Source organism: Perna viridis, chromosome 8 (assembly GCF_037379345.1).
Source record: "Perna viridis isolate PV_CMFRI_1.1 ecotype Kerala chromosome 8, ASM3737934v1, whole genome shotgun sequence".
NCBI classification, from domain to species: Eukaryota; Metazoa; Mollusca; class Bivalvia; order Mytilida; family Mytilidae; genus Perna; species Perna viridis.
In genome coordinates, this window is record NC_142452.1 from 43361844 (window position 1) to 43506022 (window position 144179).

Genomic DNA, 144179 nt, shown 5'->3' on the forward strand with positions numbered 1-144179 from the left:
CAATAACTGTAAAATTAATGCGCTATAAAATGGTTTTTCACTGCCTGCATGCACAAGGATCCAATGCCAATACCAGTATTTAAGCTACACAACATTGCAGGCAAAAGAAATGATCACAGTAGTTCGTGATAATAAAGAAATCACGCGTTTCATTTAAGGAGGTAGACCTAGGATAAGGGATATAACTCATGAAATCAGTGATATGTTTGTAACATATTCAATTTCACCAAAACATTTCAAACTTTCATTTGAAGCAGAATAGAATGAATCCAAGTTAATTAGATGCTTACATAAGATTGATGTAAAATGATGAATACAAACGTTCCAATGATTTTAAGAGTTGTGTCTCTTACCCTAGGTCTACCTCCTTAAGTGCACTAATCATATCTAAAAATGAGTTTGAACTTTGTACATGTACAAGTACACACGTATTGAAGGACTCTTAAATAAATCTTAGAGAACTGATTATGTACGTTCATGTAATAACCGTAATTTGTTTTTCTCTGTTCTATGAAATTTGGTTTGTAAATATTTGATGATGTATAAAATAATCTTCAGTGCGGAATGAAATGCCAGGTCGAAAGCTACATTTTTTTAATTCCTTTTTACATTTTAAACGTGGCTATTATTCACTAATTCATTATTCTTTTTTATGTTTAATTTGAGCCACTTGACAATACCGTCTGCCTCAGAATAATGCAAATCAACGGAATGCAAAACGCCGGTTTATGATATTCATGTGGTTAATTAAGGGTCTGATTAGTTAGGTTTTCGATTAACGTATTTATTACAAGTGCTACTTTTGCTAGGTGGGTTAAACACTGTGTTGATAATTTTCCGAAGATTTTGTTCTCATACCAGGCAGGTGTTTTTCGGCGTTCTCTTACGATTTGTATGATATCTAACTTGGGCAGGATTATATACGGTTGCCCTTTTCACAAAAAAATCGCAAGTGTAAAATTAGCCGAAGTTATGACGTCACAATACTTTTATTTACTATGACGTCATAACTTACAACTAATTTTACACTTAAGATTTTTGGTGAAAAGGACTGCAGATTTATAAAACTACTATCTTTAAAATTAAACATTAAAATTTCTCTGGTCGCAAAGGATATATAATAATTACGTTTTTGATTTTCCTGTATTATACAATCAGTGTAAACTAACTAGCAACGTAAGGAACCGAAAAAACGGGGTAAAATATTAATATATCCCTTCTGGGAGAATTTCGAATTTCTAAAAAAGGGAACAGATCTGATGAAACACAACAAATGAACCGTCGTATAATCCTTATAAAGATAGTAAATACTTTCTGAGGTCATCAAAAAGTTCCGTTCGTGCGAGACCCGAAAGGGTAGTCAAGGACGCTAAAACCCCCTTAGCAGAAGCAGAGTTCAGCAAAAGGTCTTCAATATGTGTAAACACGCCTTCAAGTAAGCTTTGAAAGACCCCGACAAAATCAAGATCGCTTACAAAATCCCTCATCATCATCATCATCATCATCATCATCATCATCATCATCATCTAAATAAGAGAAACGTTTCACTGAAATTTATGTTGTTTTATTACTAAAAAAACGTATGTAAGCAAATACGAAAATATCAAACGAAAAATGTGCCAGTTTTCAAATAATATCGTAAAAACAATGTGAACTATACAAAACAAATTATGTTTAACAAATTCCTGAGGTTTGTTGGTGATCACAGAATGAAAACAATGGTGAATCTGTCATGCAACCCAGTGGCCGTGTAAAGTATTCTTCGTTTTCTTCTCGGTAACCAAATTCAATGTTGAAATTGCACATTTCTGAACGAAGCCTTGGGAAGAAAGGAAAGCAAACAGAGTTATAAAAATATACCAAATGATGAGAGAGGGACTGTAGAAGACGGTTCAAGAGAAGTTTGTAAAGGATTTTTTCGCAGTGCATTTATTTTTAGGTATTTCTAGTATTTCTAATAATAGACTATTTTCAGTCATTTACATAGACAACACAGTTCTAAATTGCTGTAAATAGGGGACGTGTGTTTTTGAGTTAAAACGACAGTATTTTAAATCTTACCCGAAGTCAATCTTTTTATCAGTAGGATTGAGATAAAGGCATCTCGCCGTCTGTAAAAAAAGTAGTGAAAACGATTTCCAGAGTAAGCTAGCGAAAACGTTAACATATGGATAGCAACTCTCACAAACTTAAGCATACATTTTGCTCAGTCATAATGTGAAAGTGCATGTGCACTTATTAAGATTTTTTTCATTCAGATATGTCAAAGTACTGAAGAGTTAGGTTTGTCTTTTTCATATCTTGTTGACACAATTACCAAAGTTTTACATATGTATTTATCTTTTTTAGTAAGTTCAGAATCTACATTCAGTATTTTACTATATTATAATACTTTACAGTTCACATTGGCAAAACAACTTCTAAAGACTTTGATGTGTAGTTATATGCCTTAATCAGCTCGAGAAAGCATAATTAATTGACCCCGAACTTACCAGAATATCACCCGTCTTTATTTCTATCGGGCCACCAGGTATACTGTAGGTTTCCTGAAAGGTAAAATGCAAATAGATTGACAAATTGCAGCCTAACTAAGTCCCAAAATGAGCTGTGCATGGTTTTTACTTGGTTTCGTTGATAGTTTCCATTTTGATGTCTTCATCTTGATGTGACTAGGCCTACATGTAATCTCGACTCCATTAAGCTTAAATATTATGCATTTTTTGTTGATTCCTACCGTTTGAATTAAAAAAAAAATTCTTAGAAAATCCCTAATCTCGCAGCAATTATTTTCGCTCACTCTTTTCAGATCGTGAGTTGTACATTAATTATTGCATATTGATTATAGACAACCCGTAAATGACACAAATGGTGATATTACGTTCTCATTACTAAAAACATATCATAATGATTCCAAAGAGCAGTCCGAAATTGATCGAAACAAATTTAGGAAAGAGCATTGGACTTTTGCCATATAACTCAACAAACTTGACTCGATGGTAATTTTTGGTTTGCCTGTAAAATTGCAATGTACCGGATACTATAAACCAATAGATGTAACGCGCTATAAAACCTAGTTTAGTTTATCGACCACTTTCCAGTACCAATTCAGGACCTTTGCAGTTGATTCCAACTTTACGGTAATTTGTCGTGATGTTGACATTATAAACTGTATATTGCCCATAGTTTATCAGTTCGGTAATTTTTGTTATTACCCTCGGTTGATCTTTAGATAACTGGCTCCCTATTAGCATCCAAGTCCCGTTTCGCACTATATATCCCTCAACCAATAGGCCTTCAAAGAGAAATGTTAAAAGGAAATAAAAAAAAAACATTTGGTATTTAAAATATATCTTGAAATTTGAAATGAGTTGAATAGGTGCGAAAGAGATACAATGACATATTTGAAATAGTCGGTATGAATTGATAGGAATCGCTACGAAGACTCTAAACTTTCCACAATGAAAAGCGAGTCTTAATTTAAAGAGGGGATGAAACATACCTAAATAATTGCTTCCTACATAGTAAGGAACGATTGTACTATGTAGCATGCTAATCGACATCATGTTTTTTTTTATTGTTATCAGTTAGGGCATGTCAAATTAAAGACAGTACAAAAATGTAGGTTTCTCACCATTATGATGAGTATGTAAATAATATCTGTGTGCCATAACAGATGGTTTGTTCCATGGACAAGCTATGTCGGTGAAGAAACTTGTTCGAGAATAAAAGGCAAAAAAAAAAAAAAAAAAATGAATTAGAACGAATAGCGTGTTAGTCATGATCCAACAACATGATCCATGATAACGACAAATATAAGGAAATTAAATAAATAAAAGAAAAGAAACCAAAAAAAAAAAAAATAAATAAAAATAAAATAAATTAAAAAAAATTAAAAAAAATAAAAATAAAAATAAAAATAAAAATAAAAATAAAAATAAAAAAACAAACAAACAAAAAACAAAACAAAACAAAATACCCTACCCCTCTTCCAAAAAAAAAACCAACAAAAACAACAACACAAACAAAAACAAAACTACAAAACAAAAGAAAATAGATAAGCAGATAAAATATGATGAATAATCCAACTTTCTAAAATTATACATACAGAAACTAACTTATAAATGGACAACCGAGACACCACTAAAAACTGGGAGTATGGAGCTGTACGGTAGAGTAAGCTTCCTTCCTTTTCCTAGTTGCTCATAAGATGTTCTGTCAAGTCTTGGTTAAAACGAAGAGGAACTATCCAACCTTTTTTAAAACAAGAACCTGATAAATAAAGGGTTCTACGTTTAAAGGCCGACAATCCCAAGTGTAACAGAGTCTGTTTTCTGCACAGAGGTCAAATCAAAAGACATGAGAAAGTGCATACAAACCCTGAGGATGATTTCCAGGTATGAAGCCCGAGTTCAGCAGAAGATATGACTGGTATTGGAGTTTCCCTCTGTAAAAAAATCAATATTAATATCTACAATACTTAAGGAGTTGAATGTACACGTATCACAGTAAAGATACACGTACACAAACAAAAACAAATATGAAAGACAACAAAAAACTTATCCCACATCCCTGGTGAAAAAAAATGCACCTCGGTATAAGCTAAATACAAAATAATGAAAACTTTCAGAGACCACCAGAAGGTTTTCAGAAGAAATTAAGTGTCGTGGCTTACGATCAAGCAGTCTGCTGATGTGAAATGTATCAATATCTTTGAATCTTAATACCTGTATTTTTTGTATGTAAGTTAATTGCCCAAATCGTAAGCGTTTTTAAAGTCAGTCTGTAACTTCCGCGTTTAAAATGATATTGCAAAATTTTGTTAATCAAATGCTTTAAATCAAAATATAATAAACAAAATAATAACAAAAAAAAAAAGCTCAGTATGCATTATACTTTTGGCAAACTTTACATGTAATACAACAGATTGATTAAGGTTTAACGTCCTTAAGCAGATATTTCATGCATTTTCAGGACGAAAACTACTGACCAATCGAAGGGACCCTGCCCGACACGCTGAGCCAGGTTTTTATTATATCTCACAAAAGCAACAACCCGCAGGTTGCCACACTCAGACACATTATTCTGACTTGAAACCATCAGTCGTTGCTCTGCTCATTTAAATACCCATGCTTGGAGGAGAAGCAGTGACTTTCAATTTCAACAACTTTCATGTGAATCGGTCAGTACAGATGCATGTATATATACTTACAAAGATGTAGTGAATTTCAAAGCAACATTAGCAGCATCAACTGTTGGATCTGCAAAAGTATGGTCACATTGTAAACCATAGAATAAAATAAAGTAAAAAAAAAAAACAAAAAAAAAAAAAACCAAAAAAAACAAAAAAAACTAACAACTCAGAAAAAATCAAGAATAAACTGAAGGAAAATCGGTTTCTCCCTTGAAATCTGTAGAAAGGTAAAGAAAGGATACTTGTAATCAGACTCGGTAAGAATCAGGCAGTGGGATATATTAAAGTTTGATATAACCCACCATTTTCAGAGTGTTATTTGACTGTTTGTACCATCAGAATCTAGGAATAAAGACAAGACTTTCCATATTCCACAATGTTTTCAATCGGTAAAATGAGTTATCATAATTGCAAGAGAATGCACTGAAAATAACCATTTCAGGGAAGATAATAAGGTTGATAACTCCATTTTTCTAACATTCTAATGAACAATTGTCAAAATTTTTTTTTTGATAGCTTTTTTTCATTTCAAATAGTGGGACCTTCTGTCAGGTCATTTGGTATTGCCATTACTGTTTCAGAGTTTCTCCATTTTACATGATTCTTACAACGACTTGTACTGATGGAATACTTAAGGAGGTAGACCTAGGGTAAGGGACATAACTAAAGAAATCAGTGATATGTTTGCATCATACACAACTTCACCTAAGCCTCTCAAGCTTTCATTTGAAGCAGAATAAAATGAATCCAAGTTAATTAGATGCTTACATAAAATTGATGTAAAATGCATATAATACAAACGTTCCAATGATTTTTAAGAGTTGTTTCCCTTACCCTAGGTCTACTTCCTTAAGTAGAGTGTACGTGCACGCTTACTCATTCGGTACCTTCAAACGAAAACGAAATATATGTCAATTGACATTCTCAAAATAGATTGACTGGTTGGTTGGTTGATTTATAAATCCTCAAAATAGAAAGAATGTTGTTAACGGTACATTCAATACACTGTTCATATTACGTGTATTGACAGAACTTTACTGTGATGAAGATTACATTGTGAGCTCTGAATAATTTTGAATGAATCCAAGGACACTTTAAAAGAATATAAAATTATTACCTTCAACTTTCTCTCTGAAATGGACCTCTATAAGGAGATATTTATACGGCGTTTTTCTTCCAACTTTTATGTTCAGACCTTTAAGAATTGTAAAAAGGAAGTTAAAGAATCTGATATCATTTGTATAGATTAATTTTGAGGTCTTTATTCATGTTAAGCATAGTCAGCTTATAATTTTTACCTATGTAGATCAACTGTGGGATACTCAATAGGCATGCGTGAAAACATACACTTCTGCGATGAAAATTGTTTTGTACATCGCGGAAGTGTATATTGAGCATACTCATTAACTTAACACGAAAGGATCTATTCTGAAAATTTTATCATTTATATCTAATTACGGGTATAAAAACATCAACTCTTTTGTAACATTTTGTTAAAAAAAAAACATATCTTATTATACGGCGTTACCTTTTGGAGGAACGAACTTATCATGTGTTCCGATCAAGTCATCCCAACCAACGAAATTGATAGCTGCACCTTCACAGTTTTTACCCTTAAGATGGGTTTTACTACACTGCCTGTAATAAAACACAGAACAATCTGGAAGATTAAAAATACCCTAATTTAGTCACAATATTCACTGCGGGAAAGTCGATGAGTATAAGCATGAATTATATTTCTGCGAGCTAAGGTTTCGGGTAGAGCAAAAGAATTTTACTCTCGTAAGAGTATATTGAGCATGTTCAATGACTTCCCGTCTGAACGAGTGCATTGTCCTCGTTACCCAGTCTCCCCCGTAGGCCTTATTTACTGCTGCCTTTTTTACTTGTATCTATCAAGAATAGAACATTATCGCAAAACATCATCGGTTATATACTAATTTAGGATCGGCAAAGGTATTTACACATTATGCTGTTTATAAATTTCAAGAGGCGCACGAGGTTCAGTGATGAGTTTGACATACAAGTAAAATAGCGTATAAACATCTGAACAAGAGATTCATATTATAGTGAAGATTTGTTTGTTTAATTTCAATATGTTTACAGCTATTTTTAGGTTGTATAATTTCCGAAATATTTACTGATTAAATAATTTCTTGATGCGATTCTGTTATATAGTATTTTATATGTAATAAGAATGTTTACCATAGATTAACATCAGAAGCTGGTTGCCCGCAGACCCCTATAGATACATGGTGTACTAGTTTTGAGTTTGTATTTACATCTATCATAGAACTTTCTGGAACGATAGCATATTCATATTAGTGCAAACAGACACTCCTTATGTCAGACAATGCATAGCATATGGGTTGTAATTTAAAAGACGGTAAAATCTATTCAATTGAATTTTATAATGGATGTTAATGATGAATAGACACAATCATGCATGTTTTTGTTTGAAATATTTCCTACTTGCGGAGCTCGGGATGCAGCCATATTTTATCCTGTTTCTTCAGAGTTACCTCCCGTAAGAGCAGGTGTAATTTTGAAGTCTCTTTAATCGATGATCGGATTCGGGTGCAGAAAAAAGAGGTAACTCGAATGAAAATGGAATCTCCAGCAGACAAACACAACGGTGTTTCTAAAATTTACAGGGTGTTTCATTTTGTTGGTAGGCTACATAAGGATGATTTTCATTTGCCATTGATGGCAGGGTCAGTAGAACGAGAAATTCCCTTTTGACTTTCGAGATTTTCTAAAGTATCGTCGATATCGGATGGAAAACCTTACGTGTTCCGAATAGACACCTGCTCCAAAGGGAGATAAATATTGACAAAATAATGGTCCGCAAGTCGGGAATTATGATGTTTTATTTTAATGACAGAGCGTTTAATAGACGTAACAACAAATGAATAAAAAGTTTGCATTGACTGGTTGATAACAAAGATAACAAATTGGAGGATGTCCCAAAACTTTATATCGAGATCAATGTAGAGGGAATAGAAAATAGTTCCTATAGTCTTTGTAGCTATAACGGACCCTATGTCACTACCTCAACATTCGCTCCCAGTTTTTATTGGAGTCTGAGTTGCTCATTTGCTTTTGTTACTTTGTATGTATGATTTTAATTACTTTATGTTCTTTGTTGCGTATGTCATTATTCCATGTCTGGTCTTTGTCCCTGGATTACATTCTTTTGATTACCGCGCGCTATAACCTTCAGTTCATCAAAAGCTCAAAGACACAAATACCGTTCAAACATTTTTTGTTCAAGTTATTTTTGTCTTCTGGTTGTGCAAGTATTTCTACTGATGATATTAGGTGTGAACAAATCAACGTGAGTTTTCATTTACATTTCATTTAAAACGCACATACCTATGTATTTTTCATCGAAGTCATCTAGTGGATGAGCATAGCACATATACTCTCCTTTCTGAAAAAGTGAGTAACTTTTCAAATATGCATATTGTTACATGTATATCAATTAAAATTTAAATTTGAAAGCAAAAATCAATATTACTAGTTTTGGAAATAACTCATTCAAAAAGATTGTTTTGTTTGTTTGTTGGGGTTTAACGTCCGAGCAGCAATATTTCAGGTATATTCAGACGATGAACATGAAATGGATGATAAAATGAACATGAAATGAAGAAAAAAAAAAAGGATGGGTCACAAGGATAATAGGGTCGACAAATTTTGATTGCCACTAGAACAAGGGGGATGGGTAAGGTAGGGCAATTTAGCCTCCTGTGGCGGAGCGCAAAGGTTCCTACTCCTATCGAATACCACAGCAGGGTTCTTTAACGTGCGAGGAACGTGGCATCTTTCCCAACACGGTGCACCACTATGGTTTGTGGTCAGGTTTTCCGTATTATAGCCTGACAACCCCAGCATGTAACATGCAAGGGGTACCCCATTCCACCACCTGGGGCACACATCCCAGTTGCTCTGTGGGCAGAGCGCCTAGCCCCCGGCTAGGTTTCTGAGCACTATTTAGTCGCCTTTTACGACAAGCTTAGCGCTGCTGCAGGCCTATTCTTTTAACACCCGGACCTGCACGGGGCCATTCAAAAAGAGGTAATCATTTGTCTGATAAGGTCACTCAGACAAGGGCTATGAAAATGCAGATATAATGTTATACTTCTTTTTTTTTTTAAATTATTTTGTTTTTTTTTTTTACGTATTGTTTGTTTGTTTTTTTTATCATTTAACTGGGTACATAGCGCAGCTTACTTGTTCAGTCTTTACTAATGGCATCTGAATATTCATTGAATTTTCCGATGACCCTAGAAAAAAAATTAATTTTTTTTTTTTAAGAATTCATCCTTTTTTTCGCAATAATTGACTTGATTAGGTGTGGCATCCACTTGTCAGTTGGTGTACCTCTTAGACGGTTAGAGTGGCAGGGAAACATTCCCTGACCCACTTTGGTCTGGGAGTAGGCCAGAAAGTTAATGCAGTAGCCCAGTTGTTTGTTGGTCAGGCATCCTGAAGGCTGAGCTTCGCCACAAGGAACCGTCAGTCATCCACTAACAAGTGAAGATTCTTAAGGACGGTCTAGCGAGACGCGTGACATTAAAGGGTAGTTAAGACCGTAAAAACCCTAATCATCAGTATCAGATTATAAGCTATAAAGAGCTCCCTCAAAGGGGTTTGAATTACATGCATGTTGTTCATAATGATTTTATTACTAAAAATCGATACTGATTGTATAGATAAACAGCGCAACGAAGATGAGTCCTGAATTACACTGATTTCAATAGACCTAATAAGTAAGACTCCCCAGTCTTCCTGAATGATTGTAGTACTACATGAAAGCATAGATGTAAACTGAAGTCGGAAACAAAACTTTATTATCTATTTTCTTCGCGATGAAAGAGTAGGTGTCGCAGAGAGAGCAAAACTTGTAAAATTAAACGTATGTATTTTTGCAACTGCTAATTGTTGCAGAACATGCTAAAGAAACATATTCAAGGGTAATGATGTTTCATTTTTTTTTAAAAGAAGTGTTATACGAAAAAACTTTCTCTGAAAGAAAAAGAAAAACACAGAGAAAATTACTGCGCTTACATTATTGTTAAATAGATCTTTATGACAAAACGAAACCTTCTGAAATCTGATGTTTTTCATTTGTACACGAAATCAAGCGAAATAAACATCACGTTGAAATCATATTACATTAAAATAAATCAATTACAACAACCATCTAAAGAAAACAAAATATCATAATATATATAGATAATAAAAGTCAAAATTTTGTCTTAACCTTCAGAGGTAATGATTTCAATTTAAAAAAAACACGATTAATCGAAGAAAATATCAAACGAGAATCATATTGCATAAAAAAACGAATTAAAATCATCTTAATTAAAAATATAAAAGTGTGTTAAATAAGTACCTTTGGAGACTGTAGATATTACCATTAGAGTTAGTAGAATAAACATGGCCATGATCTCAGAAATTGTTTACAATAAAACAAACTGTAGTACACTTCTATATATACTTCCATCATGTTTACAAAATTGCAGAAAAAATAAGAACGGATCTAATGTTTACAGTTAAGGTCATTCTCTAGTTCAAATGATGTCATAAAATAGCGAAAACCAAAAGTCAGATAACGGAGCCGCTTATCAAGGAAATACGTGTAAAATAGTCAACAATAACAATACGTGATAGGCATGACAAGTTGAAAACGATAAAAATTCAACAAAATTATGAAAAAAAGCTACGAATAAATGTATGAAACAATTGTTGTTAAGTTTGTTTTGCTTTATTTCTTTCTTTGAACGGTTTATGTTGGTAATGGATATGGCAAAAAAAATATTAGAGAAAAAGAATACAATTCAACAACAACAACAACAACAAAAAAAAAAAAAAATAAAAATAAAACAAACAATATATATATATATATATATATATATATTTCATTTTTATATAGATGTCACAGCGGTACGAGTTCGAGTCCCGCGGAGGGATCGACCAAAATTTTGCATCGCACATTTGACAGTTCTAACATCGTTGGGAATTTATATAATGGGCAAAATTTTCAGTCAACAACTGACCTTCTTCAGTGCCTTAAATAAACTGAGTGTGTATGAAAGTAAATGGTCTGTGAACACAACTCACTACCTAATCAGGTGAATACCTGTGACGCATAAAATTTTACCGACAGTAACAAAGATCTTGAACATTGTGCTATAGACACACGTTGTGTGTTGATCTTGAATACTGAACTATAAAAATAAAAATATTTACAAACACTGTTATAAGAAACTATACAAAATAGGAAGAACTTAACGTTTTTTGTTAATTCCGTGTGGGTGTAAAACACGGAGTTCTTTTATCCAAAATCTCTCCCGCTTCACTCTCTGTAGATCGCTCCAGATCGTGTTCCACGATGAAGATTTTCATTTTGTTGAAATCATCGAGGCAGTGGTTAGGTAATCTGAAGTGTTGACTCACTGGGAGTAAAGGCTTTTTTGTTAGGTCGTTCCTATATAAAAGTAAAAAGATAAAAGGACTTGAAAACAGGAAATAGAGACGATCTACATATTATATGGCTAACAGAGTAAAATACAATCTGAACTGAAGATAAGTTTAACATGGCGGCACATAGAAAAAAAACCCACCGCAGTGAACTCAGGTGCTCAGGAAAGGTTAGCACTTCAAAACCATCACGTTTGTCTTTAAGTTTCAGATTCAATATACAGATTAAAGCCTTGATATGAGAGAGAAGAAGCGTTCTCTTTTATTTAAAGTTCATTTGGGTACTCCCATGGGGCTTACTGAGTCGTAGAGAGATAAGAACATATCAAATATATACAATAATGGGAATTTCATGGGTCAAATGATGTCATGAAATAGTGACAACAAACAGACAGATAACGATTCAAACTAACAAGGAAAGTAAATAGAAAAAGTCCACAAAAGCTGATCAAGAGAAGTGGACAAAACTAATTACGGAAAAAGCATGAAAAAGCAACAATACGAAACGGTCATATGAAAAATGCAACATGTCCGAAGGAAACGGGCTACCCCCCCTCCAATAAAAAAAAAATGATTTGATATAGGTCACAATATTTCTACCGAGAAGTCATGTAAGTGCAAATGCAAATATATATATATTATACGAAAGGTTTAAGCCATTCATGACTTATTGCTGCATATGTAAGGAGAATTTATGACAGTAAAATTAAAGTCGTCACTTTTATCATAAATCTTAGTGCAAATAGACCATAGGGTTAAAATAATAGTTTTTTTTTTGCATATAACTCAAAAATTTCTGACAATGCAAAAGTACAATCAGTAGTCAAATTTCCATATAAATCTGTTACAACCATGTCGGTGCTACAGCCATGTCGCAGTTATAACCATGTCGGAGTTACAGTCATGTCGGACCTATAGCCATGTCGGAGTTACAGTCATGTCGGAGTTATAGCCATCGTTGTTTTTTTTGCTATTTTTGATGTTATTTCTTTATTGATTTGATTGTTCCTTGGATATAAGTGGTTTTATATCTTTTGATTACAACTTTGGTAGGAAGAATTAATTCATAATTAATATAATAATAATATGAAACTTGAAGGGAGTGCTCAAATTTATTGCAGATTATTTCCCAATCACCGTTTTAACTAAATAATGTTTGAAGTTGTACATTTGTTGCATTTCACCATATACAAGAAATGTGCAATGTGCAATGTGAGCTTCCTACTTGTAATGAAATTTACGCATTTATTTTATGCTTCTGAATACATGGTCATATTCCACATCACCAGCGCATTACTGTATATTGGTATAGTTCTATAGACAATAAATTGTGAATTATCACTTTGAAAGTCCAAAATTCAAACGTGTTTTCTTATCTCTACATGTGCAGACTTTAAAAATAAATAATATGATTTGAAATCATTATTTAATATTATAATTGCTGACGGTTAATAATAATTGAAAAAAAAAATTGCATATGTATTTAAATGAATATGCAATCTGAAAATGAAGATATTTTCAAAACTATACTCATTCACATAACAGCATATGTCACCCCTTAAACTAAGCCAAAATTAGGAAATATTCGAAACAAAGAACTAAAAAAAGTATTTTTAAAGGGCCATGGGAGACATACATGTCATCACTTGGCATTCGTCCTCACTCGTTATCAAACGTCTTCTCCTCTAAGGCATGAATGTTTCTAAGGGTATCTTGGGGATTTTTGATTCGCTAGAAAACAGGAACACCATAACTAAATGAGGGTAACAACAAATTTACCGAACACTAATCTGATCCATAATCAAGTCAAGTCCGAAATAAATCTGGAAAAATAGATATTACCCCACCGGAGAAGCTGGTACCGCAATGGCCCTGACTTGGAACGGGCACTCCAAATGAAATGATTGGGTTAAATCTAGGTTTTACAGTGCGTTAAACTTTCCTCTTTCATTTCTCATTGTTTTAGATGGAACTGAGTATTTTTCAACCAACGTCTGATATCTAAAAACAAATTTGGTAAGAGACCTTTTAAATTCTGATTCAGGAGTCTGTTACGCAGATATTTATGACGTTCAAAGGAAATCAGAGTAGTTAGTACTTACTATGGCGTAGGGAATCAATTATGAAATATAAACACCATAGGCAGGAGATGAAAGGATATTGCTGCATGTGAGAAGAATGTATGACAGTAAAATTAAAGTCGCCTGTTTTATCATAAATCTTAGTGCAAACATACTATAGAGGTAAAATAGTAGGTGTTTTGCAAATAACACAAAAATTTCAGACAAGGCAAATGAACTATCAGTAGTCAAATATCCTTGTTTTTTTTGCTATTTTGGTGTTATTTCTTTACAACTCTTTTCCCCTGACACTACTTGACAAATTACAACCAAACTTAGTATGAATGTTCCTTAGGATGTTTTGCCTAGAACTAATGTGAGGATTTAATTTTGATTGTCGGAAAACATGGCTGCCGTTACCAAGAATAGTAAATACAGGTTATACTGAAGTTTTTCGCATATATCTCCAAAACCGTTAGTGTTAGACAACTTCTGACACGAGGTAAACATTTTCAACATAATGAGATTTCTTTTTGTTAATCTTTTAAGCAATGTTAGAGTTATAACCCTTTTTTGATATTGTTTTAGCCAATTTTAATGTTATTACTTTGAATATTTTCTCCACAGAAACTACTGGACAAAATTTAATGAAATTGATTGGATTGTTTCTTAGTGGAAAATTGAAGTAATGTGGTTGCACGTGTGAACTGTGAAAATATCGTTTATTCTTGGAAACAAATTTTCCTGTTCTTTCAAAACTGCATTTGTATGTGGTTCTGTAAATTCTAGATTTATAAATGGGTTACAAAGTTTCATAAGAATATTTTACAGTTTGTTGGTTGTTATAATTTATTACAAACAAGTACAATCATTAACAAAAGATAGCCGAAGCAGTAAAATTTGTTCTTTTTACTTATGTTTGTTTTACATTTCCGATACAGTGTTTTCGAACGCCACTAAGCATTTGGCCAATCATGTGATTACAATCAGGTGAATTACGTTTTGTAAATGTTATGGTGTATCCATCTGCACCATGAAAACTGATTTATTCAACGGGTCATAGTTTTCCTTTCCTCGTTTGTCTACCCCGGACTTGACTTTTTATGAGCAACTCGGCGGATGTTTCTAGAAAAGCAGAGAACGCTTACCCTACCGGTGCACCTGGTCCATGCTCCCAGTTTTTAGTGGAGTCCGAGTTGCTCATTTGCTTTTGTTACTTTGTATGTATGATTTTAGTTACTGTATGTTCTTAGTTGTGTATGTCTGTTTTCCATGTCGGGTCTTTGTCCCTGGATTACATTCTTTTGATTACCGCTATAACCTTGGTTCCCTTGATTACTCTTCCATGGAAGAGCGTCTTTCAGGTCAAAAGGTAAAAGCGAAACTATAACGACTGTCGGAAAAATACTGAAAACAGATAACCAATCCAACAATTGTTTTCCCACTGTTTAATATGTTAAGAGGGGGATATATAGCACCGTCTTCTAAATTTTTAAATCGATATGGTTGCCTATTGAATCGTGTATATCTATAGTCACAAGCAGAACAACAACAACAACAAAAAAAAAGAAAAAAAAAAAAATGTTCATGTATTGATTTATTATAAACATATATATATATGTAAAAAATCTTCTTTTGTTAACTCCATTTAGGTCTGAAAAAGATAAATGTTTAATTTTTAGTACGCACAAAAAACTTCTAAGTAGATAAAAGATAACAGAAAGGTTTGAAAATATGCTTCATGGAACAGATTTTAAATACCTAAGAAAAACACATTATTTTGAATCATTATCTTTGGTACGTCTATTTCTTTTCAGAGTAATTACTATGAATTGCATTTTAATCAAATATAGCTGAAAAAATTGCTGCACGGGCGTTAAACTCCAACAACCAATCAATTAATCGTACACAAAACCTTACCGATCTCTCAGGACATAAATACGTTCATCATTTAGTAATACCCTCCTCTAGCTTCACATTTATTTGTTTGATACCAGCCAATACTCTGTCAGTCGCCCTTTTATTCAATCCGTCTTCCAACTGAACGTTAATGTTCTTGATTCCAGCCAATACCTTGTCATTCGCGCTTTTACCCAATCCGTCTTCCAACTGAACGTTAATGTTCTTGATTCCAGCCAATATTTTGTCAGTCGTCCTTTTATTCAACCCGTCTTCCAACTGAACGTTAATGTTCTTGATTCCGGCCAATACTTTGTCTGTCGCCCTTTCATTCAATCCGTCTTCCAACTGAACGTTAATGTTCTTGATTCCGGCCAATACTTTGTCAGTTGCCCTTTCATTCAATCCGTCTTCCAACTGAACGTTAATGTTCTTGATTCCAGCCAATACATTGTCATTCGCGCTTTTACCCAATCCGTCTTCCAACTGAACGTTAATTTTCTTGATTCCAGCCAATATTTTGTCAGTCGTCCTTTTATTCAACCCGTCTTCCAACTGAACGTTAATGTTCTTGATTCCGGTCAATACTTTGTCTGTCGCCCTTTCATTCAATCCGTCTTCCAACTGAACGTTAATGTTCTTGATTCCGGCCAATACTTTGTCAGTTGCCCTTTCATTCAAATCGTCTTCCAACTGAACGTTAATGTTCTTGATTCCAGCCAATACTTTGTCAGTCGTCCTTTTATTCAATCCGTCTTCCAACTGAACGTTAATGTTCTTGATTCCAGCCAAAACTTTATCAGGCGTCCTTTTATTCAACCCGTCTTCCAACTGAACGTTTATGTTCTTGATTCCGGCCAATACTTTGTCTGTCAACCTTTTATTCAATCCATCTTCCAATTGAACGTTAATGTTCTTGATTCCAGCCAATATTTTGTCAGTCGTCCTTTTATTCAATCCGTCTTCCAACTGAATGTTAATGTTCTTGATTCCGGCCAATACTTTGTCTGTCAAACTTTTATTCAATCCATCTTCCAACCGAACGTTAATGTTCTTGATTCCAGCCAATATGTTGTCAGTCGTCCTTTTACCCAATCCGTCTTCCAACTGAACGTTAATATTCTTGATTCCAGCCAATATATTGTCAGTCGTCCTTTTACCCAATCCGTCTTCCAACTGAACGTTAATGTTCTTGATTCCGGCCAATACTTTGTCTGTCGCCCTTTCATTTAATCCGTCTTCTAATTGAACGTTGATCTGTTTGATTCCGGCAAGTGTCTTTTCATTAGTTTGTCTAATTGAAGCGCAATGAATACAGCTTACTGTCATAAAGAAATAAAATAAATTAGATTTTGAGCCCGGGTGCATTTTGAATGTAAACAATGTCTAAAATTTACAAGATCAATTTTTCTGATTTAATAAAATTCATGGAATATTTTTAAAATCACACGTTGGTACAAATTCGTTTGGAAAAATGTTCTCCACATGATGATAACCAATACCAAAAGCATTCTTAAAAAAATATGTTCAAATTCATTTCAGGTGCAGAATTAGCATTTTGTATATCACAGACAATACTACAAATTATCATGTAATTTAAAAGTAATTTATTTGTTAAATTTGTAAAATAAACGAATAAAAAATTGTAAATAATGTCCTTAGAAGTTTTAGATCAACAATTTTCTACTTAAAAGGATAAGAACCTGAAAAAAGTCTTACATGTGTAAACAATACAGATGACAAAAGTTGGTTTCATCTTCATTACCATGTTAAGCAAATGATGTTAAATGTTGTAGAGTTATCTTCTTTGACCTAATGGGTCATAGGTACACCCTTTTTATACCAACGTTTTAGCGTTTAATAATGTAAACATGATAAGAGATTCATGATGTTTTTCATGGATTTGGAAATGTAACGACGTAATACGTCCTTTAATACTTCCTAGTACAAAACCGGTGGTTATTTACTAAGAAAATTCCAGTGCTTATCTTTAATGACACGTTTATATTGCAAAGTAGGGCTTGACCTTTTGTCTCTGAGCACTCTCTATGAAATCAGAACATTTGGAGCATTGTAATTTTGAACTGTGTTGGCGATATAGTCTTACCCCGCCACATACTTTATGTGCCTGTCCCACGCCAGGAAATTGTAGTCCAGAGATTGTCGTTTTTATTTACTGTAATTCGTTTTACGTTTTTTTTTCTAGAAGTTAGTTCGATTTTGCTTTTTTTAAATGGTGTCACTTCATTCATATTGGGACACTTTGCAGCTTGTTTTATAGTATTGGTTTGGCCAACTGGAGACCATGTGGTGGCCTGTATAATTTTATTGTATATTGCTTGGCTTTTGGTGAATGACTCATACCACATCATCTATTTTTATAATTATTCTATCTCACTGTTACTACTCTGATCTTAAAACACACAACAATACAAGCAATTTTGAGTTCACACACAGATGAAGTCCACTACCCAGATTATCAACTACAAATCATTCTTTATTCACTGATATTAAAGTTGCATATATTTGATATGTAGCTTAACATCGGGGTTATATCTATATACAATAATACAATACATACCATCTTTATTTTTCATGGCATCCACGATAAACACATATTACACATTATTTAATACAAAATTTCTTTTAATGAAATTGTATAACAAGATATCATTTAAAAGATTTAGTAAGAATTGGCCAACCAGGGTTTCTATAGTTCTGGGGTTGTTACAATATTTCTGATCTAAAAAGAGTAAAATCTTTAAATCTTCAAAAGCGTTGATCTGTTGTATATTGAAGGGACATTAAAGTAAGTTTTACATATTGTACTCGCAATGTTTATAAAAATTGTGTTCTTACATCATTTGTACTACAAAGAAAATACAATTGCATTAAACAAATTATAATATTCACTTTACTATGGAATACTTGGAAATGTGGTCTAGTCAATAAGTCAAATTCATTTAAAGTACAAACGATCCCAGTTCGTCGTTCAAAACCATGGACAGATTCGTCAATATACGTTCATTAATTGCGCTTTGTATTTACGATATGAAAATGCGCATATCGAAACTTGACCTTTGGGTTAACACTGACGACACAAGATAGGGACCTAAATAACCAGATCACAAGGTCATATTTGTTTATAAATACTGTTTGAAATGTAAAAGGCTCTAAAGATTAGAAATATTACTAATATGATTGAAATACAAACAGCTATCTTGTGTTTAGGATTCCTGTGTTTTATTAGAGGGGCAGCTGTGAAAAATGATGAACTTAGAACAATGAAAATCTCTATGCCATTAGTTGAAACGAGTTATGTAAGTACATGCACATTTATGTTTCTATTAAGGAACTTTATGCAATATCTGGTGATATTTTGTAGTAACATTTCTTGATTTATGAGCAACCCACAATTTAAATGTGTATGACAAAAAGGAGCTCAGAAAATAAAACTACTGAAGAAATTGAGATAACGATGATGATAATTTAATGATATTTTATCCTAAATTCCTTTTTTGTAAATTAATATAAATAAATGAATTTCAATCATGTAAAATCTTTCAAATGCGTTCTCTAGTTGGGAAACAGAAAATGAAGGACGGAATGCAAGGAATGACGGGTAAAAATGAGAGCTTTTAGAAAAGCTCATATCAGAGATCAGGTGAATTTAAAGTGGTATTTAGATTATTAGTGTTATAAAGAAAACCGTTTGCGAAAGCATTTTCTTTTCGTCAAAGTATTTTGATCATACTTTTTTTTATGTAGCAGACCTTTTAAACGTATCAGACCAACCAACTTTACATTTATTTCTTGTTCAGAGACACATATTGACTACATAGTCTTAGTTTTTTCATTCTGGTATCGCAAATTTGAGATAAAATGTATATAGATTGTACATGAAGTTATCGTTCTTGATTTGGTTTGTTTTGGTTGATTTAGTAGAACCTTTAAGTATAATTTTCTCAAAAGTACATATGTAAAAAAAGAAAAGACCATTGTCACATAAAGACATAGCATTTGAAGACCAAAAAAGCATAGCTTGTTCCGTGGGTTTTTCAATACCCTGAATCACCTTACCATATACAGTGTCTGAATTTTATATGGACTGGTACTTAAGTATTTACATTGTTATTTTTCAGTCCGACCAATACATTTGTTATGCACATCCATTAGAAATCGAAGAGGATTATGTTCGTACGTAGCAATATCATATTTGTTTTTTTTGTGAATTTTTGGGCAATATCAAATAAAGGACAAATTATAGTACAATATTTTGTGTCCGGTGTTTTATTTTGCATGCATAACAGGAAGCATGCTTGGACCACTCTTGTAAATCGTTCCGAATTTAAATACTACTAAATTCAGATGATAACTTAAAGTTATCTGTTTGACCGAACAAAACCCAAAACAAACAAATTTTATATTATTTTTCCAGTTAGTTCAATGACAGTAGCCGATAGATCGGTAGTTCATCATGTTGCAACTGGAGTTTGTAATGCACCAGCATCAACAGAAACGACTTGGTAAATGTTTTCGTAAATATTATAATAACAATTCAGTAAACGCAGTCTCCTCCGCAAACCAAATAACCGCTTCCAGATTTACTACGTATATCCTGTTTACAAGGCATTGGATATGAAGTTTGTTAATTGTAGTCATTAATAGAATTCCTCTCGTAGTGTGAATATTTTAGATCCTCACGATAAGTGTCATTATTAGCTATCAAATTATAACTGTAAGTTCAAGGACAAAATGTGGAATAACATTTATCAAAGACATAATATTGAATTCAATTTAAAAAGCAATGTATCTTTTTGTGTGCAAATACTGATAAAAATGATAAATATCTAGTTCTACAGGATAAAAAGTTAAGAGAAGCATCAAAAAACAAGATTTTGCATTATGATACAGCATTTCGATTTCCCGGGTGTATACACTAAAATGCTGACCAGTCTTCAAATTTCAGTACGTTCTACATCGGATATTCCGGAAGGGAAACTGTAACTAAAACGAAACTTACAAACCCGAATGAAAATTTATAGGAGTGATCCAAACCTCTTAGAATAGATATATGCTAAAACTTAAGGGGTAAACATTATATATATATTGTTCTGTGATGTAATTTTAGGGACTGCACAAAAACCCAAGGTCAAATATGTAATGGTGATGCTGTCAATTTTGGAGGTTGGGATGAATTTTCCAAAAAGAATGGTATATTTGAGTTTCCAAAAGGTAAAAAAAACATACATATTATTTGAATAAAAAGGACATGGATAATTTTACCAAATTAATGAATATAATGCAATATATATGTAACACATTTTGTTGAACTAGCTAGCATACAAATAATAAGTGATACGGATGTTGAAGGTATCATATCTTTTATTTATAAGAAAAATGATGTCTTTTAAATGAACCTTTTCATCTAATTTACTGAAAGAACTTTTCTTTTGTGTAGACGTGTCTTTGAGAGTCGGACAGAAAACAAATCTAAGATACTTTATGATAGAAATTCACTACATGGACCCTGTCAAAAGTAAGTTTAAGAAGACATACACTTACTCCAATCTTACTAAAAATCAAATGATTGGATGAATCAAAAGGCCCTGACAGTATAAACAGTTACAGTTGCTTGCTTTCAGCAAGAAACTCCATCTTTCAAAATTTATTTTCGTTCATCTTTCTAAATTTTTTTTTATCGCATTAAGTAAATGCAATTCATACCATATTGAAAGTTAACTTGAAGCTCAGTTTGTGACATATAATGTTCTTAATTTATTTCAACAATGATGATACAGTTCCTACTGTACATCAGCTCGACTTGTCTTACGAAGATATAAAAAGTAAACAGAAGTAATAACTGATTTTGTTTTGTTCGTGTTTTTAGATCCCAATGTTACGGCTACAGAGATAACTCTTAAATTTGCAAAATCAAGGTAAGTCCGAACTATTTTTTTCTCATGACCGATTGATATTGCGTAACGTCGACTATTTAGATATATCGATGCGCGAGGAAGGTCTGATTGATTTAAATACGTAGTACGAGATTTTAAACCCTCCTGTTATAAGAAACCCGAAACAACCGAACAAAAAATATTTATGAATTAAGCTAACTATTAAAGATTCTTAGCCTATTGCAAAGAGTTTTACTCAATAATATTCCTGGAAAGTTTGTAAATGAAATCAATATAGTAACTAAGTTGAGCGCTGTGTTTGTAATAATGCAATCTACTTCTCACATTACAGAACAAAATATAACTACCAAACATACTCGCTTTTGAGCAATGGGTTCATCCCTGCCAACACTGAAAAAGGTCAGTAAAATATTTGGTTACATAGCCATCTAGCAGCATTTTGATATCTGTACGACGGTTATCTGGTTTACGCGTCGTCGTATTTCATCGACGTCCTTGTGTCCATACGCCATACAATAATTCATAAACATTTTAAAAAGTGGACAATTTGTTTTTAATGTGAACATATCATCGGGAAATGAAACTCACTTAAGTTTACCCGTAGTTGTCCGATTCTCAAATCTGAGGTATGATACTATAAAAGCTAAACAAAGTGATCAGTGATCTCAATTGACTTGTGGACAACCAGACCATTTTTGAACTACAAAAAAAAAAGGATAAAAGCCACCAACTTAGCAATATTTGTTTTAATACTTAAAATGCTGCAAATCATCTTTTAGGATATTTCTCCGACATTGCATGTAAATGGACCAGACCTACAGCATATGCCTTCAGATATTTTCTTCATACACATCACTATGGTATGCTTTCTATAACATGTTTTAAACACACGATTGAAAAATTATTGGATAAAGCAAAGAAATAAAAAAAAATTAATATTTCTGAAAAGGGGGGGGGGGCAAAACATTCAGTTTTCGTTGCAAAGTCTAATCCCGAATTAGATTTCAAGGATATGAAAGTTTCTATTCAAATCCAAGTACACGTATCGCATATGTTGTCTTCTTATGTTACATTTACAATTAAGTAGCTGTCTTTGTTAGAATCATGTAAGATCTAAAAAATGTGTTACACCCCTTGAAGGCTATTTTTATAATTAAGTTGTTTTATGGGTCTATATTATAAAATATGTAATTACTCATTCCTATCTTCCTACTGTTAGGGGATAATCAGCATTGAAAATCCTATAGATTCTATTGTATTTGAGTGTCATTTACAGATTTTTCTCCCTTATTTTGAAGTCTACAGTGCATTCTGTATAATTTTTATCTCCTAAGAACATGGGTTATATGAAAAACTGAATGTTAATTTCTTAGAATATTATTGAATATGTAGATAATATATTTCAGTGTGATATCTTAATCAAAATCATTAAGTAGCACTCATGCTAAGAATCATGCAAACAAAATATCAGAAATAAAGATATGTAGGTTTTTCAGTCATAAATAACAATTTACATGGTTCTTAGCTGGAGTGCTATTTAAATACATTTTTGTTTCCACTCTGATATACCTTGTATATGACAGCTGCTGCTATAAGATATAAATTACACCGTGAAGACGTTGGTTAATTCATTCCAATCATAGTTGCCCACTGACCTCTCAGCAATATTTGCATTAAATAAACTTGCCATCATATGCAAACTGGTTTAATATTAATAATCGTTTGTACCAGGAACTTAACACATTTATTTGTTTATTTTTTCATATATTTTAGGAGTATTGGCAGAGGGTTTTTTGATAAGAAACAATAGTTGGAGATTAATTGGAAGCCAATTGTCACTATCTAAAACCAAGGTAACATAATTATTTATCATAAAAATAACCCTTAAAATCGGTGTGTTCTCTGAGCTTAATCCTTGACGGCAATATGTCGAAATAAAAATTCTATATATTTAATCTATTTGTTTTACATGTATATTTCATTCAGTTAGGTGATGGGGGTTGAACAATGGTATTTATTTCGCACCTAACGCTACATTTATTCACAGTTTCGTCTACCTGAATCACCCAATTATGGTTTCTTCTGATTAAATTCAGTATATTAACTTATGTAATAATTGAAATTACATAAGTTGCATTTTTAATACTTGTGTACGTATTTTTGTCGCATTATCGCTTCAATCCTGCTTTTCTCTCTTACCAATCCCCATTCAACTAAATATATCGTTTTAGGACCTTTACGACGTAGCCGGTGGTCCACTGGAAATAAGGCAAGGCGACATCATTGTATGTATTACATGTACTGTCTTGAACTGAGATTGGCCGGTTGAGCTTATTGACTTCAAAATCAATCTTTAGATGAAATAATATGTACAGATTATACATAGATCTTCTTTGATGAATCACGTTGTGTATACGTAATCAAATTCTAAATTTTATGTCTATCGTCGTGAATTCGTGGAACATATGAAGTTATTACATCTGGACTATGAAAATCAATTTGCTCACCGTGTCACAGTTATTCTCTACATTTCGGCTACCCGGATGTGACGTTTGATGAGCAACTTGACGAGTGTTTCTATGTTCTTTGTTGTATGTGTCTATATTCTGTTGGTAGTCGTTGGACCGAAATTATGTTCTTTGTTGTATATGTCAATATTCTGTTACTAGTCGTTGTACCTGAATTATGTTCGTTGTTGTATATGTCAATATTCTGTTGGTAGTCGTTGTATCTGAATTATGTTCTTTGTTGTATATGTCAATATTCTGTTGGTAGTCGCTGTACCTGAATTATGTTCTTTGTTGTATATGTCTATATTCTGTTGGTAGTCGTTGTACCTGAATTATGTTATTTGTTGTATATGTCTATATTCTGTTAGTAGTCGTTGTACCTGAACTATGTTCTTTGTTGTATATGTCTATGTTCTGTTGGTGGTCGTTGTTCCTGAATTATGTTCGTTGTTGTATATGTCAATATTCTGTGGATAGTCATGATCTCGGGATTACCTTCTTCGTTGAATGTGTCTTTTTTAGTCATTATCCCTGAATTAGGTTCCTTGTTTTTTTTTTTCTCATTAGATATAATTTACATTACATTGGATCAAAAAATTTAGTCGGATAAAATATACACTGTGCCATCTATATCGTAGGACCTGCCTGCTCTGACATGGACAGTATCTTGAATCTATATTTTTAGCCTTTAGCTTTTAATATCAGGAAAATAAATACGATGATCGTAAGGAAGATTTTCAAAAATGAATTTACAGAAACATTTATCGTGTTGAACATTTTATATGTATCAGTAGGCAAAGAAATCAAGGGAACCAAGATTGTAGTGGAAATCAAAATAATGTAATGCAGGGACAATGACCAGACATGGAAAACACACACAGCAAGGAAAATAAAATAAACAAAATAATTCATATAAAGTAACAAAAGTAAAAATGTGCAACTCGGACTCCACTAAAAGGTGGGAGCATGGACCAGGTGCAACGGTAGGGGAAAGCGTCTTCTATTTTTCTAGTAACACCCGCCGAGTTGCTAATAAAAAAGTCAAGTCCTGGGTAGGCGAAAGAGGAAAGGAAAACTGAGACTTCTGTAGTGATGACTTTAACCTTGCAGCAACATAACTTCGTTCCACAAGCCTAAATGTAAATAGACTTGCAAGATATAATAATAAAAGTCTGCGTTGTAACTGCAAGTTCTGACATAACGTATGAGTTGTGATATGAAAATTCCATAAGCAGGTGCTGAAGGGATGTTGCCACAGATGAAAGGAAAGTTGACAATACAGAATTAAAAGTCATCGCGTTTTTCGTCTAGTTTGGTCATTAGTGATCCTCTACCATCGATCTCAGAGTGTATAATATGAGGGTGGTTCAGTATTTTATCATTTGTTTTCAATTTTTAATTTTAGATAAGAGATGTGTTGAGAGTTTTATTATCATTTCAAACAATATTTTTAGGCTGCAAGATGTTTATACATAAACAAAGGAAGCAATCCAGTGAACTTTGGAATGAGCGAAGGCGAGGAGATGTGTAATTTTCAGATGGATATTGGATATGATCCGGAGCACGAAGAGTATTATAAACGTCCACCAGCTTGCCAAACCGAATCACCAACTTTTAATTTCTGTGAGCACATAGAAACATCCGGACTTTGTTCAAAATAATGTCTTTTTTCGTTAAGTTTTTTAGGTATATGTTCTTTATTTTTGTAATAAAGTTTATTATATTTTTTTTTAGATATTTCATTTGTTATTTGGCTTCTATCTTACGGCTCTTGAATGGTTTTATAAAATGAACATTTAACAAAAGTTAATTAAATATTCCCAATTTAAAACTTCATTCTGAATTAAAACAAAAAAATCCATTTCATTTGTCATTATGCATGATAAGAATTTTGACAAAAACATTTAAAGCCTACCTCTTTAAAAATTCTAAATTTCTCGTAAAATTTTACCTCCTTTTTCGTGGGGAGTTGTAGTATGACATTATAAAGAACAGTTCCGTCATAACACACTAGTCACACCAGTAATCAGACCAGACGCAACAAAACACGAACAATAATAAATAATAATATTAATAAAAATTAACAATGATAAAATCAAAGCAGTACAATATAGGTCTCCAACAATACGTCACCCACCCTTCGAAACAAAAAAGCACATAGGACAGCATGCATCGAAAACAAACCAAATAAAACTCAGACCTTTATACAAAGAAGCACATAATTTTGTTTTTCATGGAGATCATACAAAATAAAATTGCTCATGTTCATTGTCAGTTCTCCTATGTTGGAAGGTCTTCTTAATTAAATTGTTGATTAACGATTCCAAACGCAACACTAAAATCGACAAACATGAATGGAGAAAAAGAGTAGCAGCATGCATTCGATTATATTAATCAAGAGTAAATTTGTTTGATCTATCAAAAACATTCATAAGTTTCAGGCTTTGTAAGAATCAGGCAGTACGTGAAATACGGTATAACAAAACATGCTATATTGGATGTTTCATTTTGACTCTATTCACCATCAGAATCAAGGAAAAGAAAAAAATTCCATATCACTTTCGTAATTTAAATTATAACTTCACTGAAGTGCACCGAAAATGAACATTTCAAGGGTAGATAATTTTGTCAAAAACCTCATTATTCTAATATTCCCATGCACAATTCTGTGCAAATCCAATGATGCAGGGTTCAAATAATGTTTTTTTCAAATAAGAACGGAAGCACCCTTGTTTGAAATTATATTGTCAGATCGATGAGTTTTTGACATGTATATTTCTAACTTTCCCAATTTTGCCTGAATCTTACAAAAACTTACACTTAATTTTTTTTAGAGTAAATAAATTAGAGACAACAGTAATTCAGAGTCACTGTCAGGGGACTCCACGTTTGTTTACTTTTTATCAAACGTTAATTCATAGTGGTTGGAATCAGCATCAATATTTTAATTAAACTCAATTAAGTTGTCAAGTGTAATTTTTCTGAAGCATTTTACGATCAATAAATTGCTCTTTAAAAAGCTATTAAAACACGTTCCGATTAAGCACAATGGTCAAATGGAAATATAATTATGTTTTTCATGTGCAACGAAATGAAATGTTATATATTTTGCGCTTTATTAGTAAATTTAATGGTATATGCCGGATCGACAACGAATGGTAAGACACTTACATTCTTTGTATACTTATTTGCATCGATACATTCTATACTTTATACAGATATCCTGGTTATGAAAAACAAAGGTGCATAATAAGATGGTTATTTCTAGAGAATATCTATATTACTTGATGACATTTGTGTTTATCAGTTTATTAAAAGTAAGATTAATAAAAATTATTAGAGGTAAAACTAATACAAAAACAAAGCTGTAAAGGGAAACAAAAAACAAGTGTATAGAATATTTTTCATTAAAAAGTATGGAAGTTTATGACTTTATGAGAATCTTTTGCCAGTTCGAGGATTGGCTTTGAATATAGTGAAATGAAGTATCATTTATTTGATAGGTGGCCAAATCTGTGTCTGCTATATTAAATTGTTTATGTATCAGACAGGAGGTGATTCATGGATGTCAAAATGCCAACAAATTCTCTTTTATTTCTTGTTCAGAAACCGTTATAGATCACATAACCAGTCTTTGTTTTTCATTTGGGTGTTGCACTTTTGAGATAAAATGTATATAGATTGTACATGAAATGAACACTTTGCAAGAGTTATCGTTCTTGATTTTGTTCGATTTGGTTGATTTTAGTGAGAGATAAGTATATGATTTTCTTAAAAGTGCAGATATGAATATGGAAAGTACAACTGTTTCATAAAAATATAGCATATGTGGATTGAAAGAGCATTGTTAGATTGGTGGGTTTTTCTTCATCATGAATCACTTTAACAGGGACAGTGTCTGAATTTTATATGGACTGGTACTTCATAAAACACAACATTAAGGTGCCTTGTATTAAACTCTAACGGAAGTTGTGTATAAACATTATAATAATTGACAATAATATCACATATAACGTATGTTTCCAAACCCTGGAACGTGTGCGGAAAATTCGTCCTTTTGGCAAAACATGTGATAACTATGATAAAATAAAAACCCCTCGTCAGTCGAACCATCAAAACCCTCGATCAAGCCTTGTAATTATATGAATATGTCGAAGTTGTTATGACATTGGATTTGAGAAAACAACAATGATATTCGTTTTGTAGCTCATGCCACTTTATATATTAACTGAAACATATGGAAACCATATTCCAACCCAATTGATGTGTTAATCATATGTGGTATTACATTTGATTCTAATATGCAGAACCAATGGCTGTCTAACATGTTAACTTTTTTGAATATTGAAACAGATTCTACTGTAAATAATGACACAGCTAACACAACACAGCCAAACAATTGTGGACACACAATGGATGATACATTTCCCGTACAGAACAGGAGCCTTTATGATGTTGTTACAAAATGTAAGTTGTGTGAGACAGGTTTAATGCAGCAGGTGTTCTACTGGCAAAAGACAGTGTTTTTAAGAGATAGTGGTACCTTGATTGATAACTTACTCAATAATAAAGATTGTGTATTAGTGGCTTATAGATCGTTTTTATGTGTCAAGGAGCGCATCAAGGGAAGAGAAGTGTGTATGTGTGTGTGTGTTGGGGGGGAGGGGTTTAAATGGTCGTAACTCCCTTTTCTAGGACATATTTCTTTTACAGTTCATGTAAGCGGGAAAGTATATTGGTTTACTTTAATTCATATCATATATCGATTAAAAGGTCGAATTGCATTACACGATTAATATACAGATTTTTTTCTTGACTGTAAGTATCAGAATAAATCAAAATGTAAGCTTTTAATAAAGTTGCAAACAATAGAATAAATATCATCAACTTAAATTATAGCAAAAAAAGTTATCTCTAAATTTATCTTTATTTCGATAGAGCGAGGTCGTTAATTAAAGTGAGTGTTTGTCTCAATCAGGTGTACATACATATTTGTTTCATTTCTTTATAGTATGTTCTTCATAGTATGGTGTATCCAACTGCACCATGAAAACTGATTTATTCAACGGGTCATAGTTTTCCTTTCCTCGTTTGTCTACCCCGGACTTGACTTTTTATGAGCAACTCGGCGGATGTTTCTAGAAAAGCAGAGGACGCTTACCCTCATTTGCGTTTGTTACTTTGTATGTGTGATTTTAGTTACTTTATGTTCTTTGTTGTGTATGTCTGTTTTCCTTGTCTGGTGTTTGTCCCTGGATTACATTCTTTTGATTACCGCAATAACCTTGGTTCCCTTGATTACTCTTTTGAACATCATCAATTTGTGATATGTGACACGAGTTATAAGTGGACAGATTAACGTGTCTAGAAAAGCATGCGACTTGTTTCACATTTTATGTAAAATATAGTTCAAGTTGGTATATATAAAATTGTTATCGGTATAACTATGATATTTTCAATTATTTTTATGAACATTTAATTTTGCAAATTGAAAAATATATATATACTTGTGCTCCTATACACCGTTAGTGCGTAACGTCATTTTCATTAAAAAATTCTGAAGATTCACTTTGGCATGCATAAGTTCAATATTTTCCAATTGTTGAATCTCCGTATACAGACATTGATTGACAATTAGTTGTAGTCAAGAAGAATATTTTGAAGACTACAAAACAAACATGAGAAAAGAGCGATTGATTGCATCTCTTATAACAGATTACTGTGTAAATAAAGGCAATGAATTATGAATGAATTATTATATAACTTAATCAATTAATCATGTTTTTTTAGTATCTATCAATACAATGCAAGTGATAAAATAATAGGAAAATATAGGTGCAGTCGTGTTTCTAAAAACCATTATTTTAATTAATGTTGCAATGTCAATACTTATCATACTATTTTAATTGCAGAACCGAATCAATATTTTAAGTAGTAGTCTTTGTTAGAATCATGCAAATTTTGTAAAATGTGATAAACTTGAAAAATGGCTACATATTTTCATTTAATCATAGGTCAATATGATGAAATGTATAATTATTCATCCCAACCTGACTGCTGTAAGGAGATAATCCAAATTGAAAATCCAATAGTTTCTATCTATTGTATTTTAGTGTCATTTATAGAGTTATCTCTCTAAATTTTGACTTTTACAGTACATTTCATATAATTTTTATTATCCAAGAGCACAGGTTATATAAATAAATCACATGTTCATTTCTGTTTACTATAATATTTTAAACAAAATATCAAAAATAAAAATATGTAGGCTTTCCAACCATGAATCACATTTTGCATGAGTCTTAGCAGGAGTGCTACGTAATTGGTTGTTCGGCAACATAAACAGTCCAAGAAGACAGTTGTTGTGTAAACGATGTCTTGTCAATATCTATAAATATATAAAATAGATCCATATTTTGTTACATGTTGGGAACGTCACATATAAAAATACTTACTCACAATAGCGTCTTTCGAATAAACAAAAATTTGTTTTTTGGATTAATAAAGGTTCATAATGGTATTTCTACATATTCGAACCCCAATACATGTTTTCATAGATGCTGTAAAATGTTACAATTAGATCCTTTGAAGTAAGATTAAAAACACATAAATGTAAAAATTAGGCAAAATGGGAAAATTCAGAAATTTGTATGTCAGAAACCCACCAATCTGACAATATAATTTCACTTAAAGATGCCTTCTCTTTTTAAAAGACCACTATTTGTTCTCTACCTCACTGGATTTGCTCAGATATTTTTCAAAAAATGAGTTTTTCACAGTCATCTGCCCTTGAAATATTCAATTTAGAGCATTGCGATGAAATTATTATTTAAGTTTATAATGATATGGACAATCTTGTTTTTTTTCTGGATTTAGATGGTGCAAAAAGTCAAATTAAACTTTCAAAATAGTATGTTTTTCAATCAACAATTGAAGATGTTTTCATTGCTTTAAGGCTAAAAACCACCAATTCCACTTTCCATAGGCTTCTATGCTAATTTCACAATATTCAATGGCTTCTCTGGACTTTACCTTAACTTTAACCTGCAGAGGACTATATATCAGCATGATTCTACATATGTCAGCTCACAATCCTCAGAATGGCATGTGGGGTTAGCAGACTTGCAGTGCAGTACTGGTCACCAGAAGTGAAGGGTCTATAAATAGCATGGGAAATCCCAGTGTTTTCACAAGATAGGGGTATATTTAAAAATCATTATGGAGATTAGGCCTCACATCACAAGAAGCAAAATGCACCTATAAAATGTACAGAAATGTTTTTCCTTTCAGAAACTGTTTAATTTTTTTAAATAAGATGAGAACTTTTTTCACAGCACTATGAGGAGCAGGGGTAATTTCTGCGTAGGACTATTTTTGCGTACGTTCCAAATGCTCATTGGTTGAATTGGTGGTCTGTAACCTAAATACATCCAACCCAAATAGAAAACATTCCAGGCACCAACATAATGGTTAAGATAAGGTGACGAAGACAGATTTGAAAATTTGCAAATAATCACCATTCTTCATCTGCATTAGGATTATACTAAATATGTATATTTTATATATGTTGGAAAATCATATGATTTTTCTCTAAAAATTTAACAAAACCTAGTTAGATTCAATAAAAGTATTCCTAAAAAGAAAACGAAAAATCCATGTTTAAGTAGACTTCCGTTGAAATAAAAACATATCATACTGAATTATTTCCCACTTCTACTTAATAGTGAGGAATTAGAAACATGGGTGTTATGCTTTAAGGACTTAGCGAGAAAGGAAATGGTGAATATGTCAAAGAGACAACAACCCCACCGGGATGAAAAATTTAAGGAGTATTTTAGAATATTTTAATGTTACATAATTTCTATAGGACCGGCATTATACCAGCACAGATTAATGTTCAAGATTATTGAACTAAAGTGAGACCAATTTCATCTTTAGTTATCATATTAGTAACACCAAAGTCAACGATAAGATCTTTTTGGAAATTCGATATTCATGTTAATTGCTTGAATTCAAATGTATCGTTAATATTGAACATAAGGCTTGATATAATCTTCAAAACTGAAAGCTGGACAAAAATGAGTTTTGTTTTAAAATTATATACATGATTAAATTTCAATAATAATAGCTTAAACATATCGGAGTCAGTTACATATGTAATAGATTGGTCATCCATATTGCGACCGAATTGACAAATTTTCCATTTGTTTGTTAATCAGAAAACAGCTTCAAGCACTAGTGGTTTTGTCCTTGAACAATAAAAACACACAGTGTAAACGAGAGGTCATGATCAGGCTTGCTAGCCAAGGGAAAAATAAAATAAAGATAACTATTCTTTTTCCCTAATACTTTGATTGGTAACCTAACATTGCTTCTTTTATACAACATAAATTATGTATGACAACGTTTTAAAATTAGGCATGTGTTTCGTGTTCCATCCTTTTTGAAGATATGTTACAAACACATACATCCTTTAAACAATTCCTTTTGTGTTTTTGTTAAATGAGACAATTTCCGACTTGACATAGAGTGAAAACAACCCAAATTCCGCCATTGTAATATTACATTTACGTCATCTTCAGTAAAAATAAGGTTACTATAATTGCGAACTATTCGCACCATCGTCATAAACGATACTTATTCTTTTAAAATGTAATTTGAAAATATTGTACCACCGTTTAAAAATGTCTTTTATCTTAGTGATTTTGAATATGTAGTAATGATTGAGGTGATTAGCGCTGCAAAAATACAAAATAAAGAACAGACAATACTGTTGGAAATTAGCAGGTAAAAGACTGGTGTTTTGTGTTTAACAAAACATTAAAAACTCGTTAACTGAACATTGGTAAGATGATCCAATTTTGTCACTTAAAGTCCGTATAACAAATGGCAGTATCAGGGTAAAAACCAGTAAGTTGGCAACCACTGCAATGATCCAGACTTGTTGCAGTCTGTCAAAATGAAAGTTGGGTTAAACCTGGTTTTGCCCCTGCTCATTTTCGGTTCATTATTTCCGGTATATTTCAACACAAATGGGCAGCTTAAAATTTCGACATCAGACAAAATCAATGTAAATCAGTAGCCAAAACAGTACATAAGATATGAACAATAAAGAAGACTGTCATTGGCAGGCAGCTTTTGTTTCTCTACTCATTTTATATTTTTTTGCACATGTGTGTATTAATTTGTTTTTATTCAATTATTTTATTTAAATTTTATTTAATTCTTGAATATATTTGACTAAGAGTGATCAAAGAGACCAAAATTCGAGTAGAAATCAAAAGAACATAATCAAAGGATCAATACAACACAGGGAATACTGACACACAAATCAAAGGATCAATACAACACAGGGAAAACTGACACACACACATCAAAGGATCAATACAACACAGGGAAAACTGACACACACAACAAAGGATCAATACAACACAGGGAAAACTGACACACACATCAAAGGATCAATACAACACGGGGAAAACTGACACACACATCAAAGGATCAATACAACACAGGGAAAACTGACACACACACATCAAATGACATGAAATAGCCACAGTTACACAAAGAAACAACAGACAATGAGGACTCAACTAAATACTGGGAGCATTGGACTTGTTTTACCGGTCGGGTAAGCGTTCTCTGCTTTTCTAGGGAGAGTAACAAGCATGTGAACTGTTTATGAAATACATGTTCACTAAACTATCTTTTCTTCTTTTTAGTGGAGTGTATTCTTCAATCATACTGCAAGACACACATCATCAATATTGTCATAAATTATCATCATCATCATAAGGTCAAGATTATAGAAGTAAAACGAGAGGTCAATTCCATGATGATAACCTTTACAGATGCGTTATATCCGGTAGCAATACCACTTTATTTTATGAACTGTACAGAATACTACTCCTCGTATCAAATACGTGCTATAAACCAAGATATTGTGAACGAGAGCATGATTTTCTCTTTGTTGGAATACTCAAAGTGGAACGAAATCGCTGTACTTCACGATATGGAGTCTGGTGAGTAGGAAGATTAAAATATTAAAACATTGATTAGAAAAAATCAGCTTGTAGACAACATAGCCCAAAATATGAACATGATTTATATATTTCTATGTCTTCGTCTTTTTGCTGTCAATTTTAAAAGCAATGTATTCTTTATTTACACAAATCAGCAAAACTATTTCAAGGACAACTGTCAACATTTAAAAAAAAATGCATTCTTTTATCATTACAGTATCCATAGTGACAGAAGTTGCAGCAAAACTAGCCAAACAAGATGTATATACTACGCTTTATAACATCGATATGTACAACAAGGAAGAACTTAAATCAGTATTGACAAATTTGAATACCGATCTAGTGGGCGGAGCACTTAATATTTCCCTCATATGTGACAACGATTCAATACTTACCATTCTAAAAATGGTAAGTAAAAAGGTTTTGAATATGAAAGAGAAATCGGTATGAATTAAATATATATGCTGTAAAAGTATGAAAGATGTCTCAAGTTTTGATGCGTGTTGCATTTATAGGCGTCGTCGTCGTGTTCACGTGTATGTTATTTAGGATAATAAGGTGACTTGTTGAAGTCGAAGTATTCCTTTAGAATTAGTTAGAAAATAGGTCAATCTGTGACAGAGGTAGGACATTATATCTCAAAGCAAAATATTGAATTAAACATTTAGCAACCCATGGCATTCAATGGTAAATGATTGGATATATAATCAATGAATAAAATCATAATGTTGTCTTGGCGCCACAAACAGTTGTTTTATCTGTATAATGTAACACAATAACACACACATTGTTTTGAGATTATAAGAACAATCATTCTTGATTTAGTTATTTTCGAGGTAGATGAATGTATTATTAACTGAATACAGTACAGACTACAGTTACGTACAAATATGTCTAACATCGAATGTCCGATTTGTTGTACTACATCTTGAATTACCACTTATATTGGCAGTGACTAAATTGTGTATGGAACGGTACTCAAAACATCTTAGACTTTTTTACTTTTTACACATATTTCATGTCAATATGGGATAAAAAAACCCGACTGATTATCGGAAGAGAAATTTCCTTTATGTGGGATTTAACTCAAATAATTATTCTTTATCTTAAAAACCCAATTGTTTGATCCATGCTCATTTGTACTATTACTGCACTATATATATAAACGTCTCAGAATGTGACGACACTGTTCGCTACACTGCTCCATCGGATCAAATTAATACAAGGGAAGATAAAGTAAACGCATAGAAATGTCTGAAAAATTCTAAACGATGTTAGAGCTGTTCAATTTGCGTTGCAAATGTTTGGTCGTTCCCTCCGCGGGACTCGAACTCGTACCGCTGTGACATCTATGGCAACACCGCCTGCAAAACTTCCAGCGCCCTAGACCACTCGGCCAGCTAGGCTATATAGAGCAAATTTGACAGTTCTAACATCGTTGGGAATATTTTTATTGTAAAAAAGTATTTTTATACTTATAAGATGACCTCTTTCATAATGATATTGATTTTTTAAAAGGCACACGATTTTCATAACAAGTATGTTCATGGACAGATGAGAATTCAACATATTTCTAAATGGATCATATTCAGCTACTCTGATTTTGAACCTAAAGAATTGAACTTGATTAATCTGGACAACATTGTGTTCGTCAATTTGAAAGCAGGTTCTATAAATACAGTTGATGTAAGTTTGTTGTAAGAGCAAAGGGTAATGTAGGTATTTGATAAAGCATTATGCATTTTAATTAAGGTTTTAGAGGAATTATTGTAATTGCACCATTGCAAAAACAGAATGCTGAGGTAATAAACACTTAAATTACATCTAACTAATTGTATTTCACTGTATTGTTACGAACAACGACAGTTATTAGGCAGTCGCATTATTGATACTGTAAGTGATTGCAACCAGTTATTTTGGTTTTTAATTTGACCTCAAAATGAGTAAAGCTTTACTTCGGCTAGACTTTACCAATTCTACCTATAATTCTTAAATAATACAATTGAAAAAAAAAACCATATTAATTGATAGCTTGTAAACAACACATAAAAGTATACCTGGTAGAATACAGAAATGGTTGTAGATTTTAATTGAATATGTCGAGAAAGTAAGGTTCAAATATTTGTCTTTGATTGCATTTCAGGTTAAACCTTGTAATAAAAATAAAACAAAGTGGTTTTCTGTGAGCACATTAATGTGGAGACCAGGAGCTACAAGAGAGTTCTCTAAAATTGGAAATGTTTCTATGTATGGTGATATATCTATTACAAGCAAGATGTACCCAAACGCTGACTACGGTTTTAATAGTAGAATGCTTAAAGTGACAACGATAGAGGTAATATGTAAGCTCTAGACAAAACAGTTGGAAAAAAAAAGAAAACACGTTTACAAAATATAAAACGAACATTCACACACACAGCAAATTAAGAATATATGGCCGACCTAGGCTGCACGAAAAAGCGGATTCAAATGTGGTAAAGCAGCTGACAGACATGAGCGCCTGTTTGACGCATATCAGGCGAATTAAAAAAACGAAAACTTCCACAATCTTCCAAATGCTTTACATCAGTATTTGAACATTAAGTTAAAACTGACTTCAGAAACCAAAAAATAACATGCAAATAGTATGAGTGTCTGTCCAAAAACTGCATTAGAAATGTTTTTTTCAGTGGGGTGGTATGACAATCATTAAGGACGAAGGAAATTTTACTGGATTGTGTTTCGATGTATTAAACGAAATAGCAAGAAGACTTAATTTTACGTATGTATTGACACCGGAAGTAAGGAAGTTTGATTTTGCTGATTCAATTCTGGAAGATAAGATCCGGGAAATCCGCCGAAAATGTTCTGACTTGTGGGTATCAATTGTCAGGGACTGCCGATATTATGTTCGTTTCTGTTTTCAATTATAAACATTTGATCGGAAATTGTAAGTGTAAAGGTCTGTAAGAATCAGGCAAAGTGAGAAAATTCAGAAAAATGCAAGTAGAAACCCACCTATCTGACGATAAAATATCACTCAAGGATGCTTTTACTATTTGAAAAGACCATTATTTGGTCTCTGCATCATTGGATTTGCTCAGAAATGTTTCAATAGAATCTTACAAGAAATGAGGTTTTTGACAGTATTTTCTGCCCTTGAAATGTTCATTTTCAATGCATTTCAATGAAATTTCAATGGTCCAACATAATATGGAAATCTTTGTTTGTTTCCATTGATTCTGACAGTGCAAATAGTCAAGTTACGCTAACATAATGGTGTTTTTATACAATGTTTCATCTAATGCCTGATTCTTACAGGGTTACAAGTTTTGATTTGACGGAACCATAAAACCACTGAAATTTGTGATTTTAACAAACTTATTTATCAAAAGCCTTTCTTTGGGGCTTGTTCCTTAAATTTAACATATTGATATATGAATGATAGACGCATTAGATTTGAAAATAATAAATTTCACATTCTTGAGCAGCTTCTCCTGCATATGGAGTTCACATTTAACCATTTAAGTTATGTCAATGTTAGTATCTGTTTACTTTAGAGACTGACTCATAATAATAATAATAATAATAATAATAATAATAATAATAATGATAAAATAAAATAAAATAAAATAAAATAAAATAAAATAAAATAAAATAAAAAAAAAAAAAAACCAATATATAGTTGGGGGATTTCCATAATGTCTACGAATTGATGTTCTGTAGTTGTATGTTTTTGCTTCATCTTGAACTTGAAGCATCTTCCCTAAAAGTTTGTGTTATATACCGGTAAAAATAGACCGTAATATAAGCGGAAAGTTTACCGCGCTACAATACCTAGTTTAGCCCACTTTTCATTGTGAAATCTTGTACCAAGTCAGGACCATTGCGGTGAATTTAAGCGTTCCGATTTTAACCCTTATATTGACAAGGGACTTTCCTTTTGACTATTTCCTAGATTTTATCAGTTTGGTAAATTTGTTATTATCTTTCAATGACTTTTAACAAAAGATGAATATGACAATGATAAAAAGAAGACTAGTGTATTTCCTGAAGTGAGAAACTCACCATTATAACCATTTTTTACCTAATTATAAGATTTTATCTTGTTTATGAAATATACACATATTTTTCTCTATTTTCAAAATTTCTTCAGGACAGGACGACACTGTCGATGTACTATTGCACGGTGCAATAGTCTCCTTGAGGAGTATATTGCACTGACCCCATAATGACTTTTATCTTAGCCTTTTGAATTGTTGAACTTATTTTAAGCGCTTTATTGAATTGGAATTTACACACAAAAAACTCGTGTGTAAAAACGTAAATGTGACGTTGGCCTCGTGCAATAGAACACTTGATCATTCTCAGTACATCAGGACAAATATTCTGGTCTATTGCATACAACCCATTTAATAACTTTATAATATAAAATAAAGCTTAAACACGAAAACAACGTTTGTTACAGATACGAAGTCATTATACCGGATGATGGAGCATTTGGGGCTGAGTTACCGAATGGTTCTTGGACAGGTATGGTCGGATTGATTCAAAGAGAGGTATGTCTATCTAATGTGCTTAAAATTTATTTTGAATGTAGCAAACTTATAAAACAAATCTGATTAATCTTACTGGATAAGTGCACGTGTTCTTTATGGCTCCGCATGCATCAGCAGCCATGCACCGTGCTTATAGTTGTATGATACATTTTAAATAAAATCGACCTATCAATAAAGACCACCTGTCTCATATGAACATGATTTAGTTTAGGTCTCTATTAAAAAATTAGGAAATATCCCAATATTTTTCCTTCTTTATATTGTTTCAAAGAACAAACGTCTGTTAAGGAAGGAGATGAAAAAATAAATGATAAATTTTGATTTCTCTTTCTAAAAGTCGATATAATACTCCACGTCTCGTTACGACTGAAAGAAAGAGGGCATGATTTAATGAATTTGGTACTGAATACGAAAAAAACCTCGCATCCACTACCACTCATATGGAATTACATTCATCCCAGTGCAGGTCCGGGTGTCAAAAGTATAGGTCTGCAGCAGCGCTAAGCTTGTCATAAAAGGTGACTAAATAGTGCTCAGAAACCTAGCCAGGGGCTAGGCGCTCTGCCCACAGAGCAACTGGGTTGTGTGCCCCAGGTGGTTGAATGGGGTACCCCTGGCGTGTTCCATGCTGGAGTTGTCAGGCTATAATACGGAAAACCTTACCGCAAACCGTAGTGGTGCACCGTGTTGGGAAAGATGCCACGTTCCTCGCACGTTAAAGAACCCTGCTGTGGTATTCAATAGGAGGAATCTTTACTCAGTTTTGTTCGTATATTTCTGGACGGCATAAATAACACTCGATTTTCTTTCAATTCATCGGTCGTTTTTTACATTAGGGTTATACAAAACCATATAATATATCATAACATACGGGCTTTAAAGTTTCGTAGCATCGATCTACAATTAAAACAAAATTAGGTCATTAATACATACATCAATGCGTACAAGACAAATGCTAGCTTATTTGGTAGGAATATATTAATAAACATCCGGTTAAGATTTTTTTAAGAATCATTTAACCATTCATTTTATATGGCTGTGGTCTATCACCGCCCGTCTGTCTGTCCGTCGCACAATTTGATTTTTTAAATATTTTTGCACACTCCGATAAATCTGACTAAATGACTAAAACGACCCTATTTCGGACAATAAATGCTCGTTTTTTGGAGGTATTTGGTTCATATATGTGCACAAAATGACATCATGATGAAGTTTATTCACTGTTCGATTTCAGGCGGTAGACCTAGGGTAAGGAAAACACAACTCTTACTAATCATTGGAACGTTTGTTTTCTACATTTTACATCAATCTCATCTAAGCATCAAAGTTACTTGGACTGATTTCATTCTGTTTCAAATGAAAGCTTGATAGGCTTTGGTGAAATTAAATACGATACCAACATATCATTGATTTCAGGAGTTATGTCCATTACCCTAGGTCTACCTCCTTCAACAGGTTTAACTGTATTTTTACTTTGTTGAACACAGTTAAAGTTATAAAGCCCTAATGTTATATTATTTCAAATGTAACGTAAAAGCTTAACAATTCATCTTAAAGATATTTCTCATTCCATTCTGTTCATGTGTCATTTGTACTTCCTGTAGATCGTTAGAATAACATGTATACATTACATTGTGATGAAGAGCTATGAAGTAATGTTCTTCTTTACTTGTGTGATCAATGCTTAGCATGGAGATGTTTTATCAAACAACGAATGGTTTGCTGTGATCAAACGCAAAGGTTGCGTCAGTGAAAAAATAAATATGACAATTATGAGCGTGGAAAACTGAGGAAACATCCACGTTCTGATAATTTGACTTCTACAAACTTGATGAAATAATTGTAATCTTTTTATACATCTATCACAATAAGAATAGTCCCCTTTTTAATTAATGATTGCCTTGTGGTTTCATTTCTTCGATAACAAATAATTTAAAAAAAAAAGGAATTTAATACCATATATTTTTTGCGCTATTGTACGTATCCTTCATTTGCATTAACAGCAAGTGGATTTAGTGGCTTCATCCCTGACAATCAACCCACAGAGGGAACGAGTTTTAGACTTTACCTATCCACTAGTATTCGATCACATGACAGTAGTGTTTGCCAAACCAGGTGTACACAAGTGGCGTACATTGATCGATCCATTCCAAACCTTAGTAATTGGGCTGATCGGCATATCTTTATTAGTTGTTTCACTCATTTTCTGTGCTATTGAGAGATGGAATCCGGAAAAAAGAGAGGAGTCGAGTTCTCCGCCACCTAATTTTTCTAGCTCCTTCTGGTATTTATATGGGGCACTTCTAGCACAAGGTAATGTTATTTAGCAAATCATGTGGTTAATATGTGAAATTTTAATTCCTATTTATTAGCAATACAAGAATCTACCTTATCAACTTTTGCTTCGGACACGATTTGGTTAGGGTAGAAAGAACCGTCCATTTTTTACATAACAGCAAACGACTCTAAATTGTTCGATTTAAATGTAAATACCAAGTAAATTACAAGCTACCTACATTAGTTTCTTTTTGTAAGTCATAGCCTTGTATCTAGTTGAACCTCTTAATATAGTTATTAAAGGGATAGTATAACGATATTTACTTTAATATAACATGGCACAGTTTAGTTATTTTTTCCCGCAAGTTTTTAAATAGAAAATGAGCGTTATTGCGTTACCGCATTAAACGTTTAGGAAGAAACACAATTTCTAACAATGATGTTTCTAGTAGTAACGCTTGGGTGAAACAAGAACTCAAGTTTAGTTAGATAAACCTTATATAACCTCCGAGTTGTAGTTGTTTTGTTTGATTTAAGTTTTATTCAATTATAATTAGTATTTCGTGTTTCCGCTGCTGTTATTTTACCTTTTTGCGTTCTTTTGTTTTGTTTCAATTTGTTTCGATTCATGTCGTCCTATGGCATCATTAATTCTAAAATTTCCCTTTATTCAGATTTCACTCACAATAATTACAGGTGGTGTAACATTGCCGACATCGTTAGCAGGAAGGACAATAATCAGCTCCTGGTGGATATTTTGTATAGTATCTATAGCAGTGTACAGTGGGAATCTTACGGCTGCTTTTACAGTCAATAAACAGAGACTTCCATTTACTAATTTGGAAGAAATGGTCAAACAAAAAGAATATAAATGGGGATTATTAGGCAATAGTGTTTATGAAACGGTGTTTAAGGTACCGGTTGAAATTTAATCTTTAAATCTTCTTATATAAATTTTCAAATTTGGTACATTTTCCTAATTGATATAAGTAATAAATACACATAAAAACATAATATGAGAGCCCAAGATTTGTCTCCACCAATATTTAATTTCCAAAATACCAATTGAAAATAACAAAACGAATATATGAATTCAAAAACGTTGAAAGAAATAATAAAAAAAACTGAAGCTATATCGTCTTTTATTAATAGGAATCAAACGTTGCTACGTATAAAGAAGTATGGAACGGGATAGTAAAATTCAATCAATCTGACCCAGGTGTATTATCTGAATCTGGTCTCGACCATCTCCACAAAGTTACCCTGGGAAAGTATGCGCTAATTATGGGCAAACAGTACATTGACTATGAGGCTGCAGATAATTGCAACTTAATTGTTTTAGACGAGAAAATTGCTCAAAATCAAGTTGCATTTGCCATGGGAAATCATTCGCCATTCATTAGGATAGTATCAGATGAGTATGTGTTTCTTAATTAAGAATTCATAAAATAGGACAGGCTTCCCTTTAAATAAATTGTCTTGAATATCACCAAAAATACGTCTTTGTAGAAAGTTTATTCATTTGAATGTTGATTATTGTACAATCCCTGAACCGTCAATGACACGGAAAGAAACAGTCACGAAATTAAAGTAATGTAAAATGGAATGTAATAGCATAGATTGAATATTGATGTAAAACAGACAGAAAATAACTTTGTTTATATAATGTCATGTTTTTTAGCTCAAATTGCGAAGAACTTGCAAAAGGTTTAATTTAAATAATGCAGCATTTTTTTTCAACTAGCCGCAAAATTGGGCAACCTTTATCAAATATTTAAGTATATCTTAAGGAAAAATGTTCATATATGGTTCGAATGTCTTTCAAGGTACAATCTAAGTCTTTTTCATGAACGTATAACTGGATAAACATGAGAAAATAAGTTTTCAGCAAAATTTTTTTTTTGTAAAATATTGGCTTCAGTGCACTATCGAGAGGACAAATTAAGACAATTTAACCATGTTTGACTCAGCGTGACTGCATGTTCATGAAAACAGTTATTGTGCATTGATTATTATTATTTAATTATTCTAAGTCGAAACCTTGCGCCAGCTTTTGCATTTTTTTAATAAATATTTAGGACAAATATAGGTAAAAACAATAATGTTTTTTTTTTTAAGATATTGCGAAATAAAGTAAGTTACTTTTTTGCATAAGTAAAAAATCGCAATAACTAGTGACTTATAATTTAACTTGGTATTACATATTTCAGAATTCTTTCTTTGCACGAGGTAGGACTGCTAGAGAAATGGAAGACAGAAAGATGGCCACAGAAGTCATGCGACAGTCAAGAATTTGAAACAAGAATGATAAGCGTAGAAGACATACAAAGTGCATTCTACATGATAGCAATTGGTATTGTGTTATCGACAATCGTACTCATATCAGAAAAAGTAATATGGAAGTTTAAATTGTCATGTAGAATGCGAAGTAGCCTTTCTTGATTATTTGTAGGGATTTCAAAAAAAAAAAAAGAATTAACTTACCGTTGGATAGGATAAATATAATGAGATACTTACAACACCAAAACAACAATATAATTTCTAATTTTGAAATTTTATATGATCTAATATGGATTATCTTCCTTTTAGCAAATATGTTATGGAGTATCTGAATTATATTGGTTTTGATATGATGAAAGCGGTATATTTCCCTTTTCATATTTGGGTTTTATTATGGTACGAGATGGTTTGATGTGAGTTTTATGTGAGATTTATGTCATTCTTACTTCAAAAATGGTGAAATATATTATTAATTACTATTATAAATTAAAATTTAACAAAATAAATGATCAAATATTTTCGTTAAAAACTAGAATTCATGGATATAAAATGACATATGGGGCATGTTCAAATAAATACAAGCTTGTGTTCAATTAAATTATCAAAGATTGTCTTATAAAGCTTTGTGTACTATTATCAGCTGAAGATATTAATCTGACAATGTGGTAAATGAAATTAATGAATTTGTCTTTGATGCCATCTTCCAAGGGAAGCCAATAACTATGAATTGAATATATGACGTTAGGTAATGAAAAGATACTTCTTTACACTTTGAACGATCGAAATTAAGAACTGATGTAGCTGTTCATCAAAGCTGTAACATGCTAACGATGGCCTTGATTTCTGTCTGGACAATATAAACTACTTCCAGACATGCTACATTGAGAGTGTTCAAATTATTGTTTCGTGGTCTTTTATGCAATGAATAGACGCTTTCAGACAGAAAATCGGAATAAACGATCTAATTTTGACAATTTATGATACTCTGAAACACAGAATGCATTAATAAAATCAATTTTAATGCTAACAAATGTACATGTTCAAAATGGAAATTCCACTTCATTGATATCATAAGAAAACTGTTCAATGACCCAAATTTTCTTTTTGAATAGAGTGAAAAGAAAACAAGATGAATGTTCATTATAAAAAATTACAGAAATTACAAATTTAATACCAGTTTTGAAATAGATTGCTAAATAGTGAAAAAAATACCATAAGAATCATATCAAATGTTCAAGTTCGGTGTCATTTCAGTATGAAATTTTAAAGTATGTTTATTCAAAGTAAATTTGAGGAAAAAACTGAGAAACCCTTACACATACACATTAGGTATAGTCCACTTTAGAATAATGTTCTCTGAATAATTACCTTAAAAACTATATTCATTTTATAGATAGCAGTGATTTAACGAATTTTACCTGTGAAAAAAAATCAATATTTCACACTGTTAAAAAGTTCTGTTATTTCACTCTCGTGCAAAGAACGCATTAAGATTTAACTCATGCGCGGAGGAAGTTCCACACACTGGTTAAATCTAGGCGTTTTCGGCACTAGTGTTCATATTTTGGTTATTCATTATCCTACAAAATATTCTCACGATGACATTTTCTTCATCATTTACCTTTATAATTTTCTATCTTATAGACAAATTTCCAGAAGTCTGTCACTCATTAAATTTCTGAAACATAAACTTCATGTTTACAGCAATGTTTTATTAGTCATGTTAAGCATTGTACTTGATGTCACCATAATGTAAATAAACGATTCATCAAAATGGCGACCTTCTGACTACCTGTAGTCAAGGAGTAATCAAGAGAACAAAGATTCTAGCGGAAATCAAAAGAATGTAAAATAATTTAATCCAGAGACAAAGACCAGATATGGAAAACAAACAAACGCTACAAAGAACATTAAGTATTTTAAGTAATACATACAAAGTATCAAAAGTAAATGAGTAACTTGGACTCTGCTAAAATCTGGGAGCATGGACCAGGTACATCGGTAGAATAGTTGTCCTCTGCTTTTCTAGAAACACCTGCCAATTGCTCGTACAATGTCAATTCTGGATTAGACAAAAGGGGAAAGCAAAACTATGACACGTTGAACAAATCAGTTTTTGATGGTGCAGAAGAATACGCCGTAACGATCCACGAGTCCATGATGACGACAATAAAAGTTCTGTAGTGATGACTTCAATCTTGTAGCAACATAACCCTGTTCCTGAAACCTAATTGTAAGGAATCTAGCGCGATACAAAACGTCTGCGTACCGCAAGCTCTGGCATAACGTATGAGTTGTGATATGAAAATTCCATACACAAGTGGAAAATACTTACACCATTTCAGCTTACGTTGAATTTGACATTATGCTGTAAAATTGCAAATCGCTTGTGTCGTCGCCAATGTTTGATTTGATAATCCACAGAGTCGATACTAGGGCGAGTGTCTTTATTTTCATTTGTCGTTTTATTACGGGGAAAGATAATACTATTGGATTACGATGGTTCAAAACAACAATGCGGGCATCTGGCATAAGGATAAACCCCTATACGAAGCATTTTGGCATTTCTGCGAGGGCCATTGCGAAGTGTTATTTTGCATATTGTTTGGTTTTCTATATGATAATAAATTCTAAAGTAAGCCTCACACCTTGACTTACACTACGAAATTGCTGGTAAAGACTATTGACCGAACTATATGACAAACGCGATGACTTTTCATTCCATATTGTCTAGTTTTCTTTCATCTATAACAACATCCCTTCAGCACCTGCGTTCGTAGTTTTCATTTAACAAATCATACGCTATGCCAGAGCTTGCTGCAACTATGCAGACTTTTTGTACAGCTCTAGACATTTTACAATTAGTTCTGGAACAGAATTATGTTGCTACAAGATTAAAGTCATCACAACAGAAATTTTATGGTCTTCATTATGCACGCTTGGGTCGTTACGGTGTATCCATCTGCGCAATGAAAACCGATTTGTTCAATGTGTGATAGTTTCCTTTCCTCTTTCGTCAAACCTGGACTTGATTTTTATGAACAGCACGGCGGGAGTTTTAGAAAAGTAGAGGACGCTTCCCTACCTGGATACTTGGTCCATGCTTCTAGTGTTTAGTGGAGTCCGAGTTGCTCATTTTCGTTTGTTGCTTTGTACATGTTATGTGTGTGTCTGTTTTCCATGTCTGGTCTTTGCCCCTGGGTTACATTCTTTTGAGGTTGTTGTTTTCTTTTAATTGTTTTGTGCAAATTATTCGTATCTCTTTTATATCAGTGTCAGTGCAATGAGCCTTCTTTTTAACTCAAACCTTTATCTTTGATAAACAAACCTATGTAATTTGACTCAACTAGCAACCACATGAATGGTTGATATTTGATTGAAATCTTGCAGTTTTTCGTAAGAAAGTAAGTACCATTTATATCAGCACGAACCATGAGAACAATTGAGTCATAAGATGTTAAAGGTGCTTTTTTTTCGCTTGTTTAAGTTCGTTTGGTGATCTCTGAACGTATTTAATACTATGTATTTATCCTTTCTAAAGCTCACAAGTACCGTGAAGCACGCTCCATTTACTGGAATTATAATTTAAAGTTCTTATGGATGCCGTCAGAGTGATTAAAGGCCGTGAGGTCTTTAATTTTAAAACGAATGAAAGTTTTAAGTAGGCCAATGAGTGTCAATGCTACATCAGTTTTCAAAGACCCCAATGTAGCAAAAACATTGTCTAATTTACATGACAAATATATTGTCATACCGGCAGACAAATCCCAAACAACACTGTATTTGTCTGCAAAACGTTTTACATCCAATGTTTATTATCAGAGGTAGACGTAGACAATAATAATAGTGATAAGACCTATACTGCTACCACACTACACAAAGAAGAGATTGTGGAAAACAATAAATCTGTGCTATCCTCTTTTGGTCTCTCTACCAAGGACGATGATTGTGATTAACCGTCTATGTACTGGATTCCTAAACTCCATTAGAATCCATACAAACTACGTTACATAGCTGGATCTGCAAAATGTACCTCCAAACCTCTTTCAAAAATTTTAACTTCTATACTCATAGCTGTCAAAGAGGGTCTGCAGTCCTACCACAACACTTGTTACTCCCGTAGTGGTATTAATTCAATGTGAATCCTGAAAAAAATCGAAAGATCTTTTGGAGACAATCAATTAATAGCATTAAAACCTATGATATTTCAACACTGTATACAATGTATTTCTATTCCCTATTCTCAGGTAAATCCCGACTTAAAAATATTATACATTGTTTTTTTCCAAAAAAGATGGTACACCTAGATACAAATATATAGTTGTTGGTAGAGATTCTTCATAAGAAATAATTCCAAATCATCTTTCTAATGTACAAAAGAAGATGTTTACAAAATGCTGGAATTTTTTAATCGACAACATATTTGTCCAGTGTGGTGGACGCGTTTTTTAACAAACAGTCGGCATTCATATGGAAACAAATTGTGCTCCTCTACTTGCTGACCCATTCCGTCACTCTTATGAGGCTGACTTTATAGTTAATCTGATCCGGAAGAAAGAATGTCGTTTAGCTAGATCCTTGAATCTCAGTTTCCGCTATATAGATGACGTATTCTCAACAAAAAATCCTAATTTTGGGGATTTGATTCATCGCATCTACCTCAAAGGATTTGAGATATAGGATACTATAGACATTGTGAAGTCAACCGCATATCTTGACATACAATTAGAAATCGATTGTGAAGGAAATATATTGACCAAAATTTACAACAAACGTGATGACTTCACATTCAGAATTGTCAACTTTCCTTTCATCTGTGGCAACATCCCTTCCGCACCTGCGTATGGAGTGTTCATATCACAACTCATACATTATGCCAGAGCTTGCCGTACCTACGCAGACTTTTTGTATCGCGCTAGAATTCTAAGAAATAGGTTTCTGGATCAGGGTATGTTGCTACAAGATCAAAGTCATCTCTACAGAATTTTTATGGTTGTGATCATGGACTCGAGAATCGATATATATCGTTACGGTAACTGATTTGTTCAACGTGTCATAGTATTCCGGACTTGACTTTTTATGAGCAACTCGGTGGGTATTTATAGAAAAGCAGAGGACGCTTACCCTACCGGTGCACCTGGTCCCTGCTCCCAGTTTTAGTGGAGTCCGAGTTGCTCATATACTTTTGTTACTTTATATGTATGGTTTTAGTTACTCTATGTTCTTTGTTGTGTATGTCTGTTTTCCATGTCTGTTTTTTGTCCCTGGATTACATTCTTATGATTACCGCTATAACCTTGATTCCCTTGATTACTCTTGCATTTATATTGTACCTTGATGCATTTGTAACATTTTATCATATCCGTTATTTTTGTACAATCACATCAAAGACTTGGATGAAACCTTCGCTATTGTACGTGGAATAATCTTAAACCAATATAATTAAACTTCTATTCTATGAAAGATTAATTCAGTATCCCCCCAAAAAAACACAGAAAAATAAGAACAAAAGCGACTACAACATGCAACAGACAAACGTGCAAAAACACCAACATCAAGGACCCCATCCCCTATTTTTTAAACGGTATTACAGTATCAACAACTAAAATCAAGACGAAAAAATTAAATTGTTTTTCATTTCACGTTTAAGACAAACAATTCGGGTCTACACGTAAAATATTGAAAAAGAAAACATTGACTTGTGACAATACTTTGATAAAAAATGGTGTTTTTTATATAAAGCAAGAATTAACTATGTTTTACATAATGTGTGCAAAGTAATCATTGTGAGCATCTTCAAGGACATTAAAAAGGACAAAAATACGATATATCGTATTAAGTTTGATACATAAGTATATCGTGTGATACAATGTCATCAAACGCCTGTTAAAAACGGAAAGAAAAATAAATAAATTATGTTTTACTGCGCAAAGTTTCTGCTTTGACATGTCAGAATCAAATAAATTAACGCGTGTTTATAATAGTGCAATGTAGTTCATGCATCAAATAAGACAGATGTTTCTTAAAAAAAACCATAAAATTTATCATAGAGTTTCCGTACTTTTCCCCAAATCCTTTAAAAAAGTGCTGTAAAAACACTTGAAAATCCATGTCTCATAATATTTTAAAAACGAGAATTATAAAAGTACAGAGCGCGATATATTTTGTAACCTACGGTCGTGAGTTTCACATGGAGTAAGTCAAGGGATGAAAGTATGTCGTTGGTTCATAAGGGACGCTATTCAGCAAATCAGCGACGTCGCACTTCAATTAACTTCATTTATGTTTTTTTCAGGTGCAGTAGGTATTCACAGTTAAATCTCTACTATTGTTTACTTTAATGACAAACTGTAGAAGACACAAAATATGCAAAATAAAAGGTCTGATAACATGCACCATGCAGCTCATTACGTTAACTATCATGGTTGTGGGAATATATCTCATTAAATGCCGACTTTTAACTTGAGATAAAATAAGCCTGCTGTTTGACAGTACATATGGATTATACTGTAGGTTATTATAAAATTTATATCATCGTGCAGACAAGGAGACATTTTGTCTCAAATCTAGCAGAGCAGGAGCAGACCCAACTTTCGATTAGTGCCATATTGTTTGACCGTCCGATCAGACCTGGGCAATATTATCATAAATAATGAATTTAAAGACATCATGTTTGTCTTAAAGCTTGTTCATCAGTGTTACATTTTCCTCGAGTTCATCAAGTTTGTTAAGATAAAAAGCAGAAAAAACCCAAAACATTTGCCTTTGACATTAAGTTTGTTTTAAAACCTCTATAATATTCTTACAGACTCGCGTGTCAAGCATTGCTTTGATCTTATCTAAAGGATTGACAGGAAAAATTAATTAATTTGTCGTAATAGCAAATTGATCCATTAGCATTGCCCTTGATTATTTTAATATGATAAAAACTAACCATGCTTCCCTGTCGTGAATAATTATATTCATATTTAAGAAAGGAGAAGATGAATCCCTTATGCGTTACGCAATTGAAAATCCTGAAAAATAAAACGTGCGTGGGAAAAACGTTTTCGAAAGGGATAATAAAAAGATCCATTTGTTGGTTTGTAATTTCTTTACTTCCATTGAATGGGATTGGAGAAATTCCTATGTTGGAAATATATGTTAATTGTAGACACATATTAATATATTTTGAATAATTTCCTTTGGGATTTGAACTTCCCCTGAAGCTTGTTTTGCGGATAATGCTTTAATGACCCTGGATGTGTTATTAAAATTTATTAAAATTAGTCTGAATACAGCATTACTTTACACTTTCCTCCGTGGTAGACATGCGTCAATACATATTTCAAACCACGCTACTTGGGAGTGTCTTTATACAGCAATCGCTGACCAATTATTTCCTCTAAATGGGTTATAATGAATGTTTTTTTTTATGTACGCTTCCATTGCAGAGGTAATAATAAAGCCCTTATTCTTTTCTCAATATTTGTTTTTGCAAGGTTTATATTAAATCCTTTGTCTATTCTGGATGTTGTTCCACCGACTCCATAATTGCATCACGGGGCGTATTTGAACCGGGGTATGAGTTGCGCCTGAGGAGGTTGTCCAATTCCTTTTTGGATCCGCCTGAACGAAGTGTTACAGTTCCCTTTTGCTGGAGCCGGACACGATTAACGTTTAGTCTTTTGTGTGGTGTCTTATTTTCCTTGTCTGTTGTTTTTATATGTCATTAAATATGTTCTGTTTGCTACATTGTTAACGTCTGGGCTGTGCATCTAATTGATGTTTTCTTCAACTGCCATCCTTTTTCACACTTCCATTACTGTTTTCACTATCGCATTGAATTACAAAAAGTGTTTACTTGTCAGATTTTATTATAAAACTCTGAAAACCTATAACATAGACAGCTGCAGCTTATGATTTCCATGTAAAAGAACTTCAGATACGAATCTTGCAATATATGATACCTGGATGGAAAACCTAAAAATCTATATTTTTTACATTTTCATTAACATGTGTATTTTCATAATTCAAAATTAAGAATGATATATCTATATATTACACTGAAGTACAATATAAGCTAGTAGATTTTCAGTCTGAATTATCTCTTAAAAATAGACAGATTGGAATGAATGACTATACGTTTCATTTTATTTACCCATCAAAAAACTTATGGAAAAAATAAAAATTGTGTTGCCTTTATTGACATGCATCACTTATTACGGTATTGACACGATTCTTACAAACACTGTAACTTACGTTAGTCATTACAAAATATGCCATGAAATGAGTGAAATGGTGAATTAGTAGCATCAGTACCTTTTTGAAGTGTGTATTGTTCACACACAATTTATACTTCAGTACCTGTCTACATAAAATTCACTAACTGTCAATGGTAAAGCCATTCCTGATGAAGACTACCCACTAAGCAAATAATGCCTTTTCAGTCTAAATTTGCTGTACATTCACATAACGATAACCATTTCTGCATTCAGATCTGCATTTTTTAGAAAATCTTACCATCTCCCATTAAAATTAATCGACTGAAACCAAATCAAGAACGATAACTCTTGCAAAGTACCAATTTCATATACAATCTATGTATTTTTTTTTATCAAAAAAGCTCAATAACCAAATAAAAAAGTAAGACTGGTCATGTGATCAGTAAATAATTGTGAACAAGAAATAAATCTGAATTCGGTGGGTTTTTGACATGCGTGAATCACCTTCTGTATAATTTTTTGAAAGAATACTACTTAATTATACAAGTACAATTAATACGACTTTGATATGTCCTCTGTAACAAATGGTAATATGACACGTGATATTTAAGTCTATGATTAGGTAATTTTGTAAATCGGCCTCTTTTACCAACGTAACAATTATGCATACATCTGATTAACCATAGTCAAAGATGTGCTTCGAATAAAACTTGCTTAATCGTTTAATACACCTGAGAGTAAAAACCCATGACAGCTATAAATGCTGTTCCCAGATTGTGTTTGAGGAATGTATTAATGGAAAGATTTTTGAAATGCATTACACAATTTTCCCGGCCATTTGGAACCAGAATAATTGTTACTGTTCATACACTTACTGCTATTTTCATGCATTTTAGTATTTCATACATATACTCTTAAAAATAAAAAGAAACGGATATTCAATTTTTTTTTCATATAAGTATAAAGTATTTCATATAAATAAAGTGATTTAATGTAAAAGCAAAGTTCAGTTATCAAGTTCTTCACAGTTTATTTCATATTTTAAAGTTCAAGGTCACTTCAACTCAATATCGCATATGTCCACCACCAGAATCAATAACAGTCCAATTACCATCAATGTGTACCAAGTTGGCCTTCCCATTATGTGCTATGGCTGCCCACATCATTGCGCTTTCGCCACCGAATCTGTCAATGTCCTGGATACATTTAGCAGCAAAACGTTCATTTGGTCTTCTGTATATTCTTGCTCTTGATTCATCGCTGAACTGACTGTTCTCAAGCGCTGCTGTGCGCCTGACCCCATTACTTGGAGTCTGTTTTGACAATGCCGTTGACTCAAAATGACACCTCGAACAGGAAGTCTAGCTCTTATCCCAGCATCTCATGGACGGTTCCTGACTGTTTGATCTTAGATTCTACGCATTCCTGGAATTGGAGAAGCAGTGGAAGTTGCTTTGGTGAAGCCATCACGCAAATGCCGTACTCTGATGTAGCGATCCTGAGCAGTAATCACCCTTGGTCGGCCTGTCTTTGGAAGGTCACGGGTTGATCTATGTTGTCGATACCTATCTGAACGATGGTACTATATTATACACATTAAAGGTTATGGCTACATCTGTCTGTAATTCCCCTGCTTCTAATCGACCGATGACATTGTTCCGTTTAGCTTCATTTATACGTGAAATAACTTATCCGTTTACTGTCATAAGGTGATACTAATTTCCAAACCAAGATCACCTCCCTTTTAGGTTTCACAAGAAAAGCATGCAGTTACGATTAATTCGTGTGGATCGCGCAAATCAAGCAAAAAAAAACACACACACACACACACACACAAACATAGAGAAAACAAATGATAGTGTTCCGTGAACAAAATTTAAATAACGAAACGAATGGCAGGAGCTTAACAAAAACATGGGGGAGCCTTTTAAGACAACTATCATTTGCTGCTACTTGAATGTCAAACCTGCTGAAATGTGTTTTTTACTGTGTTATTCGTATATTTATTTCATATACATTTTGTGATATGTCAAAGAGTAATTAAGGGAACCAAGGTAATAGCGGTAATCAAATGAATGTAATTCAGGGACCAAAAAACAGACATAGAAAACAGACATAGACAACAAAGAACATAAAGTAACTTAAATCATACATACAAAGTAACAAAAGAAAATGAAGAACTCGGACTCCACTAAAAAAACTGGGAGAATGGACCAGTGAACCGGTAGGGTGAGCGTCCTCTGAATTTCTAGAAACACCCACCGAGTTGCTCATAAAAAGTCAAGTCTGGGGTAGACGAAAGAGGAAAGGAAAACTATGACACGTGGAATAAATCAGTTTTCATGGCGCAGATGGATACACCGTAACGATCCATGAGTTCATGATCACGACCATACACTTTTGTAGTGATGACTTCAATATGTAGCAACATAACCCTGTTCCAGAAACCTTTACCATCGATTTCTAAGGATAGATCAAAATATAAGGCTGACTTGACAGTGTCTGTAGTAACCTTTGTCTCAAGTTCTTTGGGGTAGGCGCGATGTATCAAATACCCAAAATTAGGATTGTTTAAATACGTCATCTATATAGCGGAAACTGAGATTAAATGATCTAGCTAAACGATATTCTTTCTTTCGGATCAGTTCAGCTATAACGTCAGCCTCATAAGAGTTAAGGAATAGGTCAGCAAGTAGTGGAGCACAATTAATTTGTTCTCATTGGAATGCAGACCGTTTGTTGAAAAACGCGTCCACCACACTGAACAAATATGTTGTCGATTGAAAAGTCCAGCATTTTGTAAACATCTGCTGTATATTTGGAAGAATTTTTTTTTTCTTACAAAGTGTGAGGAACTATATTTGTGTATCTAGGTCTACCATCTTTTTTTTTGAAAAACAACGATGTATAATGATTTTAAGTCGGGATTTGAACTGAGTATTTGGCGTAGGAGTATACAGTATCGAAAAATCATAGGTTTTAATGCTATTATATTCTGATGATAGTCTTAAACTGATTGTCTCAAAAACATTTTTCGGGATCCACATGGAATTAAAACCACTACGGGAGTAACAAGTGTTGTGGTAGGACTGCAGACACTCATTGACCTAATTAAAACTTTCATTCGTTTCAAAATTAAAGACCTCACGGCCTTTAACCACTCTGACAGAGAATCAATGTCTTCTTCTTCTCGTTTTATCCATTTTCTTGCGTAGTCCTCTACGGCATCCATAAGAACGTTAAAGTTATAATTCCAATTTATGGAGCATGGTTCACGGTACGCAGAGATTCGTTTTCGATGATGGACAAATCTCCCGTAACGACGTGACCGGAAGGACCATACTTGAATGGAAACATTTTGCAAGAACAGTCAGGTGGGTAGCCTTGAAGTCCTTAATCTCGAGGTTCTGCAATAGCCTTTTATAATTGAAAATTTTGGATGCAATGGGTGAAGTATAGGAATATAAAATAATTGGTATGTTTTGTTTAGTCGCCGACCTTGGAAAATATCAAAATTACGCTCAATCCTTCCCAAAGTCTAATTTAAAACACATAGGCTTCTTTTCCTTACAACCTCTGGGTGATACATTCGATATCCTGGTTTTGAATACTTCTTAAATTAATTTTATTCATTTATTATTTATTTTTATAATAAAATGTTGGATTTAAATCTCCTATACATTTGATAAGATGTTACTCATTGAAGCACAAATACAGCATATTAAAATGTTCAATATATATGGTTGGTATTTTTGTATTTAATTGAACAGATTGCAATAAGATTTGAGGAATCAGTCAACGAGTTCTGGAAAATCTTAATGTCTAATTTTTATTAAAGTGGGTGTTGAGGGTTGTGTTAATAACCTCAATTAGGTACTTACATTAATTTGAATGTTTAAAAATAACATAATATAAGTTGTGACGCGGCTTAGTCAACCGCAAATGTAAATAATTAATAAGTAAAAAGTAGGCACACATAAAAAAAGTAACAGTACTTTAATACAAATAAAAAATACCAAATATATAAAACGAAGTAAAATAAAGAAAGGAGGCCCACATTTCTGCCTTTTAACTTTCACCGGGGACGAGAAAAAACGACACTACTTTGGATCCCAGACAAAAGACAATAAAAGAATTATTACGTTGTACCATTCTAGTGAGGTATATCTCTTTGTTTAATATTCTGATAAAATTGTTTAGTAATTCTATAAATGATTCGATTTGGTTTCCGATTTTTCAGACAAATGAAAGTAATATCATCGTAAAGAATTTATCCTATAACTTTGAAATCACAATATCTGCTTTTAGTAATATATACATGTAGTTATTCGAATTTAGAAATATGCATGGACCTCACATAGCTAAAGGTAAGTCCTCTAGCCAATAACTTAATTACACCTTCTACATTATAATATAATATGACTTATATCAAATTCATTCTGTCGCACATTTAATTATCTGTACGATTTGTTTTACAAACCCTTGTTTAAAACCCAAAATTGACCTCGAATATCAGACTTTTTTACGTTACGAAGAGTTTACATAGTACACTTAAATTATGTCAACTTTTGTACTTCAAAGTCAAGCTAAGCCACATGTATTACATTGGTTTAATTAAGCCTTTACTTCAAATTTGAAAAGAACGGATAAATGTCGAATGTCAGACAGAAGTTTTTGATCTTACAAAGAAATAGGAAATAATAAAAAATAACTATTAATTATTTGCAATTGTCAGGTGTCGGTTTTGGTAGTTCTTGATAAAATGATATTTGTTTAATCTCCTGGGTATATGGTAATACAATTTGATTTTTCGGGTTGTCTATTTTCGCTGTTATTTTTGTTTTCTTCGACAATAAATCGCTCGCTAATAAAAATGTGTTCAGATTTATTTTGCTATCTAAAAGCACCTTTTGTCATATCAATTTATGCAAATTAGAGCAGTACACCGAAAACAACTACAGAGTGCTCATGATTTGTGAAGTATATCACAGCCTGCGTTAGCATGCATATGCCGTCTCTTGATTTTTTAGGGATAGATAATCATTTTTGTCAGTTGCCGTAACATTGATAATTCAATTAGAGTTGATATGGTACATATGACAAAATTCCACGAATAAATGAAATATCAAGATATTGACGAAGTTCAACGCTTAAGACACCAATTTCATTAAAAATATCGCAGATATAAAAAAATTGATATTGCTTAATCATATTCCTTAATTATAAGTATCAAGTATCGTACATGTATGAATCTTAATTCCTAATGCAATTACGTTTAACAATTCCTTTCGTTTTTTATGGGGGATGCAATTTTACTTGCCACTTCTATCCCTGAGTGACAAAACTCTCATTTTTTTACCATACTGAAAACGCTATAAGCCACAACCCAACATGTTTTGATGAAGGATAGGTGCAATAGCTCAGAAAAAAAATCCCATTCAGTCACACGGTATTGTTACTTTTGTCGCTTGCATGACGTTTTTATGTATGAAATAATAATCCGACAGTGAAATAGATGGACACGAAACTTCTCTTATTTATCAGAAAGTTTTGAAAGTATTTTTCAATACGTGTGGATAAGTGCACCGTCAAATTCGAATTCAATCTTAAATATCAATATCGAAAACTATGGCATCAACATTTCAAAATTACTTTATCAATTCAAAAAAAAAATACAACTTTGAATGCTAACAGATGGAAATCGGTTAATGACTTTTGAATGGATTCAAACGCATTTGTAGTTATTAATTAACAATGACATAGGATAGTGTTACGTCTGTATTATATCATTGTTGACTCTTGCGGGTCAGTAGTGAGTTTTGTTTGTCATTACACGGGATTGACGTGGAATGTGAACAGTTTCCTCTCCCCACGTATGTCACAAGTTAACACCATTAGATTTGGTTTCATAAAATATCATTAGTTCTACACATTTAGGTCTTCATTATGCCAAATGAATATAGCAGTTTCAGTTAAAAACAAATATTAAATTGTAACGATTCAAAAGTACCCATTTTGTACGTAATTGAGCAGTCTTATTTGTTGAACAAAGATTAAAGCATTGAAAAATGGGTTAAAATAAACTAATTTTTTTTTCTCACTTAATAGCTACCCACATCGTTAATTTCTTTCAAATTGCTTAATTTCTTATACTTTTTGTGGATAAGTTTGCCAGATGTCTTTTATCGTTTCAGGAAAAAAAAAGTTTTGCAAAGTTTGTAAAAGTGCAACCACCTGCCTGATACTGACACGGAGTTATCTTACTCTAATACCCCTACTGTCAATTGAATTTTCGTTGCGATCAAAGCTACAGTGACTAATTTACATAATGTACTTTCAATATTAACTATTTTACTTTTTTACTGGTAATTCGTTGTTCTTGGGCTTAAATTTTGGTTTAATTGTGTTCAATACTTGTTTACACATTAAAGATATTCTTATGTTCTTGTATATAAAGACAACACTGATACTGGCAATTAAGTTGTCTGTTTATTAAAATTATTTATTTTGATTACGATTAAAAAGGAATGAATGCGTTGTATATATATGATAACAATTTGCGATTCACTATGTGAAACGGATAATTCACGGAAAGTATGCAATAACCTAAGGAGTTTTATGCGCCACTGTCTTTACGAACGGTAACCCGTTCAGTTTAGGTTGCATTTACCTGTATAAAATGTCGATAATGCAGACTCAATAATTCTTTAATTGAAAATATCTGACGAGAGAAACAATTCAATATTATCAAAACATTTCGACTGTTTCTTAGAATTACAAAGAGAATCAATGGCAATCAAACCCCCTTTGTCTTACGTTACAAAGTAAATGCCTAACGAATTGTTAAATGGGGTTTGCTAGCGCTTCACGAATTTAAATAATCAATAAAATTTCGTAGACTTTTATGAAAGAAAAACAATGACAATGATAATTATCAAACAAAAATGAGAAGAAGAAGAAAAAAAAAAGCAGCAACATGAACATTGTGACAACCACACACTACTCTATATACACGATCATATCAGCTTTTATTAAATGTATACAAATATAAAGACACCAACGAAGTGGAGTATAAATAATCCACCAAGCTATCTAAAATTATCAATTTAAAAAATACAAACACACACACACGCACGACGAAGCATGCTTTCTATCTTGTGTCTTGGATTTAGACCCTACTGAATTTTACCAGCCATTGTGTAAAGCTTTCAAATTTACATCAAGGACTACATGCCAATGTAAATAAAAAAACGCGTCATGTTACGATGGGTTACATGTTAAGTATTGCAGATGTGTATCCTATTTATAAGTCATATTTCATATTAGGGATGCAAGTAGGTTATGATTAAAGACAGAATGTTCATGATTCGGGAACAACGACTAAAGAATAAGCAAAAGATGAACCAGTAAATAATACAAACTAACTCAAAGATTCACATAAAAACTGAAAGGTGCATCATGGAGTCGATTAAACTAGGGAATTAATGGTAGACGAATATACTAGGGTTATAAAATGAATGTAGAAAAAAAAACAAATATGTTGAAACGCATCAAATGCACCAGCGTATAACCTAAATAGAAAACAGGAAATACTTTCAGAGATCACCAATAGGTCTTCAATAAGTATAAACACACACACACACACACACACACACACACACACACACACACACACACCTTTAAGTAAGCTCTGGAAGGCCCCGACAATACAGAAATAAAATCCACGGTACCTGAACAATTAATAAAAAAAAGAGTTAACAAAAACCAAATATATTATACTACAGTTGACTCCAGAAGGTATGCGAAACGGGTTCGGCCAAAGACCGTTAAAGTAAGCAAAGGACATATGAGAGAAAGAAAGTTGTCCTATGTACCTACGGGACTTAACAGGTAGAAGTTAGGAATTAACTGTTAAAAATGACTGCGCGCAAATTCCTTGAACGAATGTTTTCGTAGATGAAGGGAAACTCATTTTTTTAAGTTGATACTCTTATGAGAATATATTGCCATATGATTCTATATTGTAGAAAATATTCCTTGACAATTCACGACATAACATTTACATAACATTTACATTGTTATAATTCTTCCGCCTACTTGACCTTGTTTCCGGAAGTACTTCATTATCAAGATTAAACAATAGTTACTACTTGAAACATTTTACATAAACACAGCCGTTGCTCCAATTGTTCACAAGTTTAACGGTTTTAATCAAGTAAAAGATATTCAATTTAAAAAGAAGAGAAATTGAATTTTCTTAAAAAGTGAAATGTGTTAATTTGTGATTCTTTCTAATTGTGTAAGGTTTCATTAGTTATAGAACTTTCTGTTAAACTAATTTGCAATCTGAATAGCCGAATAATTAATTCACAATATTTACGTTGTTGCTATGACAAAAAGATTCTGTTTGACTGATAAATTTATTCGATTTTGTATGAATTATATTCCCGTATTAAGCAATACTGGGTCGCTGCCACTGCTGTTGAAGAAAGTGCCCTGTTGATATTCACCAACGATGCAGTCAGACTTTTCTGATCCAATATATATCATTTGCCGTATCACGAAATTCGATGTAGAAAGTATTGAAATCCGAGAACCGAATTTTATTGTTAACCCTTGGTACCTCGGCACTGCTTTACAATACAAAATCGTCCATTTATTTCTTTTCTTAATACTTTTATCATGTAGAAATAGATATTTTCACCTAATGTCGGTATTTTTAACCGATAAAAAGTTTCCTTTCAATATACTAAACGCTATGTTAATGACGATCATCCGTGCATTTGAATGGAAGATTGAAAACAACATGAGTTACTTGAGAAGACTTACATACCCTAAAGCAGCTAATTGATTTTTTTTACTTTTTTGCTGATAGTTCTAGACTTCTTACAATTAGGCCTCTAGAACCGGATTATGTTGCTACAAGATTGAAGTCATCACTACAAAAGTTTTATGGTCGTCGTAATGAACTCGAGGATCGTTACGGTGTATTCATCTGCACCATGAAAACTGATTTGCTCAACGTGTCATAGTTTTCCTTTCCTCTTTCGTCTACCTTGGATTTTGACGTTTTATGAGCAGCTCGGCGGGTGTTTCTAAAAAAGCAGTGGACGCTTACCCTACCGGTGCACCTGGTCCATGCTCCCAGTTTTTTGTGGAGTCCGCGTTGCTCATTTACCTTTCTTATTTTGTATGTAAAATTTCAGTTACTTTATCTTCTTTGTCGTGTTTGTCTGTTTTCCATGTCTGGTCATTTTCCCTGATTACATTCTTTTGATTTCCGCTAGAATGTTGGTTTCCTTGATTACTCTTCCATTGCATATTGGTCTTGATAGAACGACCTCACGCAACCGAATTCCTGCTTCAGACACAAAATGTTCTAGTAATATAGGTTTCAGCTTACTTAGAAATAAACTAGAAAAATGTAGATCACCCTTAAAATTATTTTACCATATTCAAGTTAAACATTAGGGCTTATGCATTTTAAAATAACAAAAAGATGAACAGTAATTTTAGAACGTAAAAATTGTTATTAGTTACAATACAGTTCATTGACATTTACTAAACTTAATTGACCTTTTTCATACAAAGATATCTGAATGCATAATATCAGGCCTGTGTTATTAAGAACACAAGTTCAACTAAGTGTATAAATATTAAGAGAAAAAACTAAACCAATTAAATATGCTAGCCTTGATTTCATTGCAAACGAATGCACTTGCTGAAAATCTTATGCAACCAAACAGTGCATTTATTTCTAGTTTCGTCATGTTTTTTTTCTTACAGAAAGACCTTGGGATTTAGTTATCTTAATTAAATATTACCAAGACGAACTATCTCTGCATGCCTTAACATCAGAAAGACCTTAAAGCAGTCAATATTACCAGTAATAGAGGCTCTAACGACCATAACAATCTCATTATAAGGTAATTAGTCATATCAGCTTGCTATTTTACGGCGAATGTTTCCGTATCTGCCAATAATTGAGCTACTATTGCGTTTGTTTGACATTGTGTTTAGTACACTATGCATTGAACCATTTTATGTCCCAGTGATCTTATTCACGTGACTGTCTGCACGGATAAAAATTGTTATCGATGTAATGGTTCATGTGGTCATGTCTTTAATTTCAACGAAAAAAGAACTCACAAAAAAACAAAGGGAATAAAAAACAAAGCAACAGACAGAAAAACAAATGAAATAAAGGAAAAGCAAAGAAACAAAACATTAAAAAACCGTGAGGAATAATAACACTCAACCTTAACTGTCTCCAATATCGAAATGGTAAAACTATTAACACATGCGGCAAACAAGATGTTGATGTTGTTTCATCGAATCCCATTTTATTACATGTATATATTAATCTTCTATCAGTTGGCTGTGACAAATATAATTGTATACTGTAATCGCATAAGTTGTGGACGAACTGACATACAGTCGCAATGATCATTGTATAACCACACAAAGCGGAAGTACAATTACACACTCATAACTGGTAATAACCGAGTGTATAAAATTAAATGTCATCTTTTACTTGTAGTGTAGAAAATGATTTTCTTTTCACCAGCATAAGAATCAAATACTTAGGAAGTTCAAGATTAAACAATAGATAATTTTTTTGCTACATATATGTTCTTTGTTCTAATTCTATTATATGTAAAGAATGCCAAGAAGTTTGCAATATGTACTGATAATTTGAATTTAAATTCAGTAAATTGACAAAAATAATGTTATAATATGATAACGACAAGTGATATAGGGATTTTCAAGGAAATGAGTGGATAATGGTGGTAAATAGCATAAAGATGAAGATTATACCATTCTAGAGCTGTATACTGCTATTTAGTTTTATTTTGTTCCTACTAGTTTTGGCTATGTTTACAGAACCTCAACATATTTATATTATTTTGATCCTAGATACTATTCGTTATAAGATGAGAACTACTTTGCTTTGATTATCTCAAGGTAATTTCGTTTACTAAAAAATAGAATCACAGATGATTTTTTCAGACGACAAGTATTTACTTGTAACTGGTTTCATAGGCCGGATGATAGATTTGATATCAAAGGAACAGGAAAAATATTGCCAATAGTGAATTGTGACCTATGTCAATGAAATAAGGAATTTTCACAGGACTGAGGAACATTAAAAGAAGAGTCGTATAACTTAAAGAGGAAACACTTCTTTTTAATCACGTGTTTGTTAGTCGTTAAAGTGCATTTTTTCCTATTAGTTACATCAAAACTATGAATGGCTTCAAAAAAAAAGATCAGTGAATCCCGTCTGTACTGAAGTTTTTTTTTTAAAAAGGTCTTGACGGATGTTTAGTTATATTAGGTCATAATGCAAAAAAAAATGATATCTGTACTTTAATTGTTTTCTTTAAGTGGTGAAGTACATTAATCGTATATTCAAATATGTATAATACTCTCTGTTGACCAAATGAAAAGATTGCAGTAGTGTCATGATTTGTCATCCTCCGTTTAGAATAAAAGAAATTCGTTATTATTATATGAATTTTGTGGTTTTTTTGTTTGAATGTTTTCAAGTATAAAAATATTAACTGTGCACTGACGACCAGTTTTTTTCTGTAAAATGTTAAGCAGTCTCGCATTTGCTCGTCGACATAAGCCTCATTCGCACAATTCGGCCAGTTGTATGGCAAAAAGAAAACAAGGAAATATGGACAAAGAACAGACTGGGAAAGAGACACAAACAACACATAGCATAAAATAACCATGATAATTCGTACAAAGCAACAAAAGTAAATGACAAATGGATAAACTAAATACTTTGTCACACAATGTATAAGCGTTGACGTTATCATTTCTACAATATACCTTATTAATCAATTGACTTCGTTATGTTTGAAAGAGCAATCAATGGAACAAAGATTCTAAAGGAAATCACAGGAATATTATCTAGGGAAAAAACCATACATGCAAAACAGACAAACACAACAAAGAACATAAAATATCCAACATTATACGTACAAAGCAAGAAAAGTAAACAAGCAAATCGGCACTGGTAGAGTAAAATGTCTTTTTTTTTCATTTTCATGTAGCAGGTGATGAGAGTATGGTGAATATATAATATATAACTGGAAGTTAAATTGGCCAATAAGGGTGTTGGAAAGAAGCGACGATGCTTTCGGAAAATTGGAAGTGTGCCACATGTTAAAGCACCAAACCACTTGATAGAATAATAAAAAAGCACAATGATATATATATGAACATAACATATTTTTACATTTTAACTTTGCAAGAAATAAATATCCCTCTGGACACACACAGGATGCTGAATTGTTTGTTTTATTGACTTGACAGTTTTAATGAAACAGGCTCTCTAAAATCAATAAATGTGTTCAATGTCATTAATAGGACTAATATGAAATATTTACATATGCAATCATATCACAAAGAAATATCATTCAGAAATAAAAAAAAAAGAATCTATTCTACGAAAAATGAATTGTTTAATGTTATTGTACACATAAATTATTCCACGCTTTTAAATTCCGGACATGTAAGTAGTTTCAGTTCTTAAATATATATTTGTTTTATTTTATCCCTAACAGCAATTCAGAAAGGTACTCGTTTTTTTGTATCAAAATTGAATAAAATAAACTTCGAGGGTCAAATTAAAACAAAATTGATATTTACCCACTTCACCTTAAATATTTTATTGTACACCTTTGTACATTACAACGAGCAAATACAAACAAGTTCACACTGTACCATCACAGAGAAGTTAGTATTTATGCTACTCGTCCTGTATTAAACGTTCATGGTTGACATCAAAATGTACACGAAATCATATCAAGTTTACCATAAATTTTTGGTACAGACAGACGTAATTACTGCGGTCTGTAATTAAACTCGCAGAATGGATGAAATTGATTAATTATACATTAACATATGTAAACTGATTATGAAATATTTTGCGTATCTTTAAAATACAATACCCAGGCAACGGTTTGAAGCGCTACCAACATCATTCCTGCGAGGTCATGCAGGAATGTTGCACCCAGAGCAATATATTTACCATTACTTTTTATGAGCAACCCGGCGGTTGTTTCTACGCTTATTTTTCTGGTGTACCTGGTTCATGCTTCCAGTTTTAAGTGGATTCCGAGTTGCTCATTTACTTTTACGTTTCTTTGTACGTGTTATTTTTGGTATTTTAATTTTCTATGCCGTGTGTGTCTGATTGTCCTGTATAGTCTTTATCCCTGTGTTGCATTCTTTTGGCTTCCTTTAGTGTTTTTGTTCCCTTAATTACATTTAGATATTTATCTTTATCTTTCTGTTTATCTGTATATAGCTAAATCGCTTTAATCGTCGTCACCCTTAACATAACTCATGACCTTAATCGTCGAAAACCTTCACATAACTCATGACCTTAATCGTCGTCACCCTTAACATAACGGTTAACCTCATGTCAAGATGTATACTTTTATACTTGACAATTTATTCTTAAGGAAAACACTAGCTTTATCCATAAACGTCATGTCCGGACAAAAATAGTCATAACAAAGAAATGAAATAAAGTTAAATACTGATAACAAATTGGAAATAATGCAATTTTATCAAAACTAGACCTATCAATTTTTCCATTCTGTCACAGCATGTAGGATCTAACAACTCTACTTTCTAATTTCTGTTCAGAAAACCTTACAGATTTCGTATGTCATGGTTTTGAAAGCTTGTTCAAAGGGATTCCCAAAAGGTCATATGAATTGAAAGAAGAATGAAGTGTTGTTAAATTCTACATTGTTTGATTGAAAGGAACAATTGATAGGTCTAATTTTAAATAGATTGTAAATAATGCAATGCAAAATTACAATAAAATTGTATACCGAGCATCACATGCAGAGTAATGATATACGTCAAGTCACCCGGATAAGTTCGCAAAAATGAATGAAGGAAGTGAATTCAAAGAAATAGTAGTCTTTAAAATGATTTAATGTTAGAAAATGCAATTCATAGAAATATGTTGATCACGTACGCTTAATTTTCCTTAATGTACAACCGTTTATCTATTTTATCTTGTCACTTTCAGCTATCTTCTTTTTCAATGACTTTGCAATTAATGTTTTTAGAAATAAATAGATTGATAATTTACTTTTCAATGTATTACTGTTCCACCTTTTTATTACTTCTAATGCCATCCTTCTTAGATAGATTTTACAACCTTTCTTGTTTATTTGAGAGCTTACAAAGTTACACAAACCGATAATCTTCACGTCTAGTATGCAAAATAAAAAAGAGGACGCAACAAAAACCAAACAAAGGTGAATTAATTAAAAAAGGAAATAAACTGATCAGATCTGATACATGTGTAAAGATTACAGAATTAGTTTTAGTTTTTGAGATTCGAACATCTATTCTAAAGATAAGAATCCATAATGACAATACCATGTTTCTATACAATAAAGCTATATCATATTTAACTGTGACACCATTATAGGTTCTTGCACGGTCCATCATAGTTCATAATTGTAATCAACTTTGTGTTTAATATATGAACTCTACTGTCCTTTGTTGTGTTAATATGTTTATTGAATTTCCTGCAACTGGATTCTCCACGATTCTACTGTGAGAGAGCCAGCCACGATGTAGTATTGATCGTATAGTTATTTACTATTGAAGTCCTCGAAGCCATCCATTTAGGTTTATATGTTGCTTGGATGGTATTAAAATAAAATTGAAAAGGTATAAGGATTAATTAATTGGTACGAAAATGACTAAGTGGAAAACAATTTTATCGTTTAACTGAACGCTTCCGTACCTCCTTTCGTAAAGTACTGTATGTATACTTGTAATATAACCTTCTGGAACAACTAACGTTTCAGAATAAAAACAAGCGCTAATAACGTCAGTGTAACCATATGCAAGTTATTTGAAAAAAGTTGAAATTAGATGACATTAATTATTAACCAAGGGATGGTCATGGCTGTGCAACAAGTATAAAATCGAATGTAAATGTTGGAGACAGTTGGAGAATTACGAATTCACCAAAAGTGGACTAATATGTCAAACATAAGCGAATTTGGAAACGTTACAGTTTCTTTGATATTTGGCGATATCTGGACCCTTGACTATATAAGTTTTGCTGTTTATATCGCAATATTTTCGCTGCTTGGAAACATAGGGAATATACCAGTACTTATTGTATATTTACATAGACGGGAACAAACTGCATCGAACACGTTTATCATGGCACTGGCGATTCTTGACCTAACTGTGTGTGCTTTAATTATGCCTTACACGTTGGTGTATGAGCTTCATTTAGTTTATTCAGATGTTATATGCCGAATATTTGAATTTGTTCGTCATTTTACAATTTTTGCGTCCAATTTGACATTAGTAGCTATAGCTGGAGAGCGATACGTTGCCGTATGCAAAATTACGCATAAATTATCTGTACAAAGCGTTCGACAAGGCTTATTTTTCATCTTTTTACTTAGTTGTTTTGCTGCAGGACCTTCTATAGGAATGTTCGCTTCTGTATCTCCACAAGAAGTTCAAAATGTACAATGTAAATTCAAGCACGAATTGACTGTTGGCAGATTTTGCCATTTTACATACTCCATATTTGGTGAAACATATGCCGTAATTTACCAAGGCATTTTAATGCTACTTTTCCTATCTAGTTTGATTATTATCGTTGTCTTCTATATAATCATATACTCTGAACTTTGGAAAAGGACAAAATTTCGAAAGAGAGCACTGTCTGGCCGTCCAAAAGAGGGACCGGAAATATCAGAGGCACAGTCGTCTTTCTGTGAACAACCGCTTACTACAAGACCGGAATCAAATTATTCGGAGGTAATTCGCACTTATGAGTTTGAGAATGACGAATCAGACGTTGTTATTAAAGAAGGTCCAACAATGAACAATAATGCTAAAATTAAAGCGAAAAAACCGAAAGCAGAAAAAGTTCGTCGTGTATATCACCGTAGAACTGCGAAGATGTTATTTTTGTGTACTGTGATATATCTGATAACATGGCTTCCGTTTTGGGTAGATATTTTTGGAATCAGTAACAGCCTTTTGTTGCGGTATTTGTTCTTTATTGGAAATGCGACTAATCCAATTGTCTACGGTATAGTTAATACACAAATCAGAAAAGAATTTAAAACTCTATGGTCGCGATGTTGTATAATGAAAATTTTTAAATCTAGAAATACAGGTGCTAATGTTTCCGTTGCGCTGTAGGTATAAGGTGCTTTGATCATGTATATTTGTTATGCTCAAAACATTAGAAATTTTGTACATGAGGTATGCATGATAGTCTGTAAAAAGTTACAGTTTAATCAAAGAATTTAATACAACGTAACCGCCATGTTTTTAGTCATTTTCAAAAGAGAATGCCCATGATAAAGAATTATAGCCTAACGGTAAAAATCATAAACCATAACTGCTATATAATTTCAATTTAACGATTATAAAATAGATATACCGATATTGAAACTATTCAGAAAACAAATGTATGAACATTTTACTGATATTCATGATTTTAAGCTAAATTACAAATCTTATCCACTGTCATACATGTAGTGAATATTTTTTGTATTCAAATGAACGGTTTTACAAAATTATAGGAATGAGACAATCTAGACAGTAGTAAAAATGAATCGTCAAAAGGAGAGATGAAATACCATATGGTATTATTATTTTGGTACTTTAGACAGACCAATAATATACGGAAATATAAGAACCCGTGAAAAATACCCGCTATAAAGTTACATGTATTTGCATTGCAGGTATATGCATGTTTATAGTGTAACATTAATAACTCAGGCCTACATTTATTGAAAATATGAAACAAATTTTTGTCGAAATATTTATTGTAATTGTTTTAGTGATTTTACCTGATTCTGATGAGGAGTAGGACTTTTGTTTTTTTTTTTTTTCATATATCCTGGTAACTATAGAGGTCAAATCAACATAGTTTCAATTATGTTTGGTAAAAGGTAAAAGGTCATACATTCCACTTATTGTATTATATGTGCATACATATTTATTGTTATTTCAACAGACATCTGTTTATTGAAATGCTTGTTATTAATAAAGTACAATTATTCTGTTTTGCATGAGTTGATGGCAAACCATTATATACCAACTTCTGTGCGAAAATTCTTATATTTTAAACAAATACCCACATTCAATACTTGAAATTTTCCTATCTCAGTAAGTATATATATATATATATATATCAATTATCAATAATGTTAATCTTAACCTTACTTCAATATAGATAACTCATAGCAACCCAGTTCGAAACTCATCGACAACGCTTACTTATATGTTCACCTGGTCTATGCTTCCTGATTCGGGTTTATTGAATCCGAGTTGCACATTTGCTTTTCCGTCTTTGTTCGTGTTTTTCTGAATATTTCATTTTCTGTATTGTGCATGTATGTTTTCCCTGTTTTGTCATAATCTTTGGATTACATTCTTTTGTTTTGTGCCCGAATCTTGTTATCTTTGTTATCATTTTATGCAGGGGATCACGGAACAAGGATCAGGTTGGAGAGAGTGGGTTCAGGCTATTATTTGCTTGTTTTCGGCAATGATAAAAAAGTATACTGAAAAAACAATCTACGATCCTCAATCGCCTACCTGACTCCCTTTCTTTTTGCATATTATGATATCATATATTCTTCGAAAGTGAGCACTATTTTCGTATCCTGCGGAGTCTTAAAAAGAAATAAAGGGAACGTTCCTATTGTTTCATTGTTTTCTTTTCCTCTTTCGTCTACCTCGGACTTGACTTTTTAAGAGTAACTCGGCGAGTGTCTCTAGAAAAGAAGAGGACCCTTATCCTACCAGTGCACCTGCTCCATACTCCCAGTTTTTGGTCGAGTCCGAGTTGCTCATGTACTTTTATTTCTTTGACTATTATTTTAGCTACTTTATGTTCTTTGTTGTGTTTGTCTGTTTTTTCGTCTGTGGTCTTTTTCCCTGGATTACACTCCGTTGATTCCCGCTAGAATCTTGATTCCCTTGATTACTCTTTAAATTGTGCTGAAGAAGATTTTCGGCGATACAACTCGGATTCATGGTCGGTTTAGACAGGTTTTGCTGCTCTAGGCAAGTTTTCGGTTAATTCAGATTCGGTTCAGACAGGTTTCACTGTATAAGGAAAACAAAGAAAACGTATTTTTTACTACATTTGGGACGCGAATTATTAACTTGCTATCATATACCAGAGAACTTGTTTCATACCATAATTCTATCCAATGAACCATCTGCCAACATGAATACCAGTGCATTTTTATTCGTAAATAAAATAAATAATTCTTTCTTAGTTTGTTCAGCTGTTTGTATTATTGTTTGTTACATATTGTCTTTATTTATATTTCCCTGAATTACATTCGATACAACAATCATCTAAAAACGCACGTGTTTAACAACGAACCTAAAATAATCACTGACATCATAGAGTGGACAATTTTTTGCATACTTAAATAATCAATTCAACAGCAAAACAGGATCATGTACAAAATAAATACTCCCATATAAACCATATCAATTAAAGGTCGCATTATGGTTCTGAATTACGTCTCAAAAGCACTCTGATCCCGACAAAACTTCCTTTCCCCAAATTAGTTGTTCTGTATTCGAAGCATTTAAAATAAACGAGTTTTGAGAGGTTACTATCGGTAATCATGCTTAGCGTGTAATTAAGGACGAATTGGATTTGTTAGATGCAACTGTATGATTGCTCTAGAGGCTAAATATAGCATTCTCTGATAAGACAAGTAGTGAAATCCATTACAAACTAATTTGTCGCAATAGTTATCGATACGCATCTGTACTACTTCTGTTAAAAGTGAGGCAAATAAAGTTAGCACTTATTTTAATGGATAAATTTCTTATGTGTGATGGTAGAGCAAAAATTTCACTTTCATTTATCCTCTCCAAAGTTAAAAACAAATATATACAATTGAAATGAATAATATATACTTCCAATTTTCACCATTTACAATCTCCCCTCTTCCAATTCCCCATTGTCCCCAACCTATCGAGATTTCCCAGTTCTCCATAGAAAAAAATTACATCCCCTATTGAATCCCCATTACATCATTATCAGTTAAATATTAACATTATCATATTGAATTTGATATATTTTTTAAATTCTTCATTACTTAAACTGGTTTCTTAATTAAATTTTAATATTTTTATTATATCAATATATACTTTAAAAACTAATTTCCCTATCCTATATACACTACCCCGATCTCCCATCACCATTCTCGATCCTCCTATTTCACATTACCCAATCTCCATATACCTTTGAATGGGATTTTTTTTCCATACAAGTAGTGAAAACACAGACTATGCATGTTACGAAATAACTTAATTATTACTATTCATATGATACAATATTTTGAGTAAAAATCAAAGTAAAATCATCAATATTGTGTGCATAATTAATTTATTGCGACTCCTTATTTTCCGTGCAACATATTACATGCCCAACGCTTATTTTACCATCACATAAGAAGATTTATTCAATAAGTTACATTTGCCAGATCCTTAATATGAAGCTGTATTTCATTTTCAATGCCCGTAAGCTGGGATACCTTTATTTCTGATTAAAATACGATAGGCCAGAAGACTCAGTCGTTTTTACGGTTGACCAATATAATAATGTTTATGAGTTACTCGATCTAGGATATCGATTTTTTAATCTTTATTTTATATTAAGTTCTAAACATAACGTATGACGATTGCGACCGTTGCGTGATATAGGAAACAAATATATTCATACAGATTTTAGTATTTATGTTAGAAAACATATTAGCCATTGGATACACATATATTTGCTTTATAGTTTTGCTTTGCAACATACAGAAGATCTGACGAAAGATATTCTTTTGGTCGCTCCACCAAGGACGATGATTGGGATTTACCGTCTAAATACTGGATTCCTAAACTCCACAAGAATCCATACAAACAACGTTTCATAGCCGGATCTGCAAAATGTACCACCAAACCTCTTTCAAAACTTATAACTTCTATACTCACAACTGTCAATGAGGGTCTGCAGTCCTACCACAACACTTGCTACTCCCGTAGTGGTATTAATTCAATGTGGATCCTGAAGAAATCGAAAGATCTTTTGGAGACAATCAGTTCAAGATTGTTATCTGAATATAATAGCATTAAAACCTATGATTTTTCAACACTGTGTACTTCTTTTCCCCATACTCAGTTGAAATTCCGACTTAAAACATTATACATCGTTGTTTTTCCAAAAAAAACAAGATGGTACACCTAGATACAAATATATATTTCTTGGTAGAGATTCCTCAGAAATAATTCCAAATCATCTTCTAAATATACAGAGGAAGATGTTTTCAAAATACTGGAATTTCTAATCGACAACATATTTGTCCAGTGTGGTGGACGTGCTTTTCAACAACCGGTCGGCATTCCAATGGGAACAAATTGTGCTCCTTTAATTGCTGATATATTCCTTCACTCTTATGAGGCTGACTTTATAGCTGATATGCTTAGAAAGAAAGAATATCGTTTGGCTAGATCCTTTAATCTCAGTTTCCGCTATATAGATGACGTATTATCTTTAAACAATCCTAATTTCGGGGATTTGATACATCGCATCTACCCAAAAGAACTTGAGATAAAGGATACTACAGACACTGTGAAGTCGGCCTCATATCTTAGCCTACACGTAGAAATCAATGGCAAAGGAAAACTATTGACCAACTTTTACGAGAAACGTGATGACTTTTCATTCAAAATTGTCAACCTTCCTTTCATCTGTGGCAATATCCCTTCAGCACCTGCGTATGGAGTGTTCATATCACAACTCATACGTCATGCCAGAGCTTGCCGAAACTACACAGACTTTTTGTATCGCGCTAGAACTCTATTAGGCTTCTGGAACAGGGTTATATTGCTACAAGCTTGAAGCCATCACTACAGAAGTTTTATGGTCGCCATCATGAACTCGTGGATCGTTATGGTGTATCCATCTGCACCATGAAAACTGATTTATTCAACAGGTCATAGTTTTCCTTTCCTCGTTTGTCTACCCCGGACTTGACTCTTTATGAACAAATCGGTGGGTGTTCCCAGAAAAGCAGAGGACTCTTACCCTACTGGTGCACCTGGTCCATGCTCCCAGTTTTTAGTGGAGTCCGAGTTGCTCATTTGCTTTTGTTATTTTGTATGTATGATTTTAGTTACTTTATGTTCTTTGTTGTGTATGTCTGTTTTCCATGTCTGGTCTTTGTCTCTGGATCACATTATTTTGATTACCGCTATAACCTTTATTCCCTTGATTTCTCTTAGACAAGTTTTCGGATTCTTCAGGTTTTGTTTAGTCAGGTTCACAGTAGTAGTAAGCATTGCTGAAAAGCAAACACCACGACTTTCCGCATTCTTGATTTCTTGCATTCTGAATATTCTACCCTTACAATCATCGCGGTCTGTCATTTTTAGTTTAGCGGGTTTCTACAAATTCCGAAATCATATCAGTTTCATGCGGATGGTGGATATACTACTTTTTTCCATATAACCTGTGCCGTTTAGAAATATATATCAAGCCGATTCCACTTACAACCTTTCCAAATGATTACCTTTTCTATTTCAGAATAGCTTTGGTTCGATTTTAGTGATACAATCGGAGCTATAGTATTACAAAAAACTGCCATAGCGGAAAAATCGTAAGTTCGCCAGTATTTCCCCGAAATTGAACACATGGCTGTTTGGTGTTTGCTTAAGCAAAACAAAACTAAAGGAGTGCATTAAAGATGACTGTATATTTTCATCAATAAATTCATTGATCCGAATATGAGTCATATTTTTATTTTCTTGATTCCGCATCTGTGTTGCTGTTTTCAAACTGAATTCGGGTTGGCTCAATTACTATCACTGTCAGCTAAAATGGTATTTAGCAATGAGCTCACCTACGTATTTTGTCGAGGACAAACACTAAATGAAACAATCCTTTTTTTTTTATTATTAAATCATTTTAGTACAAGACTATTATATTAATATATATTTTGAAATTAACTTTAAATTCGTAATTATCAATGATACCTGCTTATATCATATATTTAGACTAAAATATATCATTTTGTAAATGTATTATACGTGAGTGTTTAAACCCTATATCGTTTACCTAATATTACCCCCTTTACAGAACCCACTCGAGGTATAGGTAAAATATATTATGTAAAGACCTTATAGTTGCCCTTTGGGTGATATAGAGGAGTCTCAGGTTGACACAAAATATGATACAGATCTTGACATGCAAATGATGACTACCACATTCGATTTCAGTCCGAAAAATGTTTTAAATTATATTGAGGTCCACTGGGGTCAGCAGGCCTAAGACCTGGTGACACTGCAATGGGCGCCATGGGAACAGATACTTGATTCTGTTCCTGACAGGAATGTTTAAAATTAAACATATATCATAGAAGCATTTCCGATATTTTAAAGTTCAGAGACTTATTTGTACTATTTCTGTTATTGTTGCCTACGAATCTGATATCCCTTATTTGTCTAGTATAAAACCGTAAATCCGTTTACATAAACTTTGCGGTAAATGACGAATGTGGAAGTTGTCTGTATTCACTAAGTCTCTTTTCTGTAAGATTACTGTTTACTTAACATCGTTGGAAGGGAAAACTCGCAATTCTTTGTCAATTACAATATGACCTATCCAATGATCTTGAATTATCGCATGTAAATAAAAATTCTTACAATATTTCGTTGCACGCTGTCTTCTAATAATGATCAATTCTTCAAACTGTTTTATTGCGAATAGTCTTTGATGGGTAGGTTCTTAGTGTATTTACTGTTATTTCAAAATTAAATCAGAGTAAACTGGTATTGACGTAGGAAGGTTATCTCAGTCTGCACATTATACTGTTTAATGGTTTAAGCGACAAATCGTTCTTAAAGTTTTCATGATTTTCGATCTTCGGATTTCATGACTTGTACCTTTGCATTTTGATATTTTGTTTTTACAACAATTGTAATATCAAAATATAAATATTTAAAAACCTAAACTGTGTAATAAATTTGTCAACTCATCCCCCTCCTGAACAATTCGTTCCGGATACTTGTGGGAAAAAATTAGAACACATAACGTTGGTATATAACATAAATTTAAAATTAAATTTCGATAGAAATTGAACCTCTGAGAATCGTGTTCTTTTAAAGAATGCTTTATGAAGCTATAACATATCAATAATTAAAACGTCATTTTTATCGTCATCTACTACATGTGTTGTTAAATTCTAATCTTTCATAAAAATAATGCACAGTTTGAAGATTAAGTTTTAAACATCTTGTAAACAACTGAAAAGCTGTATAAATTGCAGTATCTGTATCTTAGACATTTTGGACTGCTTATATAGGAAAAATGTGCGGGAAATTATTCCCGCCATTTTCCAAAGTGCATTTCAACTAAATTTGACTCATCAGTATCTTAAAAAGGCAAACTTTACAAACTCTTTGATGTTAATTAGTGAAGGTTAAGAGGTATGAATAATGCAATAAAATATCTCCATTTTGTTTTTCATGTGTCACATCTTATACACATTTTGCCTGATTCTTAGAGAAGAAATACTTAAATACGATGTTAAGTAATATTGCAAAATTTGATTCTCCCAATGGTTAAACTGTTATGACGTCTAAATGAGTTGAGAATGTTTTTTGAAAATGAATTTACGATCAAATTAATTTGATGACGTTGCATATCAATTTTGAAAATTGAACGTAGGCGCACTGCCGAAATAGATGTGTACAAACTTATGTACTATAATATTTTCTGAAGGCAATCACCTATACGTCCAATGGGATCTATGTAATACTGATATATAAAATTAAATTTACTTTCATGTATTGGAGATATCAACCTTTACTCTTTTATCAACAGATAGAAAAGGTAACAAGTCTGATCGTTGTCCTACTAATTACTTAGAAAATGAAATATGAAAGTATACTTGATCCTTAAAAATAAAATAAGTGTTTTTTTTTGTTAAACGTAAATATTGCAGTTTACTCCACTTTCCCAATTTGTCTGGATATGTTTGTTTCTGTTCTTGTTCTATGGAAATTAGCTTGCAAATTGTATTCAAATTAAAATTCCTACCATTCAGAAATGTTAATCAAAATGTTATTTTACACTAAAATATCTACTAAGTGGTGTGATAAATAAATGAGACATATGTGTACTCTAATAAAGCCAATTTTCCAGTTCAGTACTTTGAAAATGATTACAAAAAATGTTATTCGGTAAAGTTGTGGTACTTGCTAACTCGCAGATTTTGTGTACACATTGGTTATATCATTTATGAATACGTCGACATTACCAATCAACTTTTAACTGTCACTGTCACTGTCGTAAGCAAGTTATTCATGTATATATTTTTCGTACTTGAATGAAAATATTTCCACTTTACACAAGACAACACGAAAAATATCAAATTTAAGAAATAAGACATTTCACAGAAAGTTTTCACCCTTTTGGAACCGTGATTTATACAAACCAAATAAGTGTTTGGAAAAATGTATAACCTTGTAACACTACATTTCTGCATTAATGTGTTTGAGCTGTTTTGACCGTCGTATTAGGTTTTCTTTTTAATACCCTTTTCGAATAATCGGACCAAAAATCACATCTTAAAGTGAAATAAGAGAATATCTCCACTTAAAACAGTATTCAAATATAAAGCTTCGTTAGACTATTTGAAAAAAAAAGAACTATATATGTAACAAAGCAAGGATACCAAATTATTTTTATTACCGAAAGCGATTTTCTACACTTTTAATATTGACCATTATATTGACTCTTTAGATCTGAAGAAACCGTGAAGGCTATAAGAAATTTGAAAAAAAAGATTTATGTTCCAAGTAACTGACCTAAATTGTTTATTTACAGTGCATTGTAGTGAAATATTTTCGCACTTAAAAAAAAAGAAAACTGTGGTGCTTGGCACTGCTCGTACAAAAAAGAAACTTACAGAAAAATGAACATAATAAATTTGAAAATAAGCAGTAGCTAAAGTTAAAAAAAATATATTATTGTTTAGCAGCATAGCACTGACTCTAAAAACGTAAGAATAAAAATCAAGTTAAATAACTTGGAAATGTTAATTAAATAAACATCACACTTATTCAAATATCAATTCTCAAAAAAACTTAGAAATTCTGATAAAACCTTTCTAAGTTCTTCGATCTTAAATAATTTAAAAGAGACACTTGTAACCTACATCTTTGTTTTCATAGACAGTTCTCATGTACACAATTTTCACTTTGGATGGAAGATTAACGATCCCTTATTTTAGTTAAAACTTTATACTAAAGAAGGCGAAATGAAGCCATCAATTTCTTTTTAGTCCAATAAGGATGACATTAAAGTTTTTTTTAATTTTATATCAATTTTCAAAATAAAGTTGAAGTAGACTAAATGAGGCGAATACAAGAATAAAAAATCCTTACAAATTCCCACCTTATATGGAGTCAAAATAATTTAAGCAATAGTTGCAAACATGTTGTACATTTCAAGTGTGTATAAGGGACAAGGAAATTTATCACTATATTGTTTAAAAAAAAACACTGACCAAAATAGTAGAACATTTGTGTAAATCCGAATGGCGTTGAAACAATACATTTTAAATTATGTCAAGTGCACAATCAAGGTTAAATCTTTCAAATGTTATTATTTATATGTCCCGTCCTTGATGCTGATATCGCTTAATTCAATCCTTTTCCTTCACCTCGAAACAGAACAAGAAATCGTTTAATTTAAGTCAATGAGGAAAGCGAAATTTTAAATTTCATTGTGTCATATGTAGTAACATACAACTGCTCTTGTATATGAAGTTTTCGCCTTCAAAGTCATACGCACCGATGGAAATATTATAACCATTATTCCAAGTGTTGAGATAAAAAAAATCAGTTATCTATATATTTTATGATGGGACAAACAAAGTTGTGGGGTAGAGTTTGTTTAGTACCGTCCATACAATATGGAATGTAAAAGATGGGAAACGACAAATGCTACGACAAGATCCTCATCCTTATGCTTTTTTTTTGGTTGATGTCATTAAAATAAAGATAAAAATGAAGAAAAAAAAAGCATTCTATATAACATTGGTGTAGAACATAACGAAAGTCTTTCAATACATGTTTTAGGAAGCGTCTTGCATATAAACGATTGAATGGTTTGCAGACGATTAAAGGTATACCAGAATACCACGTACGTTTGTCAAGGAACAGGTGTATCAAATCAGCATCATTTCCTTATTGTTTTGAATCAGCGCATTTCATTGTGGTATGAAGTCTTGTATAGACTGATTAAAGCGAAACCATAAATTGTTCATAAAATGTAATATTTCATCTTCATTTACCAAATTATTTTAGCTTAAATAGACTGACTATCAATCATAATCTTCCCTTCAAATGCGTAGTTCAATCAAGTGTCATAACGATCGATCCAGAAGCTTTGTCCGTCAGGGATAGGAATTGATGGGTTTATCATGCGCAATGCAAAATGCTTTATCGCGTTTAATAATGATTTATTTTTTATGAAAGAGACAAATGGGTTATTGTTTACTTCCTCCTCCGGTTAGATGCAATACACAATTGAAAATGACAGAAACAGAAAATTGCAGATAATCAGAAAAAAAAATTGTATTATTTGTCTTGTTTGATTTGTCCGCAAAAATTATATGATTCATTTGTATTCACATTGAAACCTGATTTAACCGACCACTGAAACAAACTGATAACGAGTCTACGCAAACTATTTTATTTTGTTCTCTTTGTGTAAGTTTAATTGAATTTTGAATCTGAGTTAACCTAACACTTGTTTTAACCAAACAAAGTCTACAGTAAAAAAAAGTTCGATTTAGACCGAATTATTTCGGTTGTTTATCTCTGACTATTCGTCTGTCATTCATATCCGGAAGGAGAAGCTGTCCCAAGTAAACATACCACAGATATATTAATTTTAAAAGAAGCAAACTGACTAGTCAAACAATAACAGCGTTTAGTACTGAAACATAAATAAAATTTGATTAAAACAAAATTAAGACTTTAATGATTTTATGTAAAGATGATGTATAAATATCCTTTCTAATGAGTACATTTAAAGATGATGTATTTATGTCCTTTCTAATGAGTACATTTAAAGATGATGTATTTATATCCTTTCTAATGAGTACATGTAAAAGGTGATGTATTATATCCTTTCTAATGATTACATGTAAAGATGATGTATTAATATCCTCTCTAATGAGTACATGTAAAGATGATGTATTTATATCTTTCCTAATGATTACATGTAAAGATAATATATTTATATCCTTTCTAAGAAAGTAGACAGTCAAAAATCTTTTTCATCACCGTTTTGGAGGTAGAAGATATGAATTATTTTGTTGATTTTAAAAAGAATTTTTAAAACATTTATACATGTGAATAAGTGACAATATTAAATGAATCAAATATACTGAATAAAAAAAAGCGGACATATATGAAGTTGTTCCATGAAAATAAATGTTTGGATTTTATTTCTAGCTCTGCGTTTTCTGTATTTTTCAGTCCTTAATCTAAATTTACAATTCACAAAAGGTAGGACAAGGAATACAACAGATCTTTGATGGATGCAAATCGTACGTCATTAGTTTGCACAATACTTTTAAGTTTTCGTGTAGAAGAGAATATATTCTAAAATGAAGAAGTGAAAGATGATATTCAAACTCATTGTTATAGACCTGAAAATTAGGTGGCGTTAGATTTTGAAGAAAGTTTGTCTGCAAATTTGAGTACGGAATATATGCGTGTTTCTGGTAAACACAATTAAAATTTTAGATATTGTTTCATAATAAATAGCAAATTAATAAGTATGACTTAATGTTTTGCCTAATCATACTCTTTTCTATGTAATTTTATCAACACAGCGCCCCGTGTAGGTCAAAAGAATAGGCCCACAGCAGGCTAAGGTTGTCATAAAAGGCGATTAAATGACACTCAAAACACTGGTCTGGGGCTAGGGCGCTTTGCTTACAGAGCAACCGAGTTAGTGGCCCCAGTTGGTGGAATGAGTATCCCTTGTATGCTTCATGCTGGGGTCGTCAGGCTATATTACAAAACTTAGTGGTGCACTATCTTGGTAAATGCAATGTATTCCGCACGTTTAATAACCCCTCTGTTTTAATTCGACAAGAGAAAGTGCCTCGGCTTCACCATAAGAGGCTAAATTTTCCGACCCCATCGTCATCTCCCAATTTCCATTGACAATCGAAACTCGCCGATCCTATAGTATCCTTGAGTCCCATCCCATGTTTAATTTCATCATCATTTCATGTTCATTTTATTATCCAGTATATGTTCATCGGTTGGATATAGCTGAAACAGTGCTGCTTGGGCGTAAAATCAATCAATCAATCAATGGATCAATAATCATCAAAATCGAAATGTACTTCTTACACTATGAACGAAACTATCAAAGAAGATTAAAAAAAACAAGACAATGTTGGAAACAGTAATAAGGTTGTGACGTAAGCTGATACATATTTTAGAATATTCTTACTTCACAAGCATTTCAGAATTCAATCTTAGTTTTGTAATTGCCCCGTAATGTCAATAATACAGTGTACTGTTCATATAGTAATAAAGGTTCATAGACATCTTTATTTCTGAAACATACTTGACCTGATATTATATGTACACAAAAACCACTTTATGGTTCGTCTAGATCTGTGGTGCGAAGACAAGTAATATTATTTCATCAATGAAATCAGACATAGTAAATATGGTTGCATTAATCTAAAGGGAGTCTGGATTTAAAGAACGGCCATAATAAGTCATAGGCAGGTGAAGACACGTCATCAAAATCAAAAATTAAAATAATGACATAAAGCCACATTAATGACCAAAATAACCTCGTGAACAGGCGCATATCTGGGGTGGGGTTAAGTCGAACCCCACATCATCACATATAAATATTTAATCTTTTTTAATCCCCTCCCCTCCAAAGAAAAGGTTAGAAGTGCAAGTATTGTTTATGGTTCAATGCTTATACTTAAATATTCTTTTTATCTTTCAAAATTTCATACTTATTAGCAAAATAAAAATAAAACTAACAAAATTAAATTTATATAAAAACTAAATACTACTGTGAAAAAGGAAAGCAGGGAACAAAGATATAAATTGTAATCAAAATAAAATTATCCATGGTATTACAATAGAAAAAAAATGACACAATATAGAACATGAAATAACCAACACATACGGACATACTTGTCAAAGAAACAAAAGTAAATGATCAATCGAACTCTACTACAATTTAGGAGTATGGATCATGTGCATCGGTGGAATAAGCGTCGTCGACTTATAAAAAAAAGAAAAAACAACAACAAAAAAAAAAAAAAAAGAAAAAAAGAACACTAGACACAGGCACTGATATTCGTTGGTATCAATCTCTTTTTTTTTGTTTTTGAAATTTGTGTGTTTGTTGTATTGTTTTTAACTCGATGATGCATTTTAGGTTCGAAATCGTACAAAAAAAGACAACTTTTTGTTGTCAGTTTAAATTTAAGGATTGATTGAAACAGAAAAGAAAAAAAAAACACCAAAATATAAAGGCGTGAACTGCTATGTTGATTTTATACACATGAAGGTTGCAATAACATTTAGTAACAAAATTAATTTTTACCAGACTAAAACCTGAATCGTGGAAATTTTTCAGTAGGATGTATAAATCCAGTAAGTTGTACCAAGTGTTCGAGTGAAGAGTCGATATCCGATAACATTTTTGTTGTACTTTTATAAGAATGAGTTATATAATTATATTTTCATAGTATAACTGCTACAGCTAATCAGGAGCACTTAATACTAAATGTATGATTGTCAATTTTGTGTTCTATAAATTATTCACACGGATATTGTAACATAAATAAAGATAAAAGCTTTTAAATGGTGTTTGAATAATCGATTCTACAATAGAAGGATTAAGTACTCAGCAAAAACCACATAAACGAACAATGACGGATGTTAAAACAGTACATGGGAAGGTTTTCATTTAAGAGATTTTGAATAAGAAGGGCTTGGTTATCACTAAACTAAAAACGATAATAAAGATTCACCAACGAATTGAATTGTTCAGTATTTCAATGATAAAAGCGTCATATCATCGACCAAATTAGAATTCCAAAAGTCCGAAAGTAACATATATTGTGTCTAGCTCCAAATGATAAAAGTATAGTCGGAGGATAAAAATACTCAATTTCATTTTTTTTGTGTTTTGGCAATATATATATTTCATAAAACGTTCATATTTTATCAATGATAAAAATGCGGGTTAATTTGATTTTTATACAGTAAAGAGTCAAGCAAAACCTGCCACGAATAATCAGGGATCGTATCTAATTAAATAGAGAGCCTTTAAAATCCCTTCATGCCCCGTTCAGGTCCGGGTGTTAAAAGAATAGGCCTGAAGCAGCGCTAAGCTTGTCGTAAAAGGCGACTAAATAGTGCTCAGAACCCTAGCCGGGGGCTTGGCTGCTCTGCCCACAGAGCAACTGGGTTGTGTGCCCCAGGTGGTGGAATGGGGTACCCCTGGCGTGTTACATGCTGGGGTTGTCAGGCTATAATACGGAAAACCTGATCGCAAACCATAGTGGTGCACCGTGTTGGGAAAAATGCGACATTCCTCACACATTAAAGAACCCTACTGTGGTATTCTCTCGGAGTAGGAACCATAGGGCTCAGCCACAGGAGGCTAAATTGCCCGACCCTACCCACCTCTCCCTATTTCCAGTGGCAATCAAAGTTTGTCGACTCCATTGTCCTTGTGTCCCATCCCTTTTTCATTTCATCATTTCATGTTCATTTTATCATCAATTTCATGTTCATCGTCTGAATATAGCTGAAATATTGCTGCTCGGACGTTAAACCCAAACAAACGAACAAACAAACAAAATCCCTTCATAATGATATTAATGCACTTTGCTGTATTCGGTTCTAATGAAGCATGGGTATGACAGGTTTCACTTTATATAAGATTCTTTATAACTGCATAAAGTGCGATTTTGTCAACTGGGCGGATGTTTCTAAAAACGCAGTGGACAATGTCCATGTCGTTTTATAACTCTAAACCACCCCTTTACTGTAAGTCGAACTCCACATCATTCCTTATAAATATTTAACCTTTTTTGTTTGAGAAATATGCTCTCAGTTTCACGTAAGTCCGGGTTGCCCACTTATTTATTTTTATTCTTCGAACGTGTTATTTTGGTTATTTTATGTTCTTGTTGTGTTCGACTATTTTTTTTGTCTAGTCTTAATCATTTGAATATATTTTTGATTACTGCTCGAATCTTGGTTTTCTTACTTTCCTTATAAAATATAAATCCTATTGAGTATACAGGATTAGTTGGATCATACATTGTTAAGGATTAAAACACATGTATTCCAGCTACAAAAATAAAAATAAATAATGAAAAACAATGTTGATAAGCAAATACTATTTCAGCATTACTTTGACGATAATATGCAGTAGATGTGGTATGGTTCAGGATGTTCGCTTACAAATAGAGATGTTTCACAAATATAACATATCATACTGTCAAAACATGTTATACTGCTTATAAAAATGTATGAAAAGATGAGATCACGCATGCAAGAATATAAATTGCACCTGAAATTCAATTTGAAAATCTTACTCATCCCTCATAGTGTTTGATCAGTTCACTTAAGATTTTTAAGATAGCTTTTCGAGCGGTATCTGGAAAACAAGTTTAATTCCGTGGAATATCTAAAAAAAATAGTAAATAGTCCAATCGATCTGAAGCATAAATATATAGCAAAGATTATGTGACAAAAATATGCCTTTCTTTCAAAATAATATAACAATGTTAGTATTAAAATGAATTATGAGAATGCAAAGCACTCAAACATCTGGTAGATTCAAGAAAATGTTTAACATTTATATTACTTTTGTTTATATTTTGAAAAAGTTTCTTTTATTTGTTATACTGCACAATTAGTATCAGATACGAGGTTACATCTTCCTATAGTAGCAGTACCTTTATGCGGACTTTTGTACGGTGCAAGAATTGACTGTTTGGAATAGGGTTTTGTTGTTTCAAGGTTAAGAATCACAATCACTACAAGAATGGTCACCATAAAGTAACAAAATCGTTATCTGCACAAAAAAGAAGCGATTTATTCACTATAGGAACAGCTATTTTCGGTCGTTCATACATACATGAACGATGAAAAATGTAGCTGTTTAATCCTTATAATTATATCCTGATATTTGGGAATTTTTTTGTAAATGTGTTGAACCGGTAAATGTTTTATCTAGCTCTGGGCCAATTTAATTTTGGGTCTAATTTACTTGTAATTAGGATTTAAGCATTTATAAGTTTCTTTCCCCGAGCTGAAAATTACTCTCTGTAAACAAACTGTACCGGTAAAATCAACTTGGATGTAATAAACTATTCTTACGGCTATATTTTGCCGTTTTGGTCGTTGCCACACTCTTTCGAACTACATGGCTGCCATTATGGTTGCAAGTTGACTGGCGTTCATGCATGTATAAACGATCTGGCGAAGTTCATTCAAGTATGAACTTTCAGACAAAGACGCTATCGACCAATCAAAAAAGGGCTATAACCATGAAAATCTTATGATTAGAATTATTGTATTATTGTTACCCATTTTCTTGTGTTTCTATGTGCGTATTACTTCTGTTCATGTTTATGTTGTTTGTTTTGGGTGTCCTTTCTTGTTGTTGTTCCTGTATTGTATTCTTTATGATCAACGTTCTAACCCTTTTTACCTGGTGTACCCTTAAAAACAAAACAATACCAGTTTTATATATAGTAAATTTCGATATGCTGTACACGTGTTTCAAGGAGTAATATCTCATCAGCAGCATTAAAATCAAATATATAGGAAGATCATAATCAAAATATTAGTTGTATACAAGAAGTACTCAAAACCAAAACCATTGAAAGAGGGAGCCAAATCAATCATCGAGAGGTTCTACCATATGCAATGTAAGGAATGAAGCCTCAGTGTTTTACGTATTTTTAAATTTGAAACACTGCAAGATTTCATATCCGGGGGCAAAAAAAGTCTGACTATTGGGTTTAAAAAAGTGTTTAACAATTTTCTATTAAATGATATCCTTTCACAAATTATTGCGTGTTACACAAGTACCAACAGTGAATTATTTATGATTATACCAAGAGAAAATGCGACTGTAATATATATGTACCGCTGTGACATCTATGGCAACACCGCCTGCACTAAGTCCAGCGCCCTAGACCACTCATATATATGATATACAGAAAACAAGTAATATCCTCAGAAAGATAGCTGACGAATTTTCGACCTACTTGTATGTCGGTTTTTACAACTAATTGGCAATAAGATTTTGTAGATAAACAATGGGACAGTCCAAACACATTGTAAGCCATAAATAAAGTTTTTACCACGAATATGAAAAAAAGGACACAAAAATGATCTACATTCATGATTTACCGAACCGAATACATTAGAGAGCAAATAAAAGAATAGATATTAAAAACAGAACGTAACACTAATTCACTAGCACTAGCAAAATGAAGAAGTAATAGAAAAAAGTAATAGTTACATGCAAAGCCATATACATGTATCGAGAAATCAAAACTAATACAAAAAGTTTCTTTTTTTTAGAGGAAAGAATGCCCTTGATGATTTTTCAGAAGCTCAAATTTCTATCCCGTTAAACCCTACAATTTTGACATTTTCATATTCGGAGAGACCTTTTCAAAGATTACTTTTTTGAATCCATTTAGCGTATATAATACTGTTATGCATGTGTAATTTATGTAGCGTTGTAGCTATGTCCATTAACCAGAAAGGATAAAGTTGTCAACATGTCACCACTTTAGTATTTAGCAAACATAGTATGTTTTATGTCAACTTTGGGACCTATTAGCCTCGTTTGTCTGGCAAAGAAAATTCTATTTTATATCATATAGAGTATTGAATGATTTTGTTTAGTTTTATGGTCTTAGCTTTTAGTTGTACACGTTCTGTTTTTTTTTCAAGAAAAGTAAAAAGATTCTGTCTGATAAATGACGTATTTAGTTGATTTACATGCAATTTCAACAAGATAATATTTTTGTAAATGACCATTCGGTTCGTATCATTTCGTTAGTGAGAAATACAACTTACGAAAATCTTATTCTAACCTAGGTATAATAAATAAAAAAAAAGAAAAAAAGGATACTATAAGCAATGATCATTTTCGTGGGCTGTTATTTTTGCGATACACATGGTCAATAAATTTGTTTCGGTGTAAATATTGCGAAGACATCAAAACGACTTTATCAAATTAAAACAAGACAGTTTTGTGGTAAGACATTTATTTGCCAATATATCTTGACGGTCAATGATGTGAAAGAGTAATCAAGGGAACCAAGGTTATAGCGGTAATCAAACGAATGCAATCCAGGGACAAAGACCAGACATGGAAAACAGACATACACAACAAAGAACATAAAGTAACAAAAAGTATACATATAAAGTAACAAAAGCAAATGAGCAACTCGGACTCCACTAAAAACTGGGAGCATGGACCAGGTGCACCGGTAGGGTAAGTGTCCTCTGCTTTTCTAGAAACACCCGCCGAGTTGCTCACAAAAAGTCATGTCCGGGGTAGACAAACGAGGATAGGAAAACTATGACCTGTTGAATAAATCAGTTTTCATGTTGCAGAGGGATACACCATAACTATCCACGAGTTCATGATGACGACCATAAAACTTCTGTAGTGATGACTTCAATTTTGTAGCAATATAACCCTGTTCCAGAAGCCTATTTGCTAGAGTTCTCTAGTTCAGTGAAAATATCACTTACATTATCATTTTCACGTAGCCAGGAATACTTAAAGAAATTTAATGAAAAAAGTAAGATGGTTAAACTTTACTATCATGACGTTTTTTTCATTCTTCAGATGAACGACAATAAAAGATATATAACTCTGTGTTCGAAATATGTCAAAATTGATTTAGAAAACTGTAGTTTTAATTTGCATTGCACTTATAATTTAAAGATGTAAACATGTCTTTTTCTTTCAGCATACTAACTAACACAGTCAATAATCACCTGAGTTACAAACTGAGAATTCTAAACGCATCATACGCTATATGTTATTTAACATACTCTGGAATGGACAATTGTGACTATTTAGTGCAAGAGATATTTAACTGTGATGTCAACGAAATCGGTCCGGCTGAGCTAACCACCATTGACCGGACTGGAGTAAATCTTCACAACAAATTGATCAGAGGTATTTGTACAGTAAGCACTTCCTATTCATTTTTTTCTGTCACAACAGATTTTGATCACTGCAAATTGAAATTGTGCATTTCCAGTATATTAATCATAATATGGATTTGTTTTCATTTGCTGTTACATTTATTTAATACAAATATTAACTTAAGGAGGTAGACCTAGCGGAAAGGACATAACTCAGTGTTCAATTTCACCAAAGCCTATCAAGCTTTCATTTAAAACAAAATGAATTCAGTCCAAGTAACTTTGATAATTACCTGAGATTGGTTCAAAATGCTGAATACAAACGTTCCAATGATTTGTAAGAGTTGTGTCCCTTACCCTAGTTCAACCTCCTTAAATACTTCTATCAGAAATCTATTCACTGAAGAACCATGGACACCAAACATAACACTATCAATTACAAATGCCCAATTCAGTTTGAAACTATTTATTGCTCGTTAGATACACAGAGAAAAAAAAGTTATTTATTTTACCATTTTAAATTTTTGCTTAATCACCATGGTACTTTGCCTAAGACACAAATTCCTTCCGTTTGATCATGGTCACAGAAAGAAAATTCCGGAATGTTTGTTACGCAAGCTCCCGTTCTTGTGAAGTGATGTTCATCTTTTAATTCGTAACCAAAATTAACGTTTACGTTACACATTTCCTCCTTATCGCTCAGCCTACAAGTACATATTTACATTGAAACCTGTCTAAATCAAACCCTGAATAATACAAAAAACTGTGTAATTCTGAAACTTTAAAAGTCCTTTTAAATCAATGTTATTGTATTTTACACATTGGTATACAGAAAACTCTTATACGTACAAACTTAAAGCTTTCGGTTTAGACAGGTTTCACTGCATATTCGTGTTTAAAGTTTAATGGTCTAGCAACATATTTTATTTGTTATTTATTCTTCTTTCACAAATGGTACATCAAAATACTCACTTTAATTATTCAGTTTACAAACTTTAATAAAAACAAAATTTATTTAAGAAGGATGAAGAAAAACAAAATGTAATTTATGGTGAAATTATCTTACCCGAATTTTACAGGTTTGTCCCCTTTATTGATGTAAAGACATCTAGCTGCCTTTAAATATAAAACAAAAGTGTGAATTGAAATAACATATTTTAAATTGTTGAGTCAAAACCTGTCTTAACATGGAACCGTATTCAGCAATCATCTGTTCTGAAAAACTGTACTTAAATATTCCTATGCATTCTATGTTAAACCTATACGTGTCTAATGTGGCCTTGATTTTGTTTTCCCTCAGAAGACCATTTAAGACAGTTTTGACTGTATGGTGCAGATGGAAACACCGTACTGATCTGACGCACCATACACCATAAGAAGGACGTTTTGTTTTCTTAAAAACTAAAAAATCCAAAATATACATACCACAAAAGCATTATGCTACATTCAGCAGAGTAGCTTTTTAATAACATGTAATAAACTATCAACGTATAGTTCTTGAATGGTATTAACTTTAAAAACCATTTGCACCATATACCATATCCCAATTTTCCCATTCCACATCCCCTATCCCAAATATATTATATAATGGGAAGTTTTCTACATAGAAGTGTTGTACAAGAATTCACAATTACATAACAATCTGTAATATGCATTTGCTAAACTAAATAACCCCATGACAAGATAAAAGAAAAAACTTCACAGGTCAATGAATTACATCGCTCCAATCTGAAAGAAAACAAAGACATGGTTACATCAATAATTTCACAAGTATCCAACTATATCGTCTCCCTTATCTACAAAAATCAAGAAAAGGTTAAGGGAATAACTTCAATAGTCACCGAACTACATCGTCTCTACCTTAAATGAAACATCGACATATGAATTGTAATATCGAAGTTCATGAATTATGATTTAGGAGAAAATATCTCAAATACAGTTCAATGGAGGCATTTTAACTAAAGTGTTAATAACTATGAGGTTATTTGTTTGAAATGAATAGGATTTATAATTTTATCGAAGAACTTACTGTGCATTTTGGCGAGAAAAAGGTAACTTTCACTTTCGTTTTCGTTCCGAAAACGTCTTTAATAAAGAGGTCAACTGGGATCAGCATGAGTAAAATAGGCGGCATTGTAATATGAGCCAATGGAGCAGAGACTTGATTTGAATGCAACAAATGATATTTTAAATAATAATTATCGAAGCACATAAGATGTTTTATGTGCGGAGACGTATGTTAACATGACTACATGTATTACTGGTAAAACAATCCTCCTCCATAACCCCCCCTCCAAAAGAAAAACAACACTTTTCAATAAACGCAGAAGTGGTAAGATTGCCAACAACAAATTTGCTAATTAAAGGAAGATATCAACTACTCCTCTTTCCTTTCAATAGCCCTGTTATCAACAAAGGTACACGAAAGATAAAAGAAAATGATCAATTGCAAATCGATATAATTAAATTACTCACTAGTATATCGCCAGGTTTGATATCAACTAAACCTCCAATCAGTGGGGTCACAACCTGTAAAGACAGAAGCGCTTTGTGGAGTATGTGCCCATGTCAGTCATAGGGAAATGGTGATTTAATGAACACATTTGCAGGTTCCTTGCAATAAAAATACGACAATACATTCGTATGAATCTGTGTTTTACGTTTGTATATGGATGAGAATAGAAGAAACTTGTTTTAGTGTCTTGTAAACGATTCTTAAATTTTAAAGCATTATCACACTTTAATGACCACATATAATTGCAAAAATGTTTTCTTAGTGTATGAAATGCACTGTAGCAATTAAACCTTGTTTGGCGCCCAAATCAGTGATATTGAAATATTGTCATGGAAACAACGTTTCCTTTAAACTGTCATACTTTCGGTCTATCTTGAGTTAGTTGGCTAGCAAGTAGAGTCCACGTTCCATTACGAATTCTAAAGAGCTCTGCCATATAACCTGTGGCAAAACAAAGTAAATCAAGATATGATATTATGAATAGAAACAAACGCGTGAAAGAAAACAATAATAACATTTTCTAAATGATTAAAATATGATTTAAAAAATCAAAAGCATAAAATCGGAATGACGGTTCAAAGACAACATAATATTCATACACGACCAGAAAGGGAAAGAGTAATCAAGGGAACCAAGGTTATAGCGGTAATCAAAAGAATGTAATCCAGGGACAACGACCAGACATGGAAAACAGACATACACAACAAAGAACAGAAAGTAACTAAAATCATACATACAAAGTAACAAAAGCAAATGAGAACTCGGACACCATTAAAAAACTAGGAGCATGGACCAGGTGCACCGGTAGGGTAAGCGTCCTCTGCTTTTCTAGAAACACCCGCCGAGTTGCTCATAAAAATCAAGTCCGGGTAGACAAACAAGGAAATGAAAACTATGACCTGTTGAATAAATCAGTTTTCATGTTGCAGAGGGATACACCATAACGATCTACGAGTTCATGATGACGACCATAAAACTTCTGTAGTGATGACTTCAATCTTGTAGCAATATAACCCTGTTCCAGAAGCCTATTTGTTAGAGTTCTAGCGCGATACAAAAAGTCGGCGTAGTTTCGGCAAGCTCTGGCATAACGTATGAGTTGTGATATGAATACTCCATACGCAGGGCCGAAGGGATGTTGCCACAGATGAAAGGAAAGTTGACAATTCTGAATGAAAAGTCATCACGTTTGTCGTAAAGTTTGGTCAACAGTTTTCCTTTACCATCGATTTCTAAGTGTAGGTCAAGATATGAGGCTGACTTCACAATGTCTGTAGTATCCTTTATCTCAAGTTCTTTTGGGTAGATGCGATGTATCAAATCCCCGAAATTAGGATTGTTTAAAGATAACACGTCATTTATATAGCGGGAACTGAGATTGAAGGATCTAGCCAAACGATATTCCTTTTTTCTTATTAGATCAGCTATAAAGTCAGCCTCATAAAAGTAAAGGAATAGGTCAACAAGTAAAGGAGCACAATTTGTTCCCATTGGAATGCCGACCGTTTGTTGAAAAAACACGTCCCCCACACTGGACAAATATGTTGTCGAAAACAGGTTACAATCGATGATCCATATGAATAATGAAGACAGCATGATAAAATACAATTGCATATACTGATAAAAGTGAAACAATAAAAAAACAATAAAAAAACAAAACAAAAACAAACAAACAAAACAATACAAAACAAAACAAAACATAAAACGAAAAAAAAATTCATAAATAAACCCCGAGTCACATCAGTTGCTAAGTAAGGGTTACCGTGTGCTGTTCCAATATCACGATTAATCTCCTTAACAGTGAATAAAATCCGGAAAACACCATGTTTGGTTAGTTGTCAACCGACGAGTCGCGATTTCTAACTTAAGATATTTGTTCTTATCTTTTATGTAGACATTTGTATCGGGTGATCAACCATAAGAAAAACATTTTGATTTGATATGATGATTTTTGATGACAACCAAAAAAATACTTATGACAAAGAATGAAACCTGTATTTAAAGCTTACTTGACAGTATTGTTGCTTTTCTTAAAAGTAAGTGTACAAAGCACATACACGACAGCTACAGTTCTTTGAAATGTATTCTCAATGTAGGCTGGAGAAATTGGTATATTACCACAAAAGTGGAAAATATACAATTAGAAAACCAAAATTGCCATATTTGTCACAAAGTGTCGGTTTCAAACGTCATTCTGAGTCAAAATATGAAGTACGCGACGGTGCAGCAGTTTTCTTCCTTATTTTCAAATTTATTTTGGTCGATGGAATTGAAAAAAAATCATTACTGATATGAGGCAAACACGGACATTGTACACAAATATGTATACTATAGTTCTGCGTAATATAGAAAATCAGTGTAGGAGAATCATGACTACCATGAAAATTGTACTGATGTCAACCTATTTCCCTTTTTGCTCGGATTTTTTACAAGTATACTCTGTGATGATGAGAAACTGAGTGGACATATAATTTGTTAATTGGGATGTCCATTACTTGAGTGATTGATATCATTAACTAAAATCACAAGTACTCATTATCTTTTCAGTTGGTAGGATAACATTGTGTTTGATAAAAAAATTGAAATACCATACCATAATGATGTGTATGCAAAGTAACTCCGAATGCTACAACTTCTGGCTTATTCCATGGACAAGCAATGTCAGCATTAAAGCCTGTCAAAAAAAAAAAAAAAAATAGAAATGATTATAACGTTAGAGTATTTTGTAATTTATGCAAAAACAATTATAAAAAACGAGGAAATAAATTGCAGAAAACTAACGAAGAACACATTATTAGTTTCATTAAATCAAATATTTATGAGGAAAGCAATAGTCAATAAGTAATTAAGGAAACCAAGATTCTAGCAGAAATCAAAAGAAATCAAGGGAGAAAGACCGGACGGGAAACAGACACATAGCAAAGATAACGGGGAAAGAATAATCAAGGGAACCAATATTATAGCAATAATCAAAGGAATGTAATTCAGGGACAAAGATCAGACATGGAAAACAGATATACACAACAAAGAACATAAAGGAGCTAAAATCATACATACATAGTAACAAAAGCATATGAGCCACTCGGACTCCACTACGTAGAAATCATTAAACAATTAATATAAAAGGTTCATGATAAAATAAGTGTTATATCATTACCTTTATCCATTTTTGAAGGAATCTGTCCGGATGTTATCATCAAATTTGTCTGATATAAATACCTAGTCCTGGAAAAAAATCATATCGTTTGTATTTTGAAAAGTAAAAAAAACTTAGTACAAGGAATTCAGTGTGGCCTGCAGCCCATCTAAGATCATTTAAAAAAAGATATTACCAATGAAAACTATAATAAAAACCTTTTCTACAATACATACATGTCTTTTTCAACTTAAAAAGTGAACACTTACGGTGATTTAATAAATGTCAAAGTAATGTTGACCAAGGGGTGCGTCGATTCTAAAATAAAACAAATTATGAAACTAAAATATCTCTTGAAATTTGATTTGTTTCAACCAGAAATAAAAATTCGAATTGATAAAATCCGAGGATCAAGTTTATTCAAACTGCTCTGGAAGAGAGATATACTGAATGTTTTGGTGATGTGGACTGTACATTGGTTAATTATTTGATAACCCCCAACGAGTAAAGAGGAAGAAATAGTACTATTAGCTAGCAAAGGGGGTTTTACACATACATTATTCGATGTCCATGTATATAAACTTTTCGGGCTCGAGTTGTAAACATTAAGCGTTTGGAAATAAGAGTTTTAAATATTATATGGAGGAATTGAATTTCAGCCTTTTCAGTGGTATGGATCAAGCAACTGGACTTTTTGTAACAAAGTATCATTAACAATTTAAATCCTTAAGACTTGCGAAACATGTTTAAACTTATAGTCTTTATAATGAAAAAAAAGTATTGAAGTTATTTCAGTGTCGGCATTATATGGAAATGGATTTTTGTTTAGTGTCGTAGTTGTCACACTAACCTGTAACTGGAGATTTAAAATGAGATTCGAACATGAAAAATCTCAGCGTTGCCAATGATCCAACCCTTATGGAAACATCTAGAAACATCAAGGATAATAAAGGTCATTAATGCATGTGATTTCGTATGCTATGTACAATGAGAAATATGATAAATGGTTTATTAAGAGAAAACGATAATTATTCCTATACAAAATGTATAGTCATTGTTGTACAGATGCAAAATAGCGTTCACGTGGAATTAATGCCAACCGATCTTCACATAAATTGCACATAAACTACACTCGATATTTATAAGACTTTCACACGAAGGTCACTTAACATGAATTTCATGTAAACAAAATTAGTTGAAGTTCACGTGAAGGTTTTATTTACCAGAATTCCACATGAACTCTATGAAATTTTTTCGTGCTAAAATTAGTTAAAAGCCACGTAAAATTCATGAAAATCACGTGAAACAATTTTCTCCGGATAATTTTCGCGTTAGAAAATGATTTATTTATTTGATTTATAATGGACCCAAGTACTCACAAAAATGTTAACGCATTCAACAATATAGCTTGCAAAGTAGGAAGTACTTAAAGTTCAACTTGACAGAATATGGCAGTTTACAAGTCTTATGTTTAAGAGAACTCTACCTTTTGGGAATTGTATTAACTTTTCTCGTTCGTTAATGAAATCATCAACCCCATGGCCTGTCACTGCACTTCCTGGACATGACCTGTCTCTGTTTAAAGTACAATCCCTACAAAACTAGTTTATATAAATTAAGGTCCGTAACCTTGAGGTCCGTAACCTTGAGGTCGAGCAATACACTCTTTTTATTGAGAATTTTGGATACAATAGATGTAATATGAAATATTCAGTATAGATATGTTTCTTGAAATATTGTGGAATTTTTTCGTTGTTTTGTTGATGTAGGATGTAAACCACAAATTTGGCATCCGCATTTTCTGGCATTTGAGTCTCACTTAATCTTGACCTTTAACACAATCTGGTTTAAAGAGTTTGCAATGACCAATATCCAGAATAAATGCTACACCTCTGTATAATGATGAGTTAGGTTCAGAAACTGGAGTATCAATACTTGTTTGTCAAGAGAGTACAGTAATTTGAGAGGTGTAGAGTACAGTTAAATGTGAATGTGAAGAAGTCGAAAATGTTTCTGTTAGAAAGGAGGAAAACATCTATCGAGACATCCCTTGTCTTTGGTAATGTGAATTGGCAATGACCGTGATCCTAATCCGTCTTGGATTGTTTTCAATCAAATTCATCACATTTACGTTATTATTATATCGACTTAAGATATTCCCTTCATATGTAATTCTGTAAATGATGTTATAATTGCTTTTGTTAGTTATTGCAGTATTTAGTCTGCGTATCCAGTTTTACTCTCTTTTCCTACTCTATTTTACTCATGATATGTCTATTCGTTTGGTGGTATTATTTTTCACAAATACGGCCTTTCATAGTAACGATTGAATGATATGATTGATTGAAATGTTGATAACCTTAATGTGTTGGTGTTAATTCGAGATAACCGCATATTCGTATGTTAAGTCTTCTTTGTATTTCACCGACAAACAAAAGAAAACCGCATAAGTTGCATTAAAATCCTTAAAGTAAGATAGACTTGGAACTTAAGTCATCATGACTTCTTGTGTTTACAGTTTTGCTTGTGATGCCACTCGTAAAGAAAGATTTATTAGAATGATATTGAATTCTACATTGTCATATTGCACAGTGTAGTTCGTTATCGTTCAAAGTAATACAACCTAGTTTATTAGTGTCAGAAATTCTGTACTGGAATAGGTAGTCAGCAGACTGAAAGAAAGCTTGATTAGAGAACCAAAGATGTGATATCAATATACCTTGATATCTTCCTTTCTTAAAGCATTTTATTATCATTTTTGATAAAAAAAAAATTAAGAAGAATGGAAAACAGACATACACAACAACGAACATAGAGTAACTAAAATCATACATACAAAGTAACAAAAGCAAATGAGCAACTCGGACTCCACTAAAAAGTGGGAGCGTGGACCACGTGCACCTGGTTATTAAGCGTGGTTTAAACTGTAGTAAAACGATGAAAACAAAGTCAACTATTCTGTATTGTAAATCACATTTTTAAAATACATTACCAAGGACCTTTCTGTGCAAAATCTGCAGGTTCATCACAGAAACTTGTTGAGACATGATGAATATACCTATGATCATATTCTATATAACTGTTCACTGAAATGTATAACTTGACAAACTGCAAACAAGAAGATAAAGTATTTGTATAGCTATTGAAAGTAGATGACCATTGTTTTGTATATATCATTTTGGTAGCATAAACGTTTGGAAACACCCATTTCTACACAGTACCCGTTAAATAGCAATAAATCAATAGAACCTAGTGAAATTAACAATTCTGATCTTCAATATTTCATCAAGAAACCAACTTCATAAATATTGTAACACATGCACTTACACACATATGCTTCACCTATTTCCTCTAAAACCTTCGTGAAGCAAAAATACTGGTCTGCCTATAATAAAACAGAGGCAAGATCAATTAATATAGGTATCTTTAAGAAAAAGAAGAATAGAATAAAAAATAAAACAAATACATACATAATATGCAAGACAAGAAATCAAACATCCAATTTTACTATAACTATAAAAGTCATAAAGAAATTTCGTAATATATATAGTACATCAACGTCCGGTAATAGAAAGACGAAAACAACACTTTTTTTTAAAATTGCAACAGTATACATACAGACAGGAGTACAATGATTAGAAGATTGAAATTAGGAAAATAGTTACAGTACAATATTTACTGATAAAATGCCTAAATTCATCATTTAAGACTCATGGTCGTACAATTTATATTTATTTTTATATGCCTCTCATTTGAAAAATCATTACCGTTCATACAAAACAAGTAACTAAACCGCGAATTGTCGTGAAAAAGTAATCAATATTCGTTAGTTATTCACAAAAGCTGGTATGAAAGCGCAATAACTCGTATTCCGCTCGCAACGATTCTTAAAAATCTTGTACATTTTGTATGTATACGTCCACTAGCCGTATATATCAGTAAAGCATTGTATTGCATTTATTCATCTTAAGATCATACAGTGATGGTTCAAAATCATAACTAATTATATAGCAATTACAAATCACTGGTTTAAATGGATTTGTTTGTTTTGACGAATCTTGTAAATTTTGGAAGATTTGTAAGAAAAAATCGTGCATGTGACTGGGGGATTATGCTCTCCGTGAATTTGTTGTTTCGCTGTTTATATGTTTATTTAATTATAAGCGCAAGTAGACCAAAACAAGTATTGCACGATGTTTTCAGGTCTGTGCTATGTCAAATTAAGTGGCTCATATGTATAATGAAGTCGAAAAACTTAGTATAGTTTATTATGACTTGTTCCTTCTTATTTTGTAAAAGTGTATCTCTAACATTTTCCTTATCTAAAAGTATCCATTGCTAGGAATTCGTAAAAGATTAAGGTTGATAGTCTGGGCCCAGTTGTTCAAAACATGATTAGGCTAGCTTGGCGTTAAATTTTTCGTTAAAATTGTGGTTAAAAATAACACTATCTTAACGACGTGTTTAAATCAACTTATGCAAGTACCTGTTCAAAGAAGACAACGACACTTCCGTCATAGAGATAGTTTATCGTTGGACCTTTCTGATGAGGAACTTAGACAGAGATGCAGATTTGGAAGAGAAGGCATTTTGTTTGTATCCAATCGTCTGAATCATGTAAGGGAAACCAATAGGAACCATGCATTATCTGTAGAACAGCAAGTATTGATAGCCCTTAGATTTTATGCATCAGGAAGCTTTCTTTAAGTGATAGGGGATACTTTAGGTCTGAACAAGAGCACAGTATCGTGAGTGGTTACAGCGGTTACAAAGTCAATATGTAGAAAGACCAACGATTTCATCAAGTGGCCATGTGTACAACAAACAAGGGGGATTTCTATGCTGGTTTTCCAAATGTTTTGGGGGCAGTTGATGGAACCAATATCACACTGCAAGCACCAAATCTTGATGAAGCTTCATTCGTAAACAGGAAGAACTTTCACAGCATAAATGTGCAAGACATTTGTGATGCTTCAGGTATTTTTTGTTTACTGTGGTCCCTTGCAACATCAAATTTCGCTTGAAATGGTGCCATTATACATACTCAACGGATATCAGTACTAGAAAGTGAAGTTCAATTTTGAACCAGTCCAATCAATATCTATAGTCTTTTCGAACTATTTAAGTCCTGAAATGAGGACAAATTGGAGGGCACCTGTTGACCTATTGATTTAATTTTTAATTGAGCAGCCCCATCCCCTTTAGAATCAATTGGTCATCCCCTTACTGCTAATACAAATAATGTCAATAATTATGGTAAAACTGGAAGTGTAAGAGATCATCCATTTCAATAATGAGGATCCAGATCAATTTGAATATCTTTAAATTAATTTCTGTCCTTAAGCACCGACCATTTCATCACTGAAAGGGGGTTAATTTTTTTATGGACAAATTTCCAAATACAACAATATTTTTGTAGAATAATAATTTGGATATAATTTGTTATCCCCCACTGATTTTTTTATGATAAAAATAACTGGTGCCTTAAAGTCTTTTTTTTTGTATATGATGTATTTTTAATTCTGTGTCAAATATCTAATCATAACCAAAAGTCAAAGCTGTGTCAAGTTTGAATGGGTGTTCATATACACCTTTCCAACAGTTCAGGGTAAGACTTCTGTGCGTGTATCAAGCTGCGCCCTGCAAAATTTAAGCATTTTATTATTTATTTTTTAATGTAATCTTATATTGTGTAGATCCGTATACAACCTGGTAAAGTATGTCGCATCATTATGGGTTGTGGAATGAACCATAATATTGCTGTGTCCCTGAATGATGACTTCCAAGAACATGTTGATGATGATGTGTGCAATGGAAATGGTCAAGATGGGAGGAGAATTAGAGACCATATTGCCAGAACATATTTTCTGCTATCAAAACAACTATTAAAAAAATGTTTGCCAATACATTTATATAAAAAAAAAAACAATCAACAATTAAACAAACAACCAGAAAATTAAGGAACTCATATCAGTTGCCCATCAAACTGATAACATAGCCTCAGTATCATTTTTGTCCATGTTATTCAAAATTTTATTGACTACTTCAATTTGCTTCTTATTTTTTCAACATTACCCTGGCATGACAAAATCTGCCACGCATAGACATCCCCAGCAGTGAGTTTACCAGAACCACTTGATCTACAATAATACAAAAGTGTAATTATGTAATTAATTATTTAACAAAAATATAGGTATGGGGAATATGTCAAAGAGACATCCAACCCCTTCTTGATAAAAATGTGAGTTCAAGGTCACCCATTGGTATTCAATGAACTAGGAAATCCTCACACCACAGGTAAGGCTGCATCTTTAAATTCAGTATTTATGAAGATTAATTTAACTTGTGTTTATTGTACATGTACTCGCTTTTAAGAGAATTAAGCAAAGTTACAACTAAGTGGAAAATCTTATAATAATTTACACTAAATCTAAATAATTGATACATGTTTACATGCTGCTTCAGCAGATGCAGCTGCTCTTGCTTGTATAGTAGGAGGTAGATTATAATTATCAGGAATCCTAAGGGCAGCTGTCCTCTGTGGTAGAGAAGGGGTGTCTTTACTGTCTGCAGTGCTGCTACTCTCTGCAGGTTGGCTGACAGAAAGGTTTCTGTGATGTATTTCAAATTTATTTTCCCATATAGCTTCTACAGCAACTGAGGTCATGTCATCCTTGTCTGTTTGTATGTGAGATTCGGAGGTGTATTGAAATATATATATATATCCTTATTGTTATTTTATACCAGATAGTTGAAAACAGGTAATAGATCTAACGGACAATTTCTAACTATAAAACACATTTAAATGGCACTCTAAAGACGCCATGTTGTTTGTCACATGTAAGTTAAAGCTTGGTGTGTTAAGCTGAATATTGAATGATTGGAAGTGATTTTCATCTCCTCATGTACAAATCTATTGCTTGTAAATATGTCATTGATCTTGCTAAGATTTTGTACTTGATCAGATAATTTGGTCAATATCGACTGCAGAGAGTGTTCAGTTCATTGACGTTGCATAGCTAAACATGTACATGTAAGTAAAAGTTATAATTCGTTGCTTACCACTAATATTTACTGATGTTTCTATTCCTCCATCAACCCCATTGGCCTCAGATACCTGTTTGTTGGTAGGTACAGGTGGCCCTCCTCCAATTACTCTGGCATGTTTTTTGGCTGAGAAATATTTCCCTTCTGCCCCACGAGACATATTCCTATACTTGTTTCTTACTTCATCTTCCGTTCGGAAACAAATGCCAATAGCATTCACCTCTTCTGTTATCTTTCCCCACATCTCATTTTTTTTCTTTGTTGTTATAGAATTGCTGAATGAGCCCTTCAACACTCAAGCTCAGTACTAGCTCTTTCAGCAAGAACACATGATTCAGCCGCTGTAAAGTTTATTTTTCTGTCTCTTCGCAGTCTCTTTTGGTTTGCTTCAGACATTTTTTTGCAGAAGATACTTGGGGTGCACATTTTCCCGTACTTTTATTTTGCAGGATCATGGGTAATATTTTAACATTAATCAGCTAACATGGTGTTAGCTAACAAAGTCGTTAAATAATTTTATGCAACACATTTTAACGCAAGCGTTAACTAACATGTAATTATTTTTAACGACTCGTTAGGGCTAATATTTATTAAATATAATCACAGTTTTGAACAACTGGGCCCTGATTGACTATGAATGATAGATATAATCAAGGGAACTAAGATTCTAGCGGAAATCAAAAGAATGTAATCCAGGGTAGACGAATAAAGAAAGGATTGGTTGAAAAGGTTAGCGAGCATTGTCTTAATGTTTCAAGCTTGATGTCTCGTTCGTCCCTTTTCAGGCGACGGAACAAGGGTAGATTTTGCAAACATAAATCTTTCTCCACAAATAAATTATGGAAATGTAGTTATGTTATACATATACAATAAATTTTTTAAATGGCTTTGAAATTTAATCATCATAAATTTGTAACAACTGGTTTTCATTTAAGGCAATAAGGCTGATTTTGATGCTATGAATTTAATTAAATTTTGATTAGTCCATTTCAATCTAGAAAAGAATTACTTACGTTGTAAACCTTAACATTAGGCTGTGATATCTTTATTTCATAAACAAGTTTTCCATCTGCATCTTTCTGTGATGTTATGTATGGCAGTTCTCGTAGAGACGAAGCTAATAAAAAATAAATCACATTAAAATAGGTATTTTATTTAGAATAGAGAGTCAAAAGTCATTAACTAAAAAAATAATTGCAGGAAACAATATACTTGCTTTATCTGCTGTATTATAATATCGTAAAGTTTAAGTTGACTGGCTTTTTTGGTTATTTCAAATGATAACTACTTGACATCAGCATCGCTGGATATATTTTGAAATATTTTGATAGAACCCATTAAGAGATTGAGTGTAAACATGTTTACATTAGAAACAGTAAACGTATTTTTATGTAGAAAAGGAACTGGAGACGTAAATTAGTCTATTGATAAACTATTATTTTGGTGAGCAGGTGGCTTTCCTTCAATTTTATGAAAGTACTTTTAATTTCAAGAAAATGAATGCAAAAATATGTTCTTTAAATTTATCACTCGATAACTAATCTAATAAAAGGAAATAAAAACGTTAACAACGAAAAGACCAATTGTGCCATGACTTCTTTCAGACGTCCTGATTGATGAGAGACATTTCTCATTTCCAGGTTTACATTTCTCGCATCAATCGGGTAATGTTAAAGAAGTTATGGCACAACCGGTCTACTACTTGCCATTGTCACGAGGCAGCTAGATGTGATCCAAGAGCTGTGCTCTTATGTAATCGGCAAAAACATTTTATATGCGATTTCATTGAAAATATTTTAAAAAACCGAGCTTTGGTTCATCTTGTAAAAGATTCATCCAAATTTCATTTGGGCAAAACAAGTATTAAAAAAGTGATGTGATGAGTCATTAAAAATATAACTCAATAAAAAAAAGATGTAAGATACCAACCAATTTTCAAATGTTATTTTTTATTCAATCTCTTTTATTTTTTAATTTGGAAATAAAATCTCAAAACCATAGTAACGGTTTATTGTTTTAAAGTGTAATATTGATAAGGTAACATTTCGTTAAAGTCGCTAATGGATAAGCCTATCATTTCAGAAATCAAAATGAGGCTCCCTTTTGGCACGATGCTGCATATAAAAGGAGAAACCACGATCGTATTCCAAGTAAAGTCCAGGTTCTCAAGTACATATAGATAGGAACCTAAAAGATCACGGGAAATTTCGAAAAGTAAATGAATATACACCAAAATGTTTTGTAAGCACGCATTTATAGTGTTTTATAGCTACGCCATTGGATCGCCTTATTTATGTTTAAGGTTTAAGGCTTGTTGAAGGGACGGAACATCTCCATATGATACCCACTCCATGATTTATTAGATGGAAGGAAGATTCAAGAGTTTCATAAATGTTTTCTTAATCGAACTTATACTATATTTTTTGTACTAAAGTCATACAAACATCCAACTTAGGTGTGGTAATCTTGTAAAACTGTGTTTGAATAAAGGAAATATTGAAAATAACGAATGTCCGTTTCTTGATCTTAGTATCCATATCGATAATGGTAAACTTAATATTAAAATTAATGATGAAAGGGATGATTTGTCATTCCCTATTGTCAACTTTCCGTTTTAGATGGTGATGTCCCTTTATCACCATCTTATGGTGTTTACATATCACAATTGGTTTGATTTGCTCGGATTTGTAACAATGTTTAGGTTTTTAACGAACGAAAATCTTTATATAACGTAGAAATTAAAACATTAAGGTTTTCGAGATCATAAGCAAGTTAAATCAATCACATTTTTGCAACCTATTCAAGGATCTCACTCTCAAGTACAGATGTACTTGTACCTCAACCTTTGTTTTGCAATTTTACGGTAACATTCTACACAAAGGACGGAAAGCTCGATACTCAACCAAAAAGTTACCTAACCGTTGACTAGGCTCATTCGTAAAGGATATAGCCATGTTGGCAAATCATTAAGGATAGCATTTTTAGTATTCACATTGATTCTTTACAGAATTAAAACGCTTTATATAACAGCAGTTTTTGGCATGACATGGGTTGTGTCCTCTGTATGTCTTCTTTTATTTTTCCCTTGAGTTTATTTTTTTTATGTTACTTGAGTATAACGGGGCTACTTTTTCGCTGTACATGTGTATTATGATGTTTTGGGACCAGTTGCAGCCAGCCATGTGGTATGAGGATTTCCGCGGCGTTCACTGAAGACTGGGTTGACTTGGGGTGACAATGTCATCTCGATGGGGGTAGTTGTCTCTTTGACTTATCCACAATGCCTATTCTCGTTATATTTAAAATTATAAAAAATCAATATGTGCCTTTATATAATGATATTGACGATAGCTGTCCGTAATCTAAAAAGACAACAAATAAACTAGTTCATGATTCAGAATTGAAAAAAAAAATATGTACTCACCATAATAGAATATACCAAAAAATACCAGTATTTGAATCGTCATTTTCATTTAAGGTTGTATGATAGTTGCGCATTTCATAAATATTGGATTAAAAAGGTTGATGCGCATGTATATGAAAACTAGAATTTCACGTCATTTAATTCTAAGAATAGCATCATGTTTTTCAAGGTTTCAATTTTTGTTTAAATTTGCAAAAAAAAAAAAAAAAAAAAATATCATGTTTATTACAATAATGACAATTAGTTTTCTTGACAGAATGTCTTTTTCCTTGTTTGTTGATTTACTTCATGACATTGTTTTCTGAAAATAGGCAGGTTCGTGTGGACTTTAAAGCTAAATACTTTTTTCCATAAAACTGTAACAATTTACATAATTACTAGTGTTATTGTTTTTTCATCTTACGGAGTGAGATTTGTATTACATAAACCACTATAATGTAGTATATTTGTCAAGCATGAAACACATCTAGAAAGAACATTAAAAATTTGTACGTACCTTAATTCTATAGATGTTATAAGCTATTTTTGTCTACAATTGAAATTCGAAATTTATATAAACGTGACAAACGCTTTACAAGATCAATTGAATCATAACGAAATAAACAAAAAATATAATGATATTTAATGCGCAGTAAATTAGCAGATAAGCAAGATAACAAGGAAATTCTTTGAATTAGCCTGATGAAAAACATGCATTTGTGGTAGCCTCTGTGGGAATAATGCAGTATTGGAAACAGTATCAGAAAACCCAAACAAAAATTTTAGGCGTTGATAAAATATACAAGTACCATAGACGCGAAAATGTTATGACTGTAACAATAATTGTCAATGTAGATAAGTTGATTCCAAACAGATTGGCATTTTCGAGACGTTGTTGCTGCCAAATTTTTAGTAACGTTGTCATATATTGTCGACAAAAAATTGTCTTCATCTTTATCATAGCTGAAGGTAGATGTGGTCTAATTCTTGTTAGGTAACATGTTCAAAGGTTTGTGTTCAGGATTCTCATTTATTTCTTATTCAGCGATTTAATTAGATGTTTAATTAATATTTCTTGTAATGATTTTCTTATTTTTCATAGCTTTGCCTCCAGTTCCAACCTTTCAATGTGTAAGTGTATTTTTGTATAAACCAGGCAAAAGGTGAAAAATCAGAAATATGTATGTCAAACCCCAACGATCTGACAATATAATGTATTCTGTATTGCAAATATCATTATTTAATCTCTGTATCATTAGATTTGAAATATTCAGTGCTTTTAAATGAAATTAAAACACAGTTAACAAAACTGATATGCAAAGTCTTGTTATTTCCTTGAATATGATGGTACACAGTGTCAAATTAAACTTTTAATGTTTTACCACGTGTCATGCACTATTTGGTTCTTACAAAGATTAACGCTTAAATCAAATAATACAGCATCATTATTTGAATTTGTTTTCAAAACATATTTTGGCAAAAATTTAAAAACATGATACTTCCAATTTCGATATGACTGTATGAATGCAAGGGCAAAAAAGGGAACCCAGATTCTAGCGAAAATCAAAAGAATGCAATCCAGGAATGAAGACTAGTCAGGGAAAACAGACACACGCACCATTCGTAAAATATCGAATCTTTAAAGAAAATTCCGATACATAAAATGTCGTTCTTTACGTGCTGTCCTACTGCTCAACAGTCTAGTGCTGAAAAGTATGTATGACTTGAGGATGTTCGGCTTACAAAAAATGAGAACTCGATAGAAATTTAATGCTGCGTATTCATCAACAGAGTAATCAAGGGAACAAAGGTTATTGGGTAATCAAAAGAATGCAATCCAGGGACAAAGACCAGACATGGAAACAGACATACACAACAAAGAACATAAAGTTACTAACATCATACATACAAAGTAACAAAAGTAAATGAGCAACTCGGACTCCACTAAAAACCGGGAGCATGGACCAGGTGCACCGGTAGGATAAGCGTCTTATGCTTTTCTAGAAATACCCGCCACAGGAATATTGTACCTCTATGCATTATAATCTCACTTAAATCAATACTAACGCTTTTACGATATGCAATGATTTCTTCTGTTTCACATGTGTATAAAATTCAATGAATCTACATGTGAACCACTGACGTAGGCTTTCTTTAAACTGTACTTGTGTGTTTCAATTTTATGCATACTAAATAGACCATTCATAGGGTAAATATAAACATTTAACGTAATAAACATTAAATCCATAAGGTATGTACAAACACAAATATGATGGAAGGATGTTTTATTTGGGTCATGTCTCCATTAAAACAGAAGACCATGTTATCGTGCAAATCATAAATATCGAAACTGATCTGTTAAATGTTCATACAAATTAAATTTAAAAAAGTTTAAAAATTTCCTTTTCTTAACTAATTAATCGCTATTTCTGATAATTGAATACAAATTCCCATCACTTGTGGGCACCACCATGATCGTTTCAGCTGTGACGTCACAAAGTCGGTTTGTAAAATGCAAGTAAATAGGTAATTGATTATAATGTCCGAAATAAGCGCGAATTAGGAACTTTTTCCTATAATTTCAACCCAAAATATGCAGAAGTGATTGAGAAATAACGTGTACGCAAATTGCAAACAGAAAATTTGAATTTATCTATTTTATCATATCTGTAGTCGTAAAATGGACTAGACAGTATGTTTTAGTGATAAGAAAAACAATTTCTTAGAAATATTTACAACATATTCTTTGTTTACACATAATATGTGCAGTACTTGTAGCAGTTCAGTCCAAACCGACTTAGTAACGTCACGATTTAAATGGAAGCTATCGATAAAAATAAATAAAGTTTGCTTATGGTTTTCATTCATATTGAAGAGCAAGATGGCTATCCACATATATTTCAAAGATTTCGATTTTTGCGTAGCTTTGTGCATTTTACAAAAGTGCATTTGGCATTAAAGGTTATTTACTTTTTATTTACTTGTGTATGATTTATCGTAAGAGCCTGACTTAATTCTTTCCCTTTAATTATGATCGTCTAGAATCATCATACAATTTTATTTTTCTTACTTTGTGATTAAAATCATATAATTGGAACTCTATATCAGACTATGCTCAACTATAGTTATTTTATCAGTTGCACAGTGTTTTTCAATACAAATTGATCTACTGGATAAGCAAACTAAGATTGACAGTAAAGAAATTCACACTATTTCTTGCAAACAAGTTTTCTTCCTAATTGACCAAAGTTTATTCGTAAACTTTTTGGGACATTGTAGATGTTTTTTAAAAATTAAATCCGAATCCGAATAGGTTGTCACAATTTACATGTAGAAAAAATTAAAGCTTCAAGAATTGTTTTGTAAGTCGATCAGTTGAAGACTTTTTTGTGTATTCATACTTATAACATTTCATTTAATTAAGAAGGAATTAGGCAATAGTGAATTCACGTTTAGGTGTTCAGCTTAATATTTAAAGATATTTTGTACCGAATAGCAGATTATGCTACAAAGCAAGTCTTTGTTTAACAGCAAAATGTGTGATGTACTCAAATCCACCCAAAACATCATAAGTACATAAAATAGGTGCATTCTATGTTTTATTGTTCAAACTTCCCGATTATATATGAAAAAACTCATTTTTATATTTTGCAAAGATTACATTCTTCTGAATGGTTCATGTTGTGGCAAGATGTCTTTTGTGTAGAGTTTATTTTGAACAAAATTTTACCTGCCGGAGTCAATTATATCGAAAACGACAATGTCTAGTATTTATATGATCGATCATGAATGAAGAAAAGGCACATCGAATGCACCGGAGGTTTCATTCATTTTTCCCCCAAATTGGATGATAAAATCCAGCTTTTTTATTTAACATATTACATCTGTGTAACTTTTGTATGCTTTCAGTTTAAAGGAGTATGTTCAGAAAATATCAAAATCAGCCCCAAAAACTAAAGTATTTCAAATAAATTTGAAAATTGCATAATTTACTAGTTGAATATGTGACTTTCGTTAAAAACAAATTTTCATTGCTGTTAATGCATGTATTGCACTAAAATTGTTGAGGTAAATAACGCAAAATTTGAAAATCTCGCCGAATTGTATTAAAATAGCTTATTTTATGAGACATTTTTATGTAGAAAATGTAAAACACATTTATCGAACTCTTTGATATTTCTACAAAAAGCCTTTTGTACCATTACAACTCCTGACAAACGATACTGTTGTTCAAAGCTTGCGCTCTCTATCTTTGGATTAAAAAACTACCCATAATTCTTACATTTTTGTAACAATCCTCCGAAAACTGTGTAGATGTAGAGTTTTGTGCCCTTCTTATGAAAAAAATATCGCACCACAGCATGTATTTTCTGTATATTAGTATTCAAATAGTGTTTTAGCTTTAAAATAGGCAAATGGTAAATTTCAAAAAGTAAGTTGAAATTTTGGCAAGATAGTAGGCCAGAAACTAGTGAATTTACCCCTTTGAAACATATATAGGATAAACATTTAATATGACATGACAATCGTTTTATCGAATTATAAAGGTGCAGCAAGCTTAATATAACATCATAATGAATTACAAAAAGGGTCAACCGTACGACAATAAAATAAATTGGTAATTTTTAAAAGACGTTACGACCTGGTGCATGTAGATGGCAAAAGGCAATATGAAACAAATGTTCCTGTTACGATTTTTCCAAGAAGGATGTGGTTTTAAATTTCCTTGAAATTAACTGTTATTTTTTTATCATGATAGGGTCCAATTTCAACTTGTTTTTGTTTAGTGAATATGGTATAAATAATCGCAAAATCATTTCCTTTCGTTCGTTTTTGATATTATTTAGCGTCTTCAATGAAGGTCGTTGGTGTTAGTGCATTGACATTTGGTAAGAAATAAGGTGTATAATGTTTTACCTCCAATTATTCACATTTATTTTACAGTATTGTAAAGTTAAAATGATCAACACATAAGTTTAATAGTTCAAGTTATATTGAATTTGCATTGTGATTGATTTAATTTGTAGCAATGTAAAAATGTTAGTTTCATATTTTCCGTAAATTCAAAAGTTTTAACGTGCATATATATACCTTCAAAATATTTTCGATTATCTACTTGTTTAAACAAAACCAAAATGCAATTGCACGAATCTATGAATATATTCATAAATATCTATCAACTAATAATACTTGTCTTTCAGTTCTAATTGCAAATATTGGAGCATACCATGCCCATGGATCGTCGAAAATTGATTTGTATGGGAGACTGAGAAGGAGACGCCAGGCTCTCGCTGTCAAGGCAGCATCGAATGTTGATTTAGAAGACGGACTTAGAAAAAAGCGTCGGGTTCTCGCTGTCCACGAAACTTCGAATGTTGATTTTGATGGTGGACTGAGAAGGAGACGTCAAGCTCTCGCTGTCAAAGCAGCATCGAATGTTGATTTAGAAGACGGACTTAGAAAAAAGCGTCGGGTTCTCGCTGTCCACGAAACTTCGAATGTTGATTTTGATGGTGGACTGAGAAGGAGACGTCAAGCTCTCGCTGTCAAAGCAGCATCGAATGTTGATTTAGAAGACGGACTTAGAAAAAAGCGTCGGGTTCTCGCTGTCCACGAAACTTCGAATGTTGATTTTGATGGTGGACTGAGAAGGAGACGTCAAGCTCTCGCTGTCAAAGCAGCATCAAATGTTGATCTAGAAGACGGACTTAGAAAAAAGCGTCGGGTTCTCGCTGTCCACGAAACTTCGAATGTTGATTTTGATGGTGGACTGAGAAGGAGACGTCAAGCTCTCGCTGTCAAAGCAGCATCAAATGTTGATCTAGAAGACGGACTTAGAAAAAAGCGTCGGGCTCTCGCTGTCCAGGAAACTTCGAATGTTGATTTTGATGGTGGACTGAGAAGGAGACGTCAAGCTCTTGCTGTCAAAGCAGCATCGAATGTTGATTTAGAAGACGGACTTAGAAAAAAGCGTCGGGTTCTCGCTGTCCAGGAAACTTCGAATGTTGATTTTGATGGTGGACTGAGAAGGAGACGTCAAGCTCTCGCTGTCAAAGCAGCATCGAATGTTGATTTAGAAGACGGACTAAGAAAGAAACGCCAAGCTCTTGCTGTCAGAGCGACGTCAAATGTTGATTTGGAAGAAGGACTAAGAAGGAGACGTGAGGCTCTTGCTGTCCACGAAGCATCAAATGTTAATTTTGACGGTGGGCTAAGAAAGAGACGTCAAGCTTTCGCTGTCAAAGCAGCATCGAATGTTGATTTGGAAGACGGACTTGGAAATAGTCGCTAACGTTTGTTAAAAAAAATCATCAATTTTTTTTAAAGTAAACTTGGAACGAAGAAGGTTTATGCATATGTCTGTTATGCAATGAAAATGTAAAGCCGTGGTTTTCCTTGTTATATTTTAGCTTCTTGAAGATAAAATATTCACATGAGGTCATTTTAACAGACCAATATTATGTTTATTATTGGTATATGAAAAGACGTTTGCATCTGTTTTCCAACATATGATTGCATTGTTAAATCGGTATTTAAAATAACACTGACGGTTTTGAGTAGTGAAATGCCGAAATTCTGTAAAACTTGATAATAAGGCAAAACCAGATTTACGAAAATGTTAGAAACCATAAAAATTCATTTTTTTATATTTTGAATTATTGTATGGTCCATAGTTTTCATATATAAATATTGTAAAAAAGTAAAGAAAGACCACCTTCCCAAAATAACCTTAATTCAAAATTCATTGAATTTAAAGATAACTCCATGACAGTATATTGAGACAACCCAATAAAGGAAAGTTTATCAAAGGGAATCATAAATCTGTGCTTTTCTCTTTTGGTCTCTTTACGATGATTGTGATTTACCGTTTATGTACTGGATTCCTAAAATCCACAAGAATCCATACAAACAATGTTAAATAGATGGATCTGCAAAATGTACCACCTAACCTCTTTCACAACTTTAAACTTCTATACTCACAGCTGTCAAAGAGGGTCTGCAGTCCTATCACAACGCTTGTTACTCCCGTAGTGGTATTAATTTAATGTTGATCCTGAAAAAAATCGAAATATCTTTCGAAGACAATCGGTTCAAGACTATTATTAGAATATAATAGCATTAAAACCAATGATTTTGCAACACTGTATGCTTCTTTTCCCCATACTCGGTTACAATCCTGACTTTAAATCATGATACATCGCTGTTTTTCCGAACAAGATGGTACAGGTACCTTGTTCTTGGTTGAGATCCCTCATACTCTGTAAGAAATAATTCCAAATCATTTTCCAAAATATACAGATGTTTACAAAATGCTGGAATGTTGAGTTCATTTGCGCCGTGAAAACTGACGTGTTCAACGTGTCATAGTTTTCCTTTCCTCTTTCGTCTAACTCGGGCTTGACTTTTTATGAGCAACTTGGCAGGTGTTTCTAGAAAAGCAGAGGACGCTCACCCTTCCGGTGCACCTGGTCCATGCTCCCAGTGGATTCTGAGTTGCTCATTTGCTTTTGTAACTTTTTATGTTTGATTTTAGTTGCTTTATGTTCTTTAAAGTGTGTGTCTGTTTTCTATGTCACGGCTTCGTCCCTTGTTTGCATTCTTTTGATTGCCGCTCTGACCTTGGGACCCTTGATTATACTCTTTCGACATGCATAGTTCTAAGGAATAATCAATAGAACCAAGATTTTAGCGCAAATTAAAGAATGAATTTTAAGGATAGAGTCTAGAACTTGAGAACAGAAACAACAAAGAACATGAAATAACCAAAACAACTAGCATTAAGGAATAAAATTAAATGAGTAACATGGACTACTTAAAACTGGGAGTATGAATCAGGTGCACTAAAAGGACAAAACTTCACTTAAAATTAAAAGAAAAACGACAAGTTTGCTGATAAAATGTCGCGACTTGGATAGACAAAAGAGGAAAGGAAAACTATAACAAGTAAACAAATGTAATGTGTTTTAATGGTGGAGATGGATACAATGTAACGATCCACGTGTTGTTGTCGATATAAAACCTTCCGTAGTGATGATTGCAATATTGTAATACCATGAACCTGTTTCGGAACCCTTATTTCAAGAAATCCAGCACGGCACACATAGGCAAGGTCAGGCATAAAGTATGAGTTGTTATATGAAAAATTTACATGCAGTAGCTGAAGGACTATGGCAACAATTGAAAGGAAAAAAATGAGAAGACATCGCGTTTGTGGTATACATTTATGCAGTTTGGTCTTGGTTGTAGATCAAAATATGAGGATGTCTTCACAATATCGGTAGTGTTCTTTATGTCAAGTTTTGAGGGGTAGATTTGATGTATGATTTTTAAACACAATACGTTACCTATATGGTGGCAACGGTGATCAACAGAGATACGGTTAAACGATTTTCCTTCTTTTGGATCAGATCAACTATAAAGTCAGACATATATGAGCACAGTAATATGCCAGAGAGTAAAATAAGTCGTAAGTTATGACGTGCCAGAATATGCCAGAGATCCTTTTCACAAAGAATTGTAAGAGTAAAATTAGTCGTAAGTTATGACGTCATAGTAAATAAAGTAGTTTGACGTCATAACTTAAGACTGATTTTACTCTTAGGATTTTTTTCTGAAAAGGGCCACAGGATAGCAGAGCACAATTTGTAAATATTGGAAGCCGACCATCTTTTAAAAAACTAATCCACCACACCGGACAAATATCTTATCAATAAAAAATTTCAACGTTTTGACATCATCTTTAGTATATTTTAAAGATGATTATTAATCTGCATGTACAAAAAAAATGGTGAATCTCTATGAAGTACTACGTATGTATATCTAGGTGTTCCGTAGGTTTTGGTACATTTGTAACAACGATGTAAATGTATAAGGATTTTTCGTCGGGATTTCAAAAGAGTATTGGAAAAAGTAGTAAATAGGGTTTCAACAAAAATCATAGGTCTTGATACTGTTATATCCCAATAACAATTAAGCGTTGAGAATTTCCAGAAGATCGTTCAAATCTCGCAAGATCCATATAGAATTAATTATGGATTTAATATTTTTTGAAATTTATGGAGTGTAGTTTACGGTATTTAGGACCTTTAATAAGGACTGTACTGAGCAAGTCGTACTTTAGAATGTATAAATCTTTAATGACGTACTCGATCTATATTTAAATCTAGATATTTGCATGCGTGACAGGTTTGTGGAAAAATAAAGGAATATGATTCTCTATTCACGTTGGTTTACTTGTGCAGATTTGATATGCACTTCATCCAGAGTTATGAAACACAAGTGAAATAAACGTCGTGTAGGACTATTTAAGTGTACGTTCTAAAAGATCATTGGTTGAATGTATGGTTCGATAACTTAGTAAAGAAAATATTTGAAATAATGAAGTATATTTATTCTTCGGATTATTGATATGAATTCAGAAATTAAAATGACTACCGTTATTCAGCACGCATTACAAGTTTCCTATCTGTTTTACATTATTTCTAAACTTCAAAACTGTTTCTACCGACTGATGCAGCTTTACACGATCGAACCGGTTAACCCAGTTTACCAAGGCCAGGAAACATGTACTCCGGACTGATAAGACCAGTAAAAACCATCATAGTAAGTGACAGTGAGAGCACAACAGAATTCACTTTGTTCAACACATTATGGGAAAATTAGCTAATATACACGAAAATGTCTGAAAATCCCTCGGTGTTCTACCAATGTAAAGTTGCAAAATGTTCTTCGTTATACAAAAAATCATAACATTATTTTAGATCAATCGTGTTGTAATTTTAAAAGTCTTTTTCTTCTGGAATAAACTTAAAATATGACAAAACTCTTATGAAAACTGGTGTTAAAAATATTGGTTACAAAGCTAAGTAATGTCCATTTATAAATGGCTGTGATGCTAACTTTTATCAAGGATAATTTGTTACATATATGAAATTCTCACACTTGATTTCAGCCAAAAAAAAAAAATATCACATAAATGGTACATGTATACACTAATAGATCAATTCGACAATATTATATTATGTTAACTTCTTTTTGCAATGAAAGAAACACCGACTCCTACACGTCAATGTGCTTGAAATTGAAAACGGGAATTCCCCTATATTTCAAAACTAAAGGGTCAACATACCAAACTGACAAGAAGATAAAACTCATCAAGTTTCTGTGATGTTTGCGTACTAATGAAACGAATAAGATTATCTGCTCACGCTGGTTCACTTGAACAGATTTGATATGCAATTTATCCAGAGTTATGAAATACAAGCGCAATAAACTTTATGTAGGACTATTTATGCGTACGTTCTTAAAGTTCATTGGTTGCATGTGTGGTTTGTTAACTTACTAATGATGATATTGAAGACAATGCAATATAATTTCCTACGGATTATGCATGTGAGTTCTGTAATTAAAACAAAATACCGTTTTCAATTATGTGTAATAAGTTGTCTATCTATATATATTATACATATTTTTTTCGATAGTTCATAAATGTTTCAACTGTGTGGTGCAGCATCATCCGGTCTAAGATCTTAACCAGCCTAACGAGGCCAGAGAACAAGTACTCCGGTCTGATAAGACCAGCAAAAACCGCCACAGCAAGTGGCAGTGAGAGCACAACAGAATTTACTGTGTTCAACACATTTAGGGATAATTAGCTTATATACCTGAAAATGTTTGAAAATCTCTCGATGTTCTACTAACGTAATCTTGCAAAATGTTCTTTATCGTGACAAAAATCATAGGTATCTTGTTTCAAATCAATCGAGTTTGAATTTCATCATCCTTCTGTTCTAGAAAAAACTCAAATTATGTCCCTTTCCAAAAGACTTTGATGCAAGCTTTCATAAAGGTGAATGTGTTACGTATATGCTGTTCTCGCACTTAATATAAGCCGAAGAAAAGTGTAAATATTACATAAATGGTGCATGTATACACTAATAGATCGATTCGACAATATTATATTATGTTAACTTCTTTGCAATGCAAGAAACACCGACTCCTACACGTCAATGATCTTAAAATAGAAAACGGGAATTCCCGTATATATTTCAAAACTAAGGGTCAACATAACAAACTGGCAAGAAGATAAAACTCATCATGTTTCTATGACATGTTTGCGTACCAATGAAACGAATAAGATTATCTGCTCACGCAGGTTCATTTATGCAGAATTTTGAATGCAATTGATCCAGAGTTATGAAATACAAACGCAATAAACTTTATGTAGGACCATTTATGCGTACGTTCTTAAAGCTCATTGGTTGAATGTGTGGTTTGTTAACTTACTAATGATGATATTAAAGACAATGCAATATAATTTCCTACGGATTATGCATGTGAGTTCTGTAATTAAAAGAAAATACCGTTATCAATTATGTGTAATAATTTGACTGTCTACATATATTATATAATTTTTTTCGATAGTTCATAATTGTTTCAACTGTGTGATGCAGCATCACTCGGTCTAAGAGGTTAACCAGCCTAACGAGGCCAGAGAACAAGTACTCCGGTCTGATAAGACCAGCAATTACCGTGACAGCAAGTGGCAGTGAGAGCACAACAGAATTCACTGAGTTCAACACATTACGGGATAATTAGCTTATATACCCTAATATGTTTGGAAATCTCTCGGTGTTCTACTAACGTAATCTTGCAAAATTTTTTTTATCATGACAAAAATCATAGGTATCTTGTTTCAAATCAATCGAGTTTTAATTTCATCATTCATTTGTTCCAGAAAAAAAACTCAAATTATGACAAAACTCTTCTGAAAACTGGTGCTTAAAATTTTGGTTACAAAGCTTAGTAATGTCCCTTTCTAAAAGGCTTTGATGCAAGCTTTTATAAAAGGTGAATGTGTTATATATATGACGTTCTCGCACTTAATTTAAGCCGAAGAAAAGTGTAAATATTACATAAATGGTGCATGTATACACTCATAGATCGATTCGATAATATTATATTATGTTTACTTCTTTGCAATGCAAGAAACACCGACTCCTACACGTCAATGATCTTAAAATAGAAAACGGGAATTCCCTTATATTTCAAAACTAAGGGTCAACATAACAAACTGGCAAGAAGATGAAACTCATCAAGTTTCTATGACATGTTTGCGTACCAATGAAACGAATAAGATTATCTGCTCACGCTGGTTCATTGATGCAGATTATTGAATGCAATTGATCCAGAGTTATGAAATGCAAGCGCAATAAACTTTATGAAGGACTATTTATGCGTACGTTCTTAAAGCTTATTGGTTGAATGTGTGGTTTGTTAACTTACTAATGATGATATTAAAGACAATGCAATATAGTTTCTTACGGATTATGCATGTGAGTGTTGTAATTAAAAGAAAATACCGTTATCAATTATGTGTAATAATTTGTCTGTCTATATATATTATATTTTTTTTTCGATAGTTCATAATTGTTTCAACTGTGTGGTGCAGCATCACCCGGTCTATGGGGTTAACCAGCCTAACGAGGCCAGAGAACAAGTACTCCGGTCTGATAAGACCAGCAAAAACCGCCACAGCAAGTGGCAGTGACAGCACAACAGACTTCACTGTGTTCAACACATTACGGGATAATTAGCTTATATACCCGAAAATATTTGAAAATCTCTCGGTGTTCTACTAACGTAATCTTGCAAAATTTTCTTTATCATGACAAAAATCATAGGTATCTTGTTTCAAATCAATCGAGTTTTAATTTCTTCATCCTACTGTTCTAGAAAAAACTCAAATTATGACAAAACTCTTCTGAAAACTGGTGCTTAAAATTTTGGTTACAAAGCTTAGTAATGTCCCTTTATAAAAACCTTTCATGCAAGCTTTCATAAAGGTGAATGTGTTACATATATGACGTTCTCGCACTTAATTTAAGCCGAAGAAAAGTGTAAATATTACATAAATGGTGCATGTATACACTCATAAATCGATTCGACAATATTATATAATGTTAACTTCTTTGCAATGCAAGAAACACCGACTCCTACACGTCAATGATCTTAAAATAGAAAACGGGAATTCCCTTATATTTCAAAACTAAGGGTCAACATAACAAACTGGCAAGAAGATGAAACTCATCAAGTTTCTATGACATGTTTGCGTACCAATGAAACGAATAAGATTATCTGCTCACGCTGGTTCATTGATGCAGATTATTGAATGCAATTGATCCAGAGTTATGAAATGCAAGCGTAATAAACTTTATGAAGGACTATTTATGCGTACGTTCTTAAAGCTTATTGGTTGAATGTGTGGTTTGTTAACTTACTAATGATGATATTAAAGACAATGCAATATAGTTTCCTACGGATTATGCATGTGAGTTCTGTAATTAAAAGAAAATATCAATACAATTGTGTGTAATAATTTGTCTGTCTATATATATAATATATTTTTTTCGATAGTTCATAATTGTTTCAACTGTGTGGTGCAGCATCACCCGGTCTATGGGGTTAACCAGCCTAACGAGGCCAGAGAACAAGTATTCCGGTCTGATAAGACCAGCAAAAACCGCCACAGCAAGTGGCAGTGACAGCACAACAGACTTCACTGTGTTCAACACATTACGGGATAATTAGCTTATATACCCGAAAATATTTGAAAATCTCTCGGTGTTCTACTAACGTAATCTTGCAAAATTTTCTTTATCATGACAAAAATCATAGGTATCTTGTTTCAAATCAATCGAGTTTTAATTTCATCATTCATTTGTTCCAGAAAAAACTCAAATTATGACAAAACTCTTCTGAAAACTGGTGCTTAAAATTTTGGTTACAACGCTTAGTAATGTCCCTTTATAAAAACCTTTCATGCAAGCTTTCATAAAGGTGAATGTATTACATATATGACGTTCTCGCACTTAATTTAAGCCGAAGAAAAGTGTAAATATTACATAAATGGTGCATGTATACACTCATAAATCGATTCGACAATATTATATAATGTTAACTTCTTTGCAATGCAAGAAACACCGACTCCTACACGTCAATGATCTTAAAATAGAAAACGGGAATTCCCTTATATTTCAAAACTAAGGGTCAACATAACAAGCTGGCAAGAAGATGAAACTCATCAAGTTTCTATGACATGTTTGCGTACCAATGAAACGAATAAGATTATCTGCTCACGCTGGTTCATTGATGCAGATTATTGAATGCAATTGATCCAGAGTTATGAAATGCAAGCGCAATAAACTTTATGAAGGACTATTTATGCGTACGTTCTTAAAGCTTATTGGTTGAATGTGTGGTTTGTTAACTTACTAATGATGATATTAAAGACAATGCAATATAGTTTCCTACGGATTATGCATGTGAGTTCTGTAATTAAAAGAAAATATCAATACAATTATGTGTAATAATTTGTCTGTCTATATATATTATATTTTTTTTCGATAGTTCATAATTGTTTCAACTGTGTGGTGCAGCATCACCCGGTCTATGGGGTTAACCAGCCTAACGAGGCCAGAGAACAAGTATTCCGGTCTGATAAGACCAGCAAAAACCGCCACAGCAAGTGGCAGTGACAGCACAACAGACTTCACTTTGTTCAACACATTACGGGATAATTAGCTTATATACCCGAAAATATTTGAAAATCTCTCGGTGTTCTACTAACGTAATCTTGCAAAATTTTCTTTATCATGACAAAAATCATAGGTATCTTGTTTCAAATCAATCGAGTTTTAATTTCTTCATCCTACTGTTCTAGAAAAAACTCAAATTATGACAAAACTCTTCTGAAAACTGGTGCTTAAAATTTTGGTTACAAAGCTTAGTAATGTCCCTTTATAAAAACCTTTCATGCAAGCTTTCATAAAGGTGAATGTATTACATATATGACGTTCTCGCACTTAATTTAAGCCGAAGAAAAGTGTAAATATTACATAAATGGTGCATGTATACACTCATAAATCGATTCGACAATATTATATAATGTTAACTTCTTTGCAATGCAAGAAACACCGACTCCTACACGTCAATGATCTTAAAATAGAAAACGGGAATTCCCTTATATTTCAAAACTAAGGGTCAACATAACAAACTGGCAAGAAGATGAAACTCATCAAGTTTCTATGACATGTTTGCGTACCAATGAAACGAATAAGATTATCTGCTCACGCTGGTTCATTGATGCAGATTATTGAATGCAATTGATCCAGAGTTATGAAATGCAAGCGCAATAAACTTTATGAAGGACTATTTATGCGTACGTTCTTAAAGCTTATTGGTTGAATGTGTGGTTTGTTAACTTACTAATGATGATATTAAAGACAATGCAATATAGTTTCCTACGGATTATGCATGTGAGTTCTGTAATTAAAAGAAAATATCAATACAATTATGTGTAATAATTTGTCTGTCTATATATATAATATTTTTTTTTCGATAGTTCATAATTGTTTCAACTGTGTGGTGCAGCATCACCCGGTCTATGGGGTTAACCAGCCTAACGAGGCCAGAGAACAAGTACTCCGGTCTGATAAGACCAGCAAAAACCGCCACAGCAAGTGGCAGTGACAGCACAACAGACTTCACTGTGTTCAACACATTACGGGATAATTAGCTTATATACCCGAAAATATTTGAAAATCTCTCGGTGTTCTACTAACGTAATCTTGCAAAATTTTCTTTATCATGACAAAAATCATAGGTATCTTGTTTCAAATCAATCGAGTTTTAATTTCATCATTCATTTGTTCCAGAAAAAACTCAAATTATGACAAAACTCTTCTGAAAACTGGTGCTTAAAATTTTGGTTACAAAGCTTAGTAATGTCCCTTTATAAAAACCTTTCATGCAAGCTTTCATAAAGGTGAATGTATTACATATATGACGTTCTCGCACTTAATTTAAGCCGAAGAAAAGTGTAAATATTACATAAATGGTGCATGTATACACTCATAAATCGATTCGACAATATTATATAATGTTAACTTCTTTGCAATGCAAGAAACACCGACTCCTACACGTCAATGATCTTAAAATAGAAAACGGGAATTCCCTTATATTTCAAAACTAAGGGTCAACATAACAAGCTGGCAAGAAGATGAAACTCATCAAGTTTCTATGACATGTTTGCGTTACAATGAAACGAATAAGATTATCTGCTCACGCTGGTTCATTGATGCAGATTATTGAATGCAATTGATCCAGAGTTATGAAATGCAAGCGCAATAAACTTTATGTAGGACTATTTATGCGTACGTTCTTAAAGCTTATTGGTTGAATGTGTGGTTTGTTAACTTACTAATGATGATATTAAAGACAATGCAATATAGTTTCCTACGGATTATGCATGTGAGTTCTGTAATTAAAAGAAAATATCAATACAATTATGTGTAATAATTTGTCTGTCTATATATATAATATTTTGTTTTCGATAGTTCATAATTGTTTCAACTGTGTGGTGCAGCATCACCCGGTCTATGGGGTTAACCAGCCTAACGAGGCCAGAGAACAAGTATTCCGGTCTGATAAGACCAGCAAAAACCGCCACAGCAAGTGGCAGTGACAGCACAACAGACTTCACTGTGTTCAACACATTACGGGATAATTAGCTTATATACCCGAAAATATTTGAAAATCTCTCGGTGTTCTACTAACGTAATCTTGCAAAATTTTCTTTATCATGACAAAAATCATAGGTATCTTGTTTCAAATCAATCGAGTTTTAATTTCATCATTCATTTGTTCCAGAAAAAACTCAAATTATGACAAAACTCTTCTGAAAACTGGTGCTTAAAATTTTGGTTACAAAGCTTAGTAATGTCCCTTTATAAAAACCTTTCATGCAAGCTTTCATAAAGGTGAATGTATTACATATATGACGTTCTCGCACTTAATTTAAGCCGAAGAAAAGTGTAAATATTACATAAATGGTGCATGTATACACTCATAAATCGATTCGACAATATTATATAATGTTAACTTCTTTGCAATGCAAGAAACACCGACTCCTACACGTCAATGATCTTAAAATAGAAAACGGGAATTCCCTTATATTTCAAAACTAAGGGTCAACATAACAAGCTGGCAAGAAGATGAAACTCATCAAGTTTCTATGACATGTTTGCGTACCAATGAAACGAATAAGATTATCTGCTCACGCTGGTTCATTGATGCAGATTATTGAATGCAATTGATCCAGAGTTATGAAATGCAAGCGCAATAAACTTTATGAAGGACTATTTATGCGTACGTTCTTAAAGCTTATTGGTTGAATGTGTGGTTTGTTAACTTACTAATGATGATATTAAAGACAATGCAATATAGTTTCCTACGGATTATGCATGTGAGTTCTGTAATTAAAAGAAAATATCAATACAATTATGTGTAATAATTTGTCTGTCTATATATATAATATTTTTTTTTCGATAGTTCATTATTGTTTCAACTGTGTGGTGCAGCATCACCCGGTCTATGGGGTTAACCAGCCTAACGAGGCCAGAGAACAAGTATTCCGGTCTGATAAGACCAGCAAAAACCGCCACAGCAAGTGGCAGTGACAGCACAACAGACTTCACTGTGTTCAACACATTACGGGATAATTAGCTTATATACCCGAAAATATTTGAAAATCTCTCGGTGTTCTACTAACGTAATCTTGCAAAATTTTCTTTATCATGACAAAAATCATAGGTATCTTGTTTCAAATCAATCGAGTTTTAATTTCTTCATCCTACTGTTCTAGAAAAAACTCAAATTATGACAAAACTCTTCTGAAAACTGGTGCTTAAAATTTTGGTTACAAAGCTTAGTAATGTCCCTTTATAAAAACCTTTCATGCAAGCTTTCATAAAGGTGAATGTGTTACATATATGACGTTCTCGCACTTAATTTAAGCCGAAGAAAAGTGTAAATATTACATAAATGGTGCATGTATACACTCATAAATCGATTCGACAATATTATATAATGTTAACTTCTTTGCAATGCAAGAAACACCGACTCCTACACGTCAATGATCTTAAAATAGAAAACGGGAATTCCCTTATATTTCAAAACTAAGGGTCAACATAACAAACTGGCAAGAAGATGAAACTCATCAAGTTTCTATGACATGTTTGCGTACCAATGAAACGAATAAGATTATCTGCTCACGCTGGTTCATTGATGCAGATTATTGAATGCAATTGATCCAGAGTTATGAAATGCAAGCGCAATAAACTTTATGTAGGACTATTTATGCGTACGTTCTTAAAGCTTATTGGTTGAATGTGTGGTTTGTTAACTTACTAATGATGATATTAAAGACAATGCAATATAGTTTCCTACGGTATATGCATGTGAGTGTTGTAATTAAAAGAAAATACCGTTATCAATTATGTGTAATAATTTGTCTGTCTATATATATTATATTTTTTTTTCGATAGTTCATAATTGTTTCAACTGTGTGGTGCAGCATCACCCGGTCTATGGGGTTAACCAGCCTTACGAGGCCAGAGAACAAGTACTCCGGTCTGATAAGACCAGCAAAAACCGCCACAGGAAGTGGCAGTGAGAGCACAACAGACTTCCCTGTGTTCAACACATTACGGGATAATTAGCTTATATACCCGAAAATATTTGAAAATCTCTCGGTGTTCTACTAACGTAATCTTGCAAAATTTTCTTTATCATGACAAAAATCATAGGTATCTTGTTTCAAATCAATCGAGTTTTAATTTCTTCATCCTACTGTTCTAGAAAAAACTCAAATTATGACAAAACTCTTCTGAAAACTGGTGCTTAAAATTTTGGTTACAAAGCTTAGTAATGTCCCTTTATAAAAACCTTTCATGCAAGCTTTCATAAAGGTGAATGTGTTACATATATGACGTTCTCGCACTTAATTTAAGCCGAAGAAAAGTGTAAATATTACATAAATGGTGCATGTATACACTCATAAATCGATTCGACAATATTATATAATGTTAACTTCTTTGCAATGCAAGAAACACCGACTCCTACACGTCAATGATCTTAAAATAGAAAACGGGAATTCCCTTATATTTCAAAACTAAGGGTCAACATAACAAACTGGCAAGAAGATGAAACTCATCAAGTTTCTATGACATGTTTGCGTACCAATGAAACGAATAAGATTATCTGCTCACGCTGGTTCATTGATGCAGATTATTGAATGCAATTGATCCAGAGTTATGAAATGCAAGCGCAATAAACTTTATGTAGGACTATTTATGCGTACGTTCTTAAAGCTTATTGGTTGAATGTGTGGTTTGTTAACTTACTAATGATGATATTAAAGACAATGCAATATAGTTTCCTACGGATTATGCATGTGAGTGTTGTAATTAAAAGAAAATACCATTATCAATTATGTGTAATAATTTGTCTGTCTATATATATAATATTTTTTTTTCGATAGTTCATAATTGTTTCAACTGTGTGGTGCAGCATCACCCGGTCTATGGGGTTAACCAGCCTTACGAGGCCAGAGAACAAGTACTCCGGTCTGATAAGACCAGCAAAAACCGCCACAGCAAGTGGCAGTGAGAGCACAACAGACTTCACTGTGTTCAACACATTACGGGATAATTAGCTTATATACCCGAAAATATTTGAAAATCTCTCGGTGTTCTACTAACGTAATCTTGCAAAATTTTCTTTATCATGACAAAAATCATAGGTATCTTGTTTCAAATCAATCGAGTTTTAATTTCTTCATCCTACTGTTCTAGAAAAAACTCAAATTATGACAAAACTCTTCTGAAAACTGGTGCTTAAAATTTTGGTTACAAAGCTTAGTAATGTCCCTTTATAAAAACCTTTCATGCAAGCTTTCATAAAGGTGAATGTGTTACATATATGACGTTCTCGCACTTAATTTAAGCCGAAGAAAAGTGTAAATATTACATAAATGGTGCATGTATACACTCATAAATCGATTCGACAATATTATATAATGTTAACTTCTTTGCAATGCAAGAAACACCGACTCCTACACGTCAATGATCTTAAAATAGAAAACGGGAATTCCCTTATATTTCAAAACTAAGGGTCAACATAACAAACTGGCAAGAAGATGAAACTCATCAAGTTTCTATGACATGTTTGCGTACCAATGAAACGAATAAGATTATCTGCTCACGCTGGTTCATTGATGCAGATTATTGAATGCAATTGATCCAGAGTTATGAAATGCAAGCGCAATAAACTTTATGTAGGACTATTTATGCGTACGTTCTTAAAGCTTATTGGTTGAATGTGTGGTTTGTTAACTTACTAATGATGATATTAAAGACAATGCAATATAGTTTCCTACGGATTATGCATGTGAGTGTTGTAATTAAAAGAAAATACCATTATCAATTATGTGTAATAATTTGTCTGTCTATATATATAATATTTTTTTTTCGATAGTTCATAATTGTTTCAACTGTGTGGTGCAGCATCACCCGGTCTATGGGGTTAACCAGCCTTACGAGGCCAGAGAACAAGTACTCCGGTCTGATAAGACCAGCAAAAACCGCCACAGCAAGTGGCAGTGAGAGCACAACAGACTTCACTGTGTTCAACACATTACGGGATAATTAGCTTATATACCCGAAAATATTTGAAAATCTCTCGGTGTTCTACTAACGTAATCTTGCAAAATTTTCTTTATCATGACAAAAATCATAGGTATCTTGTTTCAAATCAATCGAGTTTTAATTTCTTCATCCTACTGTTCTAGAAAAAACTCAAATTATGACAAAACTCTTCTGAAAACTGGTGCTTAAAATTTTGGTTACAAAGCTTAGTAATGTCCCTTTATAAAAACCTTTCATGCAAGCTTTCATAAAGGTGAATGTGTTACATATATGACGTTCTCGCACTTAATTTAAGCCGAAGAAAAGTGTAAATATTACATAAATGGTGCATGTATACACTCATAAATCGATTCGACAATATTATATAATGTTAATTTCTTTGCAATGCAAGAAACACCGACTCCTACACGTCAATGATCTTAAAATAGAAAACGGGAATTCCCTTATATTTCAAAACTAAGGGTCAACATAACAAACTGGCAAGAAGATGAAACTCATCAAGTTTCTATGACATGTTTGCGTACCAATGAAACGAATAAGATTATCTGCTCACGCTGGTTCATTGATGCAGATTATTGAATGCAATTGATCCAGAGTTATGAAATGCAAGCGCAATAAACTTTATGTAGGACTATTTATGCGTACGTTCTTAAAGCTTATTGGTTGAATGTGTGGTTTGTTAACTTACTAATGATGATATTAAAGACAATGCAATATAGTTTCCTACGGATTATGCATGTGAGTTCTGTAATTAAAAGAAAATATCAATACAATTATGTGTAATAATTTGTCTGTCTATATATATAATATTTTTTTTTCGATAGTTCATAATTGTTTCAACTGTGTGGTGCAGCATCACCCGGTCTATGGGGTTAACCAGCCTAACGAGGCCAGAGAACAAGTATTCCGGTCTGATAAGACCAGCAAAAACCGCCACAGCAAGTGGCAGTGAGAGCACAACAGACTTCACTGTGTTCAACACATTACGGGATAATTAGCTTATATACCCGAAAATATTTGAAAATCTCTCGGTGTTCTACTAACGTTATCTTGCACAATTTTCTTTATCATGACAAAAATCATAGGTATCTTGTTTCAAATCAATCGAGTTTTAATTTCTTCATCCTACTGTTCTAGAAAAAACTCAAATTATGACAAAACTCTTCTGAAAACTGGTGCTTAAAATTTTGGTTACAAAGCTTAGTAATGTCCCTTTATAAAAACCTTTCATGCAAGCTTTCATAAAGGTGAATGTGTTACATATATGACGTTCTCGCACTTAATTTAAGCCGAAGAAAAGTGTAAATATTACATAAATGGTGCATGTATACACTCATAAATCGATTCGACAATATTATATAATGTTAACTTCTTTGCAATGCAAGAAACACCGACTCCTACACGTCAATGATCTTAAAATAGAAAACGGGAATTCCCTTATATTTCAAAACTAAGGGTCAACATAACAAACTGGCAAGAAGATGAAACTCATCAAGTTTCTATGACATGTTTGCGTACCAATGAAACGAATAAGATTATCTGCTCACGCTGGTTCATTGATGCAGATTATTGAATGCAATTGATCCAGAGTTATGAAATGCAAGCGCAATAAACTTTATGAAGGATTATTTATGCGTACGTTCTTAAAGCTTATTGGTTGAATGTGTGGTTTGTTAACTTACTAATGATGATATTAAAGACAATGCAATATAGTTTCCTACGGATTATGCATGTGAGTGTTGTAATTAAAAGAAAATATCAATACAATTATGTGTAATAATTTGTCTGTCTATATATATTATATTTTTTTTTCGATAGTTCATAATTGTTTCAACTGTGTGGTGCAGCATCACCCGGTCTATGAGGTTAACCAGCCTAACGAGGCCAGAGAACAAGTACTCCGGTCTGATAAGACCAGCAAAAACCGCCACAGCAAGTGGCAGTGACAGCACAACAGACTTCACTGTGTTCAACACATTACGGGATAATTAGCTTATATACCCGAAAATATTTGAAAATCTCTCGGTGTTCTACTAACGTAATCTTGCAAAATTTTCTTTATCATGACAAAAATCATAGGTATCTTGTTTCAAATCAATCGAGTTTTAATTTCTTCATCCTACTGTTCTAGAAAAAACTCAAATTATGACAAAACTCTTCTGAAAACTGGTGCTTAAAATTTTGGTTACAAAGCTTAGTAATGTCCCTTTATAAAAGGCTTTGATGCAAGCTTTCATAAAGGTGAATGTGTTACATATATGACGTTCTCGCACTTAATTTAAGCCGAAGAAAAGTGTAAATATTACATAAATGGTGCATGTATACACTCATAAATCGATTCGACAATATTATATAATGTTAATTTCTTTGCAATGCAAGAAACACCGACTCCTACACGTCAATGATCTTAAAATAGAAAACGGGAATTCCCTTATATTTCAAAACTAAGGGTCAACATAACAAACTGGCAAGAAGATGAAACTCATCAAGTTTCTATGACATGTTTGCGTACCAATGAAACGAATAAGATTATCTGCTCACGCTGGTTCATTGATGCAGATTATTGAATGCAATTGATCCAGAGTTATGAAATGCAAGCGCAATAAACTTTATGTAGGACTATTTATGCGTACGTTCTTAAAGCTTATTGGTTGAATGTGTGGTTTGTTAACTTACTAATGATGATATTAAAGACAATGCAATATAGTTTCCTACGGATTATGCATGTGAGTTCTGTAATTAAAAGAAAATATCAATGCAATTATGTGTAATAATTTGTCTGTCTATATATATAATATTTTTTTTTCGATAGTTCATAATTGTTTCAACTGTGTGGTGCAGCATCACCCGGTCTATGGGGTTAACCAGCCTAACGAGGCCAGAGAACAAGTATTCCGGTCTGATAAGACCAGCAAAAACCGCCACAGCAAGTGGCAGTGAGAGCACAACAGACTTCACTGTGTTCAACACATTACGGGATAATTAGCTTATATACCCGAAAATATTTGAAAATCTCTCGGTGTTCTACTAACGTTATCTTGCACAATTTTCTTTATCATGACAAAAATCATAGGTATCTTGTTTCAAATCAATCGAGTTTTAATTTCTTCATCCTACTGTTCTAGAAAAAACTCAAATTATGACAAAACTCTTCTAAAAACTGGTGCTTAAAATTTTGGTTACAAAGCTTAGTAATGTCCCTTTATAAAAACCTTTCATGCAAGCTTTCATAAAGGTGAATGTGTTACATATATGACGTTCTCGCACTTAATTTAAGCCGAAGAAAAGTGTAAATATTACATAAATGGTGCATGTATACACTCATAAATCGATTCGACAATATTATATAATGTTAACTTCTTTGCAATGCAAGAAACACCGACTCCTACACGTCAATGATCTTAAAATAGAAAACGGGAATTCCCTTATATTTCAAAACTAAGGGTCAACATTACAAACTGGCAAGAAGATGAAACTCATCAAGTTTCTATGACATGTTTGCGTACCAATGAAACGAATAAGATTATCTGCTCACGCTGGTTCATTGATGCAGATTATTGAATGCAATTGATCCAGAGTTATGAAATGCAAGCGCAATAAACTTTATGAAGGATTATTTATGCGTACGTTCTTAAAGCTTATTGGTTGAATGTGTGGTTTGTTAACTTACTAATGATGATATTAAAGACAATGCAATATAGTTTCCTACGGATTATGCATGTGAGTGTTGTAATTAAAAGAAAATACCGTTATCAATTATGTGTAATAATTTGTCTGTCTATATATATTATATTTTTTTTTCGATAGTTCATAATTGTTTCAACTGTGTGGTGCAGCATCACCCGGTCTATGGGGTTAACCAGCCTTACGAGGCCAGAGAACAAGTACTCCGGTCTGATAAGACCAGCAAAAACCGCCACAGCAAGTGGCAGTGACAGCACAACAGACTTCACTGTGTTCAACACATTACGGGATAATTAGCTTATATACCCGAAAATATTTGAAAATCTCTCGGTGTTCTACTAACGTTATCTTGCAAAATTTTCTTTATCATGACAAAAATCATAGGTATCTTGTTTCAAATCAATCGAGTTTTAATTTCTTCATCCTACTGTTCTAGAAAAAACTCAAATTATGACAAAACTCTTCTGAAAACTGGTGCTTAAAATTTTGGTTACAAAGCTTAGTAATGTCCCTTTATAAAAACCTTTCATGCAAGCTTTCATAAAGGTGAATGTGTTACATATATGACGTTCTCGCACTTAATTTAAGCCGAAGAAAAGTGTAAATATTACATAAATGGTGCATGTATACACTCATAAATCGATTCGACAATATTATATAATGTTAACTTCTTTGCAATACAAGAAACACCGACTCCTACACGTCAATGATCTTAAAATAGAAAACGGGAATTCCCTTATATTTCAAAACTAAGGGTCAACATTACAAACTGGCAAGAAGATGAAACTCATCAAGTTTCTATGACATGTTTGCGTACCAATGAAACGAATAAGATTATCTGCTCACGCTGGTTCATTGATGCAGATTATTGAATGCAATTGATCCAGAGTTATGAAATGCAAGCGCAATAAACTTTATGAAGGATTATTTATGCGTACGTTCTTAAAGCTTATTGGTTGAATGTGTGGTTTGTTAACTTACTAATGATGATATTAAAGACAATGCAATATAGTTTCCTACGGATTATGCATGTGAGTGTTGTAATTAAAAGAAAATATCAATACAATTATGTGTAATAATTTGTCTGTCTATATATATTATATTTTTTTTTCGATAGTTCATAATTGTTTCAACTGTGTGGTGCAGCATCACCCGGTCTATGAGGTTAACCAGCCTAACGAGGCCAGAGAACAAGTACTCCGGTCTGATAAGACCAGCAAAAACCGCCACAGCAAGTGGCAGTGACAGCACAACAGACTTCACTGTGTTCAACACATTACGGGATAATTAGCTTATATACCCGAAAATATTTGAAAATCTCTCGGTGTTCTACTAACGTAATCTTGCAAAATTTTCTTTATCATGACAAAAATCATAGGTATCTTGTTTCAAATCAATCGAGTTTTAATTTCTTCATCCTACTGTTCTAGAAAAAACTCAAATTATGACAAAACTCTTCTGAAAACTGGTGCTTAAAATTTTGGTTACAAAGCTTAGTAATGTCCCTTTATAAAAACCTTTCATGCAAGCTTTCATAAAGGTGAATGTGTTACATATATGACGTTCTCGCACTTAATTTAAGCCGAAGAAAAGTGTAAATATTACATAAATGGTGCATGTATACACTCATAAATCGATTCGACAATATTATATAATGTTAACTTCTTTGCAATGCAAGAAACACCGACTCCTACACGTCAATGATCTTAAAATAGAAAACGGGAATTCCCTTATATTTCAAAACTAAGGGTCAACATAACAAACTGGCAAGAAGATGAAACTCATCAAGTTTCTATGACATGTTTGCGTACCAATGAAACGAATACGATTATCTGCTCACGCTGGTTCATTGATGCAGATTATTGAATGCAATTGATCCAGAGTTATGAAATGCAAGCGCAATAAACTTTATGTAGGACTATTTATGCGTACGTTCTTAAAGCTTATTGGTTGAATGTGTGGTTTGTTAACTTACTAATGATGATATTAAAGACAATGCAATATAGTTTCCTACGGTATATGCATGTGAGTGTTGTAATTAAAAGAAAATACCGTTATCAATTATGTGTAATAATTTGTCTGTCTATATATATTATATTTTTTTTTCGATAGTTCATAATTGTTTCAACTGTGTGGTGCAGCATCACCCGGTCTATGGGGTTAACCAGCCTTACGAGGCCAGAGAACAAGTACTCCGGTCTGATAAGACCAGCAGAAACCGCCACAGCAAGTGGCAGTGAGAGCACAACAGACTTCACTGTGTTCAACACATTACGGGATAATTAGCTTATATACCCGAAAATATTTGAAAATCTCTCGGTGTTCTACTAACGTTATCTTGCAAAATTTTCTTTATCATGACAAAAATCATAGGTATCTTGTTTCAAATCAATCGAGTTTTAATTTCTTCATCCTACTGTTCTAGAAAAAACTCAAATTATGACAAAACTCTTCTGAAAACTGGTGCTTAAAATTTTGGTTACAAAGCTTAGTAATGTCCCTTTATAAAAACCTTTCATGCAAGCTTTCATAAAGGTGAATGTGTTACATATATGACGTTCTCGCACTTAATTTAAGCCGAAGAAAAGTGTAAATATTACATAAATGGTGCATGTATACACTCATAAATCGATTCGACAATATTATATAATGTTAACTTCTTTGCAATGCAAGAAACACCGACTCCTACACGTCAATGATCTTAAAATAGAAAACGGGAATTCCCTTATATTTCAAAACTAAGGGTCAACATTACAAACTGGCAAGAAGATGAAACTCATCAAGTTTCTATGACATGTTTGCGTACCAATGAAACGAATAAGATTATCTGCTCACGCTGGTTCATTGATGCAGATTATTGAATGCAATTGATCCAGAGTTATGAAATGCAAGCGCAATAAACTTTATGAAGGATTATTTATGCGTACGTTCTTAAAGCTTATTGGTTGAATGTGTGGTTTGTTAACTTACTAATGATGATATTAAAGACAATGCAATATAGTTTCCTACGGATTATGCATGTGAGTGTTGTAATTAAAAGAAAATATCAATACAATTATGTGTAATAATTTGTCTGTCTATATATATTATATTTTTTTTTCGATAGTTCATAATTGTTTCAACTGTGTGGTGCAGCATCACCCGGTCTATGAGGTTAACCAGCCTAACGAGGCCAGAGAAAAAGTACTCCGGTCTGATAAGACCAGCAAAAACCGCCACAGCAAGTGGCAGTGACAGCACAACAGACTTCACTGTGTTCAACACATTACGGGATAATTAGCTTATATACCCGAAAATATTTGAAAATCTCTCGGTGTTCTACTAACGTAATCTTGCAAAATTTTCTTTATCATGACAAAAATCATAGGTATCTTGTTTCAAATCAATCGAGTTTTAATTTCTTCATCCTACTGTTCTAGAAAAAACTCAAATTATGACAAAACTCTTCTGAAAACTGGTGCTTAAAATTTTGGTTACAAAGCTTAGTAATGTCCCTTTATAAAAGGCTTTGATGCAAGCTTTCATAAAGGTGAATGTGTTACATATATGACGTTCTCGCACTTAATTTAAGCCGAAGAAAAGTGTAAATATTACATAAATGGTGCATGTATACACTCATAAATCGATTCGACAATATTATATAATGTTAACTTCTTTGCAATGCAAGAAACACCGACTCCTACACGTCAATGATCTTAAAATAGAAAACGGGAATTGTCTTATATTTCAAAACTAAGGGTCAACATTACAAACTGGCAAGAAGATGAAACTCATCAAGTTTCTATGACATGTTTGCGTACCAATGAAACGAATACGATTATCTGCTCACGCTGGTTCATTGATGCAGATTATTGAATGCAATTGATCCAGAGTTATGAAATGCAAGCGCAATAAACTTTATGAAGGATTATTTATGCGTACGTTCTTAAAGCTTATTGGTTGAATGTGTGGTTTGTTAACTTACTAATGATGATATTAAAGACAATGCAATATAGTTTCCTACGGATTATGCATGTGAGTGTTGTAATTAAAAGAAAATATCAATACAATTATGTGTAATAATTTGTCTGTCTATATATATTATATTTTTTTTTCGATAGTTCATAATTGTTTCAACTGTGTGGTGCAGCATCACCCGGTCTATGAGGTTAACCAGCCTTACGAGGCCAGAGAACAAGTACTCCGGTCTGATAAGACCAGCAAAAACCGCCACAGCAAGTGGCAGTGACAGCAGAGCAGACTTCACTGTGTTCAACACATTACGGGATAATTAGCTTATATACCCGAAAATATTTGAAAATCTCTCGGTGTTCTACTAACGTAATCTTGCAAAATTTTCTTTATCATGACAAAAATCATAGGTATCTTGTTTCAAATCAATCGAGTTTTAATTTCTTCATCCTACTGTTGTAGAAAAAACTCAAATTATGAAAAAACTCTTCTGAAAACTGGTGCTTAAAATTTTGGTTACAAAGCTTAGTAATGTCCCTTTATAAAAACCTTTCATGCAAGCTTTCATAAAGGTGAATGTGTTACATATATGACGTTCTTGCACTTAATTTAAGCCGAAGAAAAGTGTAAATATTACATAAATGGTGCATGTATACACTCATAAATCGATTCGACAATATTATATAATGTTAACTTCTTTGCAATGCAAGAAACACCGACTCCTACACGTCAATGATCTTAAAATAGAAAACGGGAATTCCCTTATATTTCAAAACTAAGGGTCAACATAACAAACTGGCAAGAAGATGAAACTCATCAAGTTTCTATGACATGTTTGCGTACCAATGAAACGAATAAGATTATCTGCTCACGCTGGTTCATTGATGCAGATTATTGAATGCAATTGATCCAGAGTTATGAAATGCAAGCGCAATAAACTTTATGAAGGATTATTTATGCGTACGTTCTTAAAGCTTATTGGTTGAATGTGTGGTTTGTTAACTTATTATGATGATATTAAAGACAATGCAATATAGTTTCCTACGGATTATGCATGTGAGTGTTGTAATTAAAAGAAAATACCGTTATCAATTATGTGTAATAATTTGTCTGTCTATATATATTATATTTTTTTTTCGATAGTTCATAATTGTTTCAACTGTGTGGTGCAGCATCACCCGGTCTATGGGGTTAACCAGCCTTACGAGGCCAGAGAACAAGTACTCCGGTCTGATAAGACCAGCAGAAACCGCCACAGCAAGTGGCAGTGAGAGCACAACAGACTTCACTGTGTTCAACACATTACGGGATAATTAGCTTATATACCCGAAAATATTTGAAAATCTCTCGGTGTTCTACTAACGTTATCTTGCAAAATTTTCTTTATCATGACAAAAATCATAGGTATCTTGTTTCAAATCAATCGAGTTTTAATTTCTTCATCCTACTGTTCTAGAAAAAACTCAAATTATGACAAAACTCTTCTGAAAACTGGTGCTTAAAATTTTGGTTACAAAGCTTAGTAATGTCCCTTTATAAAAACCTTTCATGCAAGCTTTCATAAAGGTGAATGTGTTACATATATGACGTTCTCGCACTTAATTTAAGCCGAAGAAAAGTGTAAATATTACATAAATGGTGCATGTATACACTCATAAATCGATTCGACAATATTATATAATGTTAACTTCTTTGCAATGCAAGAAACACCGACTCCTACACGTCAATGATCTTAAAATAGAAAACGGGAATTCCCTTATATTTCAAAACTAAGGGTCAACATTACAAACTGGCAAGAAGATGAAACTCATCAAGTTTCTATGACATGTTTGCGTACCAATGAAACGAATAAGATTATCTGCTCACGCTGGTTCATTGATGCAGATTATTGAATGCAATTGATCCAGAGTTATGAAATGCAAGCGCAATAAACTTTATGAAGGATTATTTATGCGTACGTTCTTAAAGCTTATTGGTTGAATGTGTGGTTTGTTAACTTACTAATGATGATATTAAAGACAATGCAATATAGTTTCCTACGGATTATGCATGTAAGTGTTGTAATTAAAAGAAAATATCAATACAATTATGTGTAATAATTTGTCTGTCTATATATATTATATTTTTTTTTCGATAGTTCATAATTGTTTCAACTGTGTGGTGCAGCATCACCCGGTCTATGAGGTTAACCAGCCTAACGAGGCCAGAGAACAAGTACTCCGGTCTGATAAGACCAGCAAAAACCGCCACAGCAAGTGGCAGTGACAGCACAACAGACTTCACTGTGTTCAACACATTACGGGATAATTAGCTTATATACCCGAAAATATTTGAAAATCTCTCGGTGTTCTACTAACGTAATCTTGCAAAATTTTCTTTATCATGACAAAAATCATAGGTATCTTGTTTCAAATCAATCGAGTTTTAATTTCTTCATCCTACTGTTCTAGAAAAAACTCAAATTATGACAAAACTCTTCTGAAAACTGGTGCTTAAAATTTTGGTTACAAAGCTTAGTAATGTCCCTTTATAAAAACCTTTCATGCAAGCTTTCATAAAGGTGAATGTGTTACATATATGACGTTCTCGCACTTAATTTAAGCCGAAGAAAAGTGTAAATATTACATAAATGGTGCATGTATACACTCATAAATCGATTCGACAATATTATATAATGTTAACTTCTTTGCAATGCAAGAAACACCGACTCCTACACGTCAATGATCTTAAAATAGAAAACGGGAATTCCCTTATATTTCAAAACTAAGGGTCAACATAACAAACTGGCAAGAAGATGAAACTCATCAAGTTTCTATGACATGTTTGCGTACCAATGAAACGAATAAGATTATCTGCTCACGCTGGTTCATTGATGCAGATTATTGAATGCAATTGATCCAGAGTTATGAAATGCAAGCGCAATAAACTTTATGTAGGACTATTTATGCGTACGTTCTTAAAGCTTATTGGTTGAATGTGTGGTTTGTTAACTTACTAATGATGATATTAAAGACAATGCAATATAGTTTCCTACGGTATATGCATGTGAGTGTTGTAATTAAAAGAAAATACCGTTATCAATTATGTGTAATAATTTGTCTGTCTATATATATTATATTTTTTTTTCGATAGTTCATAATTGTTTCAACTGTGTGGTGCAGCATCACCCGGTCTATGGGGTTAACCAGCCTTACGAGGCCAGAGAACAAGTACTCCGGTCTGATAAGACCAGCAAAAACCGCCACAGCAAGTGGCAGTGAGAGCACAACAGACTTCACTGTGTTCAACACATTACGGGATAATTAGCTTATATACCCGAAAATATTTGAAAATCTCTCGGTGTTCTACTAACGTAATCTTGCAAAATTTTCTTTATCATGACAAAAATCATAGGTATCTTGTTTCAAATCAATCGAGTTTTAATTTCTTCATCCTACTGTTCTAGAAAAAACTCAAATTATGACAAAACTCTTCTGAAAACTGGTGCTTAAAATTTTGGTTACAAAGCTTAGTAATGTCCCTTTATAAAAACCTTTCATGCAAGCTTTCATAAAGGTGAATGTGTTACATATATGACGTTCTCGCACTTAATTTAAGCCGAAGAAAAGTGTAAATATTACATAAATGGTGCATGTATACACTCATAAATCGATTCGACAATATTATATAATGTTAACTTCTTTGCAATGCAAGAAACACCGACTCCTACACGTCAATGATCTTAAAATAGAAAACCGGAATTGTCTTATATTTCAAAACTAAGGGTCAACATAACAAACTGGCAAGAAGATGAAACTCATCAAGTTTCTATGACATGTTTGCGTACCAATGAAACGAATACGATTATCTGCTCACGCTGGTTCATTGATGCAGATTATTGAATGCAATTGATCCAGAGTTATGAAATGCAAGCGCAATAAACTTTATGTAGGACTATTTATGCGAACGTTCTTAAAGCTTATTGGTTGAATGTGTGGTTTGTTAACTTACTAATGATGATATTAAAGACAATGCAATATAGTTTCCTACGGTATATGCATGTGAGTGTTGTAATTAAAAGAAAATACCGTTATCAATTATGTGTAATAATTTGTCTGTCTATATATATTATATATTGTTTTCGATAGTTCATAATTGTTTCAACTGTGTGGTGCAGCATCACCCGGTCTATGGGGTTAACCAGCCTTACGAGGCCAGAGAACAAGTACTCCGGTCTGATAAGACCAGCAAAAACCGCCACAGCAAGTGGCAGTGAGAGCACAACAGACTTCACTGTGTTCAACACATTACGGGATAATTAGCTTATATACCCGAAAATATTTGAAAATCTCTCGGTGTTCTACTAACGTAATCTTGCAAAATTTTCTTTATCATGACAAAAATCATAGGTATCTTGTTTCAAATCAATCGAGTTTTAATTTCTTCATCCTACTGTTCTAGAAAAAACTCAAATTATGACAAAACTCTTCTGAAAACTGGTGCTTAAAATTTTGGTTACAAAGCTTAGTAATGTCCCTTTATAAAAACCTTTGATGCAAGCTTTCATAAAGGTGAATGTGTTACATATATGACGTTCTTGCACTTAATTTAAGCCGAAGAAAAGTGTAAATATTACATAAATGGTGCATGTATACACTCATAAATCGATTCGACAATATTATATAATGTTAACTTCTTTGCAATGCAAGAAACACCGACTCCTACACGTCAATGATCTTAAAATAGAAAACGGGAATTCCCTTATATTTCAAAACTAAGGGTCAACATAACAAACTGGCAAGAAGATGAAACTCATCAAGTTTCTATGACATGTTTGCGTACCAATGAAACGAATAAGATTATCTGCTCACGCTGGTTCATTGATGCAGATTATTGAATGCAATTGATCCAGAGTTATGAAATGCAAGCGCAATAAACTTTATGAAGGATTATTTATGCGTACGTTCTTAAAGCTTATTGGTTGAATGTGTGGTTTGTTAACTTACTAATGATGATATTAAAGACAATGCAATATAGTTTCCTACGGATTATGCATGTGAGTGTTGTAATTAAAAGAAAATACCGTTATCAATTATGTGTAATAATTTGTCTGTCTATATATATTATATTTTTTTTTCGATAGTTCATAATTGTTTCAACTGTGTGGTGCAGCATCACCCGGTCTATGGGGTTAACCAGCCTTACGAGGCCAGAGAACAAGTACTCCGGTCTGATAAGACCAGCAAAAACCGCCACAGCAAGTGGCAGTGACAGCACAACAGACTTCACTGTGTTCAACACATTACGGGATAATTAGCTTATATACCCGAAAATATTTGAAAATCTCTCGGTGTTCTACTAACGTAATCTTGCAAAATTTTCTTTATCATGACAAAAATCATAGGTATCTTGTTTCAAATCAATCGAGTTTTAATTTCTTCATCCTACTGTTCTAGAAAAAACTCAAATTATGACAAAACTCTTCTGAAAACTGGTGCTTAAAATTTTGGTTACAAAGCTTAGTAATGTCCCTTTATAAAAACCTTTGATGCAAGCTTTCATAAAGGTGAATGTGTTACATATATGACGTTCTCGCACTTAATTTAAGCCGAAGAAAAGTGTAAATATTACATAAATGGTGCATGTATACACTCATAAATCGATTCGACAATATTATATAATGTTAACTTCTTTGCAATGCAAGAAACACCGACTCCTACACGTCAATGATCTTAAAATAGAAAACGGGAATTCCCTTATATTTCAAAACTAAGGGTCAACATAACAAACTGGCAAGAAGATGAAACTCATCAAGTTTCTATGACATGTTTGCGTACCAATGAAACGAATAAGATTATCTGCTCACGCTGGTTCATTGATGCAGATTATTGAATGCAATTGATCCAGAGTTATGAAATGCAAGCGCAATAAACTTTATGAAGGATTATTTATGCGTACGTTCTTAAAGCTTATTGGTTGAATGTGTGGTTTGTTAACTTACTAATGATGATATTAAAGACAATGCAATATAGTTTCCTACGGATTATGCATGTGAGTGTTGTAATTAAAAGAAAATACCGTTATCAATTATGTGTAATAATTTGTCTGTCTATATATATTATATTTTTTTTTCGATAGTTCATAATTGTTTCAACTGTGTGGTGCAGCATCACCCGGTCTATGGGGTTAACCAGCCTTACGAGGCCAGAGAACAAGTACTCCGGTCTGATAAGACCAGCAAAAACCGCCACAGCAAGTGGCAGTGACAGCACAACAGACTTCACTGTGTTCAACACATTACGGGATAATTAGCTTATATACCCGAAAATATTTGAAAATCTCTCGGTGTTCTACTAACGTAATCTTGCAAAATTTTCTTTATCATGACAAAAATCATAGGTATCTTGTTTCAAATCAATCGAGTTTTAATTTCTTCATCCTACTGTTCTAGAAAAAACTCAAATTATGACAAAACTCTTCTGAAAACTGGTGCTTAAAATTTTGGTTACAAAGCTTAGTAATGTTCCTTTATAAAAGGCTTTGATGCAAGCTTTCATAAAGGTGAATGTGTTACATATATGACGTTCTCGCACTTAATTTAAGCCGAAGAAAAGTGTAAATATTACATAAATGGTGCATGTATACACTCATAAATCGATTCGACAATATTATATAATGTTAACTTCTTTGCAATGCAAGAAACACCGACTCCTACACGTCAATGATCTTAAAATAGAAAACGGGAATTCCCTTATATTTCAAAACTAAGGGTCAACATAACAAACTGGCAAGAAGATGAAACTCATCAAGTTTCTATGACATGTTTGCGTACCAATGAAACGAATAAGATTATCTGCTCACGCTGGTTCATTGATGCAGATTATTGAATGCAATTGATCCAGAGTTATGAAATGCAAGCGCAATAAACTTTATGTAGGACTATTTATGCGTACGTTCTTAAAGCTTATTGGTTGAATGTGTGGTTTGATAACTTACTAATGATGATATTAAAGACAATGCAATATAGTTTCCTACGGATTATGCATGTGAGTGTTGTAATTAAAAGAAAATACCGTTATCAATTATGTGTAATAATTTGTCTGTCTATATATATTATATTTTTTTTCGATAGTTCATAATTGTTTCAACTGTGTGGTGCAGCATCACCTGGTCTATGGGGTTAACCAGCCTAACGAGGCCAGAGAACAAGTACTCCGGTCTGATAAGACCAGCAAAAACCGCCACAGCAAGTGGCAGTGAGAGCACAACAGACTTCACTGTGTTCAACACATTACGGGATAATTAGCTTATATACCCGAAAATATTTGAAAATCTCTCGGTGTTCTACTAACGTAATCTTGCAAAATTTTCTTTATCATGACAAAAATCATAGGTATCTTGTTTCAAATCAATAGAGTTTTAATTTCTTCATCCTACTGTTCTAGAAAAAGCTCAAATTATGACCAAACTCTTCTGAAAACTGGTGCTTAAAATTTTGGTTACAAAGCTTAGTAATGTCCCTTTATAAAAACCTTTCATGCAAGCTTTCATAAAGGTGAATGTGTTACATATATGACGTTCTCGCACTTAATTTAAGCCGAAGAAAAGTGTAAATATTACATAAATGGTGCATGTATACACTCATAAATCGATTCGACAATATTATATAATGTTAACTTCTTTGCAATGCAAGAAACACCGACTCCTACACGTCAATGATCTTAAAATAGAAAACGGGAATTCCCTTATATTTCAAAACTAAGGGTCAACATAACAAACTGGCAAGAAGATGAAACTCATCAAGTTTCTATGACATGTTTGCGTACCAATGAAACGAATAAGATTATCTGCTCACGCTGGTTCATTGATGCAGATTATTGAATGCAATTGATCCAGAGTTATGAAATGCAAGCGCAATAAACTTTATGAAGGACTATTTATGCGTACGTTCTTAAAGCTTATTGGTTGAATGTGTGGTTTGTTAACTTACTAATGATGATATTAAAGACAATGCAATATAGTTTCCTACGGATTATGCATGTGAGTGTTGTAATTAAAAGAAAATACCGTTATCAATTATGTGTAATAATTTGTCTGTCTATATATATTATATTTTTTTTTCGATAGTTCATAATTGTTTCAACTGTGTGGTGCAGCATCACCTAGTCTATAAGGTTAACCAGCCTAACGAGGCCAGAGAACAAGTACTCCGGTCTGATAAGACCAGCAAAAACCGCCACAGCAAGTGGCAGTGAGAGCACAACAGACTTCACTGTGTTCAACACATTACGGGATAATTAGCTTATATACCCGAAAATATTTGAAAATCTCTCGGTGTTCTACTAACGTAATCTTGCAAAATTTTCTTTATCATGACAAAAATCATAGGTATCTTGTTTCAAATCAATCGAGTTTGAATGTTTTCATCCTACTGTTCTAGAAAAAACTCAAATTATGACAAAACTCTTCTGAAAACTGGTGCTTAAAATTTTGGTTACAAAGCTTAGTAATGTCCCTTTATAAAAGGCTTTGATGCAAGCTTTCATAAAGGTGAATGTGTTACATATATGACGTTCTCGCACTTAATTTAAGCCGAAGATAAGTGTAAATATTACATAAATGGTGCATGTATACACTCATAAAACGATTCGACAATATTATATAATGTTAACTTCTTTGCAATGCAAGAAACACCGACTCCTACACGTCAATGATCTTAAAATAGAAAACGGGAATTCCCTTATATTTCAAAACTAAGGGTCAACATAACAAACTGGCAAGAAGATGAAACTCATCAAGTTTCTATGACATGTTTGCGTACCAATGAAACGAATAAGATTATCTGCTCACGCTGGTTCATTGATGCAGATTATTGAATGCAATTGATCCAGAGTTATGAAATGCAAGCGCAATAAACTTTATGAAGGACTATTTATGCGTACGTTCTTAAAGCTTATTGGTTGAATGTGTGGTTTGTTAACTTACTAGTGATGATATTAAAGACAATGCAATATAGTTTCCTACGGTATATGCATGTGAGTGTTGTAATTAAAAGAAAATACCGTTATCAATTATGTGTAATAATTTGTCTGTCTATATATATTATATTTTTTTTTCGATAGTTCATAATTATTTCAACTATGTGGTGCAGCATCACCCGGTCTATGGGGTTAACCAGCCTTACGAGGCCAGAGAAGAAGTACTCCGGTCTGATAAGACCAGCAAAAACCGCCACAGCAAGTGGCAGTGAGAGCACAACAGACTTCCCTGTGTTCAACACATTACGGGATAATTAGCTTATATACCCGAAAATATTTGAAAATCTCTCGGTGTTCTACTAACGTAATCTTGCAAAATTTTCTTTATCATGACAAAAATCATAGGTATCTTGTTTCAAATCAATCGAGTTTTAATTTCTTCATCCTACTGTTCTAGAAAAAACTCAAATTATGACAAAACTCTTCTGAAAACTGGTGCTTAAAATTTTGGTTACAAAGCTTAGTAATGTCCCTTTATAAAAACCTTTCATGCAAGCTTTCATAAAGGTGAATGTGTTACATATATGACGTTCTCGCACTTAATTTAAGCCGAAGAAAAGTGTAAATATTACATAAATGGTGCATGTATACACTCATAAATCGATTCGACAATATTATATAATGTTAACTTCTTTGCAATGCAAGAAACACCGACTCCTACACGTCAATGATCTTAAAATAGAAAACGGGAATTCCCTTATATTTCAAAACTAAGGGTCAACATAACAAACTAGCAAGAAGATGAAACTCATCAAGTTTCTATGACATGTTTGCGTACCAATGAAACGAATAAGATTATCTGCTCACGCTGGTTCATTGATGCAGATTATTGAATGCAATTGATCCAGAGTTATGAAATGCAAGCGCAATAAACTTTATGAAGGACTATTTATGCGTACGTTCTTAAAGCTTATTGGTTGAATGTGTGGTTTGTTAACTTACTAATGATGATATTAAAGACAATGCAATATAGTTTCCTACGGATTATGCATGTGAGTTCTGTAATTAAAAGAAAATATCAATACAATTATGTGTAATAATTTGTCTGTCTATATATACTATATTTGTTTTTCAATAGTTCATAATTGTTTCAACTGTGTGGTGCAGCATCACCCGGTGTATGAGGTTAACCAGCCTAACGAGGCCAGAGAACAAGTACTCCGGTCTGATAAGACCAGCAAAAACCGCCACAGCAAGTGGCAGTGAGAGCACAACAGACTTCACTGTGTTCAACACATTACGGGATAATTAGCTTATATACCCGAAAATATTTGAAAATCTCTCGGTGTTCTACTAACGTAATCTTGCAAAATTTTCTTTATCATGACAAAAATCATAGGTATCTTGTTTCAAATCAATCGAGTTTTAATTTCTTCATCCTACTGTTCTAGAAAAAACTCAAATTATGACAAAACTCTTCTGAAAACTGGTGCTTAAAATTTTGGTTACAAAGCTTAGTAATGTCCCTTTATAAAAGGCTTTGATGCAAGCTTTCATAAAGGTGAATGTGTTACATATATGACGTTCTCGCACTTAATTGAAGCCGAAGAAAAGTGTAAATATTACATAAATGGTGCATGTATACACTCATAAATCGATTCGACAATATTATATAATGTTAACTTCTTTGCAATGCAAGAAACACCGACTCCTACACGTCAATGATCTTAAAATAGGAAACGGGAATTCCCTTATATTTCAAAACTAAGGGTCAACATAACAAACTGGCAAGAAGATGAAACTCATCAAGTTTCTATGACATGTTTGCGTACCAATGAAACGAATAAGATTATCTGCTCACGCTGGTTCATTGATGCAGATTATTGAATGCAATTGATCCAGAGGTATGAAATGCAAGCGCAATAAACTTTATGAAGGACTATTTATGCGTACGTTCTTAAAGCTTATTGGTTGAATGTGTGGTTTGTTAACTTACTAATGATGATATTAAAGACAATGCAATATAGTTTCCTACGGATTATGCATGTGAGTTCTGTAATTAAAAGAAAATATCAATACAATTATGTGTAATAATTTGTCTGTCTATATATACTATATTTTTTTTTCAATAGTTCATAATTGTTTCAAATGTGTGGTGCAGCATCACCCGGTCTATGAGGTTAACCAGCCTAACGAGGCCAGAGAACAAGTACTCCGGTCTGATAAGACCAGCAAAAACCGCCACAGCAAGTGGCAGTGACAGCACAACAGACTTCACTGTGTTCAACACATTACGGGATAATTAGCTTATATACCCGAAAATATTTGAAAATCTCTCGGTGTTCTACTAACGTAATCTTGCAAAATTTTCTTTATCATGACAAAAATCATAGGTATCTTGTTTCAAATCAATCGAGTTTTAATTTCTTCATCCTACTGTTCTAGAAAAAACTCAAATTATGACAAAACTCTTCTGAAAACTGGTGCTTAAAATTTTGGTTACAAAGCTTAGTAATGTCCCTTTATAAAAGGCTTTGATGCAAGCTTTCATAAAGGTGAATGTGTTACATATATGACGTTCTCGCACTTAATTTAAGCCGAAGAAAAGTGTAAATATTACATAAATGGTGCATGTATACACTCATAAATCGATTCGACAATATTATATAATGTTAACTTCTTTGCAATGCAAGAAACACCGACTCCTACACGTCAATGATCTTAAAATAGAAAACGGGAATTCCCTTATATTTCAAAACTAAGGGTCAACATAACAAACTAGCAAGAAGATGAAACTCATCAAGTTTCTATGACATGTTTGCGTACCAATGAAACGAATAAGATTATCTGCTCACGCTGGTTCATTGATGCAGATTATTGAATGCAATTGATCCAGAGTTATGAAATGCAAGCGCAATAAACTTTATGAAGGACTATTTATGCGTACGTTCTTAAAGCTTATTGGTTGAATGTGTGGTTTGTTAACTTACTAATGATGATATTAAAGACAATGCAATATAGTTTCCTACGGATTATGCATGTGAGTTCTGTAATTAAAAGAAAATATCAATACAATTATGTGTAATAATTTGTCTGTCTATATATACTATATTTGTTTTTCAATAGTTCATAATTGTTTCAACTGTGTGGTGCAGCATCACCCGGTGTATGAGGTTAACCAGCCTAACGAGGCCAGAGAACAAGTACTCCGGTCTGATAAGACCAGCAAAAACCGCCACAGCAAGTGGCAGTGAGAGCACAACAGACTTCACTGTGTTCAACACATTACGGGATAATTAGCTTATATACCCGAAAATATTTGAAAATCTCTCGGTGTTCTACTAACGTAATCTTGCAAAATTTTCTTTATCATGACAAAAATCATAGGTATCTTGTTTCAAATCAATCGAGTTTTAATTTCTTCATCCTACTGTTCTAGAAAAAACTCAAATTATGACAAAACTCTTCTGAAAACTGGTGCTTAAAATTTTGGTTACAAAGCTTAGTAATGTCCCTTTATAAAAGGCTTTGATGCAAGCTTTCATAAAGGTGAATGTGTTACATATATGACGTTCTCGCACTTAATTGAAGCCGAAGAAAAGTGTAAATATTACATAAATGGTGCATGTATACACTCATAAATCGATTCGACAATATTATATAATGTTAACTTCTTTGCAATGCAAGAAACACCGACTCCTACACGTCAATGATCTTAAAATAGGAAACGGGAATTCCCTTATATTTCAAAACTAAGGGTCAACATAACAAACTGGCAAGAAGATGAAACTCATCAAGTTTCTATGACATGTTTGCGTACCAATGAAACGAATAAGATTATCTGCTCACGCTGGTTCATTGATGCAGATTATTGAATGCAATTGATCCAGAGGTATGAAATGCAAGCGCAATAAACTTTATGAAGGACTATTTATGCGTACGTTCTTAAAGCTTATTGGTTGAATGTGTGGTTTGTTAACTTACTAATGATGATATTAAAGACAATGCAATATAGTTTCCTACGGATTATGCATGTGAGTTCTGTAATTAAAAGAAAATATCAATACAATTATGTGTAATAATTTGTCTGTCTATATATACTATATTTTTTTTTCAATAGTTCATAATTGTTTCAAATGTGTGGTGCAGCATCACCCGGTCTATGAGGTTAACCAGCCTAACGAGGCCAGAGAACAAGTACTCCGGTCTGATAAGACCAGCAAAAACCGCCACAGCAAGTGG

General features: G+C 32.8%; 7 protein-coding genes across 8 annotated transcripts; 4 read left to right on the forward strand and 3 right to left on the reverse strand.

The window, feature by feature from the left end:
- Nucleotides 1-1548: 1548 nt before the first annotated feature.
- Nucleotides 1549-10756, reverse strand: LOC148610640 (peptidyl-glycine alpha-amidating monooxygenase B-like). Its single transcript, XM_088595870.1, has 12 exons — nucleotides 10590-10756; nucleotides 9425-9477; nucleotides 8567-8624; nucleotides 7397-7490; nucleotides 6720-6829; nucleotides 6309-6386; nucleotides 5210-5258; nucleotides 4377-4444; nucleotides 3213-3292; nucleotides 2493-2546; nucleotides 2062-2111; nucleotides 1549-1819 (listed from the first exon to the last, which is right to left on the reverse strand). The coding sequence occupies exons 1-12, from the start codon at nucleotides 10639-10641 to the stop codon at nucleotides 1675-1677; spliced, it is 891 nt and encodes a 296-aa protein (XP_088451996.1). The 5' UTR covers nucleotides 10642-10756; the 3' UTR covers nucleotides 1549-1674.
- Nucleotides 10757-15319: 4563 nt separating this feature from the next.
- LOC148610641 (uncharacterized) lies at nucleotides 15320-17509 on the reverse strand. The gene is made up of 3 exons (XM_088595873.1): nucleotides 17356-17509; nucleotides 15658-16958; nucleotides 15320-15391 (listed from the first exon to the last, which is right to left on the reverse strand). Exons 1-2 carry the CDS (start codon nucleotides 17402-17404, stop codon nucleotides 15685-15687), a joined length of 1323 nt encoding a protein of 440 aa, XP_088451999.1. The 5' UTR covers nucleotides 17405-17509; the 3' UTR covers nucleotides 15320-15391; nucleotides 15658-15684.
- A 1291-nt stretch (nucleotides 17510-18800) lies between these two features.
- LOC148610642 (peptidyl-glycine alpha-amidating monooxygenase B-like) lies at nucleotides 18801-25792 on the forward strand. Its single transcript, XM_088595879.1, has 11 exons — nucleotides 18801-18956; nucleotides 19779-19833; nucleotides 20075-20162; nucleotides 20768-20871; nucleotides 21098-21175; nucleotides 21527-21575; nucleotides 21886-21953; nucleotides 22334-22414; nucleotides 23328-23407; nucleotides 23786-23839; nucleotides 25519-25792. The coding sequence occupies exons 1-11, from the start codon at nucleotides 18834-18836 to the stop codon at nucleotides 25723-25725; spliced, it is 987 nt and encodes a 328-aa protein (XP_088452005.1). The 5' UTR covers nucleotides 18801-18833; the 3' UTR covers nucleotides 25726-25792.
- A 1260-nt stretch (nucleotides 25793-27052) lies between these two features.
- On the forward strand, nucleotides 27053-44933 carry LOC148610643 (putative glutamate receptor). 2 transcript variants are annotated; one of them, XM_088595871.1, is made up of 12 exons: nucleotides 27053-27222; nucleotides 28418-28531; nucleotides 33787-34086; nucleotides 34304-34494; nucleotides 35605-35772; nucleotides 36230-36421; nucleotides 36756-36847; nucleotides 38534-38624; nucleotides 40628-40937; nucleotides 41598-41815; nucleotides 42054-42319; nucleotides 43112-44933. In XM_088595871.1, the coding sequence occupies exons 1-12, from the start codon at nucleotides 27135-27137 to the stop codon at nucleotides 43341-43343; spliced, it is 2262 nt and encodes a 753-aa protein (XP_088451997.1). In that variant the 5' UTR covers nucleotides 27053-27134; the 3' UTR covers nucleotides 43344-44933. The 2 variants fall into 2 exon arrangements, with proteins under 2 accessions (XP_088451997.1, XP_088451998.1); XM_088595872.1 differs by lacking the exon at nucleotides 28418-28531.
- Nucleotides 44934-66045: 21112 nt separating this feature from the next.
- LOC148610644 (cholecystokinin receptor-like) lies at nucleotides 66046-68480 on the forward strand. The gene has a single exon (XM_088595874.1). The coding sequence runs from the start codon at nucleotides 66371-66373 to the stop codon at nucleotides 67604-67606; it is 1236 nt and encodes a 411-aa protein (XP_088452000.1). The 5' UTR covers nucleotides 66046-66370; the 3' UTR covers nucleotides 67607-68480.
- Nucleotides 68481-87156: 18676 nt separating this feature from the next.
- On the reverse strand, nucleotides 87157-103136 carry LOC148610645 (peptidyl-glycine alpha-amidating monooxygenase A-like). Its single transcript, XM_088595876.1, has 13 exons — nucleotides 102821-103136; nucleotides 100410-100513; nucleotides 95677-95734; nucleotides 95342-95435; nucleotides 93836-93942; nucleotides 93200-93277; nucleotides 92619-92667; nucleotides 92371-92438; nucleotides 91807-91887; nucleotides 89575-89654; nucleotides 89174-89227; nucleotides 87765-87814; nucleotides 87157-87402 (listed from the first exon to the last, which is right to left on the reverse strand). Exons 1-13 carry the CDS (start codon nucleotides 102867-102869, stop codon nucleotides 87231-87233), a joined length of 1044 nt encoding a protein of 347 aa, XP_088452002.1. The 5' UTR covers nucleotides 102870-103136; the 3' UTR covers nucleotides 87157-87230.
- A 4469-nt stretch (nucleotides 103137-107605) lies between these two features.
- LOC148610646 (uncharacterized) lies at nucleotides 107606-109264 on the forward strand. Its single transcript, XM_088595875.1, has 2 exons — nucleotides 107606-107688; nucleotides 108001-109264. Exons 1-2 carry the CDS (start codon nucleotides 107655-107657, stop codon nucleotides 109089-109091), a joined length of 1125 nt encoding a protein of 374 aa, XP_088452001.1. The 5' UTR covers nucleotides 107606-107654; the 3' UTR covers nucleotides 109092-109264.
- Nucleotides 109265-144179: the final 34915 nt, after the last annotated feature.

Coding starts and splice junctions, on each gene's coding strand:
- LOC148610641 (XM_088595873.1), bottom strand. CDS start 17,404: ATGGTAATGAAGATGAAACCAACTTTTGTCATCTGTATTGTTTACACA. Junction 16,959..17,355: donor CATCTGTATTGTTTACACAT/GTAAGACTTTTT, acceptor TCTTTATGACAG/TAAGCTGTATTCATTGCGCT.
- LOC148610644 (XM_088595874.1), top strand. CDS start 66,371: ATGTTGGAGACAGTTGGAGAATTACGAATTCACCAAAAGTGGACTAAT.
- LOC148610646 (XM_088595875.1), top strand. CDS start 107,655: ATGAAGGTCGTTGGTGTTAGTGCATTGACATTTG. Junction 107,689..108,000: donor TGTTAGTGCATTGACATTTG/GTAAGAAATAAG, acceptor CTTGTCTTTCAG/TTCTAATTGCAAATATTGGA.
- LOC148610645 (XM_088595876.1), bottom strand. CDS start 102,869: ATGAAAATGACGATTCAAATACTGGTATTTTTTGGTATATTCTATTAT. Junction 91,888..92,370: donor TCCTTCAAAAATGGATAAAG/GTAATGATATAA, acceptor TTTTTTTGACAG/GCTTTAATGCTGACATTGCT. Junction 87,403..87,764: donor GACAAACCTGTAAAATTCGG/GTAAGATAATTT, acceptor ATGTACTTGTAG/GCTGAGCGATAAGGAGGAAA.
- LOC148610643 (XM_088595871.1), top strand. CDS start 27,135: ATGTTTTTCATGTGCAACGAAATGAAATGTTATATATTTTGCGCTTTA. Junction 34,495..35,604: donor TACTTACCATTCTAAAAATG/GTAAGTAAAAAG, acceptor ATTTTTTAAAAG/GCACACGATTTTCATAACAA. Junction 41,816..42,053: donor TTTATGAAACGGTGTTTAAG/GTACCGGTTGAA, acceptor TTTTATTAATAG/GAATCAAACGTTGCTACGTA.
- LOC148610642 (XM_088595879.1), top strand. CDS start 18,834: ATGATTGAAATACAAACAGCTATCTTGTGTTTAGGATTCCTGTGTTTT. Junction 21,176..21,526: donor CTACATGGACCCTGTCAAAA/GTAAGTTTAAGA, acceptor TCGTGTTTTTAG/ATCCCAATGTTACGGCTACA. Junction 22,415..23,327: donor TCTTCATACACATCACTATG/GTATGCTTTCTA, acceptor CATATATTTTAG/GAGTATTGGCAGAGGGTTTT.
- LOC148610640 (XM_088595870.1), bottom strand. CDS start 10,641: ATGGCCATGTTTATTCTACTAACTCTAATGGTAATATCTACAGTCTCC. Junction 8,625..9,424: donor CATTAGTAAAGACTGAACAA/GTAAGCTGCGCT, acceptor TCACTTTTTCAG/AAAGGAGAGTATATGTGCTA. Junction 6,387..6,719: donor TAAGTTCGTTCCTCCAAAAG/GTAACGCCGTAT, acceptor CAATTCTTAAAG/GTCTGAACATAAAAGTTGGA.